Source organism: Grampus griseus, assembly GCF_964374135.1.
Source record: "Grampus griseus genome assembly, chromosome: 3".
NCBI classification, from domain to species: Eukaryota; Metazoa; Chordata; class Mammalia; order Artiodactyla; family Delphinidae; genus Grampus; species Grampus griseus.
In genome coordinates this window covers 42,505,962-42,611,652 of record NC_139019.1, presented here as the reverse complement: position 1 = coordinate 42,611,652, position 105,691 = coordinate 42,505,962, and the positions used below count along the sequence as shown (strand labels likewise).

Here is a 105,691-nt window from a genome sequence, read left to right as displayed (position 1 = left end):
CCTGTGCACCACAACTACAGAGGCCATGTACCCTGGAGCCTGTGCACCACAACTAGAGAGAGAAAACCCACATGTTGCAACTAGAGAGAAGTCTGCACACCACAACGAAGAGCCTGCATGCCTCAACGAAGATCCCCCATGTGCTGCAACTAAGACTCGATGCAGCCCAAAATAAAAATAAAATAGATAAATAAATAATAAATAAATCTTTTAAAAAAACCAAAAAACATTTCTCTAAAGTAAATTGTACCAGTGTTTTCTTAGGTCAGTCTCCCAAGGCAATAGAAATAAAGAGAAAATAAACAAATGGAACCTAATCAAACTTGTAAGTTTTGGCATAGCAAAGGAAACTATAAACAAAACAAAAAGACAACCCATGGAGTGGGAGAAAATATTTGCAAACGATACAACCAATAAGAGCTTGACTTCCAAAATATATAAACAGGTCATGCAACTCAATAACAAAACAAAAAAAAAAACCCAATCAAAAAATGGGCAGAAGACCTAAATAGACATTTCTCCAAAGGAGATGGCCAATAGGCACATGAAAAGATGCTCAACATTGCTAATTATCAGAGAAATGCAAATCAAAACTACCATGAGGCATCACCTCACATGGGTCAGAATGGCTATCTTTAAAAAGTCTACAAATAATAAATGCTGGAGAGGGTGTGGAGTAAAGGGGATCCTCCTACGTTGTTGGTGGGAATGTAAATTGGTACAGCCACTATGGAAAACAGCATGAAAGTTCCTTAAAAAACTAAAAATAGAGTTACCATATTATCCAGCCATCCCACTTTTGGGCATATATCTGGAAAAGACAAAAATTCTAATTTGAAAAGATACATGCACCCCAATGTTCATAGCAGCACTATTTATAATAGCCAAGATGTGGAAGCGACTGAAATGTCCATCGACAGGTGAATGGATAAAGCAGATGTGGTATATATATATACAAAGGAATACTACTCGGCCATAAAAAAGAATAAAATAATGCCATTTGCAGCAACATGAATAGACCTAGAGGCTATCATACTAAGTGAAGCAAGTCAGAAAAAGAAAGACAAATATCATATGATATCACTTATATGTGGAACCTAAAAAAATGATACAAATGAACTTATGAAACAGAAATAGACTCACAGACATTGAAAACAAACTTATGGTTATCAAAGCAGAAATGGGGTGCATGAGGGATAAATTAGGAGTAAAAAAATTTAGAAACTACTCAGGTGGAATCAACATTTGAAGGAAGACCAGAATTTTATTTAAAAACATTCTGAAGTCAATTGTAATATTCATGAGCAGGTTCATTAGATTTTTGTGTGCAAGTCTGAATTTTGTTCAAATCAAATTTCCCGTTTTGGAAAAGCCCTAGGAATTGCTCGATGAAGTCATCTAGCAATTGCCTGAGCCTAATCATAAAATAAGTTAGCACACTGGTTTCTCAGTTGTAATTCTAGAGCTCTTTCAGGACTTTCCCAATTAGCAGTTTTCATCCAATGCTGGACCTGGCCTTTACCAACAAGCATATACCAACTAGCTGATATTAATCAGAGAAACCAGGTTGATACACTTGAATGGCTATATTAAATTCCTCAGCGAATCTGTGTAAACCTTCAGTTACTTTGGAAAAATCTTTGGCTATGGCTTGCAGTTCAGCTTTAGTCCAGAGAATATCAAGAAATTAAGCTTTTAGCCTCGATCCTCAGAATGCTAAATTTTAAAGCAACAGGTACTGACAAGTGCAGAGAAAAAGGGAATAGGGAGAGTTTCAGAGAAAGGGGGAAGTTTGGTGAGAGAATTAGTATGGGGATGGTGGTAAAAAAGAGGAAGACGGAGCTGTGGGAAACAAGAAGGGGCCAGAGGCAGAGCCTGAGACAAAGAAGCCAAGGAAGAAGAGCCTGAGGCTTCAGGAGCCATTTTACCTTTCTTTAATCATTTGTCTGCCTCAGTTAATCTTAAAGTCTTATTTTGCAGAAGCAATTTTAGACTCCTGATAATTTCAGAAAGCCTCAAAATACCCATAGAAATAAGCATTCCACTCAATTGTAAATTTTTGATCTATTGTAGTCCAATTCTGTTTTAAGAATATTAAGTTTGGGGATTTCAAAAGTTCCCCACAATGACTATTGATATTCTCAATTGTCTTTGGTCAGGTCAGTCTATTTAATTAGAAGTGCACAAAGGGAAGGACCTTGGGGTTTTTTTTAACATCTTTATTGGAGTATAATTGCTTTATAATGGTGTGTTAGTTTCTGCCTTATAGCAAAGTGAATCAGCTATACATATACACATATCCCCACTCCTCCCTCACCCTCCCTTTCCCACCCCTCTAGGTGGACACAAAGCTGATCTCCCTGTGCTATGCGGCTGCTTCCCACTAGCTATCTATTTTACATTTGGTAGTGTATGTATGCCCATGCCACTCTCTCACTTTGTCCCAGCTTACCCTTCCTCCTCCGCGTAGGACCTTGGTTTTAAACATAAAATTGGCTAAAGTCCCTGTAGAGGGTGTGCCCTCAAAATACTTAGATAACTGGGATCTCATTTTCTAGGTGTTTTTCCTCTAGAGTCAAGAACAATTTTCAAACAGTTTAAACAGCTTACAGCACAATAGGTTCAATTCAAACAGCTTGCAAGCTCATCCCAGCCAGTCTTAAGAAGACAGCTTGGTCCCTGAGGAGCCAGGACAAAGGCCCTTCCTCCCTCCCTTCCTTCCCTCCCTCCTTCCTTCCTCCCTCTCTTCCTCCCTTCTTTTGCCATTCTCCAGAAAACAGCCCTTCCAGAGGAATGGGCTGAAGGCTAAACCAGCAGTTTCATTTGAAGCAGCCCCTTCCCAAAGAAATTGGGCCAAAGTCATTTTCAGCTAACTTCAGTTGAAACATTCTGATCTCAAGATCAGACCAAAGTGCCAAACGAGTACTCAAAACAAGGCCTTACCAAGAAAGATGAAACCTTTAAATAAATCCCAAAAAAAGCTGGAGAGCTTCAAATGCAAAAAGGGAGTGAGCTCAGATCCTGGAGGAAAGGAGAAAGTCCTCTCCTTTGAAGAATCCAGCTAATAAAGGAAAATCTCCACTCTGTGTTCTCTAGGCCAGAGGGTCAGAAAGCTACAGTTCTGGGAACAAATCCAGTCTAATACCTATTTCTATAAATAAATTAAAATATAGCCACCTCATTGGTTTATATATTGCCTGTGTTGGCTGCATTCACGCCATAAAGGCAGAATTGGGTAGTTGTTAACAGAAACCATATGGCTATAAAACCTAAAATACTTACTACTAGGCCCTTTACATAAAATGTTTGTCAATTCTTGCTTTAGGCCAGGAACATAATTGCTAGTGACCTGCAGTTCCTAAGCTATGAGGTTACCACAGGGAACTCACAAGGACTTCACAGAGTATTTTAAATTTTTGAGGAAAACAGCAATATCTGTCAGACACCTTGTGAACGCTTGAGGTACTTCACAATTTCAACATTAGATCAAGTTAATTCTTTTGGCTAACGTATCTTTTCAAAATTGAGTTTTCAGCAATTCCTATGATCTCAAGCAAGTGCTGTGCAAAATCCAATGTGGAAGAGGAAATGGAGACAGTGATGTCCCATCTGATTTCAAGGTTTGAGAAGTTATGCAGTGCCCAATAGGTGTATACACCCAATTAGTAAGCAATTGTGGCTATTAAAGAATGAAATAAAATCTTTTTCTTTCAATTTTCATATATATTTAAATAAACACATATTAATTTGTTTGGACCTAACCACTTAGTAAACAGAAACTAAGGACACTGAGAAAAATTTACTCAGACACTAAGGGTGACACAAACCTCTGATCTAGAAGATGATCATCAATGGCTACTGATCATCAATAACTGGTGAAAAGCTAAAGGTGAACTTTGTAAGAGACAATATTTGAGCCCACTGAATAGTCTTAATATCACAAATGAAAGAATTCCAGAAATGTGCTTCCTGATGTGATGGGAAGTCTATAACACCAACTATAAATGCTTGATTTTAAAAATCAAGTTTAAATGTGATCAAGCTTCTAGACTTAACTACCAGTCAGCTAATTCTATAAAGTCTGTATTCTTTGTTGTGTGACCACTCTGTTACATTAGCTTAGTGGTCAGCTAGTGATTTAGCAGAGATATCTTTATTAAATGCTTATAAGCAAAAAAGAAAAAGAAAAAACCAGACAAAATGCAAAAAATCTCTCCCAGTCTTTGTCAGCTAGCTGTGTGTTGGGGCACTCCTTCAATGCTTAGCAGGATACTTTACATTTCTGCATTAGCCTTCACTTCCTGCTTGTACAGAGTCTGAAAGTCAGCCAGAAGTGAGAGCTTAGGGTCTTCTCAGGTCTTTTCTGAGCATGGGTCCAGACCAAGGCATGCATGTGGCCTTCTGGATTCCCCAGAAGAGGAGGAAGCTTTTCAAGAAAACACTTATACCAGGACTTCCCTGGTGGCACAGTGGATAAGACTCCATGCTCCCAATGCAGGGGGCCCGGGTCCATCCCTGGTCAGGGAACTAGATCCCGCATACATGCCTCAACTAAGGAGCCCACCTGCTGCAACTAAGATACAGCACGACCAAATAAATAAGTAAATATTTAAAAAATAGAAAACAAAAACCCTTTATTCCCCAAGTATCTGCTTCCCCAGCCTCTTCCTTCCTAGGCTTTTTGGCCTGTTTATTGTTTGTCCCAACTGTTACATCGTACCCTGGTGGCAGTGACTAATACATTTGCTTTAAACTCTTTTGACAATCCTGCCTCAGCCCTGGGAGGCTCCAAGCCTGGGGAAACAAAGGTAAGCCCTTGAGCCAAACCTTCAGGACACCACCAGATAGGTCAAAACACAAAATTACAACTCCTTTAGAATAAGGTCCATATTACTCTCTCTGGTACCAGCAACCTACACCAGGAATGTGGGCTGCTGTCCTCAAGGCCACTGGCAAGCTAGAGATTAATCACAGAGCTTTCTTGCCAAAATTCAGCAGTCTTTTCTTAAGTGTTCCCCTGGTTGTTGTGAGTTTTTTAATTAGATTCCAGAGTTCCAAAAAAAGCTGATTCTGACAGTTTCACCAGGTTATTCGTTGCTTTTGTGGAGGGAGAGTTTTCAAGTTCCCTATTCAGCCATTTTCGCTGACGTCATTCCATACCATCTACTTTCGTGCTTCTCAGCCTTACCTAAAAATATTTTCTCAGCCTGAAAAGCAGAGAAAGAAGAAAATTTTGCCACCATTGCAGCTATCAAAAGAATGTACTGTTGAAGGCAGGCTAAAAAGCAGTTGCAAAAGTTTTTTAATAAGGACACCATTAGCAAAATAACTTTTATCTTCCTTAAAGGCAATATTCATCACATTACCTGCCTTGCATTTGTCAAACCCTCGATAATAGAGGCAGAGTTTGAGAGCATAGGCTTTGGAAGAAGACCTCAGTTTGAATTCCAGATCTTCTGCCACTTGATAGTTGTTTGGCCTTGGGTAACTCTTAGAATTCTCTAGGGCTGTTTCCTTATTTGTAAAATAGGGATAATATACACTTCTAGAATCATGGTAAAGACTTAATGAGATATTTTATGTAAAATGCTTGGCACTCAGTTTTAACTATTTGTTAAATTTGGTTTCTTTCATTTGGGATTAACACATTACACTAACATTGTTGGATTTTTCCTGGTTGTTTTGCTTAAAAAAAAAAAGCCACCGGCTTCCTACGTAAGAAGAGCTGAAGTATTGCCATATGCTTTTCAGGAGACTTACCTTAAGCTGACTTTTTATAACAAGCACACCAATTTTCCTTAGACTGTATGTTTATTTGGGGTGGCTGTCGGCGAAATTGTTAGGGATGGGGAGAGGGTGCTTAAAATCCTACCAAAGCCCCTCTTTTAGCCTAGTGACTAAACTGCCAACACGTAAAAAACAAAAAACAAACCTAAATGTCTAGACAAGGGAGAGAAAGTGCCAAATCTAACAATTTTTTTTTCAAACCAGCTTCCCTTGGTGTCCACAGGGTGCAAGCACGTGATGAGAGTACGGAGCACCAGCGAGAACAGCCTGAGATGACAGACAGATAATGGGAGGTCAGCCCTAGATGGAAATGTCACATCAGCCCTTTCTCAGGTGGCCTCCGGGGTGGTAGACTGCAGGAGATCGCGTCCCTCCTCTTAGATGCCTTAAGGGCAGGCAGGCAACAGACTCTAGCGCAAAGGTCTGGCTGCAGATAAAACGCGATTAGCCCACCTGCTCCGCCCTTCCTTCCGAAGCCGGAGGGCTGGGCTCGGCGGGAGGCGTGTTGGCTGTCGCAGAGCCCTCTGGGAGTTGTAGTCCGCGGCGGCGGGAGGTTTGACTGGGGCGGCGGGCTTAGCGCTCTCAGAACTGCATCCCCCGCTGGCCTCCGCGGCCTGGGCCGTTGCCTTTTCCTGTTCAGGGGACAAGAACCCTTGCTGCAGCAAGTTGAGAAGTTTGGGGGAGGGGTGTCCTCCTTCCCGCCGAGCTCTCTGAGATTAAGGGCTCGGCCTGCTCAGGTAGAGGACGTTCCGGGTCTTGCAAACTCATCTCCCGGGAGGGAGCAGAGGGAAAGGGGGGACGCGGCTGCTAAGACTGAGCTTGCGACGGAGTCGGCTGTTACCCGGGGAAGTTCTTCAGGGAAACGCCTCGGAACTGTGGCTTCTTGCGGAAGCGGTGAGGCCAAAGCCGGGGCCCGCGGAGACCGGTCCGGAGAGGCGGCGCGCGTTCTTACAGGTCTCGGGTGAGAGCAAGTCAGGGCCTCCGTCGGGGGCTGAGAAAGAACTCGAGGGGCTGTGGGAGTCGGTGTCTGCCGGACCTTAGGGAAAAGGCAGGGTTACCGTGGGTGAACACCCGAGTGAGAGGAGGAGGGAGGAGGAGAATTGGGGGAATTGCGGGAATGGGAGCGCCCTTTTCTATCCCGAGTAGGAGAGAGCTAGAGAGGGGAGGTGGGGAGGAAGCTCCCTTGGTGCCTTGAGCTAGGACCGCAGATGGGGTGAGGGCTGAGACAGGGAAGTCCTCGTCACGCTTTTCCCCCGGCTCGACTGTGAGAGACAGTGACCACAGTAGGTGGCTTGACATTTTCCTGTCTTAGAATAATAGAGCTGGAACGGACCTTGGAGAGCAGCTAGTCAAGCGCATTCTCTCATTTTCCAGATGAGGAAACTTCAGTCCACCGAGTTGAAGAAACTGGCTCGCTCACCACGAGACAACCGGTTAATGGCCAGCTTGACTAAAACCTAATTTTCATGACTCTCAAGCCATGCCGTAATCTATTGCTGAGATCAGTAGATTAGCAAACTTTAGAACCTGTTCCCCCTCCTTTTATCTTTTTACTGCTTGTCATATGCAGGGTAACAGGCAGCCCCTGAAGGGAAAGGCTTTACACTTTGCAGTAGGTCAAAGAAACCCTTGTTTTAACTTGAACAAAAATCTCCTTGCCTCACAAACAACTACAAACTTCATATTAAGAATAAAGGTTGGTGGCAAGCTAAGATGTCACCTATAGCTTCTTTGCCTCGAAGAAAATAAAGTTCACCTTTCCTTTCCCACTGTATGCCCACTAGAGCTCTGAAAACATTTAGCCTTAGATTTCTTCTGTCTTAAATGCTGCATATCTCAGTTACATACATAAAAATAATGCTGTTTATTGTGATTTTTATAATACCCTAAATAGTTACAATAAAGGGTAAACAGCATAGGAGGATGGGAATACCTGAATTACAAATTAAAATAATGATTTATAGTATTTTTTTAAGAGATACGAACATAAAAGTAAAGAAAAAATTAAGAAGATAAAAATTTCTAGCAAGCCAGCATTTTATAATACACTTAAATTTCAGTACTTGCCAGTATTCTTTCTTTCCTACTGCCTAAACATAACTAGAGCATTTAGTGTTCCCAGTGTGAGAGGAGAGGTTCTTTGGTGCCATTGCATTGTTCTGACTGCTAATTTCTTTATTAAAACACATTGTCTTCCAGCACTGTCAAATTTAACACCTTTTGAAGGATTTATTGATCAGATTAGAAGCATGTTTCAACTGTCACATCAGAATTTGAATATTATGGCTCCTATTGGCTCACCATTAAGCAATTCATAAGGAAGAGGTTTAGATAAAGTTTGTTACCGGACTTTATAGAAGTTACAGACTTACCTAGAAGAACATACATATACATAAATGCTTTCACAAGGCTGCCTTTTTAATGATATGGTTCCAATTGCTTTGATATTGGCATACTACAGAGGTGAGTAAACTATGACCAAATTTGGCCACTGCCAAATGTATTTACTTTTTATATGGTTTTACTGGAACACAACCATGCTTACTCATTTATACATTGTCTTTTGTGCTACAGGCAGAGTTGAGTAGTTGTAGAGACCATATGGCTGGCAAAGCCTAAAATATTTACTATCTGGCCCTTTGCAGAAAAAAAATTATCAACCCCTGGCCTGGTGAACTGAATGTAAATATAGTATCTAAAACTCTACCATTTGCAGAAGTATTAGTTAATAGTAATTTTCACTCATAAATACTTGTATGGTGGGTTCATAATCCATTTCTTTGGGCAAAAGCTAGTACCTCCTTATTGCAGATTGTCGCTAGCATCTTGGCATATGTACTATAGGTTTGCTTTTGCAAAGAATTGTCAAAGAAAGTTTCTGAACCTAGTGTGGAAAGGGCTGACATTCTTTGAGATATACTGATGCTCACAGTTAATAACTTTTAAAAATAACATTTAGGAGCTTCCTTTGGTTGTTCTCTATGTTCTTTTCATGGAGATAAATGCTTCAGCATAAGCACCAGCAAACAAGTTAATAAGCTGTTTTCATATTGAGACCCCATACTAAAACCAATCTTAAAATAAATGATAAGGGTCTTTTTCTTTTTCTTTTCTTTTTTTTTTTTTTTTTGCGGTACGTGGGCCTCTCACTGTTGTGGCCTCTCCCATTGCGGAGCACAGGCTCTGGACGCCCAGGCTCAGCGGCCATGGCTCACGGGCCTAGGCGCTCCGCAGCATGTGGGATCTTCCCAGACCTGGGGCACGAACCCGTATCCCCTGCATCGGCAGGCGGACTCTCAACCACTGCGCCACCAGGGAAGCCCAAGGGTCTTATTACTAAATGATTTATCTTTGACATTAATAATCTTGTATCTGGGACTTCAGTGTCTTAAAGATCAGAGGATTGAATGAAATAGAAATGAACATATCTGTTTATGTCATTTTTTTGTATTTAACTCCCTATATTAGTGTTAGTCTGTGGCAAATTAGTGCTTAGGAATATTTAAAATTTTACTTAATCATTGGTAGCACTATTCTGTGTTACCATCTAAGTAATATTAGCTATGAAACTCCAATTCACCTCTCAACCTAATTCATCAAACTTCAGTTTATAGTTCTTAAGACTTTCAGAAAGGTATCAAATTTCCTTTGAAACAGCATTCTGGGGGAATTTGAAGTTCAGGTTACTTGACTAATTGAGGCAACTGAAAATGATCTGTTTCCTTACAGTTCTTCATATTTACTTGAATGTTAATAAATCTTTGAAAGGCACTAGGAACTTTGGACTCATTCATGATTTATTTTGAATCATTGAAATATCATCAGTTTTCTGCTTGTTTGGAATAAAAAGCTAATTTGACAATGCCACAAGATTTCAGATTCGCCCAGGACAAATACATGTATGTGATTAAACTGGAAACTTTATGTCAATTCCTGAATGTCCTTCATATTTTCCCCAACCTTGATTATCACTTTTTGTTAAGGCTGACTGAAATCTAAGAACCTGTCTAGATTTTCCTCTTTTCTGGTTTCCTAACATTCAATATTCAGTGAAAGTATCATCTCCAGGACATAAAAAATCCTGTTTCTAAACTCAACCACATTCTCAGTTTAGTTCAGGAACCAATACAGTGGAGAGTATTGGTTAACAAAGTAAGTCAGAAGTGTAGCCGTTTTTTTCTGCCATTGTTTAAGCAGGTATGTTTTTTCCTACTCTGACTTGGCTATTGACCTTTCCTGTGTTTCACTGCTGCTGGAAGGATTATTGCTGTCCAAGGGAATATCTAGCCTTGAGACAAAGAAGTTTGCATCAAGAGAAACAAATTCACCTAAGCTAGTTTGCTTCAAGAAAACTGTGTTGTTTTAAATTTTTAATCCAGATACTTCGGCACATATCTTCACTCTTCTAGTCCTAAACTTTGTTTTTAAGGAGTTTAAGGCCATTTGTCATTCTAGGTATTACTGCTTTTTTGTTTCCGAATCTGAACAGGACCTGATTTTCAGAGGCTTCTTTTGTCTTCCAAATAGCCTGCCTCCGTCTTTAAAGCAGACATCCCACTATAGTGGGAAATAGCATTTGGGATCAAAGTGGCCTAATTTCATTCCCAATCGTGGCTTTATTAGTTACGTGATTTAGGACAAGTTACTTCTGAGCTTCATGGTTTTTTATTTATTTATGTTTTTTGTATCAATAATTTGAAGGTAATACCTATTTCCCAAATCCTAAAGTATTAGATACAATTAAACAACATGTAAACATTAGGCCAGTAGTAGGCATTCAATAAATAAATGTTAGTTCCATCTTCCACTACCTTTCTATTGACTTGTCTTTTTCTCTGAGTTTTTCTCCAAAGTGACACTGTTTTTGTTCTTCAGAAATGAATTCTTTCCCTTTAGGTCTATTCTGTTTGTGACAGTTCAGTAATTCTATGAAGCTCAATTTCTTTATCTTTCTTACCTCACTGGGTTTACTCACTTTATGCTAAAGACGTACATATGTCAGCTGATTTTATTCAGGCCACTAAATTAAGCCAAAATATAATTTTGCTAGTTACTTTTAAAGAACTAAATTCATAATAAAAATGATAGCTATGTTTATTGAGCACTCACTGTGGACCGGTCACATTATTATGTGCATTATCTCATTTAAATCTCGAACCAAATTCCCTTAGGGAATTTAAGTAAGTTGCCCCAAGTCACACAGTAAATCCAGGATTCAAATCCAAGCAGTCTTATGTGAGCTGACCACTACATTCTACTTAATAGAATCAGAATAGGCCATATCCCAATTTAACCATTGTGTATAATTCAAACAAATGAATACCTTCCGAAGGTGGTTTCATGAGTTTTTGTAGATTTAAGAGCAATAAGGTTCTGCCTGCTTACCAATATTAAAAATTTTCTCTAGCATTTCTTAACAATTCTGTTTATGCCTTTTTCCTCCCACAGTATAACAGTTTCATTAAGCTCATTTCATTAAACTTAGTTTAAGTTCACAAATAATAGTAGCAAACTCCTATATAAAGTTCAGTAGTGTTTGGAATAGTTCCAAATGCTTACACATTAATTTATAGATTAATTTATAGATTATTTTATGTGCTTTAGATTTTCTTTTATTTTATGTGCTTTTAGATTTTCTTTTATAAATTTCCCCCAAGTTCTTTAAGTTATTCTTTTTGATGAAGGGGTACTGGCTTCCTCACAGTCAACTTTTCAATTTCTAAAATATTTAATTTTTTAAATTGAGATGATATTTTTAAAACTCTCTAAAGTTAATAACTTCTCTACTATATGTTTATTTTCCAAGCTTTTAATTCCTATGCCATGTCCATCTTTATTTATTTTCCTTTTCCTTCTTTTTTTCTAATTGAGATACAGTTGATGTACAATATTACATAAGTTACAGGTGTACAAAATAGTGATTCACAATTTTTAAAGGTTATACTGCATTTATAGTTATTTTAAAATATTGACTGTATTCCCTGTGTTGTACAATATATCTTTCTAGCTTGCTTATTTATTTATTTATATATTTTTGCGGTACACGGGCCTCTCACCGTCGTGGCCTCTCCCCGTCGTGGCCTCTCCTGCTGCAGAGCACAGGCTCCGGATGCGCAGGCTCAGCGGCCATGGCTCACGGGCCCAGCTGCTCCGCGGCATGTGGGATCCTCCCAGACCGGGGCACAAACCCATGTCCCCTGCATAGGCAGGCGGACTCTCAACCACTGCGCCACCAGGGAAGCCCGCTTATTTATTTTATACATAATAGTTTATAACTCTTAATCCCCTACCCATATCTTGCCCCTCCCTGCTTCCCTCGCTCCACTGGTAACCACTAGTTTGTTCTCTGTAAGTCTGTTTCCTTTTTGTTATATTCACTAGTTTGTATTATTTTTTAGAGTCCACATATAAGTGATATAATGCAGTATTTGTCTTTGTCTGACTTATTTCACTTAGCATAATACCTTCCACGTCCATCCATGTTGTTGCAAATGGCAAAATTTCATTCTTTTTTATGGCTGAGTAGTGTTGCATTATACATATACCACATCTTCTTTATCCATTCATCTGTTGATGGACACTTAGGTTACTTCCGTATCTTGGCAGTTGTAAATAATGCTGCAATGAACATTGGGGTACCTGTATCTTTTTGAATTAGTGTTTTCTTTTTTTTTCAGATATATACCTAGGAGTGGAATTGCTGGGTCATATGGTAGTTCTATTTTCAGTTTTTTGAGAAATTGGCCATACTGTTTTCCACAGTGGTTGCACCAATTTACATTCCCCCAACAGTGTATAAGGGTTCCCTTATATGTACATCCTCACCAAGACTTGTTATTTCTCACTTTTTTGATGATAACCATTCTAATGGGTGTGAGGTGATATCTTATTGTGGTTTTGAAGTTCCCAGATGATTACTGACGTTGAGGATCTTTTCTTGTGCTTGTTGGCCATCTGTATGTCTTCTTTATAAAATGTCTATTCAGATCTGCCCATTTTTAAATTGGGTTGCTTGTTTTTTTGTTGAGTTGTATGAGCTGTTTATATATTCTGGGTATTGACCCCTTATCAGTCATATCATTAGCAAATATTTTCTCCCATTCAGTAGGTTGTCTCTTTGTTTTGTCAGTGGTTTCCTTTGTGCCGCACAAAAGCTTTTAAGTCTGATTAGGTCCTATTTTGCTTTTATTTCCTCTGCTTTAGCATACAGGTCAAAAATATATGTTGCTGTGATTTATGGCAAAGGGTGTTCCGCCTATGTTTTCCTCTAGGAGTTTTATGGTTTCTGGTCTTACATTTAGTTCTTTAATCCATTTTGAGTTTATTTCTATATATGGTGTGAGAAAATGTTCTAATCTCATTATTTTACATGTGGCTGTCCAGTTTTCCCAGCACCACTTATTGAAGAGACTGTCTTTTCTCCACTGTATATTCTTGCCTCCTTTGTCACAGATTAATTGATCGTAAGTGCATGGGTTTATTTCTGGGCTTTCTCATCCTGTTCCGTCGATCTATTTGTCTGTTTTTTTGGCCAGTACCATAGTGTTTTGAGTATTGTAGCTTTGTAGTATAGTCTGAAGTCAAGAAACATTGTTCCTCCAGCTCTGTTCTTCTTTCTCAAGATTATTTTGGCTATTTGGGGTCTTTTGTGTTTCCATACAAGTTTTAAAATTATTTGTTCTGGTTCTGTGAAAAATGCCCTTGGTATTTTTATAGGGATTGCAATAATCTGTAGATTGCCTTGGGTAGTATGGTCATTTTAACAATATTAATTCCAATCCATGAACACAGTATACCTTTCCATCTGTTTATGTTGTCTTCAATTTCTTTCATCAGTGTCTTATAATTTTCCAAGTATAGTTGTTTTGCCTTCTGAGATAGGTTTATTCCTACGTATTTTATTCTTTTTGATGCAATGGTAAATGGGATTGTTTTCTTAATTTCCCTTCTGGTAATTCATTTTTAGTGTATAGAAGTGCAACAGATTTCTGTATATTAATTTTGTATCCTGCAACTTTACTGAATTCATTGTTGAGCTCTACTACTTTTTTGGTGGCATCGTAGGATTTTCTATGTGTAGTGTCATGTCATCTGCAGAGTGTTACCTTTTTACTTCCTTTCCAATTTGGAATCCTTTTATTTCTATTTCTTGCCTGATTGCTGTGGCTAGGACTTCCAATATTATGTTGAATAAAATTGGCAAGAGTGGGCATCCTTGAGTTGTTGCTGATCTTAGATACCCACCTTAATTTAAAATGTATTTTTCATTGATATTTTATATAGAATGTTTTTACTCATTACATCCAGGAGATACTTTTTGCAAGTTTTATTTAGTGAAATTGACAGTTTTAGACTAAGGATATTTAATAGGACTGTCAATCCTAGTCTTGTAAATTAGTGGGTCAAAGTACTCTTAATTCTGCCTTTAGTTTTAAAACTTAAGACCAAAGAAGTCAACTGAATTATTAATCAGTTTTATTACATTAAAAAAGGAACTGAAAAATCAGGCTTCTGTTTTTGCATATCAACTAACTGTTCTGATGAAACTACTTAGCTTACTCACAGTTCCTTTTATCTTAGTGAGATTTTAGTAACAGTTACTATTGATCAGTGTATACTTTATATTCAAGATCATTTCTGATGCTCCACATTTGAATATATATGTTATATGGCTCTATGTTTCAAATAGTCAACTAAACTTTTTACCTTAAAAGAATAAATCTTGCACTGATCTATTACAGAGCTAATTTGGGAGCCACGACTAGCAAGTGGTGTAGATATGAGCTAAAAGTGAAATGAAGAACAGAAAATCATAATCGTTTATTAGCATCCTGCTTGGTTTTATTATTTAAGTGATTTAGGACAAATTACCTGACTTCTTGACTTCATAAATTATATTTTTTAAGTTTCTTGAGGATAGGGACCATGACTTTTTTTTTTTCTGTTTTTCTCAGTACCCAAGTACCTTGTAGAGGCTCATTGAGAACTTGTTGGATGAATATATTGTTCAGAATTTACCATTACTCAGTATTTTAGTTGTCTCATCTTAGAATAGATAATCATTTTTATGTTCATACTCTTTATAAGATACAGAAATAAGGCCCTTCTTGATTGGAAATGGTAATACAGTAGACCTTGAACAACACAGGTTTGAACTGTTCAGATCCACTTATATGTGGATTTTTTTCAATATTATGTACTACAGTACTACACCATCCATGATTGGTTGAATCTACAGATGCAGAATTGCAGATACTTGACTGTCAAGTTATACACCAATTTTCAACTGTGCAGAGGCACAGTTAACTCCTCATTGTTGAAGGGTCAACTGTATATGGTTTTGCCTTTTTTGAAAAGTTACTGTTAAAATTACTATTATTACCTTATAAGGTAATACTTTAACATTTTTATTTAACATTATTTATCTTCAGTAGCACTAAGTTAATGAGAGCTTTGGCTTAATTGTTGAACAGAAACACAGAAGAGCAGAATAGGGAAATGGAAAGGAAAGAAACAAAAGAAAACACATGCTGGGGAATAGAACATGTGACCAACATCTCTATCACATAATAGTGGCATGTTGGCAATATTTGCTTAGCTCTTTGTTACTAAGAAGAATTTTTCATTTAAAAAAAAAGAGGAAAAAACTCAAGAGGCTGCATATGTTTTAAAAAAAAGAAGTATTTTTATTTGACTTTTTTTTTTTTTTTTTTACGGTACACGGGCCTCTCACTGTTGTGGCCTCTCCTGTTGCAGAGCATGGGCTCTAGGCGTGCAGGCCTCAGCAGTTGTGGCACGCGGGCTCAGCAGTTGTGACTCGCAGGCTCCAGGGCGCAGTCTCAGCAGTTGTGGCGCACGGGCTCAGCCGCTCCGTGGAATGTGGGATCCTCCCAGGCCAGGGATCGAACCCATGTCCCCTGCATTGGCAGGCAGATTCCTTTAACTACTGTGCCACCCAGGGAAGCCCGAGACTCTACAATTTTAAGGGAGACAAGGAGCTAACAGTGAGCAAAGGAGACAGAAAAGGAGGAGGGACCAGAGAGATATAGGTAAAACCTGAAGCCCTGTTGAATCAGTTTATTAAGGAAGAGAGTGATTCTTTGTGGCAAATATTTCTGATAAGGCAAGCAAGTTAAAGACTGAGAAATTGAGTTTACCAATATGGAGGGCATTGGTCTAATAAGAGTAGGTTTTGTGTAGTGATGGGGAAGATAGCCTGATTAGCATGGGTTTAAGAAAGAACAGGAGGATCTTATCTATTTTATGCTTTCTATTTGTCCTACTTCTTTTACATTTTTTTCTCCTTTCTTACCTTTCTTTAAGTCATTTATTTTTTAACATTCTCCTTTCTCCCTCTCCTAGATTATAAGTTATATATTGTTTTCTATTATGTTAGTAGTTACCTTTAAAATTACACCATACATCACATCAAAGTGTAATGTTGATCTGGCCAATACAAGGGCTTTAGAACACTTTAATTCCAAGAACTTCACTTGATCTTTTCCCCCTTTGGTCTGGAATTTTAATTTTTTTTTCCAACTCTGTAACATATTGTTTATTGATTCTGCTTGAATTCATTAAACTTCTTGAATCTGCAGATCATTATCTTTTATGAATTCTCGAAAAGCCTAAGCCATTATCTCTTCAATATTACCTCTGCTATCTCCTCTTTCCGGTTCACCAATTACATGCATGTTAGACCTTCTCATTCTGTTTCTTGTCTTTTAACCTCTCTCCCACATTTTCTGCCTTTTTTTTTCTCTCTTTGCCACTTTCTAGATAACTTCTGATGTATCTTCTAGTACATTAATTTTCTCTTCAATTTCTTTAATAAAGGTTGCTAATTTTATTTATTTAGTATTATTTATAGATTTGTTTTTAAGGTACCATTGGCTTATAAAATTGTTCATTATATTTTTACTTCTGTATACCCTACAGTGTGCTCACCACCAAAAATTTACTTTCCATCCATCACCATACAGTTGATCCCCTTTACCCTTCTCTCTGCCCCTTTCCCTCTGATAACCACTACTCAGTATTCTCAGTATCCATGTATTTGTTTTTGTTTAGTTTGTTCATTTATTTATTTAATTTGTTTTGTTTTTTATATTCCACATATAAGTGAAATCACACAGTATTTATTTCTCTGACTTATTTCACTTAACATAATATCCTCAAGGTTCATCCATGTTGTCATAAATGGCAAGGTTTCATCTTTTTTTTATGGCTGAGTAATGTTTCATTGTATGTATATGCCACACCTTCTTTATCCATTCATTCATTATTGGGCACTTAGGTTGTCTCTGTACTTTGGAAATACTTCTTGCAATACTATTGCAAATAGTGCTGTGATGAACATAAGAGTGCATATATCTTTTTTGAATTAGTGTTTCTTTGGATAAACACCAAGAAGTGGGATGGCTGGATCATATGCTACTTCCATTCTTAAATTTTTGAGGAATCTCCATACTGTTTTCCATAGTGGCTGCACCAGTTTACATTCCCACCTACAGTGTGTAAGTGTTCCCTTATATCTACATCCTCACCAACACGTGTTATTTCTTGCCTTTTTGATAATAACCATTCAAATGGGTGTGAGGTGATATCTTATTGTGGTTTTGATCCCTAATAATCCCTAATAATTGATGATGTTGAACATCGTTTTCATGTGCCTGTTGGCCACCCATATGTCTTCTTTGGAAAATGTCTGTTTATCTCCTCTGCGCATTTTTTTTTTTTTTTTTTCTGTGGTACGCAGGCCTCTCACTGTTGTGGCCTCTCCCGTTGCGGAGCACAGGCTCCGGATGCGCAGGCTCAGCGGCTATGGCTCACGGGCCCAGCCGCTCCGCGGCATGTGGGATCTTCCCGAACCGGGGCACGAACCCGTGTCCCCTGCATCGGCAGGTGGACTCTCAACCACTGCGCCACCAGGGAGGCCTTATGAACATTTTAATAATGTTAATTCTTTGAATTTATGAGCACAGAATATCTTTCCAGTTATTTGTGTCTTTAAATTTATTTCTAGGTATTTTATTCTTTCTGTTGCAATTGTAAAGGCAATTATTTTCTTTTTTTAATAAATTTATTTATTTATGGCTGAGTTGGATCTTTGTTGCTCCATGCGGGCTTTCTCTAGTTGTGGCAAGCGGGGGCTACTCTTTGTTGTGGTGCGCGGACTTCTCATTGTGGTGGCTTCTCTTGTCGCGGAGCACGGGCTCTAGGTGCTTGGGCTTCAGTAGTTGTGGCTCGCGGGCTTAGTTGCTCTGCGGCATGTAGGATCTTCCTAGACCAGGGCTCAAACCTGTGTCCGCTGAATTGGCAGGCAGATCCTTAACCACTGTGCCCCCAGGGAAGCCCCCAATTATTTTGTTAATTTCTCTTTCTGATAGTTCATTGTTAGTGTATGGAAACACAACAGACTTCTGAGTATTAATTTTGTATCTGCATCTTTACCAAATTTATTGATGAGTTCTAGTAGTTTTTTGGTGGTGTCCTTAGGATTTTCTATTAATAGTATCATATCATCTGCAGACTATTAAATTTTACTTCTTCCTTTCCAATTTGGATTCCTTTTATTTCTTTTATTCCTTTTATTTCTTTTTCTTGCCTACTTGCTCTGTCTAGGACTTTTTTTTTTTTTTAGAAGAGGGAGAAAGCACAAGGGCCGCAACCAACCAGGCCCCCTGGCCCACTCCTCACACCAGGGGTGGCAGAGGACCTGGATACAGATGTGTTCAGCAGCAGACACGTGCTGCTGCTGCCCTCCAGCCCCAAGTTTCCCCCAGGAAAGGGATCCGTGGGACCACCCTCCAATGCCCCCGCCATCTGCACTTGCCTCTCCCCTTTCCCCATCCCAACCTGTGCGCTGGGCCCATGGCAGGGTGTGGAAGAGACGCAGTGCACCAAGGCAGGAAGTGCTACAAGGGGCACCCCCCCTTCCCTCTCGCCACTTCCTCTGGTGGAATGTTGCCTTTCGACCTGAGACCCCTGGCCTAGGTGGAACAAGCGCCTCCCCTGAACGACCGATGCAGGCCAGTTCGCGGACGTGCGTGCAAGACCCACCACTGTTCCCATCATGTGGCCAGGGGCAGTGAGGATGGACTGAGGATGCTGCCTGCAGGGGTCAGGGGAGCATCCAGGGAGGTAGGAAGAAGGAGATGGATGGATACCGTCTTTTAATACTATGTTGAATAAGCGTGGTGAGAGGGGCCATTCTTGTCTTGTTCCTGATTTAGGAGGATAGCTTTCAGTTTTTCACCACTGAGTATGTGTAGCTGCTGGGTTTGTCACATATGACCTTTATTATGTTGAGGTACATTCTTTCTATACCCACTTTATTGAGAGTTTTTATCATAAATGGGTGTTGAATCTTGTCAGATACTTTTTCTGCATCCGTTGATAAGGTCATATGGTTTTTATCCTTTATTTTGTTAATGTGGTGTATCACATTGATTGAATTGCAGATAATGAACCATCCTTGCATGCCTGGAATAAATCCCACCTGATCATGGCATATAATCTTTTTACTGTATTGATGTATTCAGTTTGCTAATATTTTGTTGAGGATTTTTGTATCTATGATCATCGGAGATATTGGGCTATAATTTTTCTTTTTTTATGTTGTCTCTGTCTGATTTTGGTGTCAGGGTGATGTTAGCCTCGTAAAATGAGTTGGGAAGCATTTCCTCCTTTTGGAAGAGTTTGAGAAGGATAGTTATTAAATCTTCTTTTAATGTTTGATGGAATTCACCTGTGAAGCTGTCTGGTCCCAGACTATTGTTTTTGGAAGCTTTTTTGAGTACTATTTCAATCTCTGTACTAGTGATTGGTTTATTCAGATTTTCTATTTCTTTGTGATTCAGTCTTGGAAGATTGTATGAGTCTGAGAATTGGTCCCTTCTAGGTTGTCCAATTTGTTGGTGTATGACTGTTCATAATCTCTTATAATCCTTTTTGTTTCTGTGTTATCTGTTGTTATTTCTCCTCTTTCATTTGTAGTTTTATTTATCAGCATTTTTTCCTTACTATGTCTAGCTAAAGGTTTGTTTATCTTTTCAAAGAACCAGCTCTTGGTTTCATTGATCTTTTTTATTGCCTTTTTAGTCTATTTCACTTATTTCCACTCTGATCAATATTATTTCCCTCCTTCTACTGACTTTGGGTTTTATTTGTTCTCTTTTTTCTAGTTTTTTTAGGTGAAAGATAAAGTATTTCAGATTTTTCTTGTTTCTTAAGGTAGTTCTGTATTGCTATAAACTTCCCTCTTAGTACCACTTTTGTTGCATCCCAAAGATTTTGGTTTGATGTATTTTCATTTTCATTTATTTTCAGGTAATTTTTGATTTCTCTTTTGACTTCTTCTTTGATCCAGTAGTTGTTCTGTAGCATGTTGTTTAGTCTCCATATATTTTCCAGCTTTTGTTTGTAGTTGATTTCTAGTTCCATACTATGGTGACTGGAAAATATACTTGATATAATTTCAGTGTTGTTAAATTTATTGAGACTTATTTTGTTTCCCAACATATGGTCTGTCATTTGAGAAAGTTTCATGTGCACTTGAGAAGAATGTGTATTCTGCATTTGGATGGAATGTTCTGTACAAATCTATCAAATCCACCTGGTTTAACGTTTCATTTAAGGCCACTGTTTCTCAGTTGACTTCCTCAGTTGATCTATCCTTTGATGTAAGTGAGGTGTTAGAAGTCCCCTACTATTATTGTGTTGCTCTCAATTTCTCCCTTTAGGTCTGTTAATAATTGTTTTATATGTTTTGGTGTTCCTATGTTAGGTGCATGTATATTAGTAACTGTGATGTCTTTTTTTTTAATTTAATTTAATTTTTTATTGAAGTATAGCACAGGGAACTATACTCAGTATTTTGTAATACCTATAAGGGAACAGAATCTAAAAAAGAATATATGTTTGTGTGTGTGTGTGTGTGTGTGTGTGTGTACACACACACACGTATGTATAACTGAATCACTTTGCTGTAATGTCTTCTTGATGAATTATCCTATCCAGCCACTTTGTGTCTTTGAATTGGTGAATTCAGTCCATTTACAATTAGGTGATTATTGATAGATGAAGACAGTATCGCCATTTTATCTTTTGTTTTCTGGTTACTCTACATCTCCATTATTTCTTTTTTCTTGTGTTTCCATCTACCATTTTGGTTTGGTGTTTTTCTATGATGTTTTTCTCAGTTTCCTCTTTTTTTATGTGTCATGTCTTTGCTCTGGATTTATGTTCTGTGGTTTCCATTGGGTTTGTATAAAATTGTCATGCATAAAATAGTACGTTTTCTGCTGGTAGCATCTTTTTTTTAAAATTCATTTATTTATTTATTTACTTATTTATTTTTGGCTGCACTGGGTCTTTGTTGCTGGGCACGGGCTTCCTCTAGTTGCAGTGAGCGGGGGCTACTCTTCGTTGTGGTGCACGGGCTTCTCCTTGTGGTGGCTTCTCTTGTTGTGGAGCATGGGCTCTAGGCACACGGGTTTCAGTAGTTGTGGCTCACAGGCTCTAGAGCTCAGGCTCAGTAGTTGTGGCGCATGGGCTTAGTTGTTCTGAGGCAAGTGGGATCTTCCCAGACCAGGGATTGAGCCCATGTCCCCTGCATTGGCAGGTGGATTCTTAACCACTGTGCCACCAGGGAAGTCCCTGCTGATAGCATCTTAGCTACATTTACCTATATGGATTCTGTCCTTTTCCTCTTCCCCTTTTGTGTTTTTGTTTTCTCAAACTATCCCTTTTTATATTGTGAGTTTGTTACCCAATTGAAATTTTTTTCTATTCCCTCCCTTTACCTTTCCACTATAATAAAGTGTTTACAAACCTATTCTAATAAAGAGTTGCAATTTTCTGATTTCATCTATTTATCACCTTACTCAAAATGCTGTGTACTTTTGCCTTTTAGTTTCTGGTAAAACAGCTCCTTTCAACATTTCTTATAAGACAGGTCTAGTGTTGATGAACTTCCTCAGCTTTTGTTTATCTGGGGAAGTCTTTATTTCTCCTTCATATCTGAATGATAACTTTGCTAGATAGGGTATTCTTGGGTGAAAGTTTTTATCTGTCACGGTATTTTGAGAATATAATCCCACTCCCTCCTGGCCTGTAGAGTTTCTGGTGAGAAATCTGCTGACAGTAAAATGGGGGTTCCTTTGTAGGTTATCATCCTTTTTCCCCTGGCTGCCCTTAAAATTTTTTCTTTGTATTGACTTTTGTTTTGTTTTGTTTGTTTGTTTTTTTGCGGTACGCGGGCCTCTCACTGTTGTGGCCTCTCTCGTTGCGGAGCACAGGCTCCGGATGCGCAGGCTCAGTGGCCATGGCTCACGGGCCCAGCCGCTCCGCGGCATGTGGGATCTTCCCAGACCGGGGCACGAACCCGTGTCCCCTGCATCGGCCGGCGGACTCTCAACCACTGCGCCACCAGGGAAGCCCTGTATTGACTTTTGATGATTTTAATATAATGTGTCTCGGAGAAGGTCTTTTTGCATTGAGGTAATTAGGTGTTCTCTTAGCTTCATAGATTTGTATATCCAATTCCTTCCCCAGGTTTGGGAAGTTCTCAGCTATTATTTCTTTAAGTAAACTCTGTTCCCTTCTCTCTTCTGGGATACCCACTACCCTAATGTTGCCCTTCCTAAAAGAATCGGATAACTCTTGTAGAATTTCCTCATTAAAAAAAAAAAATCTTATTTCTCTTTGCTCTTGTATCATTTCTAGATTTCTGTCTTCAAGCTTGCCAATTCTCTCTTCCATTTGGTCTGCTCTATTTCCATTGCTTTCTACTTCATTCTTCATCTCATTTATTGAATTCTTCAGCTCTAGAATTTCCGTTTAGCTCTTTTTTAGTTTCAATCTCTTTGTTACTTTTGTTCATTAATTTTATTCCTGAGCTCATTGAAACTGCCTTTCTACAAGAAAACTTGTAGCTTGTCGAGTGTCTTCATAACAGCTATTTTGAATTCTCTATCAATTAGATCACAATATTGCATGACTTTATGTTTGGTTTCTGGAGGATTGTCATTTTCTTTTTGTAGTGCACTGTTACTGTGGTTCATGGTGCCTGATGAGCTGTTTCTCCGCAGGCACACTTGAGCTGTTTCTCTGCAGGCACATTTGAGCTGTTTCTCCACAGGCACATTTTTTTTTTTTTTTTTACATTTTTGCTTGATTATAATGAGTTAAACAGATTAGAAATTGAGGCCTTTCTTTTTCTTTCCAGTAGGTGGTGCTATAGCACAATCTTTTGGTTTTTCTTACTTGAGCCAACTCTGGTTATATATTTGAGCCCTTACTCTCCATCGTCCATCACCTCTGTTAGTGGCATTACCCTGGGTCCTCATTATTGCTTCTTGTGCCTCCAGGGTTGTTGGTGCATTGCTTCTGCTACTGTCACTGGCATCATCAGCCAGGACGGTGGACTCTTCCTTCGCATCCAGGATCTCCTGAGTCACAGACTCTGACACTGCAGGGGGGAGGGAGACGAAAGGGAAGAAGAGCCAGGATTGCATGGGCACCGTTGCTGTTTTCAGTGTTGTAAGGTTCTACGTCTCTGCCTCTGTGGCCATGGGGGCTGTTGAGGCAGGAGTCATGTGCCCTGCCTCCCCTGCTGCTACCCAGTACTCTGGGGCTGCAGTCTCAGCTGCTGTAGCCAGAGGGGTAGGATTACAGGCACTGCCTTTGCTCTTCCCTTGGTTTCTCCCTCCCTCAGTTCCCCTCCTCTGTGTGTTCCAGTCCACTCACTTGTAGATGTACAGATGTGTGGGATTCTCAAGCATCCTAGTATGTTGGGCAGAGGCACCTTTGTTGTGTTGTGGATGTTTTACTGGTTTACTGGTTGAAGGGGAAAGATAAAGGTAGCTTTTTATTCTACCATGTTGCCAACGCCCTCTCTTCAACTTTAAAATGCATCCATTGAGTTTTAAATTTTGGCTATTACATTTTGTGTTACTATATTTTTTCTTTTTTTTATTTATTTAGGCCTAAACATTCATTCTGGTCCTTTTCAAATATGCTGTTACTTTTTGAAAATGTCTGCTTTTTCCTTTATTTGTTTAAACATAGGATACATAATTATTTTATAATCTTATTCTGATATCCCTATAGTTGAAGCCTTTGTGGATCTGTTTCTGCTATTTCTTCTGGTTCTTACTAATAGTACTTTGTTTCTTTATATGCTAGGTTATTTTTGACTATGTACTGTTCATTGTTCTTGAAAGATTGTTAGCAAGTCTTTTGAGGCCTAGGATCAATCTTTTCTGTATCCTCATAGAAAAGATTTACATTTGCTTCGGCCAATTGCCTATAAGCTCTACCAAGCAAGTAGCCTGAAATTATATTCACAGGTTTAAGTGTTCTTTGATCACCTTGCAAATCCATATGAGGTGCAGTTTGTGGTATATAATATTTCCCTCAAGCACACACACACACACACACACACACATACACATACACATACAGGCTGTAGTCATTGTCAAGAAAACTTGTTTGTTATTCCTTTGTGAGGGAGTGAGGCACTTTTACTTCTTGTTTACTCCTAATCTGATGGTAAAGTTCTTTGTAGTCCCAGCTGTATGGGAAGTACGGAGAGGAGATGATTTCTTACTACAGTCGTTCCTTACTTTGGGTGAATCTTGGGTTTTGTCTTCTATTTTCTTAATACTTCACAAGGTCTTGAAAACCTCAGCCCAGTTTCTCCTGGCACAGCAAATACCCTCAGAGCAGAAGCAACTTCTTTGAGCTACTTACTTTCTAGGTTCCTTAAATTCACCTGCAAATGGCCTGCTTTTCCTTACTAAAAGGTGCTTTTCAAAAATTTTTAAAAAATATTGTATCCAACCTGCTGTATAAAAAAATAAGGAAAAAACAACAACAACAAAGATTGTAAAGGGCTTCAAGAGGTCATATTGTTCATCACCCTACCTCAGCTGTGCTGTACATACTGTAACAGTATTAGAAATTTAAGATGACTTCCTTTATACCTGACCAACCTCTTATTAATTTTTTTTTAACACACTGACTCCTATTTTCAATTGATGTTTAATTTGTATTATATTCACTACTTTTTAATTTTTCTCTCTTACTGGTTTAGGAAACTTTTAAAAGATCTTCACAAACACAGCTATTTTATTATGTTAAAAGTTTTAATGTTTTGATTTCCAGCTGTCATCAGCAAAGTTTTAATATATTTCACAGACAAAAAAATAAATAAAATAAAATGAATGTATGAGATCTCTGATTTAAAAAAATAATAATAATATTTTATCTAGTATTTTTAGTTGTTTTCTGCAGGAAAATGAGTCCAAGTAGCCTAATCTATTTTATTACTGGAAATGGATTGCCGTGCTTCTTTTTTACTAAGCTGAAAAATAAGCAGTAACTCCATTTCAACTTAACAGGTTTCTGATAATATAAATATTTTAGGCATGTAGCTCATTAAGATATCTTCAGCAAATTCCTGTGTTTTTTCAGTTTCTTATGCATGCAAATATATTACCTATTAATAAAATACTTTTTAAATTAAACTTTAAATTGTTTCTCTTTTCGGATTTATTATAGGACTGACTTCTTCAGTGCTTAGAGTCTGAGAAAAGATGGCAAATATGGATAGTGATTCTAGCCATCTTCTCATCCCTGAGGTAGATAATGAAATAAATCCTGGACCTATGAATATCCAGTTTGATTCATCAGATATAAGATCCAAAAGGTAAGTGTTTAAAATAAAATATTTATTTTATAATTAAGGTTTTTAATTATTAATATACAACTAATTATAACCAAATATATATAACTTTGATTATAAAATATCCAGTTTCTTACAGGATCTGTATGTTTGTATGTGGTGGAGAATAAATATAAATACTCTTTTCTCACTTATATCTGACTTTTTATACTAAACTCCACTTGTCTGTCAGGGGTGGTTGGGAAGTTTTATGAAGTAAGATGCATATAACTCATTTAACAAATACATATTGATTATCTGATTTGTGCAAGGTAATATGCGAGGTGCTGGGGATAGAACAGTAAAAGTAATACGTAATCCTTACCTTCATTGAGCTTAAATTCCAGCAGATAGTTTAAGATAAGTAGAGTTTAAAATTTATTTCATTGCATACCTGGAAAACCCAAAAGAATCCACTGAAAAATTATTATAAATAATAAGAATTCAGTAACGTGGTTGTTTACAAAACAGGCAAAAATAAATAGCATTCTGATGAGAAAATATAATGAAGAAAAAGATAAAATACATAGGAATAGCCTTAAGGATGTGCAAAATCTATATGAGAGAAACTTTAAAATACTACTGAGAGACCTAAAATAACATGTAGAATATTTCTTCAAATCTGAGATGCTGATTATAAGTTGTGCTGCTTTTTTTTTAGCTATTTATTATTTATTTGGTTTCGCCATGTCTTTGTTGTGGCAGCTGGGCTCCTTAGTTGTGGCATGCAAACTCTTAGTTGCGGCATGCATGTGGGATCTAGTTCCCTGACCAGGGATCGAACCCGGGCCCCCTGCATTGGGAGTGCAGAGTCTTAACCACTGTGCCGCCAGGGAAGTCCCTGTTGTTTTTGTTTTTAATATAATACATAAACTGCTACCCATACCTCTGATGCAACAATTTCTTTGGACTTAGAATTTTATTTTGATGTTTACTAGAAGAACTCTTGTAATTATAAAAATAAAAATATAAACAAAATATATTGGTTAAGATATTACAAATCTGATTCTTCGCATATAGAGTCTAATTCTTCTGAATCACTTTTTGACTTGCATTCATCAAAATCAGTGTTTTTTTTCCTGCCCACACAAAATTGTCCTTAGTATCACTGAGAACATTGATAGTGTAACATTTCTTGAAAGAATTTTCTTCCTAGTCACTGACACTTTTTAGTTTTGATGCTTGCACTTTCCTGATCTTACCAGAAGGTGTCACAGAAAGCTTTCTAAACACTGTGGCTCACATTTCTTCCTTAAATGGTCCCTAAATGGTTTGATGACTGAAACGATCACAGGTGACAGTTACCTTCGTGCCACCAGAAATAATTACTTTCATGACTGCCACCTGGCTGACAGTGATTAAAAGATGTCCTGAATTATGAGATGCATCCATATTTTAGAAATGATTAAATGTGCATATTAGAATTAATAAGATAAGACATGTAACAAAAAGGCATATACTGGTCTCAGTAGGGAAGACTCTAAAATAAAATGTCATGCTCTTTAAATTTTAATCCATAAAGTTAATGTGATCTGCCCCTCACCAAAAAACATGCCAGCAACCAATTCCAAAGTTTACATGGCCCAACAATTTCATTTCTAAGCATTAATTTGCAATGTCAAATAATATATGCACAAGGTTGTTTAATGCACTATTTTTTATAATAGCAAAAGTTTGAAAACAACTAAAATGTCTTTTCTTATAGGACTGGATAAATAAATTATGGCACATTGATACAATGGAATATTTTTCACCCATTGAAAAGAAGGAAGTGGCTTTATTACATATCAAAATGGAACAAGTCTTCAACTTATTTTGTTAAATGAAAAAAGTGAAGTGCAGAGCAGTGTATATAGTATACTACCATTTGGGTAAAAACAACATTAACAAGTTATATATTATGCAAATATGTATAAATGACTCTGGGGGAATAAATGGGAAACTGTAAGAGTGGTTGCCTCCTCAGAAGGAAACTGAGTGCTTGAGGTGGGACGTGTGGCAGATTACTATTTGGGAAATGCCCAACTATTCATCAACCCCACCTCTTTGCCAGCAGAAGCCTAACCGTGTTAAGAATCGAAGTAGTTTCCAATCCAGGAGATGAAGGAGGATTGGTTTAAGCTAGTCTTGATAATCCCATTTCCGTTTTCCAGATACTTAATTTTTTAGTCTTTTTTGCAGCTAGAGCAGTGTGAAATTTATCACATGACAAATTTATCTTTGTCATTTAAGGTGGCCATCAGAGAAGATAATGAAATGAATCTTGTAATTTTCACTTATATGTTCCAATATCAGTGAATACAAGGACTAATGAATGCTGATTAAATGCTCAGGATTTTCTTGAAACCTCTAAATTCTATGATAAATAATTGACCACTGTGACAATAGAACATAGGTCATTAAAGTGTATTCCACTGCAGTAGGTTGGCAGGAGTTCAAACAGTTCTCTGAGAATTTGTTTAACCGTGTAGGTTAAATGGAAATATATTTTCTATAATGAAACTTGTCAAAATAAGAGGGAATCAACTATTTTCAATCAGGATAACTATCTAGGTAAGCATGTTTCAAGGAAGGCAAATATTTATAGGGGTTTAGCAGTATTGAATGCTAATTTGCTTGTGAAATAATTTCAGAAACTTATTTGATGAGGAAAAAAACAGGAGTACCTTAAAACATTGTTATTTCACTTTATATACATAAATCTCAGACACAGTGAGGGAAGTGTCTTCAATTAGAAGAACCAACTTAGACAACTATTTCCAAAACTTCAGTCATTTTAGAGTCACCTTATGACTTTGGTGATATCCCAGTACCACCTGTGTAATATTATAATTTAATATTTTTTAAAATTTATTAACGTTGAAAAATTAGGGTTAATTTAGCCTCATCTTCATGTATTCGTGAAATGAAGTATTGTTTATACTTTTTTCTAATATGCATTGCAGTAAATACCAAGTAGTTAAAATAGCGTTTATCCTTGTGCTACCTAAAATCATCTTACATATAACCACACTTTTGGAAACTGTCTTAGGCTGTTAGAATATAAAGAACAACATTTGATAATTTTAGATTGCTTATCCTCAGTTTAGTTTGTGGTTGACTTTATCTCTTCCACTAGGTGGCAGTCAAAATCATGTTTTGGTTCAAATATAAGAATTTTAAGAACTGCTTTGGACTAAAAGATAACGTGCTGGACCTGCTTATCATTTTGTTGGACCTGGGGTCTAATTAGACTTAGGTGGAAGAAGGAGCTTGTCACTGTAGAGGAATGATACATGTCATAATTATTTGGATTATTTAGGGACCTTTTGCAAACTATACAAATCCACTTTTCCCTCTGCATGCCTCCACTCCCCTCCCCTCTCCTCCCCTCCCCTCCCCTATTAGTTTTTTTTACCTGGTTTGGGGTGGAGTGAGGAATGTGTGTGGCAGGACAGGAAGGTTTAGAAATCTGCTATACTGTATTTGATAATATTCCATTGGCAATCACTGGTCTTAGAGATTGTTTTCCTGCTTTTCCCAGACTTTCTGGTAACCAAATATTAGACCTGGTATTCAGGATTGCTTCATGCTTTGCTGCTACTCTGGGATTATGACCTTTGGGAGTTGACCACTCCAGCCAGCCTGAAACCAAATTGTGAAGTGGTTAATTTGGCTTTGCACTTCCCTTTTTCCATTTTTTCAAACTCTGTTTCCTCTTCCTTTTTTCCCAGGACCTAGGGCTTTCTTGCTCCTCTCTACGTGCCCAGTTTTTCTCAGGGAATTCACTCAAAAATTTCCTCTAGACAGTGCTTTGTAAGTTATACTTTTTCTTCCTCCCCTTATTCACTAGTGCTTATCTGTCCTATTCGTGCAGGGCTTTCTTGTCTGTTTAGGTGTTACGATGGCAAACAATCTGATGTGTCAAAGACCTACTCTATTACTTTTCCATGGCTGTTTGCATTTTAATAAGGAGAATCCTAGAATATAAAAGCCTAACCTAGGGCTTCCCTGGTGGCACAGTGGTTAAGAATCTGCCTGCCAATGAAGAGGACACGGGTTCGAGCCCTGGTCCGGGAAGATCCCACATGCCGCGGAGCAGCTAAGCCCGTGCACCACAACTACTGAGCCTGTGCTCCAGAGACCGTGAGCCACAAGTACTGAGCCCACACACCACAAGTACTGAAGCCCACGTGCCTAGAGCCTGTTCTCTGCAACAAGAGAAGCCACCGCAATGAGAAGCCCGTGCGCCACAATGAAGAGTAGCCCCCTCTCACTGCAACTAGAGAAAGCCCACGCGCAACAATGAAGACCCAACACAGACAAAAATAAATAAATTAAATAAATAAATAAAAGCCTAACCTAAAGGTTAGATTTTTCTAATTGATAACATTTCAAGTACTCTGGTAAGCCAGTGGGGTAGAGGTAGACATTGAAAATAGGCAGTTCCGGGTGCCCTTCAAACATACTAAGCATGCTTATGGCCCCTATTTTTTTTTTTTTTAGAGTGTCTACTTGTCTACACATCTGTAAACTGGCCTCTCACTTTCATCTGTCAATAATACTATCGCTGAATAGCAGGCTGAATTGATTCTTTTTGGTATTTGTGGTCCTGGGTCGGGGGGCGCATAACAAAGTGAAGAGTTTATCTATTAATGTGCCCTGGACCAATAACAGTGATTATTGAGGCTTGGTAGTTTCATAGTTGGGGATTTATACAGAGCTAGAAAAGTAGTTTTCCCAGGAGGACTGGCTTCCAGAGCTGCATAAATTGCATTTTGAGGAACTTGCCATCTATGTTAAATAGACAGGACCAGGGCCCTTAACCATTTATCAGTGCCATGGAGCTGATACCAACTTGCTGATTGTATTACAACTTCTGTACCCTTCCCTCTCCTTCCTCCTTTTCTCCCTACTCTCTTCCCTCTCCTCTTTTCTCTCCCTTTTTAGTCCACTTCTCTAACCTCTCTTCTCCCCACTCTCCACCATTATTTTTCTCCAGTGGAACTCTTTTTGCTAAACGCTTGAAGAGAGCAACCCTGGCCATGGATTCAGAGATGCTTTAAATCTAACTAAAGGGACTTCCCTGGTGGTGCACTGGTTAAGAATCCTCCTGCCAATGCAGGGGACATGGGTTCAAGCCCTGGTCCGGGAAGATCCCACATGCCGTGGAGCAACTGAGCCCGTGTGCCACAACTACTGAAGCCCATGTGCCTAGAGCCGATGCTCTGCAGCGGGAGAGGCCACTGCAGTGAGAAGCCAGCGCACCACAACGAAGAGTAGCCCCTCTCGCCACAACTAGAGAAAACCTGCGCACAGCAACGAAGACCCTATGCAGCCAAGAATAAATTAATTGATTTAAATAAATAAATAAATAAATAAATCTAACTATGGACTTTGTTAGAATGGGATCTTATTTCTAGTCCCATCAGAACCTTTTTATTCTCTCAAGTTCATAGGTTCTTTTACTTCTGTCTCTCTTTCCAGATGTCTTTGTTTGCTTAACTATCCTTTTGTATCCATATCTGCTTGCCTGAGTTGCTTCCATTTCTTTCCTTATTCTCTCTGGTCTGTCTGATTTTGCTGTTTCCTTCGTTGCCTCTAAACTAATGCTTTATTTTCTTCCCTTTCTTCCTCCCTCATTGACATTATTTGGACAAGCCTGAAGAAAGAGGGAGCCTAATGAGTTTGACCGGTGCTCATTAGCACCAATCAAGTGTGTTTTGTTGGGAGGAAAGGGTATGAAGAGTTGGGCTAGCATCTTTCTCTGTCTACTCAGTATTATAACATCTCCAAGTATATAGTTGAAAAGGCTTTTAGTGTGTAAACCAAAAAAAAATAATGCAGGGGGCTGCAAATAAGAAAAGAGTTTATTGGGGGGGGGTCTTAAAATTATAATTCGGGAGACACAGATTTGGGTAATCCTGAAAGAGTGTTCTGAGGAAGAAAAAGAGTCAGGGGCTTATAAAGACAAAAAGCCACGAGGTTGTTAAAAATTGCCTGGGAAGGATTGTGATTTATCCTTAAGGACTCACAAGTTGTTTTAGGATAGGGGTCCTACAGGTAGATAGACTGTCACTAGTTATTTTAGGGTAAGGATCCAATAAGTATCTTGAGTTTCTGGCATATGTTCTGGATGACTTGATTGTAAGGTCAAAAGGTCACACTCCATCCAGGCTGAGACATGCGTAAGTCACAATTCCTTATGGCTTCCTGGCTCCATTTTAGAGAGCTCTCAGCAATACCAACTCCATTTGGATTTTCCTTTCACAAGTAATTATACTATTACTGCAAAAGCAATGAAACCAATTGCAAATGTACAATAAGAAAAGTGAAACTCCTTTTAACAAAGACTTAAAATCAAGTGTTTTAAAATTATGGAAGCACATGAAATTTATGGATCTTGTTAAAAGCCTAATGGATGACTGTAACCCAAAGATAAGGAACTGATGTAAAAATAACATACTGAGATTATGTATCTTTGGCTTGCCTGTTATTTTTTAGTCTTAGTCTGAAATTGTCTCCAAAAGGCTATTACATTTTTTTCTCTGGCTTCTTTTTTTAAGATTTCTTCTTGCAATCTGTTCTGTATTCCTTTGTCACAAGGTATGGTTTCCAAGATCTTTTAAATATTAAGAGAGAAATGAATGCCTCAACATTTTAAGTGAGGAAATATGTTTTCTATACAGTAACATAGAAAATTACTTTGGTGCTATACTTAATTTAAGAAGCCTGATTCATTGCAACAGCATCACACTTCCTCATTTTTTCTATTTCAGTTAGTTTATAATTTATCTTGGCATGTTCTCACTACTTCAATTAAGGTTATTTCTCTCAAATTTGAATTTGAATTCCAACAATTCATATCTCATATTTGCATTTGAATTTCATCAAATTTAAATTTGCATTTCCTCAAATTCATATATGACTTGTTTATTCTAACACGAGTTTTTATATCTACCAATACCTCTGATTTTTTATTTTCTTATACCTCTTCTGTAGAATAGCTGAATCTTCTCTTAAATCCTGTCTTATTCATTATAAATTGATGTAGGCATTGGTGTTCATTCTTTGTTGTTATGGCCTACAACTTACATATTAAAATTTGTTATTTTATTTTGTTTCTCCTTTATTATAGTTAGAGAATTATTTTTATTTTTTATTATTTTTCTTATAAATTTATTTATTTATTTTTGGCTGCATTGGATCTTCGTTGCAGCACACGGGCTTTCTCTAGTTTTGGGGAGTGGGGGTGCAGGCTTCTCATTGTGGTGGCTTCTCTTGTTGCAGAGCATGGGCTATAGGCACGTGGGCTTTAGTAGTTGCGGCACACAGGCTCAGTAGTTGTGGCTCACGGGCTCTAGAGCGCAGGCTCAGTAGTTGTGGTGCACGGGCTTATGGCTTTATGCTTTATGGCATGTGGGATCTTCCTGGACCAGAGCTCGAACCTGTGTCCCCTGCATTGGCAGGCAGATTCTTAAGCGCTGAGCCACCAGCGAAGTCCCTATTTTTATGAATATTTTCTATGTTATTTATTTCAGCTTTATTGAGGAATAATTGGTCTATTTTATTAAGGCTAGTAAATTTGGGTGTTAAAAATAATTGCTTAAAAAGAGGGCATGGTCGTTAAACGTTGCTAGTGGGATGGAAACATGGTATGGCCACTCTCTTTTCCTTCCAGTTTTTTGAGATATAATTGACATCCAGCATTGTATAAGTTTAAGGTATACACCATAATGATTTGAGTTACATACATTATGAAATGATTGTCACAATAAGTTTAGTGTACATCCACCATCTCATATAGATACAAACTTCAAAAAATAGAAAAATTTTTTTCCTTATGATGAGAACTCTTAGGATTTACTCTCTTAACAACTTTCATCTGTAACACAGAAATGTTAACTATATTTATCATGTTGTACATTACATCACTAGTAGTTATTTATCTTGTAACTGAAAGTTTGTAGCTTTTCACTGCCTTCATGCATTCCCCACCCTCACCCTGCCTCTGGTAACCACAAATCCAGTCTCTTTTTCTATGAATTTGTTTGGTTTTGAAGTATAATTGACATACAACACTATGTTAGTTCCCATTACATAACATAGTGATTTGATATTTCTGTACATTTTAAAATGACCAGCACGATAAGTTTAGTTACGATCTGTCACCATACAAAGATATTACACTGACTGTATTCCCCATACTATTCATTTCATACCCGTGACTCCTTTTGCAACTGGTATAGCCACTTTTTTTTTTTTTTGGTATAGCCACTTTTGAAAAACAGTTTGATAATTCTTAAAAATGTAAATATAGAATTATCATTTGACCTAACAATTCCACCCCTAGGTATATACCCAAGAGAATTGAAAACATATGTCCACACAAATATAAAGAAATGTCCATAACATTTATAATAGCCAAAAGTGGAAACAATCCAAATGTCCTTCAGTTGATATATGTATAAACCAAATGTGATATATCCATACAACAGAATATTATTTGACTGTAAAAAAGAATTAAAATATCAATATACGCTACAACATGTATGAACCTTGAAACCATGCTATGTGAAAGAGGCCACACAGCAAAAGACACATATTGTATGATTCAGTTTATACAAACTATTTAAATTAGGTAAAGTCATAGAGACCGAAAGCAGATTAATGGCTGCCAGGGGCTGAAGAGAGGGGTTAATGGAGTCCATGATTTCTTTTGGGGGTGATGAAGGTGTTCTAAAGTTGATTATGGTGGGACTTCCCTCGCGGTCCAATGGTTAGGACTCCCTGCTTCCACTGCACGGGGCATGGGTTCGATCCCTGGTCGGAGAACTAAGATCCTGTATGCCTCATGGCAGAGCCAAAAAAAAAGAAAAAAACAAAAATTGATTATGGTGATGGAGGCACAACTCCATAAATGTTCTAAAAACTATTGAATCGTACATTTTAAGTGGGTAAATTTTATGGTATGTGAATTAATATCTTAATAATTTTTTTTTTTAATTAAAGAGGGCATGGGGGATTTCTGCTTACAACAAGGGCAGATTAAGGAATTTGGACCAACCATCTTGCTGAGAATAACTGGAAAAACTGACCAAAAAAATTTTTTTTAATCTGCCTAAAGACATGGGAGAACTGATAAAACAATGAAGAATAATGGGGTCTAGATCAAGAAGAAGGAGGAAACGAAGAGAGGGGAGTCCAGCATTTCCTCAAGGGTATCTGCCAATTCCAGTTTATTAGCTGAATGACTATTAAATTGACAGAGCTTTCAATAGCTTTACAAGGCTAGAGGGAGAAAAACTGGAATCCAGGGTTCACTAATAGTAGGTAGGCCCCATGCAAGCTTTAGGTTGGAAGCCCTAAGGTCTATAAGCCTAGAAATATGAGTGAACTGGAAATAGAATGGCCTTCTTTCAGGGACTGTAGCTCAACTTTAACTCATCTCAATCCCTAAAACTGGATTAAGGTAATCTAGGACTGCTAAGTGTCTCAAATTGGCTCCCAAAAGCAAATGTAAACCCTTTCTAAAGAAAATAATATTATTCTAGGCTTCAACTTACTTATACTGTTTTCTGTATACTAGAATTTTATTAAGTATTATGCCAGGTACTTAATCAAAAATAGCTAGGCATAAGAGAAGATGAGACAACATGATTAGAAATTAAGAGTCTTGATACACAATAGACAGATGATCCAGACAATGGAGTTATCAGAAACAGACTTTTTAAAGACTATGTTTAATATGTTCAGGGAAACTGAAATAAGGTTGAGAATTTTGGCACTGACTAGAAATGTAAAAAAGAACCAAATTCATGGAAAATATTTATTGAATAAAAAAATAATGGAAAATCTGAAACTAAAAACTAAGAAACAAAAAACAGTAACCTAAGGTAAGAAATCAATCAATGATGAAAACAAATCAAGGCAAGGATGTAGAACAATGGGAATGATCATGCAGTACTAGCGTAAGTGTAAATTAGCATAATCACTTTGGAAAAGGGTTTGTAATTATCTGTTAACATTGAGTATACACTGTTTATAATCAATAGAAATGTGTGCACATTTCACCAAAAGCCATGTACAAAAATATAGATTATGAGTTATTCATAGGAGTGCCAAACTGGAAACAACCCAGATACCCACCAACCAGGAATGGTTAAATAAATTGTATTTTCATGTAATGGAATATTACACAGCTATAACAGTCTACAGCTGCACGCAAGAATATGGATGAATCTCAGAAAGATAATGTTGGCAAAAGAAGCTAGACAGAAAAATACATATTGTGTGATTCCACTTTATGTAAAGTTCAAAAACAAAACTAATTTTGTGTGTGTGTGCACCTGTGTGCACGTATGTGGGTCTACACTCATTTGAAAATATACTAGAATGTTAACTGATTATTTCTAATGGGTGGTTTTTATTTTCTTCTACAACTTCTATATTATCCTCATACAAAAACAATGTACTACTTTTATAATGAGAAAAAAGTTATTCAGAAAATAAAGATTCCTATAATTTAGGATAAAAATAGTATATACAAAATGAAAAACGCATTTTATTAGAAACAATGTTTAAATCACCTGTGCTTCTATAGGATGATACAAATTATCTTTTTTCTCTACTTAGGGGATGTTTTGTTATTTTGTTTTGTTCTTGTATAGAGAATATTCTGGGGAAAAAAAGCATAAAGAAATATATTCCCATCACATAGAGGCAAGTGTTGTTAAAACATTTTAGTATATTTTTTTCTATCCTTTTCTATGATATTTTATGAGCTCATATACTATACACAATTTAGTGTGCTACTTTTTCAGTTTAAATTTCTGTTGAGTGCTCATCATAATTGCAATTGCAATTGTAAGCTATTCCCAAGTTGCCAGCCTGCCTGCCTACCTGTTTCTCTTGTTCTCTGCTTCTGTCCTTCCCTCTCTACTTCCTTCCTCCCTTCCTTTTGTTCTTGTATTCCTTCCTTTTGTCAGTAAACATTCACTAAGTTCTTTTTTGGTGCCAGACACTTTGGGAAAGGAGATAGACCCTCAGCAAAAAAAAAGGACGGGAATCACTACGATGAGGGTTTATAAATATTTGGCTTGTTATGTATATATACAAACACGCACACATATATTTTTTTTTCTTTTTAACTCAGTACTCAATTTGCATTAGGAAAAAAATACTGATTTAACCCATCCTGATCCAGCATTACAAATAACCCATGGGATCATATCCCAGCGAGTAACTATGCTGTAGAGTATGGCTAAGCCCAGCCAGGAGTAGAATGAGGTCATCTATGGTACTGATGGCTAGGTGCTTTGGGGGTTTCGGTGCAGGCATTGCTCTGTGTAAGAACATTCAGTGGTCTAGGGCAGGAGTCAGCAAACTATTTTTTTCTGTAAAGAGCCAGATAGTAAATATTTTAGGCTTTGTGGGCATATGGACTCAATTTTGCCATTGTGGAGTGAAAGCAGCCTTAGATAACACGTAATCGCACAGGCCTTGCTGTGTTCCAATAAAACTTTATTTATGAAAACAGGCCATGGACCAGATTTGTCCTGTGTATCCTTGGCTACCAACCTCTAGTCTGCAAGGAGAGACTCTGGACTCAGGTGTAAGCAGCCACAGGGACTGGTACTTCTGCTGTGACCCCTAGGATACCTCTTGCCTTGCTTTTAGAGAAGTTAAAAAAGTGAGGCCCACTCACCTTAATTTCACTCCACCCTCACAGTTGCTTTTAATGAAGTTTTTCTAATCAAAGTAGCCTTTTGGACAACAGAACAACCTCCAGCCTCCCCCTGAACCTCATGCCCTTGCAGCAAGCCTAGAGTTCTTTGGCAAGGTCATCCAAGGATTTTAACTGCCATAAACTGTAGAGATAGTGACTGAAGCTAGGAGTGATAAATAAGGGGTAAGTACCAGGTTTCAAGGAATAGTAAAAAGTTTTACAATAAAAATTATTCTTAAGAATCACTGAAATGTCCCATAAAGCTGTAAGCAATTTTCCATATTCTTTCTGAATATCATTTTAAATAAATATGTATTATTTAAATATATCATAATTTAACAATGTTTAACCACTTAATGTTTTATTAAGCTGTTTACAATTTTAATTATTTTAAATGGTGCTTTGATTAGCAGCTTTCTACATATCGTATTTAAACCATATTTTGATTCCTTCTGATAGACTGTCAAAAGTATAATTATTAGAATAAAAGGATGTAAAGCACAATTAAGGTTCTTGATATATATAGCCAAATTGTTTTCTAGAAAGGTTGTACCACGTTATACTCCTACCAGCAATATGTGAAAGTTCCTGTTTCAAAATCCCCTTTCTAGCACTGTTTATTTTCTTTTTTACTAAAACATCTTATATTTTGTTTATAAAACTTTCCTATATGTAAAAGTTGGTAAGAGCCAGTTGGCAGCAGGTTTCACGTTGGACACTTGCCTTTATCAGTCTATTCTGTTATTTTGGGATTGGTTTGCGGAGTAACATGTCATACAACCAACAATGGATTCTGGTCAGACTACTACAGTGTTTGCCGTCTGGGTTGAAAATACAGCCATGGTCACCTGAAAGGCCAGTTTGTGTAGACGATTTGTTGCTGTCTTTCCAGTGGCAAAGCAGAAGTTCTCTTAGCCCATTTACCTTTCTTGGGAGCCGTGATAAAGACTTCTAAGGCATGATAAGTAGTATCCCTTTCTTAAGTTATGGAAGAAGAATAAGAAAGAGGCTCCTTTTCTTTGGTAGTCTGTTTAAAGAGTAGATGAATTTTTGTTTTTTCAATTTTTAGATAACAGAATGAAGATAATGAAGAAAGCAATTTTAGTGTTCATCCGAAGAATCATATGTATATATTAAAAATAAGATTTATCTTAATATATATACTTAATGAAATATTTACCTTCTTTCATTATGTTTCAAGGTTTTTGGGGTTTTTTTTTTGTGTGTGGTACACGGGCCTCTCACTGTTGTGGCCTCTCCCATTGCGGAGCACAGGCTCTGGACTCGCAGGCTCAGCGGCCATGGCTCACGGGCCCAGCCGCTCCATGGCATGTGGGATCTTCCTGGACCGGGGCACGAGCCCGTGTCCCCTGCATCGGCAGGTGGACTCTCAACCACTGCGCCACCAGGGAAGCCCACGTTTCAAGTTTTTGAGGAAATTTTAGTTAAAATGCTGGCCTGGCAATTTTCTTCCCTGCTTTTTTTTTTTTTCTTTTCTTTTTAACAGGGAATAACTAGGTTTTGAAACTAGAAATTTCATTTCTTTTCCAGAAATTCTTTTGGTAGATTTGTGTAACAAGGAGAATAATAATTGGCATGACATTACAGGTTGAAGCCTACAGTGTCTCTGTAATTTATTTGTTTATAGTTAATATAATTATTTATAACTAAGTATATAATTAAGTATATCTTAATTATAATTTATAATTAAGTATTGTTAATCTTCCTTTGTGGAATGTCAGTCAGTATGTTCCATTGGAACTGCTTTTTCTAGATAGAAGATAGGATGTGGTGATGCTGGTGTTGTTATTGTTTTATATCAACCTAGTGAAAAACTAAAGAACTCTATGTTTGTATTTACTTACAGGTGCTTCTAGCATCTTAACTTTGTTGAAAGTTCCTGATGTTTATATAATTCTTTTAGCCTCATTCCAGTGCTGATACTAAAAACAAAACAAACAAAAAAACCCTTGTATTTCTGTTACTGATCATTTTGTAACCATGAAAGAAGAGATTGTTTGTTTTCAGGACAGTAGAATTAAAACAATTTATATGTTTTTAAAAACCAAAATTTGAAAGCATGAATTGCATTGAAAGAATTTTTAAATTCATTCTTAGCAGAATCTGCATTTAATTAAACATATAGTTTAATTAGGCCTGAGAATTAATATTCAGGTCAAGTTCTTTGTCCGTATGTCATTAATGAAGATGTCTACTCATGGCTTAGTAACAGCTTAGAATTCTAAAATAAAGAACCCATAACCTTCAACCCGGTGTTTATTAACATTGACTTTTTTCATATCATCCTCATCAGTTAAAAAAATAATAACAACCTAAAACTTTGGGACTGTATATATTTATGTGTGTGTATGTGTGTTCGTTTGCAAATTATATACATGTACTTATGTACTTATAAATTATGTATATTATAAAACATAAAAATAGAAAATTTTAAATTATAAGATGTAATGATCTTGATAAAATTAAAATTTTATCTATTAACAGTACATTAAAACTTTTGCTTTCACTTTATAATATTAACAGTAACAATAGAATATGCTTTATTATTTTTGAGACTCTTATAACACCTTGCCACAATAGTAATTCAAGCTGATTTGAAATTCATTTCTGCTCATCCTACAATTATGTGGAAGTTTTTGTTGAAATTTGCCTGGTTAAATTTATCCTCCCTGATATGACTCAGTTCTTACATTTAGTGATTGCTGTGCTAGTTTGTGTATTCTGGTATCCCATGTTATTTTTAAAGTCCAAAATACTCCTGTTTTTAGTGGCTTAAAACTGTTAATTTGGAAACAGCCAGTAGCTTTGTTCACCTTTCTTGGTTCTCTCTCCAGTCTATCATCCGACCTCTCCTCTGCTTCAAAAAAAAAAAAAGCATTGATTTAGAGAGAGCCTTCAGAAAGCAGCTGATCTCTTTGCTCGGGGAAGGGGAGAAATTAATAGAATCATCCTTCCCAGGTTAACTGGGATTAAAATCAAAACTGTTACAACCCAGTGGCTTCTGGCCAGAATGCAGGAGCTGCCTAGCTGGTCTGAAAGCTCCATTGGAGGGGAGCTAAATACAATACTTCAGGAATGTCCTTGTTTTTCTCGACCAATTATTCCATGTCTATAAAACTGCAGTTTTGAGTTTTTATTGGTGACAGACATTATTTTCAACAATAAAATCATGTAACAATGGAAACATTTTTAAACATCCATTATCAGAATATTCTCTGTATATTGTGAGTTCTTTTAAGAGCAACTGCTTTCTCAGTCATTGTTAAAATATCTTTACCTTGAAGGGAGATAGATTAGATATGTGGGTGGCTATTTTGGCTTTTGATACCTGCTGTGTACTTATGTAGCATACTGTTGATAGCCACAGTCATCATAGAAGAGGTCAACGAATTTGGAACAGTTGTCTTTTTATAGAAGAAAAGTAGATAATTCGTACTTAAGTTTGACAAATTTTTAAGATATTTTGCCACAAGATAACCAGCAAATTTCTGTATGGTACACAAGATTTTTTCAGTCCCTCTTGGTCTCATTACTAAATTTTGAAAGAATATGTTACTTTAAGATTTGTTTTTAAAGTTCTTTTTACCACATGATATATCATATATACAGAAGAGTGCATGACACATATGTTCAACAACAAGGTCTAGAAATTAGCTGCAGCTCAGAAGTTCCCCATGTGTCCTTCACCAAGCACATCCCTCTTCCTCCCTACAGGTGATCACTCACATGACATTTGTGTGATCATTTTCCTACTTTTCTTTATAATTTATTGTCTGTGTATCCCTAAATACTGAATTCAGCTTTACCTGTGTTTGCATCTCATGTAAATGAGATCACACTGTATGTATTCTTTCGTGACTTTTGTTTAGCATTATAATTTTCATCCAAGTTGTATATAACTCTACTTTCATTGCCAGTGGTTTCTAGCATTTTATTCTGTAAGTATCTGCAGTTTATTTATCCATTCTACTTTAGAACATATGGGATGTTTCCAGTGTGGGGCTCTTACAAAGAATGCTTCTATAAACATTAATATATGTGTCTCCTGGTATACATATGCAAGAACTTTTCTATGATATATACCTGGGAGTGGATTTGCTTGGCGGTAGTGTATGTGTATATTCAACTTCACTGGATAGCGCCAGACTGTTTTCCATAGGGATTATACCAACTTACATTCCCACTAGAGTTCCCATTGCTCTACCTCCTACTCGTGCTTCATATTGCGAGATTGTTAAATTTTCACCGTTCTGATGAACATATAGCGGTATCTCATTCTATTTTTTTCCAAGAGATTGAGGTTGGTAAAATGTTATTAATGATTACTGGTTGTGGGATTATAGGTGATTTTTATATTTTTTATTCTTTTAAAATATTTCCTATGGTATTTACACTTACTTCTTCAGCTACCATTTCATTGCTCTCTTTCCTTTTTACGGAAAATTCCTTGCAAGGATTATTTGTCCTCACCATACCACGTTTTCCTCTTGAACCCAGTTCAGACAAGCTTTTTTTTTTTTTTTGTGGTACGCGGGCCTCTCACTGTTGTGGCCTCTCCCGTTGCAGAGCGCAAGCTCAGTGGCATGTGGGATCTTCCCGGACTGGGTCACGAACCCGTGTCCCCTGCATTGGCAGGCGGACTCTCAACCACTGCGCCACCAGGGAAGCCCCAGACAAGCTTTTGTTCTAACCACTCCACTGAAACTGCTCAATGCAGGTTACCAGTGGTCATTTCATCGACTAGCCCGCATCTCATTTGACTTAGCAGTAGCACTTGACAGTCATTTTCTAACCCTGAAAAAGTCTTTAATTTGCTTGAGGATACCACAATAAATTGATTTTCTTATAGGTTGCTGCTTTTCATTTTTTATAGCATTTGATACTTTTGATTATTGCCTCTATCATTTCTCCCACAGATTTTATTTTAAAATGTTTTAAACTAAAGTTAAAAGCATTATCCTTATAATTTTTTATTAACTTTTTTTCTGATTATAAAAGCAGTACAAGTTTTGATGATCATACTGTGGTTATATAAGATGTCATCATTGGGGGGAACCTGCGTGAAGTATATATGGGAGCTCTTTGTACTATTTTTTTCAACTTCTGTATGAGTCTAAAATTATTTCAAAATACATTTATTCACCACATTTTATTGAGCTCCTACGATATGCCAGGTACTATTCTAGCCCCTGGGAATATAGTAGTGGCCAAATTGACAAAAATCCCTGCCCTCATGAAACTTACATTTACTGGAGGTAATCAATAATAAATAAAAAGTATGGATTATGCTAGATAGTATAAATGCTAAAGAGAAAAAGTAAGGTAGAAAAGCAGAGATGGTGCATAGGAAATGACAAGGATAGAGAAGAGGGGTTGAAATTTTAGGTATGGTGACAAGGATAGACAAATGCCTCATTGAGAAAGGGGACCTTGAGGAAAGACTTGAAAGAAGTAAAAAAGCAAGCCATGAAAATATTTAGGGAAGAGGGCTTCAGAGCCTTTGTTTATACCTGAAATTATTAACTAAGGTCCTAAAGTAGGTACATGCTTGCGGTGTGACGGGAATGGTGAGGAAACTACTGTGGTTAGTGTGGTAAACAATGAAGTCCTAGAGGTGGGGTTGGGGAGAGGTAGCAGAGAGCAGTTTGATACATGAATCAGGAGTTCAGGCTGAAGATAATAGTTTGAGTGCCATCAGCGTACACATGATATTTAAAATTATGTAACTAGATAAATCCACCAAGAGATTGAGTGTAGACAGAGAAGAGAAAATGTCTGGATTAAACTCTGGGTTACTCTGACATTTAAGGGTTGGGGGTTTGAGAAGGAATCAGCAAAGGAGACAGAGTTCTTCCCTTTAGGATTATGTCTTTGTTGGCATGTGAAGTCCTCCATGTACTAACCCAGGTTTACCTCATCTCTTACTACTTCTCTTCTCACTACTTATAGTTATAAAAAATATATTGTGCTCACTTTCTGGGTTCTTTCTACATGCTTTTCCATTCTTTGAAGCACTATTTCTTTCCTCCTGTTCCCCATCCCTGATTAACTCCTTTATATCTTTTAGAATTCACCTCAACAATAGCTTCCTCAGTGGTCTGCCAGACGTGGTTTAGTTTCCCCTTCTATGTACTGTACACATACCCAGCATCACACAATCTTCTTACTCCCATTATTGCTCATAAGCCCTTTCTCTCTTTTTCTATTTTTCTTTCTGGATTGGAATTGCTTACTTATGTATCTCCTCCAGTAGATTATGATCCTTGAGGTTCTATGTCCTATTCATCATTTAACATTTAGCACAGTGCTGAATACTTGGTTGGCACTTAAACAATATTTAATAAACTAGAGAACCAGTAAACTAATTAGCCATAATAGAAAGGGAAGAGCTTATACAGGCTTAGCCTTTGGAGACAGTGAAGTTGGAGTGTAGAGCAGGTTTTTTGTGAAAGGGGGTGTTATTTAGGCATCAGAGGAAGCAAGAAACATGTCGGCAAGCCAGAAGTTACCAATATTTTTTTTGTAGCAATAAATAATGTAGGTAAAATGGCTTGATTAACTTCTTTTCGGTCTTCTTTATTGAAAAGCTGCCTGGCAGACATAGTGTTCTACCAAGCAGGTAGATACAAGTACAGTGGGTTCATTATTTTGAATGTTTATTTGTATAAGATGTTTTGAATACTTGATTGCCTTTTCATTTTCTAGCAAACTACTCCAATCTGGCAGATGTTTGAGAGTTGCAGCTTCCATTGAGATGTGAATAAAGCAGTAGTTTGTTTCTTTTTTAATTAATTAATTAATTTATTTTTGGCTACGTTGGGTCTTCGTTGCTGTGTGTAGGCTTTCTTTTTAGTTGCGGCAAGCGGGGGCTACTCTTTGTTGCAGTGGGCAGGCCTCTCATTAACATGGCTTCTCTTGTTGTGGAGCACGGGCTCTAGGTGTGTGGACTTCAGTAGTTGTGGCACATGGGCTCAGCAGTTGTGGCTCGAGGGCTCTAGAGCGCCAGCTCAGTAGTTGTGGCACATGGGCTTAGTTGCCCTGCCGCATGTGGGATCTTCCCGGACCAGGGCTCAAACCCGTGTCCCCTGCATTGCAGGCGCATTCTTAACCACTGCCCCACCAGGGAAGCCCTAAAGGAATAGTTTTAAATGAAGGGTCTTCATATTGAGTATGAACCTTCTTAAGAGTCATGGAATTGTTATTAAACTTCAGAGAAGCATAACTCGTCAGTAGAAGGGTGGAGACAGATTTAAAAGCCAAAAACTTTTAAGGAATTTAAGGAGTGGAACCTAGAAAAGGTGTTAGGTAGAAATAAGGTTTCTTTGTTTATAAGTGTATTAAATGAAAATAAAGGGTTTTGAGTCACATTTTAAAATATTTTTTTAAATTTTGCTGAACGTTAAAAGCATTTTTTTTCTGTAGCATGACCATAAATATTTTTAAGGTGAGACAAATATAACCTCTACATAAAATATTATGATTTATTTTCAGTGTGGCACAGTTGAGCTACATTTCAAATGGGAAGTAACATTGATAGGGAGCACTCATGTGAACCTGTGTTCAAAAGAAAAAGCCCAAGTTTCAAAAAATGTTTTATTCTGAATATTGTCCTCTGTATAGTTTTAATTTTAAAAGTGTTTTCAGATCCAACTAAAGTTCAATTTAGAAATATAATTTATATTTTTTGCTTTCTCAGATGAAGCTTTAAGCATATGTTTCTAATAATTCAGTTAAAATATGCTGGGTTGTATATTTTTTAAAAGAATCTGCATTGAAAAGATTCCCAAATATTTGTTTGAACAGGCACTCAGCATCTTGATGAAAACTGTTGGAAAAGAAAAACTTTCAGAGTCATTCTGCTCTCTGAGTACCCAAGCCAACTAAACTGGTACAGTTAACACTTCTGTAAGAGGCCAGGAGCCAAGTAATGTAGCTCTTCCTGGACTGCTTTTCAACAGGCCTTCAAGCCAACTTAGTGCTTGATATTAATACCATTGAATTTTCAGATAATAAGCTACAAGTAGAACATCTACAACTCTTTCTATCAATATCATACTTGTTAGTCTCTACTAGTAATCCTTGATTAGCTTAAATCTCTGCTTTATGTTGGCATTAAAGCTGTAGCTTTAATTTTGTCGGATATCATACTTATAAAACAAGAAGAGAATGCCCTGTAGAGTGTGACCCCACACTGTCTCCCAGACATAAATATTTTTACATTGCTTTTTAGTACTACTGAGTGTCACAGTAGAGATGTGAATTATTTAGAACACATTAATGCTTTGGAAGGCGAGATAGTTATCTCAGCCTACCAAATTTATAAGTAGGGATAGTTTATTTGGCCTCCGACCCTTTCGTTTTCATTGTATCCCCTTGAGATTTATTGATACCAATGAATTCATTTAGCAGTTATATGCTTACTATAGGTAGTATGTCATGTTGATCTCTGTATCCACATACTTGCTCTAGTAAGTGCTCTTAGATATTTGTTGGATTGAACTAGAAAGTACCCACCAAATTTAGATGCTGTGATGGAGAGTAAATAATAAAAGAAAGATTCAAAGATTCTGTATGCTAACTAGAGAGACTAGGCTAAATTTAATTTCTCTAATATCACAGAGTTATTTGGAAAAATAGCATAAACTAAAATTCTAGTCACTTGGTTTTTCAAGTGCTTCCCACAAGATTAGATTAACAGTGTCTCCAAAAATGGTTACCATACTTTAATAACTTTTAAGCTTATTTCAGAACTGTAAATGTAGAAGACTTATGTGGAACCAGTGATAAACCTCCTGGCTTTTTTCCCCTTTCTTATTTGGATCTGTGTATAATCTGAAATAGCAAATTATATACAATTTGGGAGACAGTGTCATTTGTGACTTCAGGGGATCTGAGGAATGCAGTCATTTCATGAGCTTGTGCCAGATCTTTCCATTTTGGGTAGTTTATTAATGGAAAGAAAGCAAATGGAGGGAGTTTCAATAAGGAACTGAATGGGTTAATGACTGAAAATGATGATTGAAAACCATAATCTGCAGTTGATTGGGACATTGTTATGAGGAGAAAGCATACGTATAAATAGTAACATAATGGTATGTTACTGAAATCTAAGAAAAGTAGAATGAGACAAAATATCTCTAGTATCTTGATGTTCTATTTGATAGTATTTTGGATAAGTTTCATAAGGGAGATGGTTGAGATCACTAATCCTTAGTACATGAACCAACAAATAGGAATTGTATTTATCATAAGAAGTAACTTTGGCCCGTAAAGAAGGAGTAGAGACTCTTAACTAGAGGAACATTTTTGTCTGTAATTTCTCTGATTCAGTGCCAGATGCTTTTTGAGAGAACATTCAAAGCCGTGTCTGTCTGAGTTTCATTGTTGAAAACTGCCAGCTGCTATATTTCTTTTTAATAACTGATTGAAAGTCTTTCCGTTATGTCTCCTCTATTGCAAAATTCCTTAAGTTTAAAAAAGTGTGTTTAAAGTAATAGCATTATGAAACAAAAGCTTTATTCTGTGGATTGGATAATACTTCTCTTGTGACATTTTCTTTTCCCACCAAAAGTGAGAAGTGAATGCCTTGCCTTGGTACATCCCATTTCTAATGGAGGACAAGAAGTTATTTTCTTCAATGGCTGACTTCCAGAATTTCTGCCTGAACGTTCTTTGTCAAGTGTATATTCCCTTCTCTAGGCCTTTCTATATAGAGCCCACAAACATCGTCAGTGTGAATGATGTCATTCAGAGGGTTAGTGACCATGCCTCTGCAATGAACAAGAGGATTCATTACTACAGCCGGCTCACTGCTCCTGCAGACAAGGCACTGGTAAGGGGCAAAGCATTGCTAATTGTCTAAGCTTAAGTTGAAATGAACTGAACAACATAAGCCACGGCAGCTCCCAGTAGTTGAACTTTTTGCTGGCCATATTCCAAGGACAGCATCATGGAAAGTCAAAGATATTAATTAATACGTCTTACATCTCAGGCTAGTTCATTCTTATTAGCCTGGCATAGAGAAATTTGAAACAATCTCTCTATGTTGACAACAGCCTAGAGATTTGTTGGATTAAAATTCTGCTAATCCATAATCCTAAAAGCTTTGAGGAGGATAAACTGTTGAAGTAGTTTAGGTCATTGATTAATAACATAAATAATAACAAGTTCTGGTTAGTCTATTCAATTTTTAAGTTTGAAGCTACAAGGGAAAAATGTTTATAGAAATTTTCTACAGGAGTGAGAAACTGAAATATATACATACATATATTTTTTTCCTATTTGGTAATGTCCTTTTATAGATCAAAAAGCAGGATCAAAGAGCAGATACTAAACATTTGAAGCTTTGTGGGCCACCTGCTGTTGCATATTCTTCTCTACTTTTGTTTTATAATCATTTAAACAGCCCCTTACCAAAGGGGCTGTTAAGGTTGAAGGCTAGATTTGGCCCATGGGCTATGGTTTGTTGACTCTCGATCTTACAAAATCTGTGTTATTATCTTAGAATCAAAAATATGTAAGTAATTTCATTTCTTATAAGAATTAACGATATTCAGAAATTTGGAAGTTGAAAGAAAAATGAAGCATTCTGAGAAAAAAATAATGATTTTTTTATAGGTAATAATAAAAAGGGAGAAGGGAATTCAACACTCTAAATGTTTACTGAGGGGCAAGGACTGGGCTAGTCACTTGAACACAGATATCTCATTTTAAGCCTTGTGAATTATTAAGATCTCCTTCTGTGTCATCATAGTAGGGACTTCCAAAATATTCTGGGTGGGATAATTTTTTTCCCCAATTTTTTCACTTTTTCTTCCCCTAGGTCTTTACATCAATAGTTGTGATAAAGTCTTAGTTCCATGTCAGAATTATCTAAGCCTTCTGGGGAGTAGAAGTAATCCAATATCTCTGGGTCTAGTTCAGACCTCCTAGAGACTGTACTTATGGAAGCAAACTTCAGAGATACCAACTGGGCCAGTCTAGGTCTGAGTGTATGTTGTTTGCCTGGAAATTAAGTCAGCATTGTACACCAAGTTGAATCCCTTTTGTTAACTGACAGTGAGATGAGTCTAATTAATCACAGTATATAAACAGTGATCTAAAATTAATAATATGACCATTTTTAATGATTGTGTGTATACATCCATGCTCATTTTCTGAGAATCCCAAAGTTATTTTTCCTAAAAGACCTTTTAGGGAAGAGTAATATGAAACCACAGGTGTCAGGTCTTTACACAGTTACACCTTTTTATTTCTGAAAATTTCCCCACTTACGTTAATATTTTTACTCTAAATTGGGGAAGGGTAGTAAATTATTTGGCTGCTGACATCTCCTAGATGCTTGCTAATAAAAGTGTGACCTGCACAGGCCAGCAATATCAGCATCACTGAGAGCTTGTTAAAAGGGCAGAATCTCAGTCCTTGCTCCAGATCTACTGAATCAAAATCTGTATTTTAACAAATTCTCTGTGTGAATCACAAGAACATTCAAGTTTGAAAAGCACTGTCCTAGACCACTGATGAGAGTGTGGGATCCAATCTTCCAATTTTTCTGTCTCTCCTAATAATTTCTTATCCTGTAGCTTCTAATCCTATCCCTGATAACTTTTGATTTTCACTTTTTCTGAACTTGCTCTGCTAGATATCATGGTTTATCTGCTGCCTGATACAGACATGGTCCTGCCCCTTTTTTCTTTTTACTCCATAGTAGAAGACAGCAGAACTCAGACTCAAGAGGACTGAGGGTAAAGAGAAGGCAGCAGACCTATTTCCATATATGCTTTTGTATCTATAGGAAATAGTTGTTTCCAAAGCCACACCAGGCATGGCATTCAAGACATTCTTTGCCCGCAAGACACCACCAATCATATGCATAAAGAGAGAAGGATTTGATATTTTTTCTTTTTGCACCAGTTCGTATCCTGTCTACCTGCTGAGTCCTAATGCTCCACTTTCTTGAGGTGTTTCCCAACTATTCTAGTCCCCATTGTTGTTGTTATCATTATTATTGTCATTCCTGTGTTCGAGTTGAACACTTAATTTTTATTCTTATAGCGTTTTCTAATTGTTTCACATGTGTTCCAACTGGTATTTAAACTTCTTGAAGTTAGGGGTTGTATATTATTTTTACTTGAATGCTAAACCTAGCACAGAGTTGTAGATTTACATAGTAAGTACTGATATAAAAGATTGTTGATTTATACCAGTCAGCTCCTACGTCTTTAATATTATGTGTAAGGACTACATATTCTCAAAGGACAATTCTCAGGGAGATGGTCAGAATTCCATCAGGAAACCGTATTTTTTTCCCCTCCAAAATAGGGAGGTAGAATTAGAAAGAAATGTGTCAGGGTAAGGTGGGAGCTATGTGTATAAAAATGTATATCTATTCAATTGTTCTTTCTGTGTACGTCTTCAACCTCTCTATTGGCTCCTTCCCTTTTGCTTACATCTTCTGTCTTTAAGAACCCTTGCTTTGCCTTTTCCTTAAGCCACTTTAGCTCACCTTTTTCTTCTGGTACCAAAGCATTTAGAAGAATAGTCCATATTTATTATTCCTTTCTTTCCCTTCTGTTGACTCCTCAATTCTTTATAGTTTGAGTTCCCTACCTGCCTCTTTGCTAAAACCACCTTCACATAGGAGTTTGGTGACCACTTCATTCTTAAAATTTCCCTCACTTCAGACCCAAGTCTCCTACATCTAGAATTACTTAATCTAGGTCTTTGCTGGCTCTTCTTCCTCCTGTCTCATGAAAATGAAGAGAAGAATATTTTGACAATTGCATACTCTAGGAATTCATTCTCATTTGAGATGAACAGTTTATTGTTTATAGTATTTAAACTCTTGCTCCTTTAGATCTTCTACTCTATTTGAAAAATAATTTTTATATTAATCAGATATACACACTATTTAATTGTTCATGATATTTGGAAATGTGTCTAGAGTCAGGTACTCTGTTGTATAGAAAATATCCTCTGTTGCACATTTACTGGTTCTAACATTTCTGTACTTTTTTTTTTTTAACCAGGTTGCCCCAGATCATGTAGTTCCAGCTCCAGAAGAGTGCTATGTGTATAGTCCATTAGGTTCTGCTTATAAACTTCAAAGTTGCACCGAAGGATATGGTAAAAACACCAGTTTAGTAACCATGTGAGTAAAACTACTTTTTGGAGCATAACAAACTTTTTGTAAACAAAAGTTATTGATTATTTTAATTTTTTGTCTTAATTAAAATGTTTGAAGAGTCAAACGTCATATTTTTACTGCTGTTACTCTGCTTTCAGTTTTATGATTTGGAATACCATGATGGGAACATCTATACTAAGTATTCCTTGGGGCATAAAACAGGTAATATAATTTTCAGCACACTTTTTACCAGAATTTTTTTCTCTTTGTATTTTAAGTTTTACAATAGAGGTTTTAATAAATCTACATAAAATTTATTAAAGAAAATAGATGATTATATTTATTTATTTTAATTTTATTTATTTATTTTTTGGCTGAGTTGGGTCTTCGTTGCTGCACGCAGGCTTTCTTTACTTGCGGCGAGTGGAGGCTACTCTTCGCTGCGGTGCGTGGGCTTCTCATTTGCGGTGGCTTCTCTTGTGGAGCATGGGCTCTAGGTGCGCAGACTTCAGTAGTGGCAGCACGCGGGCTTCAGTAGTTGTGGCACGTGAGCTCAGTAGTTGTGGCTTATGGGCTCTACAGTGCGGGCTCAGTAGCTGTGGCGCATGGGTTTAGTTGCTCTGCAGCATGTGGGATCTTCCTGGACCAGGGATGGAACCCGTGTCGCCTGCATTGGCAGGCAGATTTTTAACCACTGCACCACCAAGGAGGTCCCTAGATGATTATATTTAATTTTACATTAGTTGTCTGGTTTTTAATCATAATTGTTTAGGGTAACAATATGGTTATATATGAATTTATTCTAAAATGATGATATATGTTGTTCTGTATTTTTATAAACAGGCTGGGTTTACTACTGGAATGTGTGTCATCATGCTGATGGGCCTTTTAACACTTTATTGCTGCTACAGAGTGGTGAAATCACGAACTATCATATGTAAGAACTTGCCACTGTAAAAACAGATGAGTGATATGGGTATTAAGAATTTATGCTGAGGTAGATCACTAATGTGTACATTTCACAAATGTGTTAACTATTTTCTGCCTAAAGATTTATTTCTCTAATTCATAGCATTTGACTGAACTGATATGTTAATGAATTTAGTGGCTGCCTTTGAAATTCTGAGAGTCTTGTTCTTTGCAGAGTGCATTTACTTTGGTGCTAATTTCCTCATAAGAATCATTTAAAAAGTTGTATTTTAAAAATAAGGTCTTTGCTAGAACTAAATTGAGAATTCTATGATTCTTATCAGTTTATGGTGACTTGTTTTGACCTATCCCTACCAAAAGATCTAAATGTTGGAATCTCCTAAAAGTAGAAATTGTTAAGTATGAAAATGTGAGCAATGTGTCCTTTGTAATGAATTCTCAAAGTTGTACCAATGCGTTACCTCCAGTCATTTCTATAATTTAGATCAGGGAAATACCTTTTTAGATTGTTTTAGTTTAGGACCTAAATAGACATACATTATTTCATTGAATCTTAGCAAGTGCGAATCAACAGACCAAGCTTTGCCTCCAGTTTTATTCTGTCTCTACTAAGCAGTGGTATATTTTCTCTTAATTGTATTATTTAGTCATATCCCTTTCCCATTTATCCACAAGTCCCTTGGTGCTCTTATAGATATGCTAAATTCTTTATATGAGGTAGCAGTTAGCCCTTTACCTGCTATTTTTTGTTAATTTCTTTCCTCTTCAATATTTGAATGGCTTTTGTATCGTATTAGTTTGTTTATATCTGCCTATCTTTTCCACTGTAATTTCTATTTCTTCAGTTGATAGAAAAGGATAACCTTTCAGGTGCTATTTTTACATTGTCATCTAAATTTTCTGTTATTTAATTTTTAAATTAACTCAATTGTCTCAAATTTTTTTTAATTGAAGTATAGTTGATGTACAATTTTATATAAGTTACAGGTGTACAGTATAGTGATTCACAATTTTTAAAATTTATATTCCATTTAGTTATTATAAAATATTGGCCATATTCGTCATATTACACAATATATCCTATTAGCTTACTTTATACATAATATATAGTTTGTACCTCTTATTCCTCTACTACTCTATTGCCCTTCCCCACTTCCCTCATTATCTGAAATTTAAATTGGCATGTGGTGTGAAGTATGACTCAAGAAATGTTATTATTAAATATGCCAAATATTGGATAATGTCTTCTGTCCCTTATTGATGATTTTTTCTAGCCTTGGTTTATCACTTGGTTTTATTAATTATAAAATTTTATGATACTATAATCTTTTCAGATTACCTGTACTATTTCATTCACCTACATTTCTTTTTATGTATTTGTTCTATAATTTTTTGTTTTGTTTTTTTAATTGAAGTATAGTTGATTTACAATGTTGTGTTAATTTCTGCTGTATATAATGTTTTAATTACTATTATTTCATAATATGGTCTAATGCCTGGTGGTGGAATACCCATAATCTTTTGCTAAATGTTTTGATTTAATTTGGAGAACACAAATTATGAATATGGAATATATGATTAACATCTAATTTTATTCTTTCCCTTTTATATTTTATCTAGCATCAGTGGATACCACTACCTGGGAATATCCAGATGTCTGCAGATATTATTTTGGCTCCTTTGGGCAGTGGTCAAGTCTCCTTTGCTCCTTGGTGTCTCTTATTGGAGCAATGATAGTGTATTGGGTGCTTATGTCTAATTTTCTTTTTAATACTGGAAAGTTTATTTTTAGTAAGTATCCATATCCATATTTAACAGAGTTACTTTCAGATACAATAACTACTATAATGTTTTCATTTCAACCTTAAATTCTGGCCTTGGGATTAATAAAGTAAAAAGTAATATTTGTAATTCTAGAAGATATACTTGATTCAGTTTGTTTTCTATGGTTATGATCTCAAATACAATGTGTATGTTAATTTCCAAAAATTAATTTTTGAATAAATAATATTCCTTCAAATTCTCTAATTAACATAAAATATTTCTAAGTTCTAACAGATGTTTTAAGCATTGCTCAATTTTTACCACAAAATTTTAGTGTAACAGAAAAACTTATGAAGTTCCTTGGTGTTTGTTGCTAAAGAATTCAATGTGTAGAGTCTTGAAGAAACAAATTTCAGTCATGTATTTTCAAAATATTAGAATCTAAAATTAGGAAACAATAGAATAGTGGAATTTATATGGGAAATATATTATTAAATAAGCCCTATATATTTAAAATCTAGATTTACATGAAAACCAAATTTCAAAATAAGTTCTAACATAACTAACTACAACAGCTAGTTTTCCTAAGAACTTTTGAGAGGCAGGTGAGTGAGGGAGATAAATTCTATTTTTATTTTAAACCATAAAATTAGCATTTTAATTAAGTTTTTTATTAACAATCATTTTTATTGTATGAGAAATTATGAAATGTTTCAAACTACCAAGGAAATGCAGAGGGTAATAGAAATACCATTGTACCCACTAAATGAGTTTTCATGTCTTAACATTTTGCCATATTTACATTAGTTCTCTATTCTTACAGACCTATAAATGTAGCCCCAGGTGTACTCCTTCTCAATTTCATTTTCCTTCTTCCCTAATTTTGGTACAAAATAATGGTACCTACATGTTTTTGTTATCTTACTATATAAATATATAAGCAACATACCATATTATTTTGCATGTTTTTAATCTGTATAAATGCTACTGCAACTTGCTTTTTTCTGTAATCATCTTCAATAATACATTGTTCTAGTTCAATTTAACTGCTTTATTCCATAATATGAATGTACTGTGACTTCTTTATCCATTCTCTTGCTATTTAATTTGTTTTCAGTTATGTACTTTCCTGTTACAAACAAGATTTTGTTAAACATCATTGTTTGTCTCCTTGTGTATATGTGGGAGAGTTTCTTCAAACTATGTACCTATAAGACAAATTGCTGGAACTTAGAATATTCACATTTTCAACTTCACTAGAAATTACGGGATTGTTCTTTATCATTCTTATACCAGTTATATTCCTGCCAACAGTTTAGGAAACTTCCCCTTGTTCCACATCCTCATCCACACTTGATATTATCAGACTTAAATTTTGCCAGTTGGGATATGGTTTAATTTGCATTTCTCCTCATAAGGAATGATCCTAGACATCTTCTCTTAATTGGACATTATATAGCTTGTTATATCCTTTGCCCATTTTTCTTTTGGATTGCTGGTCTTTTTCTTATTTATTTATAGGAACTCTTTGTAAAGTTTTGATACTAATATTTATTCATTAATGTATGCAAATGTCTTCCAGTTAGTGACTTATCTTCACTTGGTCTGTGGTGGCTCTCCGGTTCAGAAGTTTTTCTTTTACTTTCACATTACTCAGTCTTTTTCATTATGGCGCACAACTCTTCCACATACATTTTAGAATCAACTTGTCAAATTCCACAAAAAATTCCAATCAGAATTTGATTGAAATTGTATTGAATTTATCAGTGTACCTTAATGTATCAACCACTACCATAATTGATGTCATTAGGGTACTGACTTTAGACTTTGATTGGCATTGCATTGGATATATAAATGTGGAGAGAATAATATCATTAGGATACTGAGTCTTACTGTCCATGATCATGGCATGGAATAGTTCTCCATTTATTTAGGTCTTTTTAAATACCTTTTAAATTTTTATTGATAAAGGTCTTACATATCTTATTTTTAGACTTATTTTATTCTCAGGACCCTAAAATTTTTTTTCTTTAGTAAAGCAGTTTTAGTTTAATATTCAAATACACATACTTTTTATTATAGAAAATTTCAAACATGTACAAATTAAATGGAACAACATAAAGAACCTTCATGTTCCCCTCACCTGTTTTCTTTCCTTCGTAAAACAAAATTATTTGTTTGTTTATTTATGGCTGCATTGGGTCTTTTTTTTTAACACTTTTATTGGAGTATGATTGCTTTACAATGGTGTGTTAGTTCCTGCTGTATAAAAAAGTGAATCAGCTATACATATACCTATATCCCCATATCTCCTCCCTCTTGCATCTCCCTCCCACCCTCTCTATCCCACCCCTCTAGGTGGTCACAAAGCACTGAGCTGATCTCCCTGAGCTATGTGTCTGCTTCCCACTGTCTATTTTACATTTCGTAGTATATATAAGTCCATGCCAGTCTCTCACTTCGTCCCAGCTTACCCTTCCCCCTCCCTATGTCCTCAAGTCCACTCTCTACACCTGCGTCTTTATTCCTGTCCTGCCCCTAGGTTCTACATAACTTTTTTTTTCTTTTTAGATTCCATGTATATGTGTTAGCATACGGTATTTGTTTTTCTCTTTCTGAATTACTTCACTCATATAACAGACTCTAGATCCATCCACCTCACTACAAAATACTCAATTTCGTTTCTTTTTATGGCTGAGTAATACTCCATTGAATATATGTGCCACATCTTTTTTTTTTTTCACATCTTCTTTATCCATTCATCTGTCGATGGACACTTAGGTTGCTTCCATATCTTGGCCATTGTAAATAGACCTGCAGTGAACATTGTGGTACATGACTCTTTTTGAATTATGGTTTTCTCAGGGTATATACCCAGTAGTGGGATTCTGGGTTGTATGGTAGTTCTATTTTTAGTTTTTTAAGGAACCTCCATACTGTTCTCCATAGTGGCTGTATCAATTTACATTCCCACCAACAGTGCAAGAAGGTTCCCCTTTCTCCACCCCCTCTCCAGCATTTATTGTTTGTAGATTTTTTGATGATGGCCATTCTGACTGGTGTGAGGTAATATCTCACTGTAGTTTTGATTTGTAGGTCTCTAATGATTAGTGATATTGAGCATGCTTTCATGTGTTTGTTGACAATCTGCATATCTTCTTTGGAGAAATGTCTATTTAGGTCTTCTGCCCATTTTTGGATTGGGTTGTTTGTTTTTTTGATATTGAGCTGCATGAGCTGCTTGTAAATTTTGGAGATTAATCCTTTGTCACTTGCTTCATTTGCAAATATTTTCTCCCATTCTGAGGGTTGTCTCTTCATCTTGTTTATGGTTTCCTTTGCTGTGCAAAAGCTTTGAAGTTTCATTAGGTCCAATTTGTTTATTTTTGTTTTCATTTCCATTTCTCTAGGAGGTGAGTCAAAAGGATCTTGCTGTGATATATGTCAAAGAGTGCTCTGCCTATGTTTTCTTCTAAGAGTGTTATAGTGTCTGGCCTTACATTTAGGTCTTTAATTCATTTTGAGTTTATTTTTATGTATAGTGTTAGGGAGTGTTCTAATTTCATTCTTTTACATGTAGCTGTCCAGTTTTCCCAGCACCACTTATTGAAGAGGCTGTCTTTTCTCCATTGTATACTGTTGCCTCCTTTATGAAAGATAAGGTGACCATATGTGCGTGGGTTTATCTCTGGGCTTTCTGTCCTGTTCCATTGATCTGTATTTCTGTTTTTCTGCCAGTACCATACTATCTTCATTACTGTAGCTTTGTAGTATAGTCTGAAGTCAGGGAACCTGATTCCTCCAGCTCCATTTTTCGTTCTTAAGATTGCTTTGGCTATTCGGGATCTTTTGTATTTCCATACAAATTGTGAAATTTTTTGTTCTAGTTCTGTGAAAAATGCCATTGGTAGTTTGATAGGGATTGCATTGAATCTGTAGATTGATTTAGGTAGTATAGTCATTTTCACCGTGTTGATTCTTCCAATCCAAGAACATGGTATATCTCTCCATCTGTTTGTATGATCTTTAATTTCTTTCATCAGTGTCTTTTAGTTTTCTGCATACAGGTCTTTTGTCTCCTTAGGTAGGTTTATTCCTAGGTATTTTATTCTTTTTGTTGCAGTGGTAAATGGGAGTGTTTCCTTAATTTCTCTTTCAGATTTCTCATCATTAGTGTATAGGAATGCAAGAGATTTCTGTGCATTAATTTTGTATCCTGCAACTTTACCAAATTCATTGATTAGCTCTAGTAGTTTTCTGGTGGCATCTTTAGGATTCTCTATGTATAGTATCATGTCATCTGCAAACAGTGACAGTTTTACTTCTTCTTTTCCAATTTGTATTCCTTTTATTTCTTTTTCTTCTCTGATTATCATGGCTAGGACATCCAAAACTATGTTGAATAATAGTGGCGAGAGTGGACATCCTTGTCTTGTTCCTGATGTTAGAGGAAATGCCTTCAGTTTTTCACCATTGAGAATGATGTTTGCTGTGGGTTTGTCATATATGGCCTTTATTTATGTTGAGGTAGGTTCCCTCTGTGCCCACTTTCTGGAGAGTTTTTATCATAAATGGGTGTTGAATTTTGTCAAAAGCTTTTTATGCATGTATTGAGATGATCATGTGGCTTTTATTCTTCAATTTGTTAATATGATGTATCCCATTGATTAATTTGCATATTAATGCAAGAATCCTTGCATCCCTGGGATAAATCCCACTTGATCATGGTGTATGATCCTTTTAATGTGTTGTTGGATTCTGTTTGCTAGCATTTTGTTGAGGATTTTTGCATCTATATTCATCAGTGATATTGGTCTGTAATTTTCTTTTTTTGTAGTATCTCTGTCTGGTTTGGGTATCAGAGTGATGGTGGCCTCGTAGAATGAGTTTGGGAGTGTTCCTTCCTCTGCAATTTTTTGGAAGAGTTTGAGAAGGATGGATGTTAGCTCTTCTCTAAATGTTTGATAGAATTCATCTGTGAAGCCATATGGTCCTGGAGTTTTGTTTGTTGCAAGATTTTTAATCACAGTTCCAATTTCATTACTTGTGCTTGGTCTGTTCATATTTCTATTTCTTCCTGGTTCAGTCTTGGAAGGTTATACTTTTCTAAGAATTTGTCCATTTCTTCCAGGTTGTCCATTTTATTGGCATAGAGTTGTTTGTAGTAGTCTTTTATGATGCTTTGTATTTCTGTGGTGTACATTGTAACTTCTCCATTTTCATTTCTAATTTTATTGATTTGAGTCCTCTCCCTCTTTTTCTTGATGAGTCTGACTAAAGGTTTATCAATTTTGTTTATCTTCAAAAAAACCAGCTTTTAGTTTCATTTATCTTTGCTATTGTTTTCTTTGTTTCTATTTCATTTATTTCTGCTCTGATCTTTATGATTTCTTCTACTGATTTTGGATTTTGTTTGTTCTTCTTTCTCTGGTTCTTTTAGGTGTAAGGTTAGATTGTTTGAGATTTTTGTTGTTTCTTGAGGTAGGATTGTAGTGCTATAAACTTCCCTCTTAGAACTGCTGTTGCTGTATCCCATAGGTTTTGGGGCCATCGTGTTTTCATTGTCATTTGTCTCTAGGTATTTTTTGATTTTCTCTTTGGTTTCTTTAGTGATCTCTTGGTTTTTTAGTAACATATTGTTTAGCCTCCATGTGTTTGTGTTTTTAATTTATTTAATTTATTTATTTTTGGCAGCATTGGGTTTTCATAGCTGTGTGCAGGCTTTCTCTAGTTGCGGAGAGCAGGGACTACTCTTCATTGCGGTGCACAGGCTTCCTATTGTGGTGGCTTCTCTTGTCACATAGCACGTGCTCTAGAGCGCAGACTCAGTAGTTGTGGCACAGAGGCTCAGTAGTTGTGGCTCATGGGCTCTAGAGCGCAGGCTCAGTAGTTGTGGCTCATGGGTTAGTTGCTCCGTGGCATGTGGGATCTTCCCAGACCAGGGCTCGAACCTGTGTCTCCTGCATTGCCAGACAGATTGTTAACCACTGCACCACCAGGGACGTCCTGTTTGTGTTTTTTACGGTTTTTTTCCCCTATAATTTATTTCTAATCTCACAACGTTGTGGTTGGAAAAGATGCTTGATGTGATTTCAATTTTCTTAAATTTACTGCAGCTTGATCTGTGACCCAAGATGTGATCTGTTCTGGAGAGTGTTCCATGTGCACTTGAGAACAAAGTGTAATCTGCTGTTTTCGGATGGAATGTACTATAAATGTCAATTAAATCTATGTGGCCTACTTTGTCATTTAAAGCTTGTGTTTCCTTATTAATTTTCTGTCTGGATGATCTGTCCATTGGTGTAAGTGAGGTGTTAAAGTCCCCCACTATGATTGTGTTGCTGTCAATTTCATCTTTTATAGCTGTTAGCATTTGCCTTATGTATTGAGGTCCTCCTCTGTTGGTTGCATATATATTTATAATTGTTATATCTTCTTCTTGGATTGATCCCTTGATCATTATGTAGTATCCTTCCTTGTCTCTTGTAACATTCTTTATTTTTTTTATTTTTATTTTTTTGCGGTACATGGGCCTCACACTGTTGTGGCCTCTCCCATTGCGGAGCACATGCTCCAGATGCGCAGGCTCAGTGGCCATAGCTCACGGGCCTAGCTGCTTCACGGCATGTGGGATATTCCCGGACTGGGGCACGAACCTGTGTCCCCTGCATCGGCAGGTGGACTCTCAACCAGTGTGCCACCAGGGAAGCCCAACATTCTTTATTTTAAAGTCTATTTTATCTAGTATGAGTATTGCTACTCCAGCTTTGTTTTGATTTCCATTTGCATGGAATATCTTTTTGCATCCCCTCACTTTCAGTCTGTATGTGTCCCTAGGTCTGAAGTGGGTCTCTTGTAGATACCATATATATGGGTCTTGTTTTTGTATCCATTCAGCAAGCCTGTGTTTTCGGTTGGAGCATTTAATCCATTCACATTTAAAGTAATTATCAAATATGTATGTTCCTATTACCATTTTCTCAATTGTTTTGGGTTTGTTTGTGTAAGTCCCTGTCTTGTCTTGTGTTTCCCAGTTAGAGAAGTTCCTTTAGCATTTGTTGGAGAGTTGATTTTGTGGTGCTGAATTATCTCAGCTTCTCCTTGTCTGTAAAGCTTTTGATTTCTCTGTCAATCTGAATGAGATCCTTGCTGGGTAGAGTAATCTTGGTTGTAGGTTCTTTCCTTTCATCACTTTAAATACAACGTGCCACGCCATTCTAGCTGGTAGAGTTTCTACTGAGAAATCAGCTGTTAACGTTATGGGAGTTCCCCTGTATGTTATTTGTCATTTTTCCCTAGTTGCTTTTAATAATTTTTCTTTGTCTTTAATTTTTGTCAATTTGATTACTATGTGTCTTGGCGTGTTTCTCCTTGTGGTTATCCTGTCTGGGACTCTCTGCACTTCCTGGACTTGGGGGCTGTTTCCTTTCCGTGTTAAGGAAGTTTTCGACTGTAATCTCTTCAAATATTTTCTCGGGTCCTTTCTCTCTTTCTTCTTCTGGGACCCCTATAATGTGAATGTTGTTGCATTTAATGTTGTCCCAGAGGTTTCTTAGGCTGTCTTCATTTCTTTTCATTCTTTTTTCTTTATTCTCTTCCGTGGCAGTGAACTCCACCATTCTCTCTTCCAGGTCACTTGCCATTCTTCTGCCTCAGTTATTCTGCTATTGATTCCTTCTAGTATATTTTTCATTTCAGTTATTGTATTGTTCATCTCTGTTTGTTCTTTAATTCTTCTAGGTGTTTGTTCTTCACTTTTTCTAGGTCTTTGTTAAACATTTCTTGCATCTTCTCGATCTTTGCCTCCATTCTTTTTCCAAGCTCCTGGATCATCTTCACTATCATTATTCTGAGTTCTTTTTCTGGAAGGTTGCTTATCTCCACTTCATTTAGTTGTTTTTCTGAGGGTTTTTCTTGTTCCTTCATCTGTTACATAGTCCTCTGCCTTTTCGTTTGTCTATCTTTCTGTGAATGTGGTTTTCCTTCCACAGGCTGCAGAATTGTAGTCTTTCTTGCTTCTCACGATATAGTTTTTAATTATAAATAATTCAGGTTATTTGTTGCTGTTATAATAAAAGAACCTAATTAAATTTTTAATATTTATCTTGAATCTAGTAAATGTGTTGAACTCTTATTGCTTATAATTTTGTAGATTCACTTTCGATTTTCTATTTAGGTAGTTCTGTCATCCATGAATAGTGAAAAGTTCTTCCTCTCTAGTTATTATTTTTTGAATGATTCATATCTGTATGCATACATTTATATTTAATATGTACATATATACACACAGGCACATGCACACACATGTATATATGTTTACATATATATACATCTAGATATATTTATCTTTTTTTAAACTGTAAAGTTGTATGGATGCAGTGCTGGTAGACATCCTTATATTGTTCCTGAGGAAATCTTTCTAATGTTTCACCATTATATATTGCATTAGTTGTAGGATCAAAGGGTTGTACCCTTTAGTAATTCAGAGATGTTCTAGCCTATTGTTTTCTTAAGCATTTTTATTAATGTGTGCTGGATTTTATTAAATACTTAATCTACATCTCTTGAAATGATTGTAAAGCTTTTCTCCTTTAAATTGTTAATATGGATAATTAAGTGAATACATTTTATAATACTTAAATCATACTTATATTCTGGGACAAACTTAAATTAGTTTGTAAGTCATGATGTTTATTTTAAATTTTCTTACTGGATTCAGTTTACTTTTGGGAGGAGTGGGAGTAATATTTTATTTAGAACTTTTGTGTCTCTTCATAAGAGATAGTGGCCTAGAGTTTTTCTTTCTCATACTGTCCTCATTGAGCCTTGATGTATTAGGGCTGCGTGTAACAAATTACCATGAACTGTTTGGCGTAAAACAAGAGAAATTTGTTCTCTCCCACAGTCCTGGAAAATAGAAGTCCAAAATCAAAGTATCTGTAGGGCTCTCTGCTCCCTCTGAAGCCTTTAGGGAAGAAGCCTTTCTTGCTTCTTTCTAGTTTCTGGTGATCGACTGCTGGCAGTCTTTGGTATTCCTTGAGTTATAGGTGTATCACTCCAGTTTCGGCTTCTGCTTTCACATGGCCATCTCCCCTCAGTGTCTCTCTGTCCAAAATTTCCTGTTCTTATTAAAGACACCAGTCACTAAATTTAGGGCCTATCCTAATCCAGTATAACCTAATGTTAACTTGATTATCTCTACATAGAGTCTGTTTCCAAATATGGTCACATTCTGAGTTTCCCGATGGACATGGATTTGGGGAGAATACAGTTCAACCCAGTATATTTGGTATCAAGGTTTTACTAGCGTTATGTAAGTCTTTGGCACCAGGAATTCCTTAAAGATTCATAACTTCCTATCTTAAATCACTAATAAGCCCTGGAGATAACTGTAAAAACCTAGAGCACTAGACTACTTCTTTCATTCTATCTTGAGAGGCATACAATGGAGATGAATAATTCACATATTTAACTTACTTTACAATGGAGATGAATAATTCACATATTTAACTTACTTTTATATAACTTACAATATAATTTACATATTTAATGTACAATGGAATGAATAATTCACATATTTAACTTACTCCAGCATTTTTTATCATCCTATTTTTAAGTTTTACATTACTTTTATTAATGCTTACTAAGGTTATAAAAGGTTAACATCAAACAGAATAAAGTAAATTTCCTCAGGCAAGTAAAAACATATTCTTTACCCATTCTCTCATTCACTGTAGAATGACATGAATGCTCAGGTATCTGCATTAGCTTTTTGTTTTGCTACTTCTTTTAGTATTACTTAATGGTGCTTGTGAGCAATAATTACTATATAGCCTTCAGTTTATAATAGCACGTCCTATACTTTGTAAAAACTTTAAGTGTTTTTCCAGATAAACTCAGCTGTTATGAGTACTGGCTTTACCCCTTTTGCAGACTTTAGAACTTTATTATATAAGATGTAACTACACTTATATAAATTAGTGTCCGTATAGGTAAAAAAATTGTGCACACTGTCTTTATTCCAGGGCTTTTAACTAAATTCAGCCTTGTGAGTAGTTTTTTAAAAAAATCTTCAATCATGTAAAACACAGTGGGACTGTGACACCAATGACATTGTTCCTGTAAGTAGAGAAAGCTGAAGAAGGTAAAGCTATGTTAACAGTGAAGTAGCCTTTGTTCAGTGTACTAGGTAATATTACCACACAGTAGATCTTAAAAGATTTTTATAAGTAAAAGACTTTAGAGGGTGACTGATTTAGCATCTTTCATTCAGTATTAAACTATATTTTCCCCTTAATTTTTAGACTTTATTCATCACATTAATGACACAGATGCAATACTGAGCACCAACGATAGCAACCTTGGTAAGTAGTTTGGAATTGAAAGTTTGGCTTGTTTTTTTATTCATCACCTCGCTTCAAAAATGCTTTAAGGTAGAACCTATAACTTTATTTTAGGTAAATGACCAGCATAAAATCATTATGTTAAGTAAGCCACTATTAAGTTGTTGGCAGTCAGTATGTTTAAAAAAAAAAAAAATACTCCACAAAATTTTGTGTTAATGTGAGCTAAACAATATTTAGTTCATATTATTCAATCCACAGTTATAGCTCACATCTATAGTATCCATATTTGCCTATGATCAATACACATTTTGAAGAACCTATATCACTGCTAATTGTTTTGGAAGTCTAGAACCATAGTTCTCAGTTTGTTAACTTAGTTTTAGATATTTATTGTTAGTAATATTTAAGATATACAAATCTGTGGCCTAAATTTCCTAATAATGAACCAAGGTTAGTAAATACAGAAAAATAAATTAAAGATTTGTCAAAAAAACCCCTTAATTTCTTAGAAAAGTTTCTTTTAATTAATTTATTAAAAATAAACGTTTGTGGCCTATGAGTTTATCCAATATGGCAGTCATAGGAAGAGTGAATAGAAAAGATAACATAACCTGGTTAACAGTGTAACTAACATCACCTAAAGCTTTTATGTGTTTAAGTTTATACTGAATTCATAGCATTTTGTTGGAGGTACACATTGATCACTAAGAGGACAATTCATTCAATGCTTATTTATTAAGCCTATTACCTGTGAGGAACTGTTCTAGGCTCTGGGATATAATGGACAGACAAGAGTTTCTCCTCTCATAAAGCGTACATTCCCATGTTTTCTATTCAGTGTCTTATTTTACCCCTTGATTAAACTGATTAACCTGTCATTTATTAACACTAGAAAATGAGTGAAGTATCAGCTTTTATTTCTGTGAACACACACATATACACTTTTCAATAATTATACTAAAGTATTTTAGTATAATTTAAACATATATCTCTTGCACCCTGTTCCTTACCTCAGAATTTTCAAAAGACCAAGTAACATACTTGTCTTAAAAGAGAAATTCATTTTACTATAGCTATTCTGATATCCATTGATAAAACTAGTTTATTAATATCTAATAGGATTTCTTCACTAGAGTTCATTGTTGAGTTCATAAATATCACAATTACAGTGATAATTTGGAGAGCACCATCAGCAAAGTCAGTTTAGTTTGCATAGTGATATGTTGATAGTAGCACTTCTTGATTCTTTGGTTTATTTTGAACAGTGTATTAAATAAAGTATGAAACAATCCGTCTCAGTTAATATTTAAAATTACAGCTCACATTTATTGGATACTTACTGTGTGCAGGCCTTGTTCTAAATATTTTACAGCAACTCCATAAGGTCGATCTTTTCTCTCATTTTCTATGCAGAAACCAAGGTACAGAGAAATTAGTGACTTGCCCAAGGTTACATAACTATTAAGTGACAGAGTCGAGATTCTTTATTCAGTCAATATACTTCCATAGCCTGTGCTCTTTACCACTGTAATTATTAGCACAGTTATTAGCACAAAAATTAAAGTTAATTTACTTCTCTCCAGAGCATAGAAGAAAAATGTGCATGTTAAAGTACTAAGAAAAAAGGTGAAAGAAAATTGTTTAGTTTTGTGGTATGCGAAATAACGGATAGAGAATAAAATTGTCAGCATTTTTCACTAGCATTAAACATTCTTTACAAAGAGCTGATTATTAGAAAAAGTACTATTACGAAACTAGAAACAGTGAGAATGATTTGTATTCTCTCTGCTAACAGAAGATCAGTGTTAGGAAAAATACGTTTTACTCGCTTCCCAGTTCTCTGGATATCATCTGGGCTCTTAAACTGCTACAAGTTGTGATAAACGTCCAGGACAGTTACTGTGGATTGCTGGAATTCAAGATTCTTAAGCTATAAGCAATAATTAGATTTTGGCAATACCATGGCAGATGTTTTGATGGTGTCCACTTTTTATTCCAAACCCAGAGATTTTGTTTATTGTTAGAAGAAACCTGTTCTTTGGCCTTTGTGTGGGTTATTAGCACGGTGAACAATTACCTGTATGATATTTCTTATATTATTATACAAATAGGATCAAATATCATCCAACCCAGTATTTTCTCTCTAGCAATGGGACCAAAGGATATTTGGTAGGATAATTTTATAATTTCAAGTAGAAATTAAGGCTATACCTCAAAATTTTCTAACATTCTCCTACCTTTAATTATTTATAGGTAAAAGGTTTCTAATATAAGTATATATAAAATAGATAACAAGGACCTACTGTATAGCTCAGGGAACTGTATTCAGTATCTTCTAATAACCTATTATGGAAAAGAATCTGAAAAAGAATATATAAATATATAAATAACTGAATCGCATTGTTGTATACCTGAAACTAACACAACACTGTAAATCAACTATATTTCAATAAAAATAAATAATAAAAATAAATAAAAAGGGTTCCTAATATATCTAAATATAACCCTCTATTTTTTTCCAGAAAGAAGAAACTTAGCGTTCATGGTAAAAATTGAGGTTGGCAGAACAAGTGTCAGTCTTGGGGGTAGTAATTTTCTGTTCTTTGTTGCCTTCTCTAATCTGTTGCTTCCCTATTGCAGTGATTTGTCCAAGCGCCAGGAGTGGTGACCATCCTGACAATGGCTCTATGATTTTCTACACCAATGACTCGGGACTCCAGCAGTTTGAAAAGTGGTGGAATAAGTCCAAGACAGTGCCCTTTTACCTCATGGGGCTCCTCCTGCCACTGCTTAATTTCAAATCTCCTTCATTTTTTTCAAAATTTAATATCCTAGGTAAGCCAAGGCACTGTGTTATAGAGCCTCTGTGTAGTAGAATACATGCTGGATTCTGTGGAAATATGGTCTGACTAGGGAAATATCAATACTTACCTTCCAGGCCTGTTCATCTATGTTTAATTTGTTCATGCATATGTTACCCTGCTTTTTGGTTTTCTTTATGGAGTTTGGAAGAGAGAAAAATATAGATGTGCTCTTCCCTGGCAGTCCAGTGGTTAAGACTTCACCTTCCAGTGCAGGGGGAGCAGGTTCAATCCCTAGTGGGGGAGCTAAGATCCCACATGCCTCGCAGCCAAAAAGACCAAAACATAAAACAGAAGCAGTATTGTAACAAATTCAATAAAGACTTTAAAAATGGTCCATATCAAAAGACATCTTTAAAAAAAAAAGAAAAATATAGATGACCATTTCAAGTCCAAGTCCCTTTTTAAGATGAGTTGCTGGGTGCATTAAAAAAAAAAAAAGGACTTACCTGGTGGCACAGTGTGGATAAGACTCCACGCTCCCAGTGCAGGGGGCCTGGGTTTGATCCCTGGTCAGGGAACTAGGTCCCACATGCATGCTGCAACTGAGAGTTTGCATGCCAAAACTAAGTAACCCTCAAGCTGCAGCTAAGGAGCCCAACTCCCACAGCTAAGACCCGGTTCAACCAAATTAAAAAAAAGAGAAAAAAGGATGAGTTGCTGTGGTTTCCATTCTATCCTTACTGAACAGCTATTCCTCATTTCCTCTAAGAGAACAGCTAGAGGAAGTAGAGTAAGATTTCAGCAGGAGAGATCCAAAGGGGATAATTTAGGAATTCTCAATTCTAAGGGTTGGAAATATTAGAACTTACTAAGGGAGGTTATGGAATATTTTTTTCCTACAGTATCTATTTAAGAGTATAGCACAAAATTATCGCTTGACTTTCAACCTGGGATATTGTTCTCTAGCTGAAGCTCCTTAGGTTTATTCTGCTTCTCTCTTCCTCTGTGCTTTTTCTTTCTTAGAACACTATTGCCTCCTTAAAGGAACAGACTTCTTTTTGTGAGACCTGTTTTAGAAAAGGAACCCCTATGAAAGCGCAGATCTGGTTAACTAAAGACAAGGATATCATTCATAAAGAATTGATAACCTAAATAGATAATAGGATTTCACCTCCTCCCTATAGTTCTGACCTCTTGGTAGGCGGCCTAGAGTATGAAATAATTAGATTACTCATCACATCAAGGAGGTGGCTTTGGGTTTTCAGAAGACCAAAGGAGGAGGTAAGGATATTTCTCTATACCTCTGCCTCACAACAGGATTCACTGTAAGACTGACTACCACAGACACACACAGAAAATGAAGAGTTGTGGTTATATAAGCTTTAGCCTCTTGTATTCATCCTTTCTGAATCAGCTAACCTCCAAACCCACAGTAGAGCTTATATAGCTCATTTGTGGTTTCCTGATTTGCTTGCCGACTTTCCCATGGAACAGATCTTTAAAAGTTAGCATGTAAACTTATAGAAGAATTTGCTCAGTTGGGCAAAACAATCACTAGGCTTCTAACCAGGTTAATTATTCTCTACCTCCTTAAGGATATTTTTCTTTTGCCCTTTTTCTTGGTACTTTCCCTTTTAAAACTATATAAAGCTTCTTTAGAGAAATTAGAATCTAATTCCTCTAGAAACCTTTCTGGATTTCTTGACTCTACTCCATAATGACTGGACTTAATTCCTTAAATCCTCTAACATCTAGACTACTAAAAAATCCTGAAATTCTGAATGCCCACTTTACCCTACATAAAGTGGGCATTTACACAGTGAATGGAATCTGGAATCTTTCCATCTAGCAAGTAGTCCTGCTCAATCAAAACTTCATCTAGATAGTAGATCAGATTGTTCATGGATTATGTGGCTTATTGCCTTTCTCAAGTAAGTTTATGATCCACATTTACTACTTTTCTTTCTTTTTTCTTTCTTATACTAAATATTTTGACAGACTTTTCCAACTTATTGACTGTCTCTGATACTTTCTTTTAAAGTTAATTTTACCCGTTCCTTTTCATTTTAAAATTTTTTATTTATTTCTTTATTTTTTGGCCACGCCACACAGCTTGCGGGATCTTGAAGTTCCCCGACCAGCAATTGAACCTGCGCTCTCAGCAGTGAAAGCGAGAAGTCCTAACCACTGGACCGCCAGGGAATTCCCCTCTAATACTTTCAATACTAAGAATAAGAGTCAGTTTCAGGTTGTTTTTTCTCTCCTATGTAACCTTACAATTTTATAATGGACTCTCTGCATGTATCTTCCACTAAATTCAGGTCATAAGTTCTTCTTAGGCCTACTACATAATTTTTTGCTTTGTTTTTTGATATCTCACATAGCTTGTTTCTGTTCTTTAGATCTTACCTGGGTTTTAGTGGGCATAAACGACAAAGGTAATAATTTTCCAAACTATGCTAAGAATGTAGAAACAAAACTTGATTTTGAAATAGTCTGTAAAACAAAGTTGATAAATGGTTTCTGAATTTTTCCTTACAGGCACAGTGTCTGTTCTCTACTTGATTTTTCTTGTCACCTTGAAGGCTATTCACTTGGGATTTCATTTGGAGTTTCATTGGTTTACGCCAACAGAGTTTTTTGTCCCAGGTGAGCTATTTGTCCCAAGTAAAGAATTAATAAATTACAATAATGTGATCTTCAGTTAACTATTGTTACTATAAAAGAAGTATTGGTAGATTTTATGATGAACACTTTTATTAATGCTGTTAAGCTAATAACAAGAGTACAGTTGAAATTACTGTGGTTTTCTTGCAGTTAGGGATAACCAGTACCCTTTGTCATTTCTACTTGGGAGTTAAAGTCACAATGCAATTGAAAAATCAAGAACTCATTCTCTAGACTCTCTGAGGAAACATACCCCTAGAATTTCAGAGACTTATTTAGAACATAGTCAGTGATAAATATATGTGGACAATACTGGTAATTAACATCATTGTTCCCTTATGGGTTTTTTTCTTTTAATATTGCTGTTTTTCAGGCTAATTAGGATGGTGTTTTTTGTTTTTTTGGGTTTTGTTTTTTTGGTTTTTTTGCGGTACGTGGGCCTCTCACTGTTGTGGCCTCTCCCGTTGCGGAGCCCAGGCTCCGGACGCGCAGGCTCAGCGGCCATGGCTCACGGGCCCAGCCGCTCCGCGGCATGTGGGATCCTCCCGGACCGGGGCACGAACCCGTGTCCCCTGCATCGGCAGGCAGACTCTCAACCACTGCACCACCAGGGAAGCCCTGGAGTGGTGTTTTTGAAACAACCTTCAAAAGCCTCTAATGGTTTCCCAACTCATTCAGAATAAAGGCAAGTCTTTATCATAGTCCACAGGCCCTATATGATCTGACTCCTGGCTTCCTCTTTTATTTCATCCCCTATTACTTTTCCACTCATTCAGTCCACTCCAACCACACTGTCTTCCTTGCTGTTCCACAAAAATGCCAAGCACACTCCTAGCTCAGAATTTTTGCACTTAGGATTCCCTGTACATGAAACATTGTCTTTTTCTCAGGTATCTACATGGGTGGTATCGTTAGAGAGGTCTTCCCTGACTTCCTGCCCATTCTCACACCTCTTTCTTGTTCCTTATTTTCTTTAGAGCCCTCATCACTACCAAATCTTATATGCAGGTATCCCTGGTTGTCTAAATCTATTAAGTTCTTGATTCTGACTAGTTGGAATATTGAGGCATATCTGTTATTCTAATCAACTTAGCTCCTGAGTTTAAGATAAAAAGTAGCAGATGTTAAGATAACAAGAGACTTACCTAGAACTGTTTCCGAATCTTTTTGGTTCTTGAATTCGAGTAGTGAAAGTTCAGATGGTAAGAAATACCTGTATTATTTTTTTTACCTGTGTATCTGTCTCCCTTAACTAGAATGTTAGCTCTCTGAGAAAAGAAATGTTTTTTTTGTTTTTTATACTTCTCTATTACTATTGTGTCCCCAAGGCCTATAATACTTCTGGCATATAATGAGTGCTCAATAAATAATTATTAAGAGTAAATGTGTTTATATCCACTCCTTTCTAAATCCCATTAAAACATTCACGTTAAAAAAAAAATGTAAAAAACAAACACAAAGAGGCTCTATAGAAGAGACAATAGCAAATGAGAGAGAGCAACAGATTTTTAGAAGCTCGAAAACTGATACATGGTTGGTAACCGACAGCAAAGCAGAGAAAGCTGAAATGTAAGTACCTGTAGAGAGGAGGCCAGTTTGAACTACACAATTCTTGAAAGCCTGAGTGTTTGGAGAAAACTGGTTAACTCTGAAAGCAAGGGTAAGGAGAAGGGCTTAAAATGGGAGAATTCTTTGAAGGTTTATGTCAGGAATAATTAGCTATAATCCATCCCCTTTCCCTCTTCAACCTAGCAAGAGATGGAAGAAACTAAATCAGATACTCTCTGGACTCGGGTTTGCCAGATGCAGCAAAAGGGTAGGAGTAAGCCTCCAGTCTGAAAACAGGTTAAGTGAAAGCATATATGCTGAATGGTGAGGCCATACCCCACCGTCTACCCCTCCAATTCTCTTTTCTTTATTCCTTGGTTCCCAAAATGCTGATAGAATAGGGTAATAGAGGATTCTTCTCAGGAGAAACTAAGCCTAAGAGGAAAGACCTAGAGTCTCAGATATTCGGGTTCTACCAAAGAAATGATAGGTACCTTGCTTGTATCAGACCATTTAGATGTCCACTAAGTATGCATTTGTTTAGTGCTTCACTTTTAAATATAAACAAACATACAAAGAGCACTAGATATTTGTGGAAAACCTCTTACATGAAAATAAAACAAGAAAGATAAAAAAGGGGACCTCCCTGGTGGTGCAGTGGTTAAGACTCCATGCTCCCAATGCAGGGGTTCTGGGTTCTATCCCTGGTCAGGAAACTAGATCCCACATGCATGCCGCAACCAAGAGTTCGCATGCCACAACTAATGAGCCTGCCTGCTGCAACGAAGACCCGGCACAACCAAATAAATAAATAAATATTTAAAAAAAAGAAAGAAAGATTAAAAGGGAATTTAAAGGGAAAAATAATAAGAAGGAACAAAAGCAAAATTCCAAAAAATTACATCCTCAAAGTAACAAAAGACAGTGATATCCATGAAACAATATTTAGATGCCAAGCAAGGAAGGAAAAATGGGGAGTTGATCTTGGAAATAAAATATATAATAGAAATTAAGAATTCAAAGAAAATTTGGAAGATAAAGCTAACTTCCCCAAAAGACTAGAGATTACGGATGGGTGGATGGATGGACAGATGGATGGATGGTTAGAAAGAAGGAAGGAAGAGAGGGAGAGAAAGAGGGAGGGAGGGAGGGAGAGAGGAAGGAAAAAAATAGGACAGAAAAGATGAGAAAATAGATAATTAATTCAGGTGGCCCAATATCCAGCTAAAAATAGTTTCATAGAGAAGAAAGGAAATGAAGGTGAGGAAATTTTCAAAGAAATAATTTAAGAAATTTCCCCAGAACTGAAGAGCATGTGTTTCTAGATGTAAGGGCCCAAAATGCCCAGCATTGTGAAAAAGACACCAAAGCTCATTATGAAATTTTACAACACCAGGGATAAAGAGAAGGGATTTCAGGGACAAAGAACAAGTCTGTACAAAAGGTCTGGAATCAGAATAGTATCAGCCGTTTTAACAACAACTCTGAAAGTTAGAAGACAATAGTAGTATCATCAAAGGTCTCAGAATAAATTATTTTAACTTAAAATTCTAAATCCCACCATACTCTCATTCAACTGTTAGAGTACAATAAAGGTATTTTCAGAAAGTAAAGTCTCACAAAATTTTCACAAACTGAACAAACCAGATAACCAGCACCTAGATCAAAACCAGAAATTACTAGCACCCCAGAAGTCCCTCTCATTCTCCCTACCAATTGCTGTCTCCCTGCAGAGATAACCACCTGTTCTAACTTCTAACCCCAAAGATTAATTTTGTCTGTTTTTTGACTGACTATAATTGGAATATACAGTACGTATTCTTTTGTGTCTGGCTTCTTCCCATCAACATTATATTGTGATATTGAGCCATATTGTTGTGTGTATTTTATTCATTCTCATTAGTATTTCATTTTATAACTATACCACAATTTATCTTTTTCCTATTAAGGGACGTTTGAGTAGTCTCCAATTTGCGACCATTATGTTTATTGTAGCACTCTTCATTCTCTTACATATCTTTTGGTGAACATATATGCCTGCTTTCTCTTGAGTATAAACCTAGGAGTGGAATTGGTAGGTCAAAGGGTATGCATATATTCTACTTTTGCAGATATTGCCAGTCAGCTTTCCAAGATGGTTGTACCAATTTACGTCCATACCAGCAGTGTTTGAGTGTTCTAGTCCGTTCCATGTCTTCATCAATCAACACTTCTGTTTTCTTTTTCATCTAGCCTTGCTGGTGGTTGTGTAGTGGTATTGTGCTTTTAATTTGCATTTCCCTGATGGCTAATGAAGTTAACACCTTTTTATATGTTCATTGCCAATTTGGATTTCCTCTTTTGTCAAGTGCCTTTTCAAGTCTTTTGCCCATTTTCTATTTTTTTCATATTGATTTATAGGAGTTCTTTTTACTTTCTAAGTACCTGTCTTATGTATTGAATTATCTTCTCCCCCTCTGCTTACTTCCTTTCTTAATATGACTTCTCAGAGGAATAAAATAGGCAGTTTGAGAATGATTGGAGGTTTGGGGCTTCTTTAAAACCACTTTGTGAAGGAATCTGTCTTCTTTAATTTACTGCACATTGATCATGGTATAAATGTCTGGGTTCTTTAAAAGACATATTTTTCATACAAAAACTTGTACACGAATGTTCATAGCAGCAATATTCATAGTAGTCAAAAGGTGGAAACAATCCAAATATCGATCACTGATGAATGGATAAATAAATGTGGTATATCCGTACAATGGAATATTATTTGGCAATAGAAAGGAGTAAGGTATTGTGGTGATGGTTGTACAACTCTGGGAATATTCTAAAAACTTTTAACTGTACACTTTAAACGGGTGAAAGATATGTAAATTATATCTCAATAGAGCTGTTAAAGATAATCTTAGGTTTTCAAGAAATTTACTCAGAGAGTTTTTGTTGGTTAATTGGAAAAAGCTGGATATTCACTCACTCTAATTTGACAAGTTAGAAACAACAGTGGTATCACCTGCCTTAATTAGAGAAGAATCAACTAACAAGTTGCTTCACGAGGCATCTTAGAAGTAATAGATGTTGAGCGCTCCAAAAGACAGGAAAGATCAGCGAAATTGAAAAGAGCTTATCGAAAACTAGTAAATCTTAGCAAAAAGCAAAATCATTCTGAAGAGCCATTTAAAGTAGAATGTTGACCACTTTCGTGGCCAAGAGTCCTTTATTATGAAAATAAATGAACGCCTCTGATTATGTCATGCATTGTCCAAAAAGACATGGCCCACTGCCGTTCGGGAGCTTGCAGTTGAGCTGTAAGACTGCTTTGTGAATTAATGATCACAGTATGAAGATACACAAGAGACATAGTAGTATAGAGGAATTGCATGTAAATAAGAATTAGGAATCAGAGAAGTGTTCTAAATAAGAGTATTTTAAGGCCAAAAGGAGTTCTTTAAATGAAGAGTTGGAGGAATGGGTTTATGCCAGGTCAAGGGATCGATATGTTTAAGAAACAGTTAAGGCCTGAGATACCATGACCCATTTAGGAAATTACAAGAATTTGGATGGCTGAAGTGAAAGAATACTTACTGGTGAAGTAATAGGAGACACGGATAAAGAGGCAAAGGCCAGATCATGAAGAGTCTTCTATTTTAAGCTAGAAATAACTCTCTGGTTGGCTATGAGACCCTCCTTCTCCCTTGTTTGGGATTGGCTGAACTAAGAGTTAGGCTTCTGTGTCCCTAGGTTAATAGGGTAGAGGAAGAGTAGTCCTATAATTCCCTGCCTAAAAATAGGATTCATAATGGAGCTGCTGCAGTCAGATACCACCCTCATAAAAGGTAAGTTGAGGTCAGAGGTGCTGTAGCCTCTTTGAATCAATAGAATCTGTAGAAAAGCAATGATAGTGAAAACACTGTTAGAACCTTGGGATATCGCTAAAGCATTGCTGACATGGTAATTCAGAGATGGGTGATGACTGATCCCATGCCCAAATCCCATCTCACTGTCTGCTTTCTTAAACAACTTCCAATATCTGTAAGCAGCCATCAAAATGGAGTTAGAAGTGTAAGAAATTTTGCAGGGGAGCATTTGTGAAAGAGGAGGGCAAGCAGGAGTAGGTAGCTACATCAGACAATATTGTAGCTCAAATCTACAAAAGGAGAAAAGGAAAGGATTGGGTAGGAATAGATTAAGAAAGTCTTAGCCAACCCAATGAGAAGCTCTGTCAAAGATTGCCTGCAGAGGAGTCTAGGGTTGGGCAAAAGTGGTCAGGCCCAAGTACTCTGCTTTGCTCAGTCGTTGGCTAGGAGCTGCCCAGGGAAAATGTGACTTCTTGATTAGGTCATCACAGCCCAAAGAGGCTGCAGCTGGAGTTTTATCAGCTCACTGCATGCCTTGCATCAGGTTCTCACTTGGATATCGGAGTAGTACATTTACATGGCTGCCACAGTGAAGTTTTATAATATTTTAATATAAATTTGTCATGTTAATGTTATTCCTAGTTATGGCCTAGGAATACCTTTAACGGTATTTAACAATATGTATGCTTGTTTTATTATTGTGAATGGACTTCTTTAATTTCTCTTTATATCTTCTAACCAATTATAGATATATAAGAAAGATGTTGATTTCATATATATATTTATTTATTTATGTAAAATTTTCTTTCCAGCTCCCTTACTTTGAACTCTTTTTTCCCCCAGCTTTACTGAGATATAATTAACATATAACACTGTGTAAGTTTAAGGTGTACAACATATTTGATGCACTTATATATTGCAAAACGATTACCACCATAGCACCTAGATAACATCTCCATCACATAATTTCCATTTCTTTTTTGTGGTGAGAACATTTAAGATTTACTTTCTTAGCAACGTTCAAGTAATGCAGTATTATTAACTATAATCATGATGCTATACATTGGATCCCCAGAACTTATTCATTTTATAACTGGAAGTTTGTACTCTTTGACCAATATATCCCCATTTCCCCTACCTCCCCAGCCTCTGATAACCAGGATTCTGGTTTCTGTTTCTATGAATTTAGCTTTTTTAAATTCCACATATAAATGATATCATACACTATTTGTCTTTTTCTGTCTGACTTATTTCACTTAGCATAATGCCCTCAAGGTCCATTCATGTCACAAATGGCAAGATTTCCTTCTTTCTCATGGCTGAGTAATATTTCATTGTATATATTTACCACATCTTAATCCATTCATCTGTTGATGGACTTATAGGTTGTTTCTATATCCTGGCTATTGTAAATAATGCTGCTGTGAACATAATGCAGATGTCTCTTCAAGATAGTCCTTTGGATATATACCCAGAAGTGCAATTTCTGGGTCATATGGTAGTTCTATTTAAAAATTTTTGAGCAACCACCATCCCATTCTCCATAGTGGCTGCACCAATTTCCGTTCCCACCAACAATATACCACGGTTCCCTTTTCTCCACATCCTTAAGAACACTTGTTATCTCTTAACTTTTTGATGATAGCCATTCTAACAGGTGTGATATATCATTGTGTTTTGTTTTTGTTTTTAATTTTTTATTGTAGTATAGTTGATTTACAGTGCTGTGTTAATTTCTGGTATATAGTAAAGTGATTCAGTTACACACACACACGCACATATTTATTCTTTTTCATATTCTTTTCCATTATGGCTTATTACAGGATACTGAAAAAATATGGAATGCTTCGTGAATTGTGTTGTCATCCTGTGCAGGGGCCATGCTAATATTTTCTGTATTGTTCCAGTTTTCTTTTTCTTTTTCTTTTTTTTTTTTTTGGCTGTGTTGGGTCTTTGTTGCTGCGCTCGGGCTTTCTCTAGTTGCGGTGAGTGGGGGCTACTCTTCGTTGTGGTGCACAGGCTTATTGTAGTGGCTTCTCTTGTTGTGGAGCACAGGCTCTAGGCACGCGGGCTTCAGTAGTTGCAGCATGCAGGCTCAGTAGTTGTGGCTCATGGGCTCTAGAATGCAGGCTCAGTAGTTGTGGCACACAGGCTTAGTTGCTCTGCGGCATGTGGTATCTTCCCAGACCAGGGATTGAACCCCTGTCCCCTGCATTGGCAGGCGGATTCTTAACCACTGCACCACTGGGGAAGCCCCTGTATTGTTCCAATTTTAGTATATGTGCTGCCAAAGCAAGCACTATCATTGTTTTTGATTTGTGCTCCCCTGATAATTAGTGATATTGATCACCTTTACATGTACCTGTTGGCCATTTGTATGTCTTCTTTGGATAACAGCCTATAGGCATACCTCATTTTATGGCACTTCGCAGATATTGCGTTTTCTTGCAAATTGAAGGTTTGTGGCAACCCTGCATTGAGCAAGTCTTTCAGTACCATTTTTCCAATAGCATTTGCTCACTTCATATCTCTGTGTCACATTTGAGAAGTTCTCACAATTTTCAAACTTTTTCATTATTATTATATTGTTATGGTGATCTATGATTTTTGACATTTTTTAGCAATAAAGTATTTTTAATTAAGGTATGTATTTTTTTAGACATAATGCTATTGCACACTTACTATACTAAATATATTGTAAATGTAACTTTTATATGCACTGGGAAACCAAAAAATTCATGTGACTTCCTTTATTGTAACATTCACTTTATTGCAGTGGTCTGTAACCAAACCCAAAATATCTCCAAGGTATGCCTGTATTTAGTCCTCTGACCTTTTTTTTTTTTTTTTTTTTGCGGTATGCAGGCCTCTCACTGTTGTGGCCTCTTCCGTTGTGGAGCACAGGCTCTGGACACGCAAGCTCAGCGGCCAGGGCTCGCGGGCCTAGCCGCTCCGCGGCATGTGGGATCTTCCCAGACCGGGGCACGAACCCATGTCCCCTGCATCGGCAGGCAGACTCTCAACCACTGCGCCACCAGGGAAGCCCCCATTTTTTAATTGAATTGTTTGTTTTCTTGCTATTGAGTTATATGAGTTGTTTATATATTTTGGTTATTAACTCCTTATCCAATATATGATTTGCAAACATTTTCTCCCATTTTGTAGGTTGCCTGTTCATTTCATTAATGGTTTCCTTTACTGTGCAGAAGCCTTTTAGTTTGATGTAGTCCCATTTGTTTATTTTTGCTTTTGTTGCCTTTGCTTTTGTGTCAAATCAAAAAATCGCTGCCAAGACCAATGTCAAGGAGCTTACCCCCACCCCCCGTTTCCTTTTAGGAGTTTTATGGTTTCAGGTCTTACATTCAAGCCTTTAATCCATTTAGAGTTGATTTTTGTATATGGTTTAAGATAGGGGCCCAGTTTCATTCTTTTGCATGTGTCTCCCAGTTTTTCCAACACCATTTATTGAAGAAACTGTCCTTTCCCCATTGTGTATTCTTGACTCCTTTGTCATAAATTAATTGACTGTATATGTGTGGGTTTATTTCTGGGTACTCTGTTCCATTGATCTATATGTCTGATCTTTGCCAGTACCATACTGTTTTTTTTTTGTTTGTTTGTTTGTTTTTTTTACCATACTGTTTTGATTACTATATCTTGTATTAGAATTTAAAATCAGGAAGTATGATGCCTCCAGCTTTGTACTTCTTTCCCAAGATTGCTTTGGCTGTTTGGGGTCTTTTATGTTTCAATACACATTTTAGGAATGTTTGTTCTATTTCTGTGAAAAATGCCTTGGAATTTTGATACGGATTGCATTGAACCTACAGATTGCTTTGTGTAGTATGGACATTTTAACAATATTGATTCTTCCAATTCATGAGCATGGAATAACTTTCCATTTGTGACTTTCTTTCATCATTGTCTTATAAATTTTAGTTTATAGGTCTTTCAACTCCTTGGTTAAATTTATTTCTAGGTATTTTATTCTTTTTGATGCAACTGTAATGGGATTGTTTCCTTAATTTCTCTTTCTCATAGTTTGTTATTAGTGTATAGAAACACCAACAGGTTTTTGTATGTTGAAATTGTACCCCACAAGTTTTCTGAATTTGACTATTAGTTCTAACAGTTTTTTGGTGGCATCCTTAGGATTTTCCATATATAGTATTATATCCTCCATGGATAGAGGCAGTTTTATTTCTTCCTTTCAAATTTGGATGGCTTTTATTTCTTTTCTTGCCTAATTGCTCTGGCTAGGACTCACAAAACTGTGTTGAATAAAAATGGCAAGAGTGGTCATCCTTGTCTTGTTCCTGATCTTGGAGGAAGTTTTCAGCTTTTCACCATTGAATATGATGTTAGCTCTGGGTTTGTCATGTATGGCCTTTATTATGTTGAGATACATTCCCTCCATACCCAGTTTGTTGAGAGTTTTTATTATAAATTGATGTTGAATATTGTAAAATGCTTTTTCTGCATCATTGAGATGATCATATGATTTTTATTCTTCATTTTGTTAATGTGGTGTATCACACCACATTGATTTGATTGATTTGTACACGTTGAACCATACTTGCATCCCTGGAATAAATCTCACTTGATAATAGTGTGTAATCCTTTTAATGTATTTTTAAAATTTATTTATTTTATTTATTTATTTTTGGCTGCGTTGGGTCTTTGTTGCTGTGCACAGGCTTTCTCTAGTTGTGGTGAGCAGGAGCTACTCTTCGTTGTGGTGTGTGGACTTCTCACTGAGGTGGCTTCTCTTGTTGCAGAGCATGGGCTCTAGGCGCGCAGGCTTCAGTAGTTGTGGCTGGCGGGCTCTAGAGCACAGGCTCAGTAGTGGTGGCTCATGGGCTTAGTTGCTCCGCGGCATGTGGGGTCTTCCCGGACCGGAGCTTGGACCTGTGTCCCCCTGCTTTGGCAGGTGGATTCTTAACCACTGTGCCACCAGGAGAGTCCTAATGTATTGTTTAATTTGGGTTGCTGATACTTTGTTGAGAATTTTTGTATCTGTGGTCATCAGGGACTTTGGCCTATAATTTTCTTTTCTTGTGTGTCTTTGTCTGGGTTTGGTATCAGAGTAATTCTGGCTTTGTAAAATGAGTTTGGAAGTGTTCATTCCTCTTTCACTTTTTGGAAGAGTTTGAGAAGGATTGGTATTAATTCTTGAATGTTTGGTGGAATTCACAGTGAAGCCATCTGGTCCTGGACTTTTGTTTGTTGGGAGGTTTTTGATTACTGATTCAATCTCTGGTCTGTTCAGATTTTCTGTTTTTTCATGATTCAGTCTTGGTAGGTTGTATGTTTCTAGGAATTTATCCAGCTCTTCTAGATTGTCCAATTTGTTGGCATATAATTGTTCACGGTAGCCTCACGATTCTTTGTAATATTTCTATTGTATCAGTTATGGTGTCTCCTCTTTCATTTATAGTTTTATTTATTTTAGTCCTCTCTTTTTTTCTTGGTTAATCTAACTAAAGGTTTGTCTGTTTTATCTTTCAAAAAAAGCCAGCTGTTAGTTTCATTGATCTTTTCTATTGTCTTTTTAGTCTCTATTTCATTTATTTCCACTCTGATCTTTATTTCTCTTCCTTCTGTTAACTTTGGGATTCATTTGTTCTTTTTCTTGTTTCTTTAAGTGTAAAATTAGACCATTTATTTGAGATTTTTCTTATTTCTTGAGTTAGGCCTGTCATGTATAAATAATAATTTTATCATCTTCCCCAAAATTTGGGGCTCTATATAATTATATAAATATAATGCTAACTGTTGATCTAAAGTGATCATTCTTTTTCTTGTTGAGAAAGTATCCTTCTGTTGAGATCTATCCCGATGGGGCTTTTTCTATAAACCTATATCATTGGAAGCACTTCATAGAGTAACTATGTGGTTTCCTTTACTCATAGAACTATGTATTAGATCAGTGGGAAAGAACTACAAGACAGAGCTGCTAAATAAACTGAAAAACCTAACAGTCAAACTCTTCGGTACGCGGACCTTTCACTGTTGTGGCCTCTCCCGTTGCGGAGCACAGGCTCCGGACACGCAGGCTCAGCGGTCATGGCTCACGGGCCCAGCCGCTCCACGGCATGTGGAATCCTCCCGGACCAGGGCACGAACCCGCGTCCCCTGCATCGGCAGGCGGACTCTCAACCACTGCACCACCAGGGAAGTGAAAGGGCTATCTTATCTTGAAGATTATGACTTTGGAGGAACTAATGTGATTGGCCGTGGAAAGAATCAGAACATGTGAAATTCCTTAAAAATTTATTGATTTAAATAATTTTGCCTATGTAACACATAATAAAAAAAAAGACCCTTTACACTTTGTGCAGAATGTAAAAAAAAAAAAAAAGTATGCTTCTATTCCCAATTTAAGAGTTTTTTAAAAAACAGAAGTGGAAATTGCCCCCACATTTTACTTTGTTGCTGACATGTAAAATTTTAAAAGATTATAGACAGAAGGAGAGACTTTTCCTAAGAAAAATACATTTTGAATTGCTTCCACAGATAAAAATTCAGATGAAAGCTAGCAGACAAAAAACTTGATATAAAACAAAAGTATGTAATATTTTTTTTATCTTCCTGATTTCTTTTAGAGCTACTGCTTCTTAGTTGTTCTCACTTCCTTTCCTAAAATATTATGGTAAAAAGCCAGGGGGCTTTTTTTTCATTTCTACTTTTTACACTAAGGAATCACTTGTGATGAGTTGTCCTCCACTTTGCCACCTCCTTTGCCTAGATGCAGCACTGTTTTTGAGTAAATCATGATCTTTTTCTACATAAAAGAAATTTTTCATTTTTATATTAGCAAACTTTAAAGACAAAAACTGGCAGTGCTTTTAAAATGTTATTTTATTATTCTTATTTGAAAGTAACTATGTTTATTGTGTTTATTGTAGAAAATTTAGAGAATATAGGTAAGTGATTAATTTACAATAAATTCCATTAACCAGAGATAACCACTATTTAAACTTTGTGGCTATCTCTGCAGTCTTTTTTTTTTTTTCACATACACACACTTTTTAAAATAAAAGTAAAATTGTATTATACATGCTATTTGACTTATGAACATTTGCTGTAGCATAAAATCTTTCTCTGGAACATAATTCTTGCATAATATGTACCACTGAGCAACTGCATCATAGTTTAGCCATTCCTCTCTATGTAGACATTTAAATTATTTCCAGTATTTTTAAGCAATGCATTTTAGATTAGCCATTGAAGAATGTTAAATGACAAATTCTCCCTTCCCTGATGACTTTTCTAAGTATTTTTCTGGCAAATTCAAGTAATAGAAGAGGAAGGACTTCAGAGTCAGACAAATTCAGTCAGACACCTGAATTTTTTTTTATTGAGGTAGAGTTGATTTACAAGATTAGTTTCAGGTGTACAGTGTAGTGATTCAATATATTTGTACTCCATTACAAAATAATGATTATATTTCCCTGTGCTGTACAATGTATCCTCATTGCTTATTTATTTTATACATAGTACTTTGTATCTCTCAATCCCATACCCCAATCTAGCCCTTCCTGCCTTTCTTCTACCCACTGGTTCACCACTAGTTTGTTCTTTATATCTGTGAGTCTGTTTCTGTTTTGTTCTATTCATTCATTTTATCTTTTAGAGTTCATGTATAAGTGATAACGTATACTATTTGTCTTTCTCTGACTTATTTCACTAAGCATAATACTCTCTAGGTTCATCCACGTTGCTTCAAATGGCAGAATTTCATTCTTTTTTATGGCTGAGTAATGTTCCATTATACATATATATACCATACCGTCTTTATCCATTCATCTGTTGATGGACACTTAGATTGTTTCTATATCTTAGCTATTGTAAATAATGCTGCTATGAACATTGGGGTGCATTATCTTTTCAAATTAGTGTTTTCATTTTCTGCAGATAAATACCCAGCAGTGGAATTGCTGGATCATATGGTAGTTCTAATTTTTAGTTTTCCATTGACTGCACAAATTTACATTCCCTCCAACAGTGTACTAGGGTTCTCTTTTCTCCACATCCTCACCAACATTTGTTATTTATAGATTTTTTGATGATAGCTATTTTGTGTGAGATGTGAGGTGGTATCTCATTGTGGTTTTGATTTGCACTTTTCTGATGATTAGCAATGTGGATCATCTTTTCATGTGCCTTTTGGCCATCTGTGTATCTTTGGAAAAATGTATATTCAGGTCTTCTGCCCTTTTTTTTTTTTAGTTTTTTTAACATCTTTATTAGAGTATAATTGCTTTACAATGGTTTGTTAGTTTCTGCTTTATAACAAAGTGAGTCAGCTATACATATACATATATCCCCATATCTCCTCCCTTTTGCGTCTCCCTTCCACCCTCCAAATCCCACCCCTCTAGGTGGTCACAAAGCACCAAGCTGATCTCCCGGTGCTATCTGGCTGCTTCCCACTAGCTGTCTGTTTTACATTTGGTAGTGTATATATGTCCATGCCTCTCTCACTTCATCCCAGCTTACCCTTCCCACTCCCATGTCCTCAAGTCCATTCTCTACGTCTGTGTCTTTATTCTGGTCCTGCCTCTAGGTTCTTCAGAACCACTTTTTTTTTTCTTTTTTTTAGATTCCATGTATATGTGTTAGCATACGGTATTTGTTTTTCTCTTTCTGACTTACTTCACTTTGTATGACAGACTCTAAGTCCATCCACCTCCCAGCAAATAACTCAATTTCGTTTCTTTTTATGGCTAATATTCCATTGTATATATGTGCCACTTCTTCTTTATCCATTCATCTGTCGATGGACACTTAGGTTGCTTCCATGTCCTGGCTACTGTAAATAGAGCTGCAATGAACATTGTGGTACATGACTTTTTTTTTTTTTTTTTTGCGGTACGCGGGCCTCTCACTGCTGTGGCCTCTCCTGTTGTGGAGCACAGGCTCCGGACGCGCAGGCCCAGCAGCTATGGCTCACGGGCCCAGCCGCCCCGTGGCATATGGGATCCTCCCGGACCCGGGGCACGAACCCGTGTCCCCTGCATCGGCAGGCGGACTCTCAATCACTGCGCCACCAGGGAAGCCCCCCATGACTCTTTTTGACTTATGGTTTTCTCAGGGTATATGCCCAGTAGTGGGATTGCTGGATCGTATGGTAGTTCTATTTTTAGTTTTTTAAGGGACCTCCATACTGTTCTCCATGGTGTTCTGCCCATTTTCTAATCAGACAGACCCTGTATTTGATCTTGCCCTGCCACATACTAGTTGTATGACCTCAAACAGAAATAACTGATATAAAGTACCTTTACAGAGTAGTCATTTCTTGATTCCTTTTCTTTCCGTTTTCAAGTATTTGTTAGTATAATGTTAGCCTTGAGGAACTTTGTAAAGACATTTTAATATTCTTATTCCCTGGACAAAACAGAGACAACTGATTTTTAGTAATCAACTTTCAGCTACTAATATTCATTTTCCAACTGTCAGTTTTAATATGTTTTCCCCCCCCCCTTTTTCTCCTAGAGATAAGATTTCAGTTTCCACAGCTGACTGGGGTGCTTACCCTTGCTTTCTTTATTCATAATTGTATTATCACCCTCTTGAAGAACAACAAGAACCAAGAAAACAATGTGAGTAATTACCTGAGGATTTGACTTTTGTTACCAGATATTAATTTTTAAATTTAAACCACAAAACAGTGGTCTGCAAACTTTTCCGTAAAGGTTCAGGTGGTAAATATTTTAGGCCTTGTGGGACATGTAGTTACAATGACCCAGCTCTGCTATTGTGGCATGAAAGTAACGATAATATGAAAACAAGTGGGCGGTGACTGTGTTGCAAAAAAAAATTTTTTTTTTTTTTTACACTTTTGGTTGAGATTTTCCTTTATTGTTGATACCATGTTATCTGGTTTTAATATTAATGAACACACCTCTCAGATTTTTAAAAAATTTCTGAATAATAGTAGACAATAGTTTTGCCCTAGTCAAGAATATACTTTTGGTTTTATTTGTTTTTTTTATCCTCCTGTATACTTTATTTTTATTTATTTTTATTTTTTTAATTTTTTATTATTATTTTTTTTTACATCTTTATTGGAGTGTAATTGCTTTACAATGGTGTGTTAGTTTCTGCTTTATAACAAAGTGAATCATTTATACAAATACATATGTTCCCATATCTCTTCCCTCTTGCGTCTCCCTCCCTCCCACCCTCCCTATCCCACCCCTCCAGGTGGTCACAAAGCACCGAGCTGATCTCCCTGTGCTATGCGGCTGCTTCCCACTAGCTATCTACCTTACGTTTGGTAGTGTATATATGTCCATGCCTCTCTCTCGCTTTGTCACAGCTTACCCTTCCCCCTCCCCATATCCTCAAGTCCATTCTCTAGTAGGTCTGTGTCTTTATTCCTGTCTTACCCCTAGGTTCTTCATGACATTTTTTTTCCCTTAAATTCCATATATATGTGTTAGCATACGGTATTTTTCTTTCTCTTTCTGACTTACTTCACTCTGTATGACAGACTCTAGGTCTATCCACCTCATTACAAATAGCTCAATTTCATTTCTTTTTATGGTTGAGTAATATTCCATTGTATATATGTGCCACATCTTCTTTATCCATTCATCTGAGGATGGCCACTTAGGTTGTTTCCATCTCTGGGCTATTTTAAATAGAGCTGCAATGAACATTTTGGTACATGAGTCTTTTTGAATTTTGGTTTTCTCAGGGTATATGCCCAGTAGTGGGATTGCTGGGTCATATGGTAGTTCTGTTTGTAGTTTTTTAAGGAACCTCCATACTGTTCTCCATAGTGGCTGTACCAATTCACATTCCCACGAGCACTGCAAGAGTGTTCCCTTTTCTCCACACCCTCTCCAGCATTTACTGTTTGTAGATTTTTTGATGATGGCCATTCTGACTGGTGGGAGATGATATCTCATTGTAGTTTTGATTTGCATTTCTCTAATGATTAATGATGTTGAGCATTCTTTCATGTGTTTGTTGGCAATCTGTATATCTTCTTTGGAGAAATGTTTGTTTTTTTGTTATTGAGCTGCATGAGCTGCTTGTAAATTTGGAGATTAATCCTTTGTCAGTTGCTTCATTTACAAATATTTTCTCCCATTCTGAGGGTTGTCTTTTGGTCTTCTTTATGGTTTCCTTTGCTGTGCAAAAGCTTTTAAGTTTCATTACGTCCCATTTGTTTATTTTTGTTTTTATTTCCATTTCTCTAGGAGGTGGGTCAAAGAGGATCTTGCTGTGATTTATGTCATAGAGTGTTCTGCCTATGTTTTCCTCTAACAGTTTGATAGTGCCTGGCCTTAATTTAGGTCTTTAATCCATTTTGAGCTTATTTTTCTGTATGGTGTTAGGGAGTGTTCTAATCTCATACTTTTACATGTACCTGTCCAGTTTTCCCAGCACCACTTATTGAAGAGGCTGTCCTTTCTCCACTGTACATTCCTGCCACCTTTATCAAAGATAAGGTGACCATATGTGTGTGGGTTTATCGCTGGGCTTCCTCTGCTGTTCCACTGATCTTTCTGTTTTTGTGCCAGTACCATACTGTCTTGATTACTGTAGCTTTGTAGTATAGTCTGAAGTCAGGGTGCCTGATTCCTCCAGCTCCGTTTTTCATTAATAAGATTGCTTTGGCTATTCGGGGTCTTTTGTGTTTCCATACAAATTGTGAAATTTTTGTTCTAGTTCTGTGAAAAATGCCAGTGGTAGTTTGATAGGGATTGCATTGAATCTGTAGATTGCTTTGGGTAGTAGAGTCATTTTCACAATGTTGATTCTTCCAATCCAAGAACATGGTATATCTCTCCATCTATTTTTATCATCTTTAATTTCTTTCATCAATGTCTTATAATTTTCTGCATACAGGTCTTTTGTCTCCTTAGGTAGGTTTATTCCTAGATATTTTATTCTTTTTATTGCAGTGGTAAATGGGAGTGTTTTCTTGTTTTCACTTTTTATTTACAAAAACAGACAGTGGTCTAGATTTCCCCCATGGGCCATAGTTTACTGTAGAGCAGTCACTAAAAAAAAAAAAAGATGTACAGATAATAGCAAATAGTGGTGATAGGATCTTTAAAAATACCCAAGTAATCTAAAAGAAGACAGGAAAAGGGAAACGAGACTATATGGGACAAATAGATAACAAACAGAAAGATAATAGATTCAAACCGAGTAGTATAGATAATTCCATTAAAAATGGTCTAAAGACTACAACTAAAAGACAGAGATTGTCAGTCTCATTAAAAAACAAAATGTAACTATGTGCTGTCTACAAGAAATTTACTTTAAAGATATACCATGCAGACACTAAACATAAGAAAGGTGGAGAGTCTGGGGGGTTTTGTTTGTTTGTTTTGTATTTGTTTATTTTTGGCTGTGTTGGGTCTTCATTGCTGCACCCTGGCTTTCTCTAGTTGTGGCGAGCAGGGGCTACTCTTTGTTGCGGTGCGTGGGCTTCTCATTGCAGCGGCTTCTCTTGTTGCAGAGCACAGGCTCTAGGCGCACGGGCTTCAGTAGTTGTGGCTCGTGAGCTTTAGAGCAAAGGCTCAGTAGTTGTGGCGCACCAGCTTAATTGCTCCACAGCATGTGGGGTCTTCCCTGACCAGGGATCGAACCCATGTCCCCTTCATTGGCAGGCGGATTCTTAACCACTGCGCCATGAGGGAAGCCCCAAGAGAGGCTGTCTTAATATCAAAGTAGACTTCAGAACAAGGAGTACTGCCAAAGATAACGAGGAACATTATATGATGATCTTTAAGGATCAATTCATCAAGAAGACATAATAATCCTAAACACGTATGCACCAAGTGACAGAGTTTCCAAGTAAATGAAACAGCAACTGTCAAAACTGCAAGAAGTAAACAAATCCACAATTATAATTAGAGATTTCATCACCCCTCCCTTAATAATTGATAGAACAAATAGCAAATAAGGATGTAGAAAACATGAAAAACACTATCAACCTACTTGATCTAATTGACATTTATAAAAGTCTTCTCTCAAACAAGAACAGAATGCACATTCTTTTCAAATGCACATGAAACATTTACCAAGATAGACCATATGCTGAGTCACTGAACAAGTCCATAAATTTGAAAGGACTGAAATCATACCAAGTATGTTCTTTGACCACAGTGAAGTTAGAAATCAATAACAGAAAGAAATTTGGGAAATTGACAAATATGTGGAAATTAAACAGCATACTCCTAAATAACTAATGAGTCAAGAAAGAAGTCACAAGAAAAATTAGAAAAGTACTTTGAGATTACTGAAAATGAAGACACAACATAATGAAATATATGGGATGCAGCTAAAACAATGTTTAGAGAGAAATTTATAGCTGTAAGCACCTACGTTAGAAAAGAAGATCTCAAATCAGTAACCTAACCTTCTATGTTAAGACACTGGAAGAAAGACAAGCAAACTAAACCCAAAGGAAGCAAAATTTAACCAGTTACCTGTGGCCTTATTTGTACAATTTGAATTCTATTTGATAGCTTCTAACCATGTAAACAAAGATGATGAAGTTCTAATAGGAGTCTATACAATTGTTACTGAAATACAAAGGAAAGAAGAGTTCACTGTGCCTGGGGATTCTGAGAAGGCTTCAAGTAATGTTTGGCAGAGTCATTATGAGGGCCTTTCTAAGTAGAAGGAAGTTAGGTCTCAAATTAGGGCAAGAATATAAGTCAGGCTCTTCCATTTTCATCTTTATTGTTACCTGGTTACATACGACTGGCATATTACCTGTGAGTGGTGTTGGAATTGAGTAAACCTTGATTTTTCCCAACTTCCTAGCTTGGTGATCTTCAAATTTCATTTTCTTTGTATATAAAAATAGCCTAATTTGATACCTACCTCTCAAGTTTTTAATCATAATCAAATATTATAAAATAGGAAAAGTATTTAACATGACCTGGTGTATAGTAGGGGCTAGAAGTTTTTAGCTTTTCTACCTCTCTTACCCTTGCTTTCCTGACGTTTACAAACTGTGGATCTTTCTGTTAACAGGAGAGTATCCCGCAGATTTTTTCTAGTGCCTTTAAATTTGTTTTGCAATGAGAACATATTAAGTCTTCTCCAAGATTTCTTCCTATGATATTAATGTTAGAGTCTCAGAAAAATATATAACTGAACCACATCAGTTATTTCTTTCTCTCTTCTCTCATCACTGCACTAGATTTTAATGTTAAAACTGGCTTTTTACCAAAGGTTCAGGGTAATACAAGAAAGCCACATGCAGAATGTTGCTTCACTGTTTATTAAGAACTGTAATTGCGATAGTCTTTGTTAAATTGCTCAACATCCTTTATACAAAGACTGTGGAGAGAAAATTTCCTGTGTTCAAGGCTAGGAAAAAGTTTCTCTTAATAAACTCATTGTTTGACAGTAAGTGTCATATAACTATTCTTGTTTCAATTTTTGCTTTGACTTTTGGAAAACTTAAAGTATTAAGTTCTTTTATCTGTTTCTATAACTTTTCTTAGGCAAATGTATTTTTAGAGTTTTTATCTTTCCGTGTATCCCTCACACTTTAGATAGAGTTTTTATTTTGGAAATGTTTAGTCTTACTGTATTTTTATCATAAACAGTTTTAAACCTTTTGAGGGAATAGGAAGAAAATGTTACTTATCCTAAATAATCATTTGGAACTTTGGGGTGTAGAGGGAAAATTGAGGATAAACTTTATGGCCTTTACTCTTAAATTCCTCTCCTTCACAAATTTCCTGACTTGAACTAAGCTGCCTACCACACGTTTAGCAAGTTTAGAGATATGTGGGAAAAATCTATTTTATCTTTACAGGAAATAGTGTATGTCATTAACAGTGTATACCTTGGTGTCAGCCAAGTCACCTATCTATCCTTATCAACTATGCCAGCTTAGACCAAGTACCACAGAAACACATTTTGTGAAGTTGGATTCTCATGTATATTGGGTCATTCTATCCATAAGGCTGTGTTTCTCAAACTTTACCACCAAAGTCCCCTTAATGACAGAGAACAACACCTTGTATACGCTGGGTATCTGGGGGTGAAGAACACAATTTCAGTGAACTCTCATGTTCTATCTTAAACACTCATGCATATTTTTATTGTGCTCATAATTAGTTTGTCTTACTAGAAAACAGTCTGAAAATAATGAGTTAAATTACAGGCAGATTTCAGTTTGCACAACTCCCATATGCATGAATTTCAGTTACTATGGCTTAGTTAAATTATGTCAGTACCCCCTAACCACATGGTTCAAATTTAGGTTGCCACAGGATTTGAATTATGAGTACTTGCATAAAGTAGTAACTACTAGCCCTTCAGTTCGTAATTCACTCCATAAATTACAGATGCACAACATGATTAGTTACCAGTCACACCACTTCTTTCAAAATCTGTCAGAGGTTGGTCACTGCCCATCTATTATTCACGTTACATCCAGATGACAAAGCAGATAGTTCAGTTGCCTCCTTGTCACCAGGTGGTAAACCCACATTATATTTTACAAAAATGGCGAATCAAAAGGAAATTGGCAAACAAACACAAAAGTGCAAAAATGAAACAAAAAGTCATAATGGTGGAAATGAAATTTGAATCAAACATATTTGACTGTGGAAATGTTGACATTGCTGCCGTTCGAGAGACTCTAGGTATGCAGCCAGAGGAACTTAGGCAAGGTGAACTTATCAACATGAATGAAGAAAGTGGTTGTGATGAAAAGGCTGAAGATGTTGCAGAGGAAATGACACTATCAAAAAACTTCACATTGAAAGAATTCTTAGCGATACTTCACAACATTGAAAGCACAAAAAATGAAATGTTGGAAGCTGATGAAAACTTAGAAGAAAGGAATATGACAGTTCACCAAAGCATAGAATGGAAGTTTGCTCTTACAATTATACCGTGAGAAAGAGGAAGCATCACGGAACAATCATAATTTTTCCCATTGATTATTATGATCGCACTGCATGGTCATTTTTTTTAACAACCATTAATCTATTAAAATAGTTGATATAAGCAGCTGCACTGGTGACTTCAACTGCTCAATACTGGTGGAAGTAATCTGCTTAACAGTCTCTGAAAGACTGTACAAGTCAATGAATCACTTACAGATCTTCATCTGGAACCAACTTTGAAAAATCTTAGAGTCTTAGAACCTTCATCTCAAAGAGTTTTTCTTGTAGTGACTCCCAGAGTCTTAGTTGGCCTCTGAACTGGTCCTTTCGTTTTTAGATATTTTTCCTTTGTGCCTCTGATCGAGTCAGCACACCCCTTCTCCAGAGATGTTATGCTGTGGCTGGATGGAGTGATTCTCCCTTGGTGAGGTGTTAAAGGGGTCTTCCCAGTATCTGCAAGCCTTTGCTGCAGCACAACTTCCTGACTGACCTGTTCCTGGGTGAGAGCAAACAGTGGTGAGGCAGGAGCAGACCGACCCCAACTGTGCTGCAGCTGCGAAGGTATCTTCCTCAGAAAGGTGTCCAGGCGCTTTCACAGTCTCATACTACCATGAAAAGAGAGGACTGTCTGTACTTAGCTTTTTTGCTCCTGAAAATTCTTAAGAGGAAGAGCTTTGCTGGAAATTTACACCAGTTTACCTGAAGGTGTGCATTCCTCAGTGTGAGAAGCTCCGGACTGGGTAGAGAGATGAATGTTCCTGTTCATAGTCCCCGAAAGACATAGGAAGAGTCCTGCCTGCCTTTCATACAAAAACACTCAAATGGGCCTTGAAATCCATATTCCATATGTAAATACCATAAAATGAGTTCTTGTTTCTACTGAGTTTGGGGACTAGCATTTTGTAGAACTAGTATGTGAGGTTCCGCTAATGAAGTGTAACTCAACTTTTGTCCCTTGTGGAAGATATTTTTTTAAAGGCTTAAAAATAAAAGTTGAAATGGGTGATGTCTTCTTACTGTCTTAATTGATTGAAACTAGTATGTGAAATGCGGCCCAGCGTTCAAAAAATCAGTTATGCTTCATGTTAACTTCTTAAAATATTAATAATTACTAATGATAAAGCTAATATTTATGAAGCACTGTGTGCCAGCAAAATTCTAAGCAGTTTAAATACTTGTAAATATAGAGCACTCTCCTTTTGACTATACTTATATATTGCATAAATTAAGCTAAACTAAATGGTACTATATTCTGAGAAAAACTTTGTCATTTGATTTATTTAATGATTGTACTTTTAATCAGGTGTCAGTAAGTAATTTGACTCACAGATGTTTTGTTAATATCATGATACAATATTTTCTTGAGATTTAAGTCAGAAAATATGAAGCTTGTCAGGAACTCTGAATTCTTTTTTTTTTTTTTTTTTTTTTTTTGAATTCTTAATGTTGATGTTGAGTTAGTCACTCACAGATCAGTAAAAAAAAAAAAAAAAGCTTGAAAATAGAAAAGATATAAGAATAAAAAGGCCTCATTCTCTTCTATATAAGCTGTAGTTGGACATGGATCTAAAGACATTTGTGAAGGAGAACAGTGAGGCTCCTACACAGGTGTAGTGCTCAGATCTTCCAGGTTTTCCAAATTTGACTTAATTTCATGGGTTTTCTTTCACCAAACGTAATTTTTTATATGTATAACTAAATGAGATATAATTTCTATTTTTAGTAAGGTATACCTTACCAAAAAAAAAAGCTGTAGAGTTGAAGATCATCCAACTCATTTCTTATCATCAGAATATGTATTCTTTATAACCATCCTGGATATGGTATTTCCTCATCTTGTTTGAATTTCCTCATCATGTTTGAATCAGAACCTATATTGTGCTTTTTTGTTTTGTTTTGCCTATCTTTGTTTAGTTTTATGCCCTGCTTACTTCTTTAAAAACTATTTGAGATGCCTTATATCTTAATTTATTATTCACTTCTTGCTTCTTATGAATCTGTGTCGTTTACTCAACTATATACATCAGCAGAAGTTTTTATGTAAATGTTTGCGGTAGGTCTGTCATTTTCTTAGTAAATGCTCCACTGGATAGTATTTTCACTATGAACAGTACGTGGAACAGATAGATTATAAAACGTATTTGAGAAACAGAATGTGCTCCCAGACCCACTTGTGTCCCAGTTGTCATTCTTCCTGTCATTAGTTCTCTAGTGCCAGCCCTGCTAGCCACTGCTTATTTGCGAGGCAGAATAAGTTACCTTATTAATGTGTAGGATTCTTGACACATTACCAGTTCATATGGTCACTTGTGCCTGTTTTTTGAATATTTTTTTACTTTGAGCCTCATTTTCTAAAAGATGGTTTTTTTCTACCATTTTCCATTAAACAGGCTTTTAAGAGGCCGTATCTCCAGGCCTAGAATAGTGATGGCTTGTGTTCAAGCCAGAGAATAGCAAAGCCCACATGTGTGCATGCTCTTCATAGGTGGCATGTTTCCCAGGATTGTGCTAAACCTCAGCTGCTTTTTATATTAAAATATCATTTCTGTTCATTAAAGTATTTTCAGATGAAAACGGATATGTACCTCTTTTTTAATATATAAATTTATTTATTTGTTTATTTTTGGCTGCGTTGGTCTTCGTTGCTATGCGTGGGCTTTCTCTAGTTGTGGTGAGCAGGAGATACTCTTCGTTGCAGTGCACAGGCTTCTCATTGTGGTGGCTTCTCTCGTTGCGGAGCACCGGCTCTGGAGCGCAGGCTCAATAGTTGTGGCGCACGGGCTTAGTTGCTCTGTGGCATGTGGGACCTTCCCAGACCAGGGCTCGAACCCATGTCCCCTGCATTGGCAGGCGGATTCTTAACCACTGCGCCACCAGGGAAGTCCCCAGATATGTAACTCTTGACCTAGTTCTACTGAATGTACATTTATGCTACTGTGAAATAGAACTTTTCTGATTATAGTTATTTCTCTTGCATCTATATGTGTGCTTTATTGTATCGTTTGTTACTCAAAACTTGTTACCTCTCTTTCACCGTTTTCTTTAGTATTGTTTATTAACTGTGACACAAATGTATTAGAAACTGGTTAGCTCTCCATTGTAGTAGCTAAGGGCATGCAATTTGGAGCCAGAAAGTCTTTGGTTTGAATATTGACTTCACCAACTGTTCACTGTGTAACCATGAAAAATGTTGTAGGGACTTCCTTGGTGGCGCACTGGTTAAGAATCCGCCTGCCAATGCAGGGGACACGGGTTCGAGCCCTGGTCCAGGAGGATCCCACGTGTGCGCCACAACTACTGGTGCCCATGCTCCACAACAAGAGAAGCCACCGCAGTGAGAAGCCCACGCACCGCAGTGAAGAGTAGCCCCTGCTCACCTCAACTAGAGAAAGCCCGCGTGCAGCAATGAAGACCCAACGCCACCAAAAAAAAAAAACAGAGAAAATAACCTAGCTGCACTAGTTTACTTATCTATAAAATGAAGAAAAGGATTGTACCTACATTAAGTGAGATAATATATGTACTGTGCTTTGCACAGAGCCTAGTACCTAGAAGCACTTAATAATTGTAGACAGCATGATTATTTTTACCTACATTTACTGAGTTCCTACTATGTGCCAGGTATTGCCCTGGGGATTGGGGATACAAAGATGAAGAAGACACAGTCCTTGTCCTCAGGGGTCTCATAGTCTAGTAGTGTGGACCAACTTAGATACGGAAAAATTAAAATACCAACATGATAGAAGAACTATTAACCTTGACTACTTTTTGGGTGTCAAAGGACATTTTCTTTCCAGTTGATATCCTCATATCATATATATAGATTCTTTTATAATAAAAATTCATGACAGTTACAATATAGGGTAGTAGATGCTACATTTCAGATATGTGTACAGTACTATAAGAACAGGGAAGCAGAAGGGGGAAACTATCTTATCAGGAAGGCCTTGCATCTTTGCCTTTTTATCTTTATCAGATTTTCCCCAAAGTTTGCTAAGATACACATCTTTGCAGGAAACCTGCCCAAAATAATGTGTTGATCATGTGGTATACTGGCTAAAGACTCCATGAAATGGTAGCTGTCCTTTTTTATATATAGCTCTCTCTGACGCAGCCTTCTTGGCCTTCCAAGGTTTTGCGTTCTGCAAAACTTCTTTGTTCTTGAGTGACATTGAGTAGGTTGAGGGTAGAATGACTTTCAAGTGTCATAATGGGAGACTACTACCCTTTGATATGAAAATAAGAGTTGCCTGGTTCATTTCTGTTAATACTACACAAGACCATCAGGCAACCCAAGGGGTGACTGAAGTCTAGCCTGAGATGGGCCCTAGAGCTTCAAGAACTAGAGGAAAGACTTTGGAACTTCCCTGGAGGTTTGGTCAGCCTCTCCTTCACAATTAGAAACTCTGAAAAGGCTGGAAGCAATCTCCATAATCCAGGTTCCTGTAGTTCCATAGCCTATCCACTGTCTAATTTAGGGTTTGAAATCCCTGTTTTGTTTTCAAGCTGATTGTCAACTTAGACCTAACTTTGGATTTCTCATATTTTGTTACTTGCTTTTTAAGTGAATTTATCAACATTTAAGTTTATAACTCTGTACTATTGCTTTAGCCCATTTAAGGAGGAACGTTTTCCCAAAAATCAGAAATGTTCTCTAATACCAAATGTCCAGTTTTCTTACTGTGGAATCAAACTAAAGCAAAATTATATATAATTTTTTTTCTTACCTGTTTTCTTAGCTTTCAAAGTAATGTGTGTTTAAAATGAAAACTGAATAGGCTTATAGCCATAATTTAGTTGTGCTGAATTATTTGGCCATAACTTTAGTGGTGATGGAGACCAGATTTATAAGCTGTGGGATCTGTTCTGTTTGGATCTGACAGCTGGCTTCATTAAATATCTTGGAGCTTTTTACTTTGCATGGGGATGGTTGGGAGGGTGGGAACAGCAGTGGAAGAAAGCAATCCAATTTATTTAATGTTCTCCATTTGTCTACTGGTTCCAATCATAAGATTGTGCAGCTGTTTGAACAGCTGCCTTTTGATTTCCTTTTGTTTACTGTTTAGGTTTATTAAGCTTGTCTTTAATACCTGCTTATTGTCTGCGTTAGCTTTCCTTTATTAAATATATTTTAATATATACCAGTCTCTTTTGGTCTAGGCATGCTTTGATGAATTAACAAGTTAATTCACTAGAAGAAAAAAAAATTTTTAATTCCATAAATCATACAGAAAGTAACCTATTCTTGATTTCTTGTTGTCCCTTAGCTTTATTATTTTAGTTAAATATTTTATATTTTGGTAAATGAACTACATTTTGAAATTAAGTCAGAATTTCAGTCATGTTAAATCACCATTTATGTTAACTTTCTAAGTCTGCCAACAGGTAGCTTAGTCTACATACTCCAGAATAGCTTTTAAAAAGTTGTCAGACTAATTGTAAAGTATGTGGATCTTGTTTTAACTACTTTCTCTGAGCAAACTGGATACCCAGGAAGTATACACAGGCACACAGAGCAAAAAGATAAATCTTATATTTATTTGTCAGTCTTATTATTTAGCCTATTCAGGCACACTTACTTACTAAAAATTTATTCAACATTGTGGAAATTTTTTTCTTTCTTTACAGGTGAGGGACTTGTCCATTGCTTATATACTGGTGACATTAACTTATTTCTATATTGGAGTCCTGGTTTTTGCTTCATTTCCTTCACCACCATTATCCAAAGATTGTATAGAGCAGGTAAGGCACTGTGTACCCTCTCTGTGTGATTGTTTACACCTTCATATCTGCAGAGCAAGCAGTGTGATACAGTAGCAAAATATAATACCAGACAGGCCTGAGTTTGAATACAATCTCTACTATTTACCGTGCATGTGGGAATTTAAGCACCTTACCCCTCCCTTATAAGCTTCGGTTTCCTCTTCCATTAAATATTATAATAGATACTCCATAGATTTTTAGATGGACTCTCTGAGAAGTCCTACTGCATGCTGGCACCTTATGGTACTCAAATAAATGATTCCTATTATATGCATAGTATTTTTGGGTGTGTGGAGAACTGTACTAGTAATAGTCTTGAATTTATAAACCCTCCACAGAGACTATATTCAATTCCCTTATTTTCCAAAGTCCAGATCTGGAAATGTCTTGAATAAACTGGTGTCTTAGTTCATCAGTCCGTAATAATAGGTCTGACACCCATTTTGGTACTATGTGTCAAGTATCAAAGCAAAGAAAGACTATTTGACTGTTAAAAAGACAGAGGGAGAGACAGAAAGAATAAAAGAAACATTCTTTTACTAAAAGGTTGCCATAAATAATATTTTCTTTGCTTTGGCCTGTCATAAACCTGGGAATAGTATAATCTCTAGTTTTATGTAACTGAAGAATTTCTCACAAGAAATAGCATGCACAGGTGATTTTCTTTCTAGGCAGAAGAAATTCCTCTAATAGTGTAGTGGAATATATAATATGATTTATTACAGATGAATTATAAAGGTTTTTTCAGCATAATAGTGGTAATAATGTTCTCATCTTTATAAGATAAATAGGTTTGAGTTATTGCTGTTATGATAGCTTGAAATGTTCTCTTGATTTCCTTGATTCCAGAAGTTCTTTGGCAGCCAAATGTTTGCTGAAAATTCCCCTGATGTGAACAATCCCATATAAAGCCCACTCCCTTGGGAATAAGAATATCTGTGGTATTTGTATTTGCAAGGAAAAAAAAATCTGAGTGATTAGCTTTTTTTTTCTTAGATGCCTAACGAAAATGGAGAAAAGAATCATGAAAGGAAGGAGAAATAAATTCTTTTCTATTTATTGATAGACTGTACATAATAATGATAGTAGGTGATAGATACACTCTCACCTTATTCTATAATCTTACTTTGAAAGTGTAACAGTGTTTCAGAGGAGGAAAAGCAAGAGAACTATTAAGGATGAAGTAGCATTGAATTAGCTATTTAAATTTATTCAAACAAATTTATGCTTGAACCTTATAGAGCAGTACTTCTCAGACTGTCAGTGGTGGACAAGGTCTTCTTTGTTGTTGTTGTTTCAATATCAAATCATTTGCAGACTGATACTTTCATAAAATGCCACATTTTTATTCTAATGTCAAATGTCTTTAAGTTTCCAAACACTTAACTTTCAATTTCTGTACTTAGCTCATTGAAGAATCATAGTTAACAAACAGTTTGTGGATGGACGCCCATCCACAAACCACAATTTGAGTGGCACCCATGTTCAAACGAAGCGAAAAAATTCCATTTTATAAATTTGTATATACTGAATTTGATTTGTAACATTATTATCTTTCTTGGATTAGAATTTTTTAGACAACTTCCCTAGCAGTGACATCCTGTCCTTCATTGCAAGGATATTCCTGCTGTTCCAGATGATGACTGTATATCCACTCCTAGGCTACTTGGCTCGTGTCCAGCTGTTGGGCCATATCTTCGGTGACGTTTATCCTAGGTAAGGGCTCTTCTCTTGACCAGCAAGATGTGCCAAGCAACAAATGACTGTGCAAACAGGTCCGTTTAAAATGTGACTGATCCTTTTGCTATAAAAATTTGCCTAATGAACAATGAAAAACTTGCCTAACACCAAGGATAGATCATTGGTGTTCTTGTCCCAGAAGAGCTTTAAAAATAGAAGCCTCTCCCTTGTCCAGAATGATTTAAAGTTAATTCCTTCCAGTGAATTTATGTTAGCTCTGATACCAGTTATATTTATCTTATGATTTAGTCACTATTAATCTACTCTTTGCCAAGAAGTTAATAGTATGTAGGGCCTGTATGGCTAATAAGAAGCAACTCTTTTAATTATTGGTTATTGATATTTACCTGTATATTTAACATTCATGCATTTTTACATAAATGATCATTGTTTAGGATTGAAGGTGAGATACATAACAAGTTTAAATTCTTATTTGCTTCTGTAACTATTGCCGTAATTTTTAATCTCTTATTGGTAATGGAGGAGTTGTGAGTCCTTTTGAAAATCTGTTCAAAGCTAGTCACCCTCATCCAAGAGAAGTTTCCATATACTGCTTCAGGTTTCCCTGAAACTTCCTTGTGGACCCCTGGTTAACTCCTACTCTTAATTAAGTTTTATTATAGATTCATTCTAGTAAAAAGTACCTAGTCCTGACCTATTTTATTGGGAATAAATGATCTTAAATGAAGAAAACTTTTGGATAAAATTTGAAAAAAATTACATTTACGGTAACCAGCTAAACAAGTGGTCTTAACCAGTTTATTTGAAGTGAACTAATGCAGTCTTTCCCCTCATTTAATAAATAATTAGTTATAAATGTGTAGGTTTAAAAACAAAAAAGCTTTTAAAAGCAGAAATCGAGAGTTACCAGGCTTCTAGCATTGACAATAGCAGCAGCTACAGTTCTCCTATTGGATTTCAGTAAATATTATTCCTATTGTGTTTATACACCCTGCTCTATTTACATTCACCAAAATAAAATAAATACGGAGAAGTAATAGATGAAAAAAATTCTAGGTAAACGCCTTATTCCTGTTTTCTGCCATTATTTTGCATAATGTTGGCTGTTAGAATGTTTTTTCTTCTTGTAAAAAGTCTGGAATTCCCTTTTGTGTTCACATTACATTTCTTCCCCTGCCACCAAGAAGACATTATCATTTATCCTACAGTTACAAGTACTCTACAGACTGCATACTTTGGAGCATACTTTTTGATTTCAGGACCCCTTTACACTTTTAAGGTTTATTTGAGGACTCCCAGGAACTTTAGCTTATGTGGGTTATATCCATCAATATTTAACATATGAAAAATTAGAACAGAATTTTTTAAATGTTTATTAATTTACTTAAAAAGCAATAATAAAACCATTACTTGTTAACATAAATAACATTTTTGAAAAATAACGATTTCCAAAAAAAACTTTCCTTTTACCTTTCAAAACTGATTAATGACATTAAAACTGATTTAATGGGGGCTTCCCTGGTGGCGCAGTGGTTGAGAGTCCGCCTGCCAATGCAGGGGACACAGGTTCGTGCTCCGGTCTGGGAAGATCCCACATGCCGTGGAGCGGCTGGGCCCGTGAGCCATGGCCGCTGAGCCTGCGCATCCGGAGCCTGTGCTCCACAACGGGAGAGGCCACAACAGTGAGAGGCCCACGTACCGCAAAAAAAAAAAAAAAAAAAAAACTGATTTAATGTCTGATTTGCTAGTAGATCATTGGATTCTCCTAGCTTCTTCTGCATTCATTCTGTTGTAATGTGTAATTTTTGTTTAAATATATGAAGAAAATACACCCTCCCAGTTGGAACAAGGAGTACTTTTAATAGCCTTTTCAGATCATTATGGATATTCTTCTTTGATACTATGCCAAACCTTGACAAGTGGTAGTTTTTTAAAAGTTAGTTGAATCTGAAACTCAGTTACATTAAAATCCATTGGTCTATCTTACACTTTGGATCTTTTACCCATGCATGATTTTATAACATCAGGGTTAATCCTTTGGAAAATATTGGTTCAGTGAGTTCTGTAGACCTTCCAAATGTTGACACACTTCATTATGCACACTTCAAAACCCACATTCATTAATATCAAAAGTCTTTAGATATTTATTGGAAAACTGTCGAGCTCTCATGGTGGCAAATACAAGCTCTCCAAAATTCTAGTTTTTGCTCGAAAGCTCAAATGTTATCATTGGCAACACAAACTACCAGTTGCTTTCCTTGAAATGATAAGATCATATCATTCATTTTCAAGAAAATGTCTGTCAAATACCCAAGTCTGAAGAACCATAGTTTATCTGCCTTTCAAGTAAAAATAGCAGTCTTTGGATAAAACGGCAGGGTTGTCCCCCAGCTCAGTTGCACAAGTACTTTTCCTCAAGACAGCCTTTTTACTTCAGTATGCAGCAGATGTGCTTCATTATATACTTGCTATTTGATCATACAGAATATTAAAAAGATGTATGTTCAAAGTATGAGATTTAATAAAACATAATTTTTACTCCTTTATCAAGGACAATTTTTAATAAAACTTTTTTTTTTTTTTTTTGAGAGTGTTTGGCGGTAAAGAATACAGTATAGAATACAGACAAGTGAAGCTGCCTCTATCCATGCTAAGGGGGCAGCAGTTTACCCACCAATGCTTTTGCAAAGCGAGTAATGTTTTGTCTGATTGGAAAATAATTTTTACCTCAGGGCTTCCTGAAAGGGAATTGGGAACTTCCCTGGGGTTCGTGGTTACACTTTGAGAACCACTACTTTGGAAAATACACAAAGTTGATTCCTTTTACAATATAGAAATAACAAAGGCCCAACCAATGTCTCTCTCAAAGCTCTGAAGCAATTTTAAGGTTGGAGTTTCTGGATAAATAGTAAGATCTGGAAGCCTGAATATCTTTGTAATTCATCAAGATGGATGACTAACCACTTATTTGTGTAAATACTTTTCCTTATTTTTAATTCTTTCTGTAATTTTTACCTAGGATTAATTAACCTCTGATAACTTGGGCTCAAAATGTTGCTTTGATGTGTAAATTTGGCTTTTAAGGATCATTTTTGGGGGAAATGGAGTTATTTCTTGAGCATCATATTCCATCTACATTATGTTTATTTGTGTCCAGAATTGATTCCCAAACCTTGAATTGTTAACATCTAGTTCAAGTTATTTAGCAGATATTCTATTCATGGTAAATACTGAATAGCTTTAAATGACTAAATCTGAAAAATAAAAACCTGCCCATTTTGTCTTACCCCTTAATAAAATTTATTTTTCTAATTATAAAAGTAAACACTTTACAAAGAAATATTGTAAAACATACAAAATTTGTTAAATATAGAAACAAAGATTACCCCAAATCCCAAATTATAACACAGTCACTACAGCCTTTTCAGTGTATTTCCTTCTGATATTTTTTCAAGTGTTTTCAGATTTTCTTGTGTAGTAAAAATCTAACTAACTTTTCCTCAAGTTGCCTAGATGGATTTTTACCATCTAGGTAACAGTGATTACTTATTTTTAATGTTTTTAGTATATTCCATCAAGTAAATTGTTACCCTGCCATATATCTAGGATGCTTCTGTCTTTTCACAAATATCTTTATGTTAATAGCTTTTTCAATTATTTTCTTATGATTTTCCACCCAAATGGAATTATGTGTCAAAGAATGTGAACCTTGATACACACTACCAGTTTGCTCCTACAAAATTTAACCTATTTATATAATGGCACAAAAGGGCCAGGTATCACTGTCCCATCACCAGTATTGAGTACTATTGTTGCCTTCTATTTATGCTGTGATTTTATTGTCAAGTTTAAGACATTCTCATTTTAAGGATGATAATAATGAATTTTATTCTCATATTAATTGTTATAATTTTCCTGTTTTTATATTTTTTCTTCCTCCAAACTCTCTTCTCAACTTTTAGCATTTTCCACGTGTTGATTCTTAATCTAGTTATTGTGGGAGCTGGCGTGCTCATGGCCTGTTTCTACCCAAACATAGGAGGAATCATAAGGTACTGCCTGTAAGGGAACTTTGCCCCTTCATATATTGGTCTTTATTTTTATGCTTTTCCTGTTGTTGTTGTTGTTGTAGTTGTTGTTTTGATATAATTGTATAAAATTCCTGTGAGTATTTAAAACTGGTAACATTCAAATGTAGTTCCCTGGTATCAGTTAAGGTGCTCATTATCTTCCATTTCTGCTTATTTCTGACTCTAGAAGCCCCATTATCCCTTAGCCTTATGTACCTTTCCCCTTCTCTTTTTTGTTTTTCTCATAATTTTCTACTGTATTCCTTTTTCTTTATCCAAAATAAAGTTGTTTTTAATATATAATATATAACTTCTTGGGGTACCTCAAATGTCCCTAATATGTCAAGGCTATGTCCTAACTTTCTTAATCCATTTCTACTCAAGAACATATTTCAGTGTCGATTGTAGTCATAAAGTAAGAGTTTAGATCCCAGATGGCTCTTTCCTTAATATCCTTTCTCCAAATACATTGTGATAGGTTGAGTAGATTGGGAATATATTTGTGACCTCAGATTCTCACGGAAAACTGAAATTTCGAATGATCTGATTTCCTTGACCTGTAGAAAGCAGGACTGAGTCACTTTTTGGAAGACCCTTACCTAAGAAAGTAGCAAGAAACAAAAGGGGAGACTTTTAGCCTGATGCTTATTGAATATAATGGATTTACAAGTTCCCATTAACCTGTTTTCAAGAAAACTAAGCATAGGGAAGGAGAGAAGAAAGTATAGGTTCCTCTGTCATGTGTTTAGGTATTTTTGTTACTATCTTTGATAATTATGCTGAATGCCAAGGAGGCACTCTCAGTCTTAAGCAGATGCTAGCAGTCCTTCAACAACTCAGAATTTATAATTAGTTTATAAAAGATCAAAGGTATGAAGCCTATCTCCAGATGTTTCTGAGGAAGTAGCCATAATCACTGAGATACAGAGGAACTAGGGAAATTTGAGAGATGAATAAAAAACTCTTTGTCAAGCAGATGCTATAAAGATGAACAGGAAATAATATTTTATATTAACTTAGCAAGTAAAATAAGTTTTAAACTCAAATGCTTTATGTCAACAAATGAATCAAAAACAATTTTATTGTAATATCAGACTGAGGAGGATTTAAATTGTACTATATTTACCATAATTGTAAATCAGAAAAACACAGGATGAATATTAACCCAAAAGCTTTTATTTTGCAGATATTCAGGAGCAGCATGTGGCCTGGCCTTTGTATTCATATATCCATCTCTCATCTATATAATTTCCCTCTACCAAGAAGAGCGTCTAACATGGCCTAAGTTAATCTCTCACATTTTCATCATTATTTTGGGCCTGGCTAACCTAATTGTTCAGTTTTTTATGTGAAATAGTCAACTGTCTTCTCCAGATCTTTCATGGTGTTTTGAACTCTGACAACAGTTCCACATAAACTCACTTGTAAATGCTGTTGTTGCTGTAATTATTAATGTTTTCCTAAGGTAATTTGAAACCAAGGGAAATAGTGGTCCATTAATAAGTAATTCGTGTTAGAATGGGGAAAAGGGCAGTAAGAGTGGTCTTAATCTCTTTACCATTTTCGTATTCACTCATCTCTTCATTCTCACTGTCTTTTCTGAGTAGAAATGTATGCCCCTAGGAAAAATCATGCTGGGTTTTGCTTTTAGAGATGTAGGGTGGGTGTGTTTATTCTGGCTACAATAATGATTCTCAGAGTGTCAGAGCAACTATGTTGCCAGATCCCATTTCTGTTTTATGTTTCAGTTATTCACTTTTATTTTATTACTTGCTATATCATTTCTGCAGTTTGCCCAAACCTTTACTGTTTTAGACAGTAAACCAAATACCTCATTCTAAAAAAGAAGTGTCCATGACATCAGTGTTAGTAGAGTGAATTCTTACGTGAGCCCTTAATCTCTGTTTTAAAAAAGAAAGAAGGAAAAAAAAAAAAAGCAATGTCAGAACAGGCCCCATGGTCATGAAACTTATGTAAAATAAAGGAACTAGGAGAGAATTTGTTGCTATCTGACTCCTCTTTTGTTTCTAATCCAGTTCCAGTTCCCCAAGCCACATTTTGCATAGGAACAAGTATTGTCCTCATAGACCCAGGGGGCTCTTTGGCTTTTTGGACCTCTGAGGATTGCATAGGATGTGATGACAGGACCAGTGGGGAAGAATATAGGAAGCATGGAAGAGAGGGATATATGAGGCGTTAAGGGAATAGAGAGGGGCCAGAAAGAGTGAGGCCTCCTTAAAAGTGTATTCTCTGCTGAGGGTGAAAGTGATTTCTTTAACACAGGAAAGGATGACTTCTGTTCAAAGTATGACCTCCAGAAGGAGACCCCCTCAACTTAACTTCTGTAACTGTCAGGGTAGCGGTTAAATCCCCAAAAGAAAAACTACTTGGATCTGAGAAAAGGATTAGGGAATCTGAATTCTTTGATTAACACTCTCTTCTTTTTCTTTCAAACTAAAAGCTAAACCAAAATCTAAATCCATGTCTTTCATGTAATATAGCCTCCATGTTCAGCTGGAAAAGTTAGATTTCTCTAATTTTATGGTAACATTAAACAGTGTATTGTGTGAATACACATCCCAAGATAATGTGTAGATTTGTGTGATTTTCCTTCCTTTGAGAAAGACAGGTGAAATGGTTTTTTAAACCTGGTAAAGAGCCCCAGATTCAAGACCAGCCATTCTTCTTTTTAGCAGAGCTTTCTATCTAGTCCATAGACCCATACCCATACTGATGAACTATATTGCCTAAAGCTCTTTTTTAAAAAGTCTCATTATGAAAATTCTCAAGCATACACAAAAGTAGAAAAAAATAATATGATAAATCCCCCCATACCCATCCCCTACATTTAGTAATTATAAGACTTTGCCACATTGCTCACCTATCCCCCTTTTTTTCTTTTCCACTGAAACATTTTAAAATCAATCTTCAAGTTATGTCATTTCATCTCTACAAACCTTAATATGCACTTGAACTTAGTTACGTTTATTGAGGGAGACAGTCTCTCTGAAGTTGTTTGTTGTTGTTGTTAGCAGAAACTGCTGGTAGAAATTAGGTAATTAGAAAATGCTGCGTTATGTGTCTGGATCCCGGTGCTAACCTCTCTTAGAACAGGAATATAAGGCGTGGAGAAAATGTATCTCTGTGCTTTTATGACTTGAGGGTTTTGTTCAGTTAGAGACATAGGAATCAAAAGCCAGACCTTGAGAGATCTTCCAGGCTTAATCCTTGTTTATCTCTAGTTGCCTCCCTTGTCTTTAAAAACTTCAGAGACAAAGTTGCATTGCCTTTTTTCAATGATATACTTGAATGTTTTAACACACAGAAAAGTGATTTGATATATTTTTGTGCATTTAATAATCAAAGTGAATATGAAAATGAATGCATTATTGATTAAACTGAAAAGCAACGTGATATTTGCTCTTTTTTTTTGCGTTATGCGGGCCTCTCACTGTTGTGGCCTCTCCCATTGCGGAGCGCAGGCTCAGCGGCCATGGCTCACGGGCCTAGCCACTCCGCGGCATGTGGGATCCTCCCGGACCGGGGCACGAACCCGTGTCCCCTGCATTGGCAGGTGGACTCCCAACCACTGCACCACCAGGGAAGCCCGATATTTGCTTTTTGTTTTCTTTAAGAGACTTGCTGATTTAGAATTTCCAAAATCCTATGTTAGACTTATACTGAATGACTTTGCCTCCTTAGGTTTTTCTTCACAAAACCAGCTCCTTTGGCCTATTAATTAGCTTGGTCGGAAAACTCTTTGTGTACGTGTGTCCTGGCTCACAAATTAGAATGATGAGATGAGATCTCATTCTGATCATATTACAATTAATTTTAGACTTTCTTTGCTGTCATCTCTTTGAATTTTCTGATTAAATTTCTTTCACTTTTTGCTCCGAAGTGGTTAATCTTATAGTTTCTTTGAATTTAGCTTATTTAACACATAACTGAGGACGTTATAAAATTTAAAATAGCTTGTTTAGAGAGCTCTTCCTTGGAAAG

At 36.4% G+C, this 105,691-nt stretch overlaps 1 protein-coding gene across 3 annotated transcripts; it reads left to right on the top strand.

The window, feature by feature from the left end:
* The first annotated feature begins 6,395 nt into the window (after positions 1-6,395).
* Positions 6,396-105,008, top strand: SLC38A9 (solute carrier family 38 member 9). 3 transcript variants are annotated; one of them, XM_082651750.1, is made up of 15 exons: positions 6,396-6,748; positions 25,354-25,501; positions 46,944-47,076; positions 50,273-50,394; positions 50,529-50,592; positions 51,214-51,307; positions 52,921-53,091; positions 63,369-63,428; positions 66,051-66,245; positions 68,756-68,863; positions 83,770-83,876; positions 95,784-95,897; positions 97,486-97,634; positions 101,582-101,671; positions 102,876-105,008. In XM_082651750.1, the coding sequence occupies exons 2-15, from the start codon at positions 25,389-25,391 to the stop codon at positions 103,039-103,041; spliced, it is 1,686 nt and encodes a 561-aa protein (XP_082507876.1). In that variant the 5' UTR covers positions 6,396-6,748; positions 25,354-25,388; the 3' UTR covers positions 103,042-105,008. The 3 variants fall into 3 exon arrangements, with proteins under 3 accessions (XP_082507876.1, XP_082507878.1, XP_082507877.1); XM_082651751.1 differs by lacking the exon at positions 6,396-6,748 and adding an exon at positions 45,048-45,132 and having other exon boundaries at positions 25,462-25,501; positions 46,816-47,076; XM_082651752.1 differs by lacking the exons at positions 83,770-83,876; positions 95,784-95,897 and having other exon boundaries at positions 97,580-97,634.
* The last annotated feature ends 683 nt before the right edge of the window (positions 105,009-105,691 follow it).

What these genes read in the sequence shown, in the direction of transcription:
- SLC38A9 (XM_082651750.1), top strand. Translation starts at nt 25,389, where the DNA reads ATGGCAAATATGGATAGTGATTCTAGCCATCTTCTCATCCCTGAGGTA. An exon ending in TTCCTTGGGGCATAAAACAG is followed by an intron (nt 50,593 to 51,213) that starts GTAATATAATTT and finishes TTTTATAAACAG; the next exon opens with GCTGGGTTTACTACTGGAAT. An exon ending in ACAAGAACCAAGAAAACAAT is followed by an intron (nt 83,877 to 95,783) that starts GTGAGTAATTAC and finishes CTTTCTTTACAG; the next exon opens with GTGAGGGACTTGTCCATTGC.